Source organism: Jaculus jaculus, chromosome 2 (genome assembly GCF_020740685.1).
Source record: "Jaculus jaculus isolate mJacJac1 chromosome 2, mJacJac1.mat.Y.cur, whole genome shotgun sequence".
In the NCBI taxonomy this organism is placed as follows: domain Eukaryota; kingdom Metazoa; phylum Chordata; class Mammalia; order Rodentia; family Dipodidae; genus Jaculus; species Jaculus jaculus.
The window spans coordinates 82,090,991-82,235,169 of NC_059103.1; the positions used below are offsets into that span (position 1 = coordinate 82,090,991).

General features: G+C 37.7%; 1 protein-coding gene and 1 non-coding gene across 2 annotated transcripts; one reads left to right on the forward strand and one right to left on the reverse strand.

The window, feature by feature from the left end:
• Positions 1 to 26,056: 26,056 nt before the first annotated feature.
• Positions 26,057 to 114,605, forward strand: Tnip3 (TNFAIP3 interacting protein 3). Its single transcript, XM_045143520.1, has 15 exons — positions 26,057 to 26,164; positions 30,527 to 30,606; positions 34,536 to 34,629; positions 60,179 to 60,283; positions 60,398 to 60,462; positions 66,013 to 66,133; positions 81,227 to 81,301; positions 84,945 to 85,010; positions 86,681 to 86,782; positions 89,828 to 89,956; positions 95,454 to 95,570; positions 97,456 to 97,581; positions 102,231 to 102,281; positions 103,076 to 103,174; positions 114,552 to 114,605. Exons 1-15 carry the CDS (start codon positions 26,057 to 26,059, stop codon positions 114,603 to 114,605), a joined length of 1,392 nt encoding a protein of 463 aa, XP_044999455.1.
• Positions 57,620 to 57,726, reverse strand: LOC123459007. Its single transcript, XR_006635939.1, has one exon. It is a non-coding gene; the product is annotated as a U6 spliceosomal RNA (small nuclear RNA).
• Positions 114,606 to 144,179: the final 29,574 nt, after the last annotated feature.

The following is a 144,179-nucleotide window of genomic DNA, read 5'->3' on the forward strand; positions in this document are numbered from 1 at the left end:
TGGAGACTTTGCTCACTAAGTTAGTGAGAGCTCATTTGACCTGTAAGTATCGTTTTTATTGTTCATACTTCCAAAATAAACATCTGACCTGGCGTTTGGTCCTTAACTTCCAACCTCCTTCTTTATGTCTCTTTACAGTTGTTGAATATGCATCTTAACTGTGACATAATTATGAACTGAACTTGAGATCTTACTCTTTAAGCTTTAATTCCTCCTCATACAGGTTTCCTCATCTCACGGAATGTCAACATAAATCATCCAGCTTCATACACCAAAAAACATTTTGGTCATCTACTCTCTTAGCCAAACTTGCTGGTTTGACTCCACTTTGCCTGGTCAACAGAATCTTGGGTCTGAAATAGCTTGATCTCTTATAGCCTATTCTCAGCATGAAATCTAGAAGGGTTCTTGAAAACACAGTGAGAAACAACATTCCAACACAGTGAGAAGCAACACTCCCTTCCTCAAAACTATCCAATCCCTTCCAACATCTCAGAGTGGTAAAAACCTTACAAAGGCTCCTGAGACCTGTGTAACCTACCTTTGTTGTTGTTTGTTTTTCAACGTAGGGTCTCACTATGGTAGAGGCTGACCTGGAATTCACTATGTAGTCTCAGGGTGGCCTTGAACTCATGACGATCTTCTTACCTCTGCCTCCCAAGTGCTGGAATTAAAGGTGTATGCCACCATGCCCTGCTACCCTTTCATATTTTGACCTCATTCTCTCTTCTCCTGATGCATGTTCTTTCCCTGAGTATTTATTCTTGCTGCACACCCTACCTAGAATATTTTCCCCAAGAAACCCAGGGGCATATTGCTGTGCCTGAAACAATACATTGGAGCATGTTGCAATTACCAAATCCCATAATTCCACACTTCTTCATCTTCACATATTATTTATCATGAAGACACATTCTGACTTTCACTTGTGTGCTAACACTCTGTCTCTTTACAATCAATCTTGTGCTCCACCAGAGGATAGGATTTTGTTTTGTTTACTTCTGGCTCTACCTAGACATTGCCTGGCACATAGGAGGCATTCCATCAGTGAGCAGAGGAAATGAGTGATAAATATATACATATTCCTCTTCTACTACATAACCTCTTTCATAGTCACTCCAAAAAGAGAATACTAGTTAATAATGCTACTTATTTTAGACATTTCTAATGAGTTTATCTCATTTAGGTGTACCATGGCGTTGCAGTCCGGTTCGCATTGCTGGTAGAAATCACCTAACCAAGAGCAGCTTCTGGGAAAAAGAGTTTTATTTTGGCTTACAGGCTCGAGGGGAAGCTCCATGATGGCAGGGTAAAACGATGGCAAGAGCAGAAGGTGGACATCACCCCCTGGCCAACATAAGATGGACCACAGCAACAGGAGGGTGTGCCAAACACTGGCATGGGGAAACTGGCTATAATGCCCATAAGCCCGCCCCCAATAATACACTCCCTCCAGGAGGCATTAATTCCCAAATCTCTATCAGCTGGGAACCTAGCATTCAGAACACCTAAGTTTATGGGGGACACCTGAATCAAACCACCACACATGGTTTCATTGCACATGTGTCAAGTTGAAAAATATTAAAAATAGTGTTGATATATGGAAAAAATGGAAGAAATCTAAGCTTTTCAGAAACTTAGATAAAAACAAGAAGTTTAAAACTATATAACAGTTATAGAAGATTTGGAAAAAAGATAAGGTTTGGAGTTATAAAAGTAAGAATGATTTCTTTTTCTTTTTTAATGAGGTAGGGTATTTTTGCTATTTTAATGAGGATGACCTGAAACTTACTCTGTAGCCCAGGTCCTAAATGATCCTCCTACATCAGCCTCCAAATGCCATATTTAAATGTAATCACCACCATGCCTGAAAGAGCAAGCATTTTTAAAAACATTAAAAGGTAAGTCTTAACTCATTAAAAAAATTAAACCATATAACAAATATTTACTATTAACCTTCCATGAAATCTTTAGGTTGGAGATGAAAATATCAATTGAAAGTCAAGAGAGGCTTTACTTGCCCCCAGATCTCACTTGTATGATGACAACTGGAGAAGTTTGAGATAATGAAGGATGATGTTGAGGAGTGTCTGCCTAGCCTTAGGATGGTGTCACAAGATGCCTAGCATGTGCCATTGTTCTGCTCATGTATCATTACACACACACACACACACACACACACACACACACACACATGCACACACGCAATACTGGGCAAAGGAAAAAGTTCAATATTGAATGGGAAAATATCAATAAGATTATTTTAATCAGAGGAGACATATTTTATTTTGTTGTATGGTAATGAATTTAAGGATTGTATTTTTTTATCAGTTTACCTATGAGTGAATTAAATTGTTAAGTTATTTCAAATGTAAGTTTGGGAACTATACCTTGGAGATCATTTTCCTCAGAGGCCTAAAGGAGTTGCTGGAGATCCAGGGATGCTGATGCTGAGTAGCAGCACCCGGGGGAGAAGTCAGCAAGCCTGGGAAGAAGTTTCTGAGACAGCCTGCTTCTTTATTATGCCATCTATGCTGCACACTATTCCTGTGCACCAGCACAGAGCCTCGGGTAGCTCAAAATAACCCAGCGATTTTTGAAGCAGTGTCCAAATCTTTCTAATGATTTCCTTTGTGTCAGCCGTGGCTGACTCTCCTTTCACCGCCTTCCCTTCCTGAAATAATTCTGCCAGAAACACCTACTCATAAGTGTTTTATGCATCTTTGGGCCCTTCCACATACACATAAAAAAAGCACACGTTGTTATAGCCCATCAATTGTCATATATCACATCTTAAGCTGTATTTATAGATAATGCTTCCTTAACAGAGATACTAATAAACCTGATTTAGTCCTAAACCAGGAACTGAAAAATAAAATGTCAAGCTAAACCAGGTTTTGATTATATATAATTTATTGGCACCAAATCATTAAAGGAATGTCACTATAATAACAAAATGAGAGACTACAAATAATTTGAGGATGTTATTTGAGCTTATTTTCTGTAGAATCTGAATCGCTTTTATATTATATATTACAGTAATAGGATATTTCACCTCATCTTTTTACTGTCAATGTTTTTCCAGTCTTCTGAAAATTGTAGAAACTGATGTTTTAGTTAATTTACTTAGAAATGCATTAGAAGATTTTTAGTGTGGGAAAAAACAGGAAGAGACACTATATGGAGTGTTTGCTCAAGGCAGATTCTAAGCTCAGGCACTGAGCTCTGTATCATTGATCCCGCAGCATGAGAACCACATGCAGAAAGTTCCTTCTTGATTTTAGGAAAGACAGTTATTTTCATACCAAGTGTAGGGTCCATTTTATATGTTATGGTTTTATAAAATTGCCTGTACTTTAATTGCCCAAACTAAAGCATAACAAATGGTTCTAACTATTTTAAATGGCACAGAATTTGTCCATTCTTATTTTTTTCATACACTAGAATAGGATCACCAAGCCTTTCTCAAGTTCCCACCTTTCTGGCTAGGGCTGTTTTTCACCAACACTAGCAAAGTACATTGTTCCTATGTCTGTCCCTTTTCTGTGGTCTAATCCACAGCTTCTTAACTGTGGGTCACATGACTGAATGTGGGAGTTGTGAAAATATTGAGAACTAACTGTAAAGTATTATTAGAAGCATAACAACCAAAAATAATTCAGCCTCAAACATGGAATTACTGAGGTGTTTCTGGCTGTGTTTGACCATGTTGCATCAGGTCACACAACACTCACTCTGTACTGCACCTTTGAAGCCACACACAATGCAGACCAAGTATGCCTGAAACATGTTGGCTCAGGTTGGAAGCTTTGGAAGCTGTTGTATCTTCCGTAACATAGAACAGTGTTTTTATTGTTCACATAAAGTCACTGCTTTTATAAAAACATAGTGGTTAATTACCAAAAACCAAAGACATTGATATTTTCCTGCCATCATTTCTGAACATGCATGGGCTATTATAACTTTGGAGTGTTATGTATTAATATGTATGATTTGGAAAATTGCTGAATGGGTGACATTTTGCAAAAGTAATTATTAAATAAATTTTGGCTCAGGATTAGGATGGAATTTCCAACATCTTCTGAATTTCTAACACTTTCTGAAATGGTCTTCAACATATTCCTGCCATCTTATTTTACATAGTTATGCAAAGCAGTGTTCTCAGCGCTGATTATTAAACCAAAATATGGATCAGCTCTATATAACATTGAAGATGCCTACATCCTGAAGTATCAAATATTCCACCAAGATTTCATACTTTAAAAAAACACATATTTTTCTTTGTTTATTTGAAAGGAGAGAGGGACAGAGAGAGTGAGAGAGAAGAGAGACAGACCGAGAGTGTAAGCATGGCAAGGCTTCTAGCTAATGCAAATGAACCCCAGGTGCATGTGAATGCTTTTGTGTTTCTGGCTTTACTGGGTACTAGAGAATCCAACCTGGTTTATTAGGCTTTGGGGGCAAGTGCCTTAACTGCTGAGCCATATCTCTAGCCTCCAAGAATTTATTCTTTATCAAAAAGTAAACAAGCAAGTCCGTCCTATTAATATGCAAACTTGTTTTCATCCTTAATAAATGGTAAAATTATGTATACAAATAATTATTTTAACATAAATTTCTTCATAATTTATTATCAGTAAACATTTGAATTTCTATACTTACTTTGCATATCTATATACCCAGGATCACATAAAAATTTCTCACACATGCTGAGCGTGGTGGCACATGCCTTTAATCCCAGCACTCAGGAGGCAGAGGTGGGAGGATCGGAGTGAGTTTGAGGCCACCCTGAGGCTCCATAGTAAATTCCAAGTCAACCTGAGCTAGAGTGAGACCCTACCTCGAAAAAAAAAAAAAAATCTCAGACAGAAACTTCCAACAACAAGTAGAAAAGTTTAAGAACTTCTGATCCAAAGATCTTCCATTACTTTGAATTGTTTCTAAATACCTTAATCTGTTTCATACACTCTTAAGAGGCTTAATAAAAAATCTTTTAAAGGGAAGTATCATAGAATCAGTGAATTTAGAACCTGAAGTGAAGCTTTCCATCTGAAAAGTGCTGCAATGATATGAAGAGAAATGAAAGCAATCTTTATACAGTGAGAAAATTCAGCCTAAAGCCTTCATTTAAATGCTTACTGGATAGGTCTTTAAACTATGAGTCATGACCCATGGTTTGTGAAGAATTACTCTTCAAATTTCAGTAACTTTGAAAGTGATTTTTATCAAAGTAGTTTTTACCCTACCTATAGTAATTGCTAGGAAAGATAAACTCCTACGCAGACAATAGTGGGAGTGTCGGGGGAGGTTGCTATGAGTTGTGTGGGAAGTTGTAGGCTGTCAAGGCCCCTACTCATCTGGCATTACCAGTCTCTTACAGGGCCTGTACTTTCCTCCCTTAAATTTAACTCATACTTTCAAGCCTAGCTTAACAGGGGTTCCTAACCTATTGCATCAGCACAAGGAATAAATTATTATGACCCATTTGTATTCATTTAATTTTCAGAATGTTCATGTTCCTATAAATATCTAATTGAATTGCTCTACTTTTAATGCTGGGACATTCAATATATTAAGTTCAGTATTTTTTTTAATTCTCCAAGGCCTTGAGTCATAATGTTCAGAGCTCTTGCCAAAGAAATAAATTCTGAATTTGAACTGGTCAGTTTAAGATTATAGCTCAAAATTACACTATAAGAGAATGTTCTATCCTACAGAAACATTTATTAAATATCGCATTCTATTCTAGTTTTTTTTAAAAATGTGTGTGTGTGTTTTCCTGGAGATTGAAATCAGGCTAAACTTATGGAAGACAAAAGAACATCACAATTGTCAGTCCTGGCCTCTACCTTATTTGAAGCAGAGTTCTTGCTCACCACTCTGTTGATTCCCCTGGCTAATGGTCCTGCAAGGTTCTGGGTGATTTTATTGTCTCTGCTTACCTTTTTGCTCTAGGTGCACTGGAATTACAGAAGCTAGTGTTACCGCATCCAGCCGTCCATGGGGTTTTACCAATTATGCTTTCATGGCAAGTGCTTGATTCATTGAGTCATCTCCCCCTCCCCTAGAATTGTTATTCTAATTTCTTTCTTTCTACATTCACTTTCAAAACTTCACAAGCAATTTAGCTTTCCCTCCATTAAATGCCAACTTCTAAATTTCAACATGGTATGTATATTTCATGAATGTATAGTCATTCATAAGTATGGATATTTCTGTAGTTTTCTCTGCATGGAGAAACGCACACTCACATAAAGGCAATAAAATGAAAATAAATCAAATTCACAACAGTGCATTGCATTTTCCCTGCCCTTCCCATTTACCTTTACTTTTCCAATGCCTGAGCAGGTCTCTGAGACACCATGCTGACAGAGGGTTGACCACAAGCAGCCTAGTTTCCCCAGTGTGCTTTCCAGTGATGGGGGTAGCCACCTCACCACCCATCCTTTTCCTCAGCAGCACAGTTATTATCCTGAGTATGATGCTTACTTTACCAGTCTCAAATTAGCCAGTCAATAGCATGAGAAGAGATTTCCTAATTATCCACAATTTGGCAAAACTCTTTGAACTCATTTCTAGAAATGAGATTTTCTCAATATATCATCAGGGTAATTTCTAAACACCCAGGGGACCTAACCCATTTAACCCAAAGGGCAAGACCCTCATTTTTCAGAATCCAGGTTTGTCCTGAGCTTGCTCTGCTACTGTGACTGAGCTGACCTTCACAAGCTTGTGATCCTGGGAGAGCTCTAGTCCTCAGGGCAGCTCTGTTGGTGTTCCTTCCCATTTCTTAAAGAAGGTGAGGGTTTTCTGAGATCTCCAGTCCTCAGAGCAGCTCTGTTATGTTAACTCTATGTCTTAGAGAAGGGGGTTTTCCTCTGAGAGCTCCAGTCCTCAGGACAGCTCTGCTGTGTTCCCTCCATGTATTAGAAAAGATGGTGGTTCTCTCAGGGCATCTCTGTTGGTGCTCCATCCATGTCTTAGGGAAGGTGGTGGTCTTCTGAGAAATATAGCCCCCCAGAGCAGCTCTATGATGCTCCCTCCATGTTTAAGGGATGTTGTAGCTATGTAGCAAGACTCATGCCAGGTTATAATTGTCATCAGAACTTCCTGATCAGGGGCTGGAGAGATGGTTTAGCAGTTAAGGCATTTGCCTGCAAAGCCAAAGGACCCAGGTATAACTCCCCAGTACCTATGTAAGCTAGATGTACAATAGGGTGCATGTATCTGGAGTTCATCTGCAGTGGCTGGAGGCCCTGAGAACCCATTTTCTATCTGCCCTTTCTTTCTCTTTCTCTCTCTCTCTCAAATAAATAAAAAATAAAATAAAAAGTTTTAAAAAAGCACTTCCTGATCAGTAGACAGTCACAGCAACATATCTTAAAAGATTACTGTGGCTCCCAGTTGGCCTTATAGCTATGGGTGGCCTGTGGAGGAGGCCAGCTCATTCCTAGCTCTTTCCAGAATGCAATGGACACCTTTGCTCTCCACATCTGAGAATCCAAGACCCTGTTCCTCCAAGCTGACTGACAGAACTGATGGACTGTAACTATGTATGTTTTGTCGTGCCCTCATCACTACTCTACAGGAGAAAACAAGAACACAAACCCCTTTATATAGATGAGGAAAATGAAGCCCATAGGGGTCTAAAGTGGTTATTTTGGCTAAAATCCAGTGCTTGAAAACCATAAATGCCAGGCTTCCTATTTTGTATGCAGCTTGGGGAATTTAGTGGCAATTATTCTGACATTGCTTAGAGCACTAGCCTTAAATATAGAACTGATTTAACAAAATACCAAGTGTTAGGAGACATAGTTCAGGGGCACTTGGCAATATAGAAGGAGTCAGCCAAGGGAAAGAAGAAACTCCTATTTGGGCCCTATGTTGTTTTTTTTTTTTTTTTTTTTTGAGATGGTGTGTGATTCTGTGTAGCTTAGGCTGGCCTTGATTTTCAAGCACCTCCTACTTCATCCTCTAATGTGCCGTGATCACAGGTATAAGCCGCCATGCCCAGTTGAAATCCCCATTCTGGATGGGCTAAATGATCAGCTAGCTCTGAAGTTGGCCCTCCTATAAAAACTGGTATTACATGCACCCCCTCACGTGTCTCACCTTGATGCAAACCTTCCAATAGATTCTGATATTGTACTTCCTAAATCCCATGTGGGAGGGAAGGGAAAACAGTATACTCATTGGATTTTATGAGGTGCTCTTGGTCACCCAGTTGGACTGCTATTGACTTTGCTGAGTAACAAGATATTATGTCTAATTTGATAGCAATTTCTATGTATTTTGGGAAGAGATGAATCAAATTTTATGAAAATAAGTGTATTGTTTAGAAGCAGAGAAGTTACTTCTCTGTTTTTTTTTTTGTTTGTTTTTTATGTAATGAAGTTTGATAGTGCTTCAATTTCACATAGTTGCTATGCTTGACATTTATATTTAAAAAGTTACATTAGGCCTTTGGCTACTCATGATTTTCAGAAACTAGCAGATTTGTAAACCAGAGAAAATTTTCTTTAAAATGAAGTGCTTCCTCTTAGTGTCAAATATTTTTGTAGTATATTAAAATAAATAATGATGCAGTTTTCCCTAAGATCTTATTATTTCTTGGTATTAAATAAGGTTTTCTAGTATATAACTTTTTGACTGTGGTACCAGTCCACTTTTTCTAGGTCTTCAATACTCTAGCTTAATAGCTGAAAAGGGTATAATTCCATAAATAAAGTCAGCTCAGAGAATAGGAACTACGCATGATACGACAAGGGATGAGTAATGCTTAGGGGATTATTTTCCTACCTATATCAGGGATCTTAAAACTGACTTTTGATTTCATGCCCTAAAATCAATCAATGTGAAAGTGCACTATGTGATACTTGCAATACCAAAACACACATTCTTTGACCTAGTGGGACATCCAGATACTGTTTATGCCAATTTTGTTTGCATATAAAACAACTGAGATAGCTGCTAGTTAAATTGGCCTAATAGGTAACAAGCCTGTTAGACTAAGTATCATGGCAGAATAATGCATTGATTTAAATCTAAAAATAGACTTCCTTCCCTAGTGTATAAAATCACTTCCAACATGAGCTTTGAAATAGTGTTTGGGGCTCTAAAGTGCTGCAGGCAAAATTTTACATTTCTTATGTAATTTTCTTAGTCCTTAAGACAAAACACTGAAGCCTTTATCCCAAACTTTAGCTTAACATATAGCTTCACTTTGAAATGTTCATAAATAAACCATTTTTTGCACTTCTAAAGTTCTGGTGTATACCAGTTTATGAACCCATAATACTATTGGTTTGGAGTTCAGATCTGAAGATGGTATAAAAGATAGAAACTGTAAATAATGGTTAATAGAAGATAGGTGGAAATGACAGCTTAACCTCAGATATTCGTTTTATCCTTTAGCATTTCAATGATTTTTTTTTAAAATTGCTATAAGCAAAAGATCTCTTCCAATAGAATATGTTAAGCTTTTGAAACCCATAACCATTTCCATGAATGGAGGAGATATAAGTCAGTCAATGGCTGGTCTTAGTGGATTTGGTTTCAACTCCCTGATTTTTAAATTAATGCTCTTTGGGTGGTAATTCCTGCAAAACAGGAATGATCAAAGGCAAACTTAATGTTGAAAACAGGTAGGGCCCTTGAAGTAGAATGAGGAAATATGTCATGTGTACTGAAAACAGGAAAGGACACAGCTGTGGGAGGTAAATGTCAAAGGCGCTGTGTCAGAGTTCTCTGGGGACTGCTGTACCCTGTCCACACCTGGGATTGCTTTCTAAGGTTCACCGTGGTTGTGGGCTTGGCCTGCAGTGATAACTGGATGCTTTCCCCAAGCAATTCTGCAATTCTGATTTATCTGCAGGGCTGGTTCATCTGCATCCTCCCATCCTTTCCAGAAAGGAAACTTCTGTCTACTTTCAGTCCCAATTTTGTATATGTCCTCCTTTGGAGAAAATTTTACAGAACAAAGTTGGTTCCAGAAAGCTGAACTGTGATAGTCCCATGACTGATATCACATACTCTTAAATTCTGCACCATCTATCTTGAATTTCTTTTTAAAGAAAAATCACATAATAAATAAGGGGACAAAGAAAAACATATACTACCTTCTGATTTCTTTAAAACAATATCCAGTTAATATAGGAATCAGTCATACAACTTCTAGTTATAGATGCTTGACTATGAGAGAAAAACACCATTCTTTTCTATGAAGCAGAAGACTTCAGATTAACACCCAAGTTTGCACATGATAAAGCAGGCTAGGAGACAGTTGAACATGACCCATAATATAACAATTTGAGTTTGATACTCAGTCTATCTGGGCCCTTGAACAGTTATTGTCCTTGAGTAATATATCATGTGATATCCTCGAGCTGTGGTGAGGAGTGAGATTTACTCTGGTTTGAATCTCTTGTAGAAACCATAAGCCAAAGTGTGACAAGAGCTGATGGCCTCTTTTTGGTTCTCCAACATCCCCAATCCTCAAAAATTGTTATCTAACGGACAAAAAGTAGTTGAAGAATTGAGGCGCTTGAGCTTGTATCAGACAAGGGCTGCCAAATTACTCTAATACCTATTTAGAAAAATATTATGTTGAAAATTGTAAAGGTCAATTCCACAACCGTGTTACCACAATTACTGCCTCTACTCAATTTCCATTTCTTACTCATGATTTATAAACTGGACATAGGTAAACAGGGGAAGAAGGTCGAATCAATGGAAGAGAGGAAAGGGAGAGAGTGCCCAGCACACCCATTCGCATCCTGTAGCAAGGTCCGTAGGAATTCATTCATGTGTTGCAAGCTCAGCTTATCTTTGGAGACAGGGTGGATTTAACTTTCTGAAGACTAAAGGTTGGGATTTCACTTTGCATTAGACTTTTTTAATGTTTGTGTACAGTATTTTATTTATATATATGCACATAAGATGTACCAATATAGATTTATTTGGAAGACTGCACACCACACCATTACAGTGATTCCTCTTTTTAATAAAGGTTTAGAGCTTTCTCAAGGGTTGCACGCTGCTTTACTCTACATACCTGCATGGACTTTGCATTTGTTATGATGAGCACATATTGCTTTCTGGAAAATGTTTTCATTTTATTTGTTAACAAGACAATAGAGAGAATGAAAGAGGGAGAGAGAGCATACCAGGGTCTCCTACCACTGCAAACGAACTCCAGACACATGCATCACTTTGTTAATCTGCCTTACATGGATACTAGGAAATCAAACTCAGACTGCCAGGCTTTGCAGATCAATCAATTTAACTATTATGCCATCTCTCCAGCCTTTACCTTAGAATTTTCCATGTTCTTGCAAATGAAAGAAATAGCATCAGCTATAAGTTTCCCCTCTGCAATATTTCTCATCAGTCTCCATTTCTCCTTAGTCTCACCTTTCTCCTGACACTTGTGCCCTTAAGGCATGTGAATTTAATTTTACACCAGTCACCTTAGACAAAAGTCTTCACATTTTATTAAAGTTTTTAACTCATTTCCTTGTTTTTCCCTGAAGACAGATCACTAAACAAAGTGATCCTACGTGAGCAGTCACAGTCACTTAGTTGGCAGGTAGCCAGCTTAGGCTTTGCTTGATGTTCAGGGGTTTACATGTGCTCAAGTGGTGCTTTATGCTCCAGTCACTTTTTTTTTTTTTTTTTTTTTTTTTTTTTTTTTTTGGTTTTTTGAAGTACAGTGTCACTCTAGCTCAGGCTGACCTAAAATTCACTGTGTAGTCTCTGTGTATGGCCTCAAACTCATGACGATCCTCCTACCTCTGCCTCCCGAGTGCTGGGATTAAAGGCGTGAGCCACCACACCCGGCTTTTTCCAGTCACATCTTAATTCTGTGATAGCATTCTATGGAAAGTCAAGTTCCCTTTCCCAGCTTGTGGCGAGAAGTAGTTATAAAAGTCTGTCCTAAGAGAGTCAGTCCCCAGACAGTCAGCACGTCTAGTGCCAGAAGGTGCTACATGGGCGACTGGGGGAAAATGACCAATATCTGTGCAAGCAACTAATGGCCTAACCTACTTAGCAGCAAATAACCTGTGGTGATGCTCACACAAGTGCAATAGTGGCACACAGCCATGGTGGGGAACTGACTGCTCTTGATTGGCTAACTGATCCCCTCAGTGGTATGGGACCCAGAGCTGGAGCTAGGAAACAAGTCAGAACCATATCCAAACATAAGCCCACTGTCCATTATCAAGCTACCATCAATCGTGGGCTACAAGAGGGCTTACACCTATTAAATTATCTATAAAAATGTAAGGGTTATCTCATTTGTCCTGGTGCTAACTTTCTCTCTGTTGGAGAATCTGCTTCTCTTCTGCAGGTAGATGTAGATCCTAAGGAGAAAGCCACCCCATCATACCTCAAAAGGGCCTGGGCTGAAACTAAGAAAAATTGGCAAAACAAGCAAGGGTGCTGTTTGCCTGATAAATTGTGTACCAGCACAAGGGGGAAAGAAATCAACACAGAGAAAAATCAACTCCTACCAAATCAGAGAGCCAGAGACCCAGAGGCCCCCAACACCTCATCATGGAAGCAGACTAAAACTGAACCCAACATGGCTCAGGGAAATTTTGTGGAAGAGAGGGCGGAAAGAATGTCAGAGCCACATGTTGGGTCATGATATGCAGAGACATTTATCCTACCCATAACTGTGGGCTAACTCCACAATGCACGACCCATATACCTCAACAAGGAGGGGCCAAGGGGAGTGGGTAGTTCATGGATGAGCCTAATAATGATACCAAACTGACTGTATTTGTTGAACACAAAACTAATTATTAATTTTTTTTAAGTCTGTCCAATTTTACAGACACTCCTTCCAGAAAGACTTGTCCACAAGGCATATTTTCTGTTTTCCAGTAGCTGGCATCTTGGCCCCCACCATTCATCCCATAGTTGTTAATGGAAAGCCCCTTGCTGGCAGATTCTGAAATGTGCATCTATGCTTTCCACATGTGTTCTAATTCATGTGAGCATCCAATAAAAGGGCCCATAGCTTGAGACAAGATAAACCTTCAACAAGCTCTGGGAACTCTTCAATGTTTGACTATCAGCACTCATGTCAGGCATCTGTGTGGCATTCCGAAATACTAACAGTACTTGTAGGAAAAGAAGACATTAGTTCTATCTAAAGATTCTAGTATGCTTAAACAGGTTCATATTCAACTTTCATATTGGTTGAATAATTAATTTTTCCTTGCTCTGTTGATATTGCAATAACATGCCACATTCTTGTGAAATAGTAAACAACTCTTTTTCTTGCATGGAAAGAAATGAACAGGTTAAATGTCACTTTGTGTTAGGTGAAAAGTCATTTTAAAATACATTCAAAATATTTTATGTCTTGAAACAATATTTTTTAATTCAACTATGCTTAATAACTCAAATTTAAAAAGACAATTTATTTCTCAGGACCTGTGCTATTTTATGAGAAGGATATTTTAATACCTGTGCAAGCCAATTTGTAGTATGAACTGTTTATTCTTTTGAGTATTGTTTTGAAAATATAGGAAAGCTCAAGGGGAAAAAAGTATGATAGACCTTCATGACTTAACAACTCATGATTAATATCTATAAAATTTTGTAATGTGAAAAGTTACCATGGGCTGGAGAGATGACTTAGCATCTGAGGTACTTGCCTGCAAAGCGAAAGGACCCAGGTTCAAATTCCCAGGACCCACATAAGCTAGAGGGACAAGGTGGTACGTGCATCTGGAGTTTATGTGCAGTGGCTAGATGCCTTGGCATGCCCATTCTCTCTTTCTTTATCTCTCCCAAATAAATAAATAAAAGTTATCATTCCTTTATTATTATTTAACTTTCTAGAACATGTGGAATTAGAGAACAAAGTGGAATTAGAGAAGTGGGGTCATTGTTAACTCACTGTGTTGATCTGTGTTTCTGAGGTAACAATGCCGATTGTGATGATAGCTAGAGTGGTACAAATACTGTCTTTCTCCTCCAGTATGCTACTAGTATGTTATTTACATTATTTTTTTCCATCATTTACTTAATTGCACAATGCCTACTTGAAGAAAGAATTCAACATGCTATAAATGATCAATAAAGATCAACAAGAATATTTCCTCAGTACACACTGTATTTCTGAACTAATGAAAATTTATTTTACTTTGGAGAGATTTGTCAGTGCTACACAGCACACTATTTCCTAATATGATAAGAAAAACAATACATATTATTTCTAACCCTATGTTAGTAAAGCAACATGAACCCTATAGATATGATTCTTCCTCTAAGTTAGAAAATATACAGCCACTTCTTTTCAAAAAAGGCAAATGGGCTCATTTCTAAATTACTTTAAAGTGTAGCTTTTTAACCTCAGTGCTAGCACTCTCAGGGAAAAAAAATAGTAAGATGAAATAGAGGAACATTCCTAGAAATGAGTGTGTGACCTATGTGGCCCTTACAGTAAATTATACTAATTCTAAGTGTCTGTTTATGTATTGTGGCTCAATTAAGCTGATAGAATTTTCCATTCAGTGGGCAGGTGGATTTCCTGTAGTACCCCCAAATACCTGAAGAGTATGTTGTTTTCTTGTGTTTCCATTACAACACAGAGGCAAAGAGGGAATCCTCTGTGGTATTTTCACATAGTTTGAGAATGGTTTATCTATAGTTGCATTTGTTATCCATGAGATGAATATTAATAGCCTGCTGGCAGCAAATTGACTTTCTTTACAAAAGGGGTTTCCCTGTGTATGGGTGGATTAACCTTTCAAAATGTATGTTTCTACTTAGAACACTTAGTTGCTGTTTGATTAGAATCATAGAGATAGGTCTGTGTATGCTTACCTTGATCTCAGAGCTACAATATGGTGAGTAACTGCTGCTAGTGCCTTTACTTTCATTTTGCTGACTTGCCAGTTTGCTATAACCTGATTTCTTTTTAAAATACCTAACTTTCCCACTGAAATAGGCATGCGTGATTGATTATGGGTTTGGAACCATTAACAATTAAATGTGGTTTATGTGATCTACGAGGGAAGTGAGATGGCAAATGCAATGCTGTGTGTTTTCCTTAAAAGTTTTATTTTACAGCTTTTCCCAGTTACTTCTTTCCACAGAAAATGTTTTTGGTATAAACACACTATATGAATGTTAACTTATATCACTTTATTATTTCTACAGACCCTGTAAATAATAACTAAATAGACATATGGGAAATTTTATAATTACTTTCTTAAGATATTTTAGAGTTTACCAATATTGTTAAGCAATGATTAATGAAAGTATTCATCTACTGTAGGGGACACTTCTCATCATATTCTTTGTGTTGATAGGAACCATAAAAATATCTAAGAGAGCATATTTTTACATGTAAAGTCACTGAACATTGATCAGTTTTTCCAAAGAATGGTGGGAAATGGCTTTCCCTAGGAATAATTTAGGTAAAAGCATATAGTCTTCCCAGAAAAGTTATTTTAACAACCAGCCATGGACAAAGGTAGGCTAGGTATCTTTGGACATAGGATAGTGTTTCATTAAAACAGTAACATGTAGTTTTAAGCATTGTTGTGAAACTTCTAATTGTGAATGCTGAGCAACTTCATCCCTTTTAAGAACTGAAGACAGCAAGAGCATTCTGTGGGATAGCATGGTCTCTCACACATGTCCCTCTCCAGAGGACTATTGTGCTCAAATAGAATGCTACAAAGCAACTATTTGCAGAATGAAGCAACCTTAAACCATTTTCAGATATGCTCCTCTCAAAATCTTGATAATTTTGTAAAAAGTATAAGTTGTAATATATTTTAAAGTAAGAGAAGCCCTCATTTCTTTCTTCCAAGGGTCTGTCTGTGTCTGTCTTTAACACTTTGCATCTCTCTGTCTTCACCTCAGTTTGCTTCTGCTCTTTCTGTCTGATTGAAATATCCACTTGATTAATTGATCATTGGCTTCTACTATAACTTCCTGATTGAAATTTGTATTATCAATTTTAATGAAATTAAAGAGGCATATGAAATATTGTTCAAACCTGAGGAAATAAACTGTGAGTTGACTTTTCCTATTTAAAAATTCTAAAACCCATAGCTGACAAGGAGATGGGTGGAACAGTGCACAAAAGACAGACAAAGATTCCTCAGACAGACAATCATTAAAGTACCTTGAATTCTTGGGATGGCCTTTCCTCTGGGAAAGGTGGAGTGGTGGAGTGGAGAGGTCAGAAAGGGAAAGATAGCAATGCCATCTTTAGTTAGCTGAAACTTCCTGCTGAGGATGACAAAAGCCTTGCATTAGCTGTCCACTTTTACAACTTGCTTCTGAGAGCTTTAGTGTTAGCTCTTTCACTATTAATTTCTAACCATTTTTTTTCATTATGATTAGATAATGAGTTCTCAGGGGGGAAAACACCAATTCTTCATAGTTATTCTACCATCTGTTTGGAATTGTGCCAACTTGAATCTTTCAAATATTCGTGTCATGGATGAAGTTCTTGGAATAAAAAAGCCTCACTTTTTCATACATATGCCTCAGGGTTAAAAAAAATCTAAAGCAGGAATGAACACATATTTCCACTGAAAGTGTACAGAATCTGAATAAAAATCAACTTCATTTGAATATATACCCAAGATTAAGTATTCCTGTGGCTTTAAAATAAAAAATTTCCTCATATGGGTGAAAATCACTGTCATGGTTGCAAGACACATTCCCAACTCAATAGATCCTGTGAGACTTACCTGAGTATAAAACACAGTGTGAGAGAGAAACATTCACAGTGAGGCAGTTATTTCACAGTTAATAGATTACTGTGGTAAGTAATCAAGATTATTGACTCTCAGCCTTTGATGATCTGATGTGTATAAATTCTAGTCTGTAGTAGTCTTTAGCAACATAAGTAATAAAATACATCTGAAGACAAATTACCTCAATCATAGTTTTAAACTACATCTTAAGTAGTATATAGAGTGAAATGTCTCCTTCAGGTGTATAAGCAACTGTAATGAGTCAAGTCCAGGTAACACGCAGACAAATTATACACTTCTTCATCAGCAGCAGCATGCTTCATAGTCATCAGTGTTTTCTTTTTTTCAGTTGTAGAGAACACGTTGTCATGTTTCACAAATTATTTGCTAGGAAAGTTGTTCATAAATCTGGGAAAGTAGATTTTATTATACTTTTTGCACTTGAAAAATAAAGGAACTTAAACCAGATATGGTGTTGCATATTGAACATCTCTGTACTCAGAAAGTAGAGACAAGAGTATCAAGCCTGGTGGCATACACCTTTAGTCCTAGCATTCTGGAGGTAGAGATAGGAGAATCACTATGAGTTTAAGACCACCCGGAGAATGCATAGTGAATTCCAGGTCAGCCTGGGCTAGAGCAAGACCTTATCTCGAGAAAACAAAAAACAACAACAAAAAAAGAGGATCAGAAACTCATCCTGGGATATGTAGTGTGTTCCAGGCTAGCCAGGATACATGAGACACTATCTCAAAAAATAAAACAACAATAACAAAAACCTACAGATGTATTAAAATAAGAGAAAAATTTGTTCAGATTAATTGGAATATATAAATCTTTTTTAATTTTCCTTGTACAGGAAAGCATAAAGTATAGGCATAGTATCAAAACAATTACATTTGATTTATAATAGAAACAAAAATATTAGCATGTCTGCTGTAATCAAATATAAGTCTGTCTAAATATGGGTCCAAACAATAAGATAACTGATTATTGCATGCTGTCACTTGTTTAAAGACAACAAAAATTATTTTCAAATAATGACAAACATTTCCATATAGTTTGAAAGCATTTTATATGTAAAAGCCAAAGGCTAGATTATGTACCTAAGTCCAGTAACAGGGTTCACTATCAGCAGAGTATATTAGTTAAATGGCAGATTGCAGAAGAGGTCATTACTTTTGATGAGTGTAATGAATTACCTTTCATTTGAGGAACTGACAATCTTCAGAGCTTCTCCCTTTTTCTAGTGTTGTGGATAGAACTCAGGGACCTTGTGCATGCCAAGCACGCTCACAATCACTGAGCTATATCCTTAGCCTCAAATATTTATATTTATTTTTGTTAATCTGTGAGTGATCATCCAAATGTTGAAATTATGCAGCAATTTCTATGTAGCTTCATGTATTTAGATTCAGTATGGATTTAGTAAAACTAGTTGAATTTTTAGCAATAACGATTTTTGATTAAAATATGATATGAGTTCTCTGATTAAGATTTGGTACAGATTAGTATATATTTTACTTTCTTCTTAAAAAATATTTATATATTCATTTATATTATATATTCATTGGCATACCAGGTTGCTTGACACTGCAAATGAACACCAGATGCTTGTGCCACTTTTTGCATGTAGTTTCCATGGTGGCATGGGGGTAGGTTGGGTATCAACCAAGGCCCTCAGGCTTTTAAGCACCTGCCTTTAAACACATGCTGAGCCGGGATGGAGAGATGGCTCAGCAGTTAAGGTGTTTACCTATAAAGCCTAGTGACCAAGGTTTGGTTCCCCAGTACTCACATAAAGCCAGATGCAGAAGGTAGTACATGCATATGGAGTTAATTTGCAGTGGCTAGAGGCCTTGGCATGCCTGTTCTCTCTCTCTCCCTCTCTCTTTCAAATAAATAAATAAATTCTGTTTTGCTTACAATACAGACAAACTTTATGATTATATAGGTACTGAAAGGTATTGTTTTGGCTTCTATAACTCATGGTAATCATGGTACACCTGATTCTAATAATTTTAAGTAAATTCTTCCGATACTTTGCAATGATAAAATGCAAGTGTGGTAACAAGACAATGACTTTGTCTTCTTGTCCTTTGGAGCTGTGAATTGTTTGCTGAGAAACACTAGATAAGTTAGCAGGTAGTGTAGATGAACAGATGAAGTGAGGTTGCTTTCAAGCAGAAACCTGATGAATTATGTTCTCCTTTTGGAAGAAGGCAAGCATCTCTGCCATGGGAGCTCAAAGTGTCAAAACTGGATATTCTTTTAAATGTACAAGACAGAATGAGAGCCACATGTTTGATTTTAAGTACAATTTATCTTTCCAACTTAAATTCTTAAAAAGATGATATTTTGGGCTGGAGTGATGGCTTAGCAGTTAAGATATTTTTCCAGCTAAGCCAAAGGACCCAGGTTCAATTCCCCAGGACCAACATAAGCAAGATGCACAAGGGGGCACATCCATCTTGAGTTCATTTGCAGTGACTGGAGCCCTGGCATGCCCATTCTCTCTCTCTCCCTCTCCTTCTCTCTGTTAAATAAATAAATATGATATTTTTTAAAAAGATTGATTTGTAATTTGGGGAACTTCATTGAAATTTTTCAGTAAAAACTCACAATGCAAGATCTCCAAGAACAGAGTAAGATAAAATCTCAGAATAAGGCCATTCTTTCCTTGCTGTCATTCCATGGACAAGACCGAATTCATAAGGTAGAAATTGGTCAGTGGTATTATTTCACTAAGGCCCTGAAACATGTACATCAAGAGCAATATTATAATTCTAGATAGAAAAGTTTCTATGACATCTAAGTATTGGAGTCTCTGCAATGCTCTGGTGATTTCCAAAACTGTGATTTCCTCATCCTGCTTGCTGGTCCCTGGCTCAGCATCACTTAGAATTTCAGTCCAAAAATGTCAATTCTCCATGTAAAAGAAATGCAGGGATCCAAATGGTACTGAATTATACAGAATCTGTGCCAGTGAAGCTTTACTTCTATAAAATAAAAAGGCTTCTTAGAAGGAAATAGGTGATTTTTTTAAAAGTCCCCTGATTTTACACCTTTCTCAGAAACATGAAATGGAAATAAAAAACAAAAACAAAACTGCAGTTCCTTTGGTTATTTCTTATGATTTATCCAAATGATGTGTAGCCCAAAGTCTCTGATTCTTAATTTCCTTTGAACCATTACTGTAAATGAGACTGATATGTAATTTTCCTTTCCTCCAATTTCTTACATGATACAATCAACGTAACTACCAATTGGGTATGAGAATCCTATTTGCTAGAGCCAGTACATGAATGAAAACTTAGAACATAGACTGTTTTTTAAATACTATCATTATTGTGTTCTTAAAAATGCTAGAGGATGGAATGGTATAAACCTATAATCTTAGCACTCAGAAAGCTGAGGCAGGATGACCAAGAGTTCCAGGACAGCATGGGCTATGTAGCTCAAGAGCAACCTGAGTTACATAGGTAGGCCCTGTTTAAAAATATACAAGCAAACAGAGAAAAGTTAGAACATTACCTATTCTTTTATAGAAGTTATCTGAAATATTTTGATCATTCCTTAGCTTTGTACTTATAAATGTACTATGTTAATTTCACAGTCAATAGTTTTCTTGTTCTGTTTTCTATATGGGTTCTTTTCTTTTAATCTTTTGGAGATACAATGACTGGTAAGGAGATGTAAGTATAAGTCTTACAACAGTCATTTAATATGTAAAAGGTATTATTAGGAAAATATGTTCAAATTTTGCATTGAAAGCATTGCAATTCTCTATGTAACTATCTGCTGCCATCATCAGTACTTGATTCATTCTTTCCATGTTTTGGATGCACTAAATTTACCCCAAGTGGTGCACACTTGGGATTCCATTGTGAACAAAACAGACATAATCACATCTATCTGCATCCTGCTGGCATGAGTATTATAAACCAAATAGTCACAAAAATGTGAAATTACATTTATATCAAGTTCTGGAGCTACATAAGCTCATAAAAAGCTGATACCAAAGGGATTTACAGAGTTAGAAAATACTTATTTTTGATAGGAAGGATGGTCAAGGAAAATGAATTGCATATTTGAAGGTTATAGTTGAAGAGAACTTAGCACCTTCAAGGAACTGAAGAATGGCTGATGTGCTTGTAGGTGATAGTGAAATGGCTGGAACGTGGTTCTGAGCCAGTGGGGAGAGATTTTGTCATCATAGTGCAAATCAGAAATGACAAATACTTTGGAAAACAAGGAAAATTCCCACAAAACAAAGAATCATTTGGTCCATTCTGCCCACAATGACCCATCTGCACAAGTAGATCCTCTTCTTTTAGTCTTTTGGAGATACAATGACTGATAAGGGGCTCTAAGTATAATTTGTCTTTCATAAGTTATTTCATATGTAAAAGTTATTGAGGAAAATATATTCAAATTTTTTGCTAAACTGTAAACACAGACCCCTTTGGTTATGTTAAGGTCTTTTGTCACTTTAATTGGAAACCAAAATGGTGTCATTATCATGGCAGTGAGAAGAGAGGTGATGATAGGATCACATGAAGGTTTCATAAAGAGCATTATGGCCATAGCATGGGAAACAGAGTGGCAGGAGAAGAACTAGTGGGATGTGCCACACCCATCATGTGGATGGTGCTGCCTAGGTGTTTATACATATTGGAAAAAGCTTGTAAAATTTGAGGATATTTATTACTAGCCAACATAATAAAGTATTAAACACAAATAAAAGTTTGACCATTTAGGTTTCGAATTGTACACATTGCCTATTTACTTTAAAGAGCCACAGTGCTTAGGAGAAAAAGCTCAGTGCTGTGCAAGCATAAGGACGTGAGTTTGGATTCCCAGCATCCATATGAAATGCCAGCCATAGTGACACACACCTGCAACCCATGCGCTGGAGAATGGTCACAGAAGGATCACTGGGGTTTGCTAGCTTGCTAGTCTAGCCCTACCAGCAAATGACCCTGTCTCAGAAAATAAGGTGGGGAGCAATTTTGAGAGATGCCTCTGATCTCTATACACACATGCATACAAACCTGCACACACCTAGGTGCCTATACACATGCAAACATGTATATACACTTGCATGCACATCTCTCTCTCTCTGACACACACACAGAAAAGCACAATCATGAAAACTTATTTTAGTTGGTCTTATGGTGGTAAAAAAGTAGATGGATATTGTTTCTCAATGCCTTAATGTTCATTTAAAAATAAACCCATTTTGGGCTGGAGAGATGGCTTAGTGGTTAAGGCATTTGCCTGCAAAGCCAAAGGACCCTGGTTCAATTCTCCAGATCCATGTTAGCCAGAGGCCCAAGGAGGCACAGCATCTGGAGTTTGTTTGCAATGGCTGGAAGACCTGGCCACACCCATTTTTTTTCTCTCTCTTTTGTTCTATTCTTCCTCTGTCAAATAAATAAAAATAAGAATATTAAAAAAAACATGTAGAGGAAAGAAAACACTCTTATTTAACTCTTTAATTTTCTTTAGTAATTTTTGCAGTTTTTGCTATTGTAAAGCATAAAATATTTGTTGCCAATATTTTATGAATCATTGCTGTTATTGGCAATAGGGTTAAGGGAAAAAGCAGCCAATTAGAAATAAAATAGTTTGCTATTCTTTCTCCATATGTGTTTCTGGTCCAAATTTTTAATTGATTAAATGCCTGAAATTGAGTATATCAATTATTTTTTAGCACTAATCTTTTAAAAAGACACAGTATAGTTGTATCATCTTTACTGTAGCAAAACTATGGCTACCACTGCCAAGTCAGTCAGGATTGAATATTAGGTGAGGATCATTACCTGGTAAAAGCAAGAGGGCAGCACAATTCTGTTGGTTTCCCATGATAATGATAATTCCGTCCATACTAACTTGTATATCTGGGAAATATCCAATAAGGACAGATTTCAAATTTAGTCTGAATGTAGGTGAGGCAATTTAAATGACTAAAAAAATGTTGTATGTCTAAAATCATGTTTTTATTATGGGAATAGGAAGAGGAGTGGTAAAAAGATCAAATGATGTTTTGAAAAGCACATGATGGCTACAGCATGGAAAGCAAGCAGGAAGGAGCAGAGCAGGTAGGATGTAACCACCATGCTTGAAGTAAACGGGCTTGTCAGCGGTTAGCACACATTACAACTCTTATTCCCTTAAAAAAAATTGTGGTGGATGCATAAGAAAGCCTCTTCTCGTGAAAGAGGGCATGCATTTTACATTAATATACTGTTGTTCTTTCTTGTTTAAACTATATTATCAGTAGCTTACTCCCTGTTCATCTCCTATGAGGTCTATTCTTATGATTTTTGTCCATAGAATCTTATAAAATCTTTATTAGTTATATATAAATATATAGTAATTTTGATGATGGGTTTCTACTTCCTGAAGATATTTCATATGAAACCTGCTTAATTTTAATTTAGTAAAGACAGATACTGAAATGAAACAGAGCTGCTAGGTAATAAGTGGAATGAGCTACAAATGATGTGTCCCAGAGGGAAGTGCATTTTTAGAGATTAAAAAAAAAATTGTCAGCTTCAAGTATCTTCTGTCTTAAGGGAAGGTGTCATGCCTTTTTTTTTTTTTTTGGTATTCATATTCTGACACATTCCAATGATATTACACAGACCTGGCCAACACAGCATGCTTCCCAAAGTAACTTTATCTTTGACTTATATTGGGACTGTGGATTTTGTAAACTTCTGCTTAAACAATCAAACTGCTCATTATCTTCACTGATGTCCTGAACTCCATCCAAGAATACAACACAACTTTTGGTCAGGTTAAACAAAAAGTAACTTGTGCTTTAAAAAAAAAAAAATCACAGGGATCCTTTGGTAAAAAGGAGGAAGTGAATAGGAGGAGGTGGATAAAAAGGAAAGACAGTGATGGAAAAGCAGAAATGTGTTTGCCTTTAGCTTGAAAGGATGTTGCCAGCCAATTGGATACTCTTCTTTCATGGTCTTTGTAGGGGTAAATCCTTGGGTTCTCAAAAGTAAAGATGGCTTATAAGTAAAACCAAATTTTGAAATAATTTTATTGGGTTTAATTTTGTTTATGTGGATGTAGTGTCCTTGTGCGGGTCTGCTTGCTCATGTGTGTGGGTGCATGTGTGCAATGTATGAATACATGTGGAGGTCAGAGTTTGAAGTCAGGTATCTTATTCAATCACTCCATATCTTATTACTGAGACAGGATCTCTCACTTAAACCCAGAGCTGAATGGTTAGGCTAGTCTAGCTAGAAAGCTGGCTGTGGGCATACAGAATATGTGAGTGTTGGGGTTCCTAACTCAGGTACTCATGTTTTGCTGCCAGTGCATTACCCACTGAGCAATCTCTCCAGTATCTTAAAACACTTTCAAATACGTTTTCCTTTGGTTTAAAGTTTCATTGACATAAAACAAATGGCAAAACAAACCAAATAATCTATTAAAATTCTAAATAAGCATTCATAGACATAGCAAAGTATAACTCTTAAATTTAAACAATTTCATTATTATTATTATTATTAACATATTTTGTACAGATGCATCATGGGTTAGTACCCTCTTGTCCCTCATCCTTGACCACATTCTGATGGGGCCCCTCCTCAGTGGGGTTGCAGATTTTCCCTATGGGGTTGTGGTTATGAGTTGTGAGAGAAGCAGTCAGTTTTTTTGGGTACGGAGGGAATGCTTCTGGGCATGATGGCTCAACTTGTGGCACTTACAATCTTTCTTTCCCCTCTTCTGCAAAATTCCCTGAGCCTTGGTGGGTGAGTTTTAAGTCTACTTCAGTGATCAGTTCTTAGGAACCTCTGGATCTCTGCTTTGGTAGGTGTTGGGTATCTTCAAGGTCTGTTTCCTTCCCTTTGGTGCTGATTATCAGGAGCAACATGGAAGTAGCACTCTTGCTCCTCTCCCCAATTCTGCTCTGTGGTTTCAGCTGTGGCATGGATAAAGTCTGAGTGGTATATTACCTCCTTGGCTCTTGCTACCTTCTATAAAAGAATAAATTTTCCAGAGCCGGGTGTGGTGGCGCAGGCCTTTAATCCCAGCACTCGGGAGGCAGAGGTAGGAGGATCTCTGAGAGTTCGAGGCCACCCTGAGACTACATAGTGAATTCCAGGTCAGCCTGAGCCAGAGTGAAACCCTACCTCGAAACCCCCCCCCAAAAAAAAAATAAAAAGAATAAATTTTCCAATGGGGAGTGAAGTTAGCACAGTTTGAATGGAATAAGCTTTATTAATTTAGGGAGAAATTGATGTTTATAGGTCCTCTGTTTTTAGCCAAAGACTAGAGAAAGCTTGACACTAGAGAGCATATTCTTCATCTCCATAGGATTCTGACCTGATTCCCAATTCCAGATATGGGTTCTTTTACACTGAGTGCTACCCACGATGGCTGTGTGCCACTATGGCACAGACATGTACATCCTGTCAGGGTATTTGTTTCTGAGTAGCTTAGAACGCTGATTGCTCAGACCGTCGTTAGCCACTATTCCCCAGTAGCTCATGTAGCGTATTCCAGCACTAGATGGGCTAACAGTCTGCAGCCTGACTCTCTTCCTTATTCCCCCCAGGTCTCTTCATGCTCTGTGTCAGCAGCATATGGTGTCTTCAGCAATAGGGTCTTACCACTTGCCTCCAGCAGGTAATCAAGTGCTTTGAAAGAAAGCTGTCTTGTTTTGGGGACCTCGTAGGTCTCTCTGATCAACAGCTCATTGTGGGTTGTAACTGATTTCTGGTACTGGGAGTTACAGGCCAAAAATAAACAAAAATTAAGCTTAGGCTTCATCCCTCTACGGGGCACTTCTTTTCTTTTCAGGTGCTCTCCCTTACTCCTATTGAGTGTTATATTATTTATTCTATCTCCAAGGATAAAGGTTTCTATGGTACCATGCCAGACCTTCCAATACATATTTGTCCTATATATACACATATATTTAAGCAGTTCTGTGGCATGGTATTGTTATTTTTCTCATAAGAAAGGAAGAGGAAACAGAGGCAGAAAGGAGACAATCTCCCCAGTTAAGAAGCATTCATGAAATAGGTGTTGGGAGACCTGTTCATCTTTACTACTCTGCTTCTGTACAGAGAAGGGTATTAAAAAAAAAAAAAATCTGCTCATATGGGAAAGAAGCCAAATCTGTTATTTTTTACCATATGATAATTTTAAAACCAACTGACATTATGTAGCTTGACTTTCTCCCCCTTACTCACTGAACTTGATCATGAATGTGTCATAGATTCTAGTGGTAATTTTAGAAGTATATCAGAATTTATTTGCAGCAGCATTGTTGGAATGGAGTTAGGTACATTATGGTCAGATCTCTGGTAAACAGTGGTTTGTATACAAAAGTTCAGCCCAATGAACCACAGACAAGAAGGTTTCTGGGAAAACTAATGTCTTCTCAGAAGACTATACAGGTGAGAGGATGAAGGTCTCTGATAAGAAATTGAAGATCTAAAAGCCAATACCACTAGGAGTAAAGTGAGCAGGTAATACACATAACATAGTAAGTAACAAGTTAACAATGCAGTAGAAACCTGACTAGCTGTATTTTAAGTACTTCATGATTAAATATATTAGAAGTCCATTATGAAGGGACAAAGGTTCAGAAGGTTTTTTACCCAGTATTCCCTTTATGCTTCCAATTTTTAGATTGCACACAAACTTTTTAAAATTTATTTATTTATTTTGGTTTTTCGAGGTAGGGTCTCACTCTGGTCCAGGCTGACCTGGAATTAACTATGTAGTCTCAAGGTGGCCTTGAACTCATGGCGATCCTTCTACCTCTGCCTCCCGAGTGCTGGGATTAAAGGTGTGTGCCACCACACCCGGCTAAAATTTATTTTTTAACTAGCAGACAAAAGTAACAGGTTTCTTTATGGTATTCCATACATAGTTTACCGGGGTTTACCTTCCACACAAACAAAATTTTCTCATGAAAATTCACCATGTTTTGTATATAACTTGGGTATTTTTTAAAATATATTTTATCTTTATTAATTTGATAGAAAGAGAGGAGAGAGAGAATAGGTGCACCATGGTCTCCAGCAACAACTAGCAAACTCCAGACACATGTGCCATCTTGTGCATCTGGCTTAAGTAGGTACTGGGAACCAAACCTGGGTCCTTTGGCTTTGCAGGCAAGCGCCTTAACCTCTAAGCAATCATTCCAGCTCTGACTTGGTTATTTCATTTGGAATTGTTTAATATATTTAAGATGTTTATAAAGAGAAAATATTTTGTATTGAAAGAAATTAACAAGCCATAGTGAAAGGTGGCCATGTGTGCTGAGGGCTGCCTGAGCCTTCTGGGTGCATCTTCAATCCCAGGTGTCCTCTGGCTGTCTTCTGGTCTTCATACCAGTTAATAAAAGTTCATCTCAGAATCTAGCTCCATGGATTCCATTCCCCCCCGCCCAAGTCATTGAAAAACTAAGTGATAGAACTTTAGCAGAATTACTTGTTTTATGAATTTATGTCACCCTAACTCCTAATTTACTGAAGATAAAGTTTAGAGGGGCACACAAACACTTGTATGGCCCATGAGACTTCTGAAGCTGTTCATTTTCTCTAAGATTAAAAACAAAATTAAGGGCTGGAGAGGTGACTTAGTGGTTAAGGCACTTGTCTGCAAAGCCAAAACACCCAGGTTTGCTTCCCCAGGACCCATGTAAGCCAGATGCACAAGGTGGCACATGCATCAGGAGTTTGTTTGCAGTGGCTACAGGCCCTGGAGCACCTTTTTTTTCTCTCTCTCTTTCTTTCAAATAGATGAAAATAAAAATGAATTTGAGTATTTAAAAATCAAAATTAAAAGAAGCTTTGTCTTACATAAGCTCAGTGTTCCATCTCAGCTTAATTTATTTGTTTCCACTTGAAAGAGAAGCCCTTTTATTGCTAAGAGCTTTAAAAAAAATAAAATAAAAAACCCTTGTTATTTTTCAGAAGGAAAAGAAATTTCTCTATTTGTGTTGGTATCTGTAAATGAAGAGAACTCTGGTGAAAATAGATAAACTGATAGAAATTAAAATTATACCTGGAATGCTGGTTTTTCTCATTACCACTAGTTGATATTGTTTATGTCCAGGACAGAATAATAGATGCAAAACTCAAACACTAGATAATATAATTTAGAAACAAAATACAATATTCAGAAAAATAACACTATAAGGCAAACTATGACTTAAGTGTGTCCAATAACTTCAATGTATTACCTATGAGTCTTAAAAGTTTAAATGTGGACATTTTCCATTTCATAAATCATTGTCAAGATTTTCCACAATTCCAATAATACAATTCCATTAAGAAATACAGTTTTATAAGGTTTCATTTGGAAATGAAAATAGCACTAAAATATCTGATTTTATTTTAAACTCAGAATCTTGCCAGGTGTGGTTGCACATGCCTTTTAATTCTAGCATTTGGGAGGCAGAGGTAGGAGGATCATCATAAGTCTGAGGCCACCCTGAGACTACATAGTGCTTTCCAGTATGTCTAGTCTAGAGCAAGACCTAACCTCAAATAAATGAAAAAAACCTCTGATCTGTAAAATGTTCACTTATGAGACATCATTAGAAACAAGGAGTATGAGTCAAAGGACTCGTGTAAGATCAGTGGCTAATTCACCAAGTCATTTGTTGTGTCTCGGCTCCTGTTGTCTCTCTTATAAACTTATGGTGGCATGGTTCTTAGGTTATTCAGTTAAATAAAAATATCTTTTAGAATCTTTACTATACATTTATTTATTAATTAGTCTTTTATAAAATCAATCTTCCAGACATGACAGGATAGGCATTTTTTACAATTTCCTCTTTATCTGGTAGCATGTCATTTGCTTTGGTCTTCAACGCATTTGCAGAATGTGTAATATCTCCAGAGCATTACATAAAGAAGAAAGGCAGTTCTGCAGTTTTGCATAATTAGAACAAAGCTGTGTTAGTTGGTGGTCCACTCCCTACAACAGTCCTGGGAGGCAAATGCTTTCATCTAGTAACTGGCTACCATGGTGGTAACAGATGGCTTTTAAACAGCTGTCACAAGCTGAAAACAGAATGAAACAAAAAAGCCACCCTCCCACACTATATACAGATAGCATGCCAATAGCTGAAATGAATCCTTCTTGGAGCATTTTAACAAACAAAACTTTTTTGGCTGTTTTTACAATTCAACAGAAACTCATAAAACTTGGACAAGTGGCTTCATATTTCCCGCAAACAAAACTGCCTAAATTTTCTAATGGGATAACAGCATTAATAGTTTCCAGAGGCATTTAAAATGTGTTGATTGCCAAAATAATTGTATTTTAAAATATATATACAAGTACTCCAATTCTTCAATTTCAAGTTTACTATGGACCATTTGATATTCTAAGTTCTCTGTGCAATGTTTCAACACATTTGGTTCCTTAAAGTGCAATTAATATTTAAAACAGGAAATAAAACTTACATGTCTTGGGACTAGCAGGAATGCTTAGTGGTTAAGGTGCTTGCCTGCAAAGCTAAAGGACCCAGGTTCAATTCCCCAGGACCCACGTAAGTCAGATGCATGAAGTGGCACAAGCATCTGGAGTTCTTTAACAGTGGCCAAAGGCCCTGGTGCACCTATTCTATCTCCATCTTCCCCCCTTCTCAAATAAATAAAATTTAATAAATTTAAAAAAAGAAACAATCTCTATCACACCTTCCAAGGATCAGGGTCCATTGTGGAAGAGGTGGAAAAAAGAATGTAAGAGACAAAGGTAGGATAGTACTCCTTACAATGCACTCCTCTGGACACAAAATGGCCTGGCTGTCCATGATGTTGCAGTGTTTGACACTACCTACACAAGACCACCATAATAGGAGGAAAAGATATTGACATCAAAATAAAAGAGAGACTGGTTGAGAGGTAAAGAACATGATGAAGAGAGGAGTTGCAAAGGAGAAAGTAGGGGAGGAAGGGAATTACCATGGTTTGTTGTTTATAATTATGGAAGTTGTTAATAAAAGTAAATAAACAATATTTAAAAAGAAAATAAAAAACGCTAATGTGTCTTAAGCTGTCTTCTCTCCCCTGTTTTTTTTTATTTTATTTTTATTTATGTATTTGAGAGAGAGAAAGGGAGAGAGAATAGGTGTACCAGGGCCTCCAGCCACTGCAAATGAACTCCAGATGCATTAACCCCCTTGTGCATCTGGCTTTACATGGGTCCTGAAGAGCTGAACTGGGATCCTTTGGCTTTGTAGGCAAACACTTTAACTTCTAAGCCATCTCTCCAACCCCCTTGTTCTTTTTTAATTGTTACATTACTAATGTTCTTGTTTTCCTGAAAATTATGGAATTACGACCCCTGTTGAACTAATCTGAGATAAGTGGCATTCTCAGAAGAAACATCTTGGAGTGTTTGGGCTGCTGTTAGACACTCTCGGAGATTTGTGCCATGAACTGTGTACATGTCAGCCTGGTCAGAATGGCAGCTCTAACAGTTTATGTCTTGCATGTTGTAATGGCTGTCCTTGCTGCTGGAGAATCTCTCCTTGTCATGAGAATCTTCCTTAACTGAAAAGCTGAGCTTGTGTTTATCCTAATGTCTTACCACTGGTTGAAACTAGGCAGAAGGAAAGTTTTTTCTCTGTCTGCTTATAACTGACAGGGTTGAAAACAAGATGAGAAGAAAAATATGGCTTCTGATGGAATATACATTTAGCAGGTGGTTTTCTTTTCTAGTGACTGTCATGGCTGTCTTCCCAGGAAATGCATCTGAGTCTTGTGACCTTTGTGTTTATTTCTTTTGTCCTTTAGATTCCATGTCGACATCTCTTTCATGAGGAAAATGATGAGATGTTGGCAATGTTTCCCTACCAGTCTGAAGACTATGAAAGGTAAGCACAGCATTTATTTGCAGCGTCTATCCCTCTAATGGTAATATTCTGGTTATAGTTCCTCTGCTTTCAGGCAAAGATGGTGAGTCCAATAAAAGCAGAAAGAAAAGAACAAGTCTGGGTAGAAACATGTAGAGCAGACAAGAAAAAGGTGTTGGGTATCAGTGTGGACTTTGGAAACACTTGATTTCATTGATATTTAAGAGGCAAGAACCATAGTTCATTATGGAAATCATTTGATTTTTAAAGTATTTGGTAAAATTCCATGCCAAGCTTTTGCACTTGTGACTGGAAAATATTTTGTACTTTGATGTGCAAAATTCTTTGAGGTAATAAGTCTATTTCACCAGTAAGATGAGGAAGTAGTCATATCTGTCTCCTGATTGTTTAATCCTTAGTACAGAAATAAGATAGGAAATTTATTAAGTTCTTCATCATAAACGCCCTTTGTGGGGCTCAGTGGTTAAAAGTCTCTTGCTTGCCTTTTAGATCCCAGAGTTCAATTCCCTAGCACCCATGAGAAGCCAAAATGGCATATGCATCTGTGATCCCAGTGCACCTATGACAATGGAAGACAGAGCCAGGAGAATCTGAAACTCTGGGGCTAGCTACTGACATTCGCGTGATGTCTTGGAGTCACCAAAAAATCCTGCCTCAAAGAAAGTAGACACTTCCATGCTGTCCTCTTATCTCTACTTGCATGCTGTGGCACACATGCTCACACATAACACACACAAGTTAAAATAAAAATGTAAAAAGACAAATGATGCTGAAACATTAACAGCTCACATTTCTCTTGAAATATTGAAAGCACAAATGAACAAAGTAGGCATTTAAGAGAGAGTATTGATAGTATTGTAACATTTATCAATGTGTGTGCTCTTCCCCTTGCAGAGTAGTTTGAACACTGTTGGCAGACTGGCCTTTTATCAGCTCCATATCCAAACCTATTAATGGCTCCCCTTGTCTATCGTTGTGATCTTCATATTGTAAACAAGTAAAGGCCTTTCTCAAGGAAAAGTGGCTAACACACTTAAAACCTGCACATATTGTCTCCAGAACCTAAAGGAATCTAGATGAGAAACAATGTTAAGAATCTGAATCCTTTTTTATTTTTCTTGATTATCTTTCACTTGAATGGTATTACGAAAAGTATCTGCATAAACAAACAGAGAAACACTGTTGAATAAATCCTCTGACAATCAGTTTTCCACTCAAGACCTCAACTGAATTTTATTTTGTATCACATACAAGATGAGATCAACAAGTCAAAATGACTTGTTATCTGATCTTACATGTGTTTTCAACTTTCCTACCACTGGCTGGCTCATACTCTGTTTTTGCATCTTTCTTCTCATATTCTTTTGCTGCAACATGGATCAAGCACTTTCTCTTTTTAAATTTACAAATCTCACCTTCCTCTAATTTCCCATAGCAGTATGTCTGATTCTTATTTATTGATTTATTTATTGATTGATTGATTGATTGTGGATTGGTCTTACTCTGTAGCTCTGGGGCCTAGAGTTCACTATGTAGACCAGGGTATCCTCAAACTGGGACAATGTTCCTGTAGATAATAAGGGAGCATTGAGACTCCGAGAACTTCCTTGTCCATGATAGGATATTGAAGGACCCACCTTTGTGCAGACTTTATGAAGGTATGAAGGTAATCACAGCTGCTGTGAGTCCAAGAGTTCAATTCACACACACACACACACACACACACACACACTCCCCTTAGTAACATAATTCTCTCTCAGCAGCTTTCAGAACATCTTCCAGCATTATGAGGTCTAGCCAAAAGAGGGTAAGCTTCTAGCCCAGTTTCAGCTTGATTTTTCTGTGTACTATGACTAGTGCATGCGGTATCATGAGCAAAAGGATCTTGACAACTAGTATTGGTGATTTCTCCCATTCTTTGGAACAATTTAAACTCAGTATATATGATAAGTATTTCAGCCCTGATGTGTAGGAAAGTTAGAATTTAATATTGCTCTTTATTATCTATAATTGTTTTGTGAATATATATTTTTTTCCTCTTCCATAAGATTATATCTATTTTGAGATAAAGATAGCACACAACAGTGGGTCTACAACAGGATTTAATTTATGTAGCAAAATACACATTTACATCATAGGAGTAGTTTGAGGATTAATTGATTAATTAATTACATTTAAACCCTTAAAATAACCATAGACATTAAAAATAATGGGTATAGTAGCACATGCTTGTAATCCCAGAACAGAGCAGGTAGAGACAGGAGGATTAGGAGTTCAAGGTCATCCTTGGCTATGTAAGGATTTTGAGACCAATCTGGGATATATAACACTATCTCAAAAAGTGAAAATATGAAAGATGATATGCTAAAATAATAAAATAAAATTTAAAATGAAATATGGTGACATAGGATGGAGAGGTGGGGAAGGACAGAGGAACCCAATGTTTCTATAAGGAGGTAGAGTTATATTCTCTATACTTCTGACGAAAGCCATGTATAAAATTGTAAGGCTCTTGTGTAAGCTCCTGAGTCACTAGCCTACTATTATAAAAGTAAAATGAATGTAAGTTTTCCAAAGTACCCTGACATTAAGGTCAGTTACCATAGCAGTTTTCCAGCCTTGCATTGGCATGATGAAGTACCAGCTATTCAGCATATTAATATTTGCATTGTGTTTACCAGGGATGAAAAAGTCACATGACATTTAATACTTAACATTTTTTCCTACAGTGTTAAAAAATTTGTACTTCTGAATAACATATAGAAGGCTAAGTCATTTGATAATAATCAAAGCAGATGATTAGATGATTTATAGTCAATGTCTATGGTTTTTGTAACTGAGGATCCAGAAAGAAACATGAGGAAATGTTTTGGTTGTGTCTTTATCTCAAGAAAAGCTGAAAATATGGGGGCTGGAGAGATGTGTCAGTGGTTAACATGCTTGCTGAAAAGCCAAAGGACCCAGGTTCAATTCCACAGAACCCATGTAAGCCAACAGAGAAGGTTGTGCATGCATCTGGAGTTCAATTGCAGTGGTTGGAGGCCCTGGCACACCCATTCTCTCTCTGTCTTTCTCTTCCTCTCTCTCTCTCTCTCAAATAAATAAATGAAAACAATATTTACAAAACATAAAATTGGGAAATATGGAAGAAAGAAGAGAGAGAATAGCAAGCAAAGCATAACACAGAGCTCAGACTTTCTGGGTCATATTCTTTACTAAACCTGCTCCCTTCTGATGGAAACAATGTCAGCAAGGGTAAAACTCTCCTCTTGCAGTATTGTATATTGGTATTTTGGTTGTTATACCAAGCTATTTTTCAAAGGAAAACATACAGGGGTGGAGGAAACAGTTCTGATTCTCAGTGGGAGGAGTTGTAAGTGTATAGTTTTACCTTGTATATTCCCCTTTACATAATTGTGAATCCATTGTATCAAAAACAACCCCATTTGACATGTTATGAACCTGGGGTCAGTTCCTGGACACAGTTTGTCATCTTATTTTTTATAAAGCAGTCATTCGCTGACTTTTATGTCCTAACATTTACTTTTCACATATTTTAAATGTACTATGCATTCAAAAAATATAATTATAGTCTGGTAAGGAAAGCTGTCATGTTTCCTTTCATGGTGAAGTTGAGTTCATCTCAAAATAATAAAATAATGATAGTTCTCATAAATCACCCTGTTTGTCTTCCATTAAACTTGCTAGCTATAGAAGTCCTTCAAATACATACTAAACACGGTCCCTTGTTAGTTATTCACCCATTATCACTGCTTTCTGATAACAATGCACTGGTTTCCACATGCATGGGAGTGTTGCCTCTTCACATTCAAACCATACAAAGATCTTTACTGAAGAAATTGGTGTGTTTTAAGAAAAATCAAACAATAGTCTGGGAGGGTTTTTTTTTTTTATGTGTATTTACATAGTCTCTTCCAGATGCTGCATTTAGCAGCCAAACAGCTGCTGGCTATTAAAAGTCCCTTAAAGCTCCATGTTTTTGCTCATAAAGGGAAGAAAAGTGTAAGAACATTTATGGGGTGACAGGCAGATGTTTTGGTTGGAACAGGACAATAAATATAGGAATCAAAAACTAAAATAGTCTCTTTCATAATATTGTGTTTTGCAACTGTTGGGCCTTTGTATTCTTAACTTCCTTCTTACTTGACCCCAAATTTAACTATTATAGAAAGGCAAAGTAAAGGACTTTTCAAATATTTACTATTCACACTGCAGAGAATTTAATTCTGTTGTTTTGTTAGATGGAAGAACAATCTTCTTTGAAGAGCTGAATAAGGATTTTAAATATTTTATTATCTCTTCATTTATTTGTAAGAGAGAAATAGAGATGCAGAGTGGGTATATTTGGGCCTCTAGCCAGTGCAAATGAACTCCAGACACATGTGCCACCTTATACATCTGGCTTATGTAGGTACTGGGGGGTTGAACCTGGGTCCTTAGGTTTTGCAGGCAAGTGTCTTCACCACTAAGCCATCTCTCTAGCCCTGAATAAGTATTTTTAATGACACAAATGACTTAAGTTTTCCACAAATTTTACTAATTTTTGTGTGCAATATGAATATATCAGTTTTTCAAAAGCTATTGCTTTAAACTAATAAGCATGGATGTCACATTGTAGTTCTAGACATCCTTAAAATTCCAAAATAAAATAACTGCTGCTCAACTATAGGCTTATTTGAAATATGTTAAATGAAATTAACTTGAAGATAATGGAGAATTAATTCAGAGAATTAAGACAAGGGCTTGTGGGGAAATGTGCCTTCAGCCTGGCTCCATAAAGCCTGTGATGGAAAAACCTCTCTGTTGCAAACACCCACAGGACAAGCAAAGACTTTCTTTATTTCTAAGCTTTGCTGATACAGAAATCCCAAGAAGATATCATAATGCATCTTTTGTGCTGATTTTATTTGTGCTTCCTTCAACCCTTGGATTCAAGGCAACAATCATTTGTAAGGCGATTATTACCAGTTTCAATGGAATATTTGGGAGCTATTATAGGAAAGAATACCAAATTAGAATTTCCCTAACCACTGCCTTATTCTATGCCTAGAGAGGAGCTTCCCTTCCCCTCAGGATGGGAAGTTTGTGTCTGGAGACTAGAAACTGATCTGCTTTTCCCTTTCTGGGTGAAATGTGCGTGATGAAAGCTCTTGTCAGGTTTCAGAACACATAGCCCGGGAAGGAGTCATGTCCATTATTTGTTTGTTTTTCTTCTTTGTTTTCCTTTTTAAAATATTTTCTTTTCTTTATTTATTTGAGAGAGAGAGAGAAATAGGCAGGGAGAAAAGAGAGAGAGAGAGAGAGAGAGAGAGAGAGAGAGAGAGAGAGAGAGAGAGAGAGAGAGAGAGAAAAAGCACACCAGGGCCTCCAGCCACTGCAAACAAACTCCAAATGTGTGTGCCCCCTTGTGCATTTGGCTTACATTGGTCCTATGGAATTGAACCTGGTCCTTTGGCTTTACAGTAAGTACCTTAACCACTAAGCCACCTCCCTAGCCCTTGTTTTCCTTTTTGCATGTAGCAACTATAAGAATCATCCTCTTTTTAGCCACAGGTCTTCAGATTTATGCTGAAATGTCTTCCCCAAACTAGTAATTAAATACACAGACCCTGTATAACAATAGAATCCCTTTCTGCTGCTCGAATGTGTTGCAGTTCAAAGCCAATTAACATGATGGAAGATATTACATTAGCAAAATTATGCTTTTTCAAAGGAATTTGGAAATAAATTCACAACTCTATATCTCTGGCAGGAAGTTATATAAATACACTGAGGAAACAGTGGGGGTAAAATGAAGGAACTCAAGTGGAGACAATTTAATTTGCTTTTGGCTTTGGTCTTTGCATTTTAATCCCTTCATATAATTTGAAAAAGTAAATTTGACCCTCTCTTTGCATTGAGTTTTTCATTTCTGATTGGCTTCTGCTTGCTGTACATGTCAGGGTTAAAATGTGGGCTTCCTTGGCAGAGTAGATAGATTAGCTTGAGAAATGGTTTGAAACACATTGTTGTTCCTCACTTTTAGCACTCAGTTTTCGGTGTCATTTGTTAGATTTATAATGACAGAAATTCTCAATATATTATTTTGTTAGATGAGATTGTAAGTACTTAAATCACAGTTAACTCATTTTCAAGCCAAAGAAATTAAAAAATTATTTTTCTATTTCACATCTAGGCAATAATTCTGCAAATTCTCAATCATTGAACTATATCCCTTCTAGGAAATATTTCTTAGTCAAGGACACTTCGGCTTTCAAAACCAATTATTCTCATTTTTTCTTATCATTAAAATTCCCTTATTCTCTCTATATTACCAGATCCAAGTTTTTATTTATTTTATTTACTTTTTAAATTTAATTTATTATTTTTCTTTTCAGCAAATACAGGCAGTTTGGTACCATTGTTTAGGCTCATCCATGATCTACCCCCTCCCAATGGACCCTCCTTGTTGATATAAATGGGTTGTGCATTGTGGAGTTAGCTCACAGTTATTGGTACGATAAATGTCTCGGCATATCATGACCCAACATGTGACTCTGACATTCTTTCCACCCCCTCTTCCACAAAATTTCCTTGAGCCATGTTGGGTTCATTTTTGGTCTGCTTCAGTGCTGAGGTGTTGGGGGCCTCTGAGGCTCTGGCTCTCTGATTTGGTAGGAGTTGATTTTTCTCTGTGTTGGTCTTCTTCCCCTTTGTGCTGGTATCCAGTTCATCAGGAAAACATCACCACCCTTGCTTGTTTCGCCAATTGTCCTTAGTTTCAGTCAGGCCCCTTTTGAGGTATGTTGGGGCAGCTCTCTCCTTAGGATCTGCATCTATCTGAAAAAGACAAGCAGATTCTCCAACGGAGAGTAAGTTAGCACCAGGAAATTTGAGATAACACTTTTTGATAGTGAGTTTGATAGGTGTAGGCCCTCTTGTACCCCATGATTGATGGTAGCTTGATAATGGAGAGTGGGCTTGTGTTTGGGTATGGTTCTGACTTGTTTTCCAGCTCCAGCTATGGGTCTGGTACCACTGAGGGGATCAGTTAGCCAAATCAAGAGCAGTTGGTTCCCCACCATGGCTGTGTGCCACTATTGCACTTGTGTGGGCATCACATCAGGTTATTTGTTGCTAATTAGGTTAGACACTGAGTTGCTTGGACAGATATTGGTCATTTCCCCCAGTCGCCCATGTAGCACCTTCTGGCACTAGACATGCTGACTGGGGACTAACTCTCTCCTGGCTTCCAGCCATGCCATTCCATTTTTCATGTCAGCTGCTTTTTTATTTATTTTTTTTTGTTTATTTTTATTTATTTATTTGAGAGCAATAGACAGAGAGAGAAAGAGGCAGATATATAGAGAGAATGGGCATGCCAGGGCCTCCAGCCACTGCAAATGAACTCTAGACATGTCTGCCCCCTTATGCACAAGATCCAAGTTTTTAATTGTCAGAAAATGTTAGCAAAATAAAAAAACAAAATAAATTTTATCTTAAGATTCAAACTATTGAATAATTTGAGTTTCTTTGTTTCTTCTTTTTGCCTGTGTTGTATCACACTTTATTTATTTCAGAGCATGGTAGTAAGAGGTGAACCTGTTACAAAACTCAGGAAATTAAGTACAAACATTGACAGTGAAACCAGAGGAGTGTCACACCCTATACTTCATGGATAAGACACTGTTGGGTGCTGTGACTCATACTCACATCTTGCACTTGTGCAATGTTTTACATGATTTGATTTTTCTCATTATATCTAAACAAACAGTATGTTACAAGATATACAGAAAAGGAAACTTCAGCATATGGCTCTTATTTATAATTCCATATATATCTTATCTGCTATTTGGGCTTCAGCTGTTATGGGAAAGACTCATCACACTGTGATGAGTACCCTGAGCATGTCATTGAATAATGGGTACTTTGCAGAAAGGCTGCCCTACTATTCTAAGCAGATAACTTCCTTTTTCTTACCCTCTTGTCTTTCAGTTTTGAGAGTAACTTTATTTTTCTAATCATAAATCATAATCCTAATCATAGTAAAGCCTAAGTTTTATCAGTGGTGTCTGTGTGTGGCAATTCTGGAGGTTCATAAAGGTTTATAGAAGGCTTCAATGTTTGTAAAATAGAGACAAGAAGAAGTAGTACACATATTGGATTACATCATATAAGATAGAATTTTCAGGTTTCTTTTGTAAATTTATGATAAAACGACTCCATTTTGAAAACTAACTCTCCTCTCTCTCCTTCTCTCTCCCTCTCTCTCTCTCTCCTCCCGTGGCTGCTGTCGCTGTCTCACGCACTGTGCTGTTTCCACACTACCTCCCCACCCTCCATCATCACTGAAATTTCTGAAACTCAGAGAAAAAAATAAACACTTCCTGCTTTAATTTGTTTTGCCAGATATTTGTTACAGCAACAAGAAACTACAGCTAATAAGGCTGCCAGATTTCTGGATGTCTTTCTCAACAAGTGAAAAACGATGCCTGCCAGGTTTTCTGTGAGTCCATCCTGTTGGTCACTTCCCACCGCTACCCCAGCCACACATACACATCCTTGCTTCTTGAGCTCTATTTTCTTAATTTGGGCAGTTATTCTGCAGCTACTCTTTGGCCTGCAATTTTGTTGTTTGTTTGTTTGGTTGGTTGGTAGGTTGATTGCTTTGTTTTTGCGGTTGTTTTGAGACAAGTTTTCATATAATTCAGGCTGACCTGGTATTTGATGTGTAACTGAGAATGACCTTGAACTATTAATCCTCTTACCTCCACTTAGAGAATGCTGGGATTTTAGACATACCCTACTATACCCAGTTCGTGTGGTGCTGGGAAATCAAACCCAAGGCTTCGTGTGTCACAGGAAAGTACTCTACCAACAAAATTATACCCTCAAATTTTCAATGCAGCACGTTTTTTGGGGGGGGCATGGGGATTGCCCATAATTTTTATTACCATTTCAGAACTCCTGACATTTAGCTCTCTTCTGGCTATTCAATTTTGCAATTAATTTCTAGTCATGACATCGCTATTAAAAATGAGCGATAAAAACTGAGACAATTGCACTTGCTGTGTAGATGTTCAGGTAACTCTTACTCCCATCCCAGGCCTCTTATGAGCCTCCTTTCCCTGAATCTAGAATTTATGATGTCAGCTTCCACTTCTCAATAGAATTGGCTTCTAATCACGCGTGCTGTATTAAGGATGGTGCCCAGCAGCAGACGGGTTTCATGTGAGAAAAAGTCTTAAGAATTCAAAACTCCAAATTCAAGATGGATTTGGTGGCACACTCCTTTAATCCCAGCATTTGGGAGGCTGAGGTAGGAGCATCATTGTGAGTTCAAGGCCACCCTGAGACAACATAGTGAATTCCAGGTTAGCTTGAGCTAAAAAATAATAATAATAATAATAATAATAAAATAAAAAAACTCCAAATTCAGACAGTGAAGTCATGTCTATTGTTTTCATCTTTTCTTTAATCATCTCAAGTGCTGAGCTTCTTGGAAGTTCTGTGGATTATAAATGGTTTGATTTTTTTTGCTACTAGAAATTAGCAGTATTGCATTCCATTTAATTAGAATGTGTTCCCCCATTTTTTTCTTTAGCAGATATTTGAACAAAAAAGAAAAAGAAATCATGACTTGGTTAAATTTTCTAGAGAGCTCTGTCTCACAAACATAGGTTTTTGCATTCTTCTGTAGCAGCAAAGTCAATGATGACTTCTGTTTTTCTTATTTCAACACTTTTTTAAAAAATATCATTAACTGTTGTCTCTTCCAATTTCTCTTTGTCCTTGTGGAATAAATATGGTTTAAACATTTCATTTCCTGAGGTCTCAACAGAGCTTTATGACAATGAGAGTAGCTAAATGCATGTGTCCTACATACCTCATTGACATAATGCTTTTCAGCTTATTGTTGAAATCAAGTGAATCCAGATGAAGTTTAAGCATTATTTTATCACTGTAGTTCAGTGTTTGGACTGTTTCAGAGGCATAATGTTTTCTGAAATTTTTTTATTTTATTTACTTACTTATTTGGGAGAGAGAGAGAGACAGAGGAAGAGGCAGTGAGAAAGAGAGAATGGGCATGCCAGGGCCTCCAGCCACTGCAAATGAACTCCAGAAACATGTGCCCCCTTGTGTATCTGGCTTACTTGGGTCCTGGGGAATCAAACTGGGGTCCTTAGGCTTTGCAGGCAAACACCTTAATCACTAAGCCATTTCCTCAGCCCTGTTTTCTGAAACGTTTGAGTTAATGATTAGTGACATGATGAATAATCAAGTATATATTTCCAGCTAACTATAACAGAATTCACTTGTCTCATTTAATGCCCTCTGCCTTGCTAATATAAACTTGGCATTTTTTTTTATCATTTGCACTTATTTGGCATACTTTAGTTTGATTCTCTATTTGAAGTTTTTCTGAATCATTTAGTTTTGTTGTGCCTCTCTTGGTCTCCACAGATTTGGGCTTTGCTTTGTAGACAGCTCTGAACATCCTGCTCATTAAATAGCCATTTAACCAATTTATGTTTGTTGGTATATATTAGAATTTCAGCCCTTGTGTGGCTGAATAGAATTTAATTGTGTGTACTTACCACATTTTCATCATCCATCCACTTAGGGGACACTTAAGCTGATTCTATATTTTTGCAACTATAATCACTACCATAGTCAACATGAAAATTCAAATTTCCCTTTGACATACTGATTTCATTTCCTTTGAATATATATTCAATAATGAAACATTATTTATTCCTATGCTAATTCTACTTTTAGTTTTATGAGACACCTCCATAATATTTTTCATAATTACTGTCGAATTTATACCTTTTCCCACAGTGTATAAGGGTTTTCTTTTCTTTAAATCTTTTTCAACATTTGTTAAGTATTTCCTTTGGTTGATAGTTATTCTGTTGGAGTAATGTGGCATCACATTATGGTTTTGATTTGCATTTGTTGTATGTAAGTTATGATAGCATATTTTATCATATACCTGATAACTATTTGAGGGTCTTCTTTGGGGAAGTACATTCAGGATTTTGCCCATATTTTAAATGGTTTCTTTACTTTCTTGCTCTTATATGAATTTTTTATAGATTTTGGATCATAATCCCTATATTATTTACTTTTCTCACTGTGACAAAATACCTTATCTAACAAAAGCAACTTTAAAGGGTTTATTTTGGCTACAGTTTGAGGCCATTTTGAGTTCATCATGTTTGGAAAGGCAGGAGAAGAGCATGAGGAATCTAAAGTCAGGAAGTACACAGCTCAGCTCACTTTCTCCTTTTTATTCAGTCTGGGACCCAAATTGTGGAATGGTGATTCTGTGTCCTATCAGGTTGTCAATCCAGATTCATCATCACAGCCCTAGACCAGATACAATTGTCCCTTTACACTGTCAGTCATTTCCTTTGCTGTGTATGTCTATTTTCATATAATGCAATTTGCCTATTTTTATTTTTGTTGTTTCTGTAAATAACTTATTTAAAATTGTACTTTTGGTTTTTGATGATATAATATGTTTAATCATATACAAAAGTGCTCAATGAAAGATGATTTATGGGGCTGGAGAGATGGTTAGTGATTAAAGTACTTACCTGCAAAGCCAAAGGATCCAGGTTCAATCCCCGAAGACCCATATAAGCCAGTTGCACAAGATGGCACATGTGTTTGGAATTCAGGTACAGCAGCTGGATACCCTGCCATGCCTAGTCTATCTTTCTATCTGCCTGTTTCTCTCTCTCTCTTTTTCAAATGAATAAATAAAAACCAAAAATAAAGATGTTTATGGGTATTTTATTGTGTTTTTCTTTGCTTCATGTTTGGTTTCTTAGAGAATAGTTTTATTATTTTAAATCTTTTTATACTCATTTTTATTTTCCTCTTGTCATTTTTATGGATGTTTCTGGCCATTTTATAGTAATTTTGAAATTTTGTCAGTTACTGTAGTAGAGTTTGGCATTTCTATGTAGATGTGCTAAGGGCATTTTAGTAGGCATCTTAGTTGAAGAGTACCCTCTTTGTGTATGTAGGTATATGTCTTTTCCTTAATAGATGGTATATTCTTTAGGTACAAATTTATTCTGCTTTTACTCCTTTAGAATTCAGTTCCACAGCTCATTTTCTTATATCTTTCACCACGAACCCTCCCCAGAGTGACTTTTCCTTCTAGTTGTCATCCTCCCAACTCCCCAACAAATTCCCAAGCCTGACACTATGGAAGAGCACATGAATGTTGAGGAGTCTCTCACAAGGGTGTGTGTGTGTGTGTGTGTGCATGTGTGTGTGTTGAGCACAGATACTGGCTGCCCTTGTTCTGAACTATCTTTCTAAGGTATTTATAAAAGTCTTTAGAAGATATAAAAATATCCTTCCAGAAATGAAGGCATAATTGCTTACTAGTTTGAAAGACATTGTATCCCTTTGTAGCAAGAATGGACATTTTACCCCAAATCAAACATCCTTCTTCATGAAGGGTTTCTCTCCTTCAAGACAACTCACATTATTACAAAGGCCAGTTCTCTTCTCCATACGAGGATCAGGCTAGTGGCTGAGCCTCACATATGAACAAATCCTAACCCTCTGGTTACTGCTATGGTTCCAAGTAATAAAGTTCTTTGCCTGACAAAGAAGTCTCATTTTCTGTACCTCATATCCATGAAACATTGATGGGCTAATGGCTGGATTTTATGTAGGAGGAAGTTCCAGGTTCTTCACAGTTTTGTCAGCTGCACTTTGTTCACATTCTTGGTCTTCACATTCCCAAGAGTCAGTTCTCAGACACATTCTGAGTATCTCCCAACTCAGCATAGGTCCTTCTTGGCTTTCCCATTTTTCTCCCAAATACTTAGTGCATTTAAATAAAACCTTGTAATTTCATTTTCAAGCAAGTACAAAAGCTACTAGATATTATGAGGAACCTACATAACCATCATTCACGTTCTGTAACATTTACTACATGATCAGTATCACTTCATTTAAAGCCATACATAGAATTCATCTGAGGAAAAGGGGATACATAGTTAATTGACTAATAAAATCTAAGGTCTTTTTGGTTTTCTGGTGGATGGTACATCAGTGCACATCACCCCTCTGTCCGCAATGATTTGCTCCACTTTTCAACTCAGTCTTCAGTAGATCTTTTCCTGGAATCATATCCAAACCTGCCTCCATTGGTTTGGGGTTGAAATTGGAAGTATTCTGCCTTTGTTTCTATGGTCTGACTTGTGTTGTCATGTTTCAAAGTGACCATGTCTTTTGTGGATTAGTGTCCTTGTGAAAAGGGACAATGGAGACCTTGCTGCCTCTCCATGCTAAGAGAGAGATGGCAGCTATCCTTAAGCCATGAGAAGTGGCATCCAAATAAAATTCCCTGTTGGAACCTTGATACAGACACACCTTTGCCTCCATATCATTTTCTGTTATGCAGGCTGCTAATCTATGGTAGCCCACAATAAGATACCAACAGGTACCTATTATGGATTTTATTTTCTCTTCTTGTAGATTAATAAGGGTTAAAGGCAATTTATAGAGGAATCTGGGTTAGATGCCTTCTGATATCTAATATACATCTATAAGTCCAGGCTATACATTGGGAAGATTTTGCGTAGAGAATTCCAACAAATAGTGTATTTCAAAGATATGGTTATCTAGCATGGTTCAATAGAAGTCTGTTTATAAAAAGGTTCCAGAGTACAGGGAATTACTTGCTATTTGTGTAGTAGTGATCTTTCTCTCATTTACTGTAAAGTAACATTTATTAAAGAATGGTGAAATCTCATCAGTGGTCCTTTTGAGCAAAGGTGATAATCTTAGGCTTCATTTATTCATCTGTAATGAGCATCTATTATCTCAATGACATCACTTAGAGTCAGGATTCTGGGTTAAGAATGTGGTTTCTGAGTCAGACTGTATGAATTTTAGCCATATATGATATATACATATATATGATATATGTATGTATGTATATATACATATATATATATGTTACATATTTACAATATACATACAAATATTGGCTTTTTGACATAGGGTTTCGCTCTAGCTCAGGCTAAGCTGGAATTCACTATGTAGTTTCAGAGTGGCCTTGAACTCACAGTGATCCTCCTACCTCTGCCTCCCAAGTGCTGGGATTAAAGGCATGTGCCATCACACCTGACTTTCAAACTTATATTTTAAGTAAGCACTTAGTTTCTCTGAAATGTTTTTTCTTTCATTTTCCTTGTAAGTAAAATAAGTTGTTAGAATTAAATAGGGTAATACATATTGAGTTTCTAACATGGAGTAAACATTAAATTGTTATATAGGTTTATTTAAATAATCAATTTACATTATGTTGTGGAACATGACTCACCAGAAAAACAACGTTTTAAATTTCAATAATTTTCTCATAGAAGCATTCATATAAAAGCAGGTACCATTGTATACATTACCAAAAAGTTTGCCACATGTTGGCTTGCTTTTTAGTATGGTAGCGTTTTGAAAATTTGTATTTACTTATTAATTTTAATTGGAAAGAAAGAGGCAGATAGATATGGGGAAAGAAGGAGAGAGAGAGAGAAAGAGAAAGGGCCTCCAGCCACTGTAAATGAACTCTACATGCATGCTCCACTTTGTGCATTTGGCTTACATGGGTACTGGGGAATCAAACGTGGGTCCTTAGGCTTCACTGGCAAGTGCCTTAAACACTAACCAGTAATTATATTGCTTATTTATCATTGATGGTACAAAATAGCTGATCAGAAACAGAATACGATGAGAAGACTCATTTCATTCAGCTTACACTTCAAAGGTACAGTCCACTGTGGCAGGGAAGACACGGCAGCGGGAGCCTCAGGCAGCTGGTAACGTCCTTGTACAAGGAAGCAGAGAGCTGAGTGCTGGTACTCAGCTAGCTTTCTCCTTTTTATCCAGTCCAAGATCCCTACCCCTACAATGCTGCTACTCGTAATTAATGTGTGTCTTTCTGCTTCAGTTAACCTAACCCAGATGGTGCCTCATAGACATGCTCATTTCCTGGATGATTCTTGATCTAGTACACATGATAATCAATAAAACCATACATAAATACACTATCAAAAGTTCTATTAAAAGAATAGTTTTTTAACTACTAGAAAACTTCAATAGATATTTGTTGTGTATGTGAATATAAATCACATAAAATAATATAATTGATAGTTATACCATTTAGAAACAAAGGAGAAAGGGTGTCAAATCTTCTACAATTGCTTTATAGGACTTCAGAGGTATAAGTATAAAATATGGCTGTTGTTTTCAATACATTTGTTATCTGAGCTTACCCCACTAACCTGGAGCCCAGAGGAGGAAAAAGGAGATAAAATGTTACATTTAAAAACAGTTTTATGATTTCAACTTTGGATTTGAACCAGTAGTGATTCTCCTTTATTTACATATGATAAGGAAAACAAGAACTTAATGGACATAGTAGGTTCTTTCTATATGACTACTGCATAGATAAACAAATGAGTATATGTATTAATATTCTATATAGATTAATATGTGCCCAAACCACAGCCAATTAGTGGTAATGGCAGATCTCTAGTGCAGATCTTCTGGTGCCAGGTCCCAGGTTTTCCATAAGGCAGGATTGAAAAAGTAACCTAGAGACAAGTGCACTGCATGAAGCAATGGTGGGCATATAAGCATTTTGCTTTAAGTCTGCCTAAGACAAAAATCATGATGCTAATGATAAGAATAAATGGATACCATTACTATGCTTCCTTCTCTGAAATTATTTTTACTTTATATTTTTGGGAGTTTTTGAAATTATTTTTTCATTGCCAACTTTCACACATGTGCATAATGTATTTTGATTACAGTCCCCTTCCACTGCCCTTGTCTCTCCTTGAAGCATAGAGAACAAGGCTCAGAAACTGACTTTAAACTCCTGAGACACGAAACAATGCTTACTGGTCAGACATCCCACTCTGTAACCTGCTGCTTTCTTGGAAGCTGGTCATGACCATGACACACCTTGCATGGAGCAGCTTCATGGCTTGTGTAGTGACCCTACTGCGCTCCTTCCAGAAGAAAGCGTCAGTATGGCAACCCCGTTTGCTCACTTTTATGGAACATATGATTTGCATGTTTTCTGGACTTTCCTCACACCTCAAAACTTCCTTTCCTGCCCCCTACTCATCCACCCTCATCATTAGGGTCCGTTCACAAATTAGCCATAGTTATTGAAGCTAACAAATTTCCCCTTGACCTTCAACTCCTACTCTTTTCCCCAATACAGAGTTCCACTTTTACTAACTTTCATGGTCTCTAATGAAAGAGTGGCCTTTGCTTTCACTCTTACCTAAACTCATCCAAAGAGCCAGTTTCAGTTTGCGATACTTCCCTCTGGGCTTAGTTCCATTCATGGTTAGTTATTTTCCAGTTTGTTCTTATCATAGAGCCCAAGCTAACAGGTTGAAATGACCAGTGAGGCTGGGGAGCCAGAAATCTGTGGGTGAGATGGAAGAAAATGCCTGGGGTCAAAATTAAACACAAACAAACAAAATGTTGAGAAAGAATAGCCGTGGTGCCTGGTGCCTGACTGCTGCCAAGTCATGCTGATCACTAAATCAATAGCTTTGGCCAGAGTCAGCCACAGTTCTCTTTGTACTGGATTGTTCTGTGCTAGGCAAAGGATACTTTCATTCATAGTTACCAAAGGCACTGGAGCAGCCAGCTGACCAGGACATGTTTCCCCTACAGACACTTTATGCATCCACAGATTGCTGGAGACCCAGCAACTGCCAACTGCCAAAACTGTGTAAAGAGGAAAAAGGTTGAAAGAAGGGTGGAAAACCCCCTCAGCCTGACAAGTTCTGACTAGGTACAGTTTTGAGAAACTGGGTCTAAATAAAGACTCCTGAGAGCCCTGATGTAAAGCTTTTCAGAATCCCTGTACTGTTGCTATTTCTCAATTTAAGGTTGTGCAGAAGAGAAATTTTGATTTTTGGCTTTTTGTAACATCTTGTTTGCAAAGTATCTTCCGCAGTTTTCTCAGCTAGCCCATGCCTCAGCACCCTCTTGTGTGATTGGTATTACCAGTTTGGGGGCAGGACACAGGCAAGTAGTAGCTCATTAGGAGGTCTCTGTCCTTTGGGGGGCAGCAAAGGAACCAAGTGAAAAGCGGCCCATCATTTTAACATAGAAGAGAGATGTCAAATGCTAACACCAACATAGCCAGATAAGGGCTGTACCTTTGACAGTGGTTCTTGAGAGGGTCCACAGGTCCCTGGGCACTGTTTACCGACAGAGGCACATTTCCTCCAAGGCCTGCCCAGTGTCTTTTCAGGTTTCTGGGCTTAGTAAGTGTAATGGACAGAATTCCAGCCATCACCCCAGGTGCTCCTCCGTGAGCTGATGATTGGCCATTAGCCACTCTGACAAAACACCTTCTCTGGGGTCACCATAGAGCTTAATAGCTTACTTTGCTGCTGCTTTTATATTTTTAATCCTAGAGTACCAAAGGGGTGCTTTGCCTCACAATTACGGGCCAAGGTGTACAACATGCCCAGCTTTCTCTTCCCTGGGACGGTCTTCTCTAGCTGTTTCAGCTTGGCATACACAATCAGTTCCCTTTAAGTGTGGGGTCTTGGGGGAGATAAAAATCAGTTCAGTGCATTTAATCTCACAACCTTAGCTTGTCACCAGTTAAAAATCTTTAATCAGTGGTTCCCAGTGCTACCTCCCCTTCCAACATTGACCCCTGCTAACTCAGGCCCTTCAGAGTCACTCTTTCCTGTGTTTCTGCTTTAGCTAGCCAAGGATACTGCCAAACTTCAAGAGCAGCAAGTTCTTTTCTTACAGGTCTTACAGGCCCCATGCTGAGTCTTTGACTCAGATCTAAACCACTGTCTTTGTCACAATCAGCTTTCTAGCTATACCTTTAAGCTCAGCACCCTATAGATAGGAATACTGATGAAGCTTTTGCAAGCTCTCACAGTCATCCTTTATGGATATTTGAGCTCCTGTTACCACCCACCTCTAGGGGCTCTGACAGCTTTTCTTTTCTCTCTTGAATTCTTGGTGTTTTCTTTTTTCCTTTTGTGATAGGCTGACCTATCTCAAACTCCTGATCCTCCTGCCTCAGCTCTTGGAGTGCTGAGATTATTATAGGTGCTTACCTCCTCTTGGGCCTGATATGTGCTTCTGGTTTTTGTCTGTTTATTTAAGAATTTAACTGAACTTATTTTATTTTTATTATTTTGGCAACTTTGCACCTCTTGCCATCAAATAAGATCAATTCCTAATCCAAAAGTCCTCTTCAAAAGGTTTACGTATTAAACACACATCTCTTTTTTTGTTACCCTCCACGTTCTTCACATTTCTTTAGAAAATTTAAATACCTTAACGGCATTTTCATGCTCCACAGGCCATAGCCATTTTTGCAAGTAGTCTTTCTTATTTCGTGACTTTTCTTAGCACTATCTTTGGATCTATTTATGTTTTCCTAATAGATTTGACATTTTTTAAAATTTCAATTCCATCAGTCTTCTTGTTTGTTTCCTTGGCCTTATCGACCTTCCAAGCTATGCTTCTGAAGGAACCTGACCACAGATTTGCTGTAGGCTTGTTTGGAAATGAGAAAATGGTTCAAGCATTTGGGGCTGTCGAGATGGCTCGGTAGCTAAGGCGTTTGCCTGTGAAGCCTAACACCCCATGTTCAATTCCTCAGTACCCACATAAACACAGTTGCACAAAATGGCACAAACATCTCAAATTCATTTGCAGTGGCTTGAGGCCCTGGCGTGCCCATTCTCTCTGTCTTTCTCTTTTCTCTCTCTGCTTGCGAATAAATAAATAACATATTTTTTAAAACATGCAGGTTTTTGATATTTTTAATAATAAAACCTGAGAATTTTTTGATATTTTTCCTGTGTTGTTCATTAATGTAATATCCTTACCAGCATGGAAAGCCTCTGCTTATAATCAGTGTTGAGTGGTTGTTTGTAGCATAAATGAGAAAGTCTAAGCTTAAAAAAAAAGAAAAACCTAGTGTACAGTGTTGAGATCAGTCCACTTCTAGTGTCATGTAAGCCTTTCTATAAGTGAAAGTTTATGCTGCACCAATCAAAGCCATATGCTGGGGCAATTTCTCTAAATGCTGTTACTTACAATGAAGGTCATGTGCTACTTTTCAGTCTATTCCCATGTTTATTCTTTTTGCTTTAGCATTTTGGTTTGAAATAGCTTAAAAGTGCCACTGTTTATCTTAGCTTTCTATGAACTTATTTTTTTTTAATGAAATTTCTCTTACCCCATATTTTACCAAATATTTGTACTTACTCAGAAATATGTTTATTACCCAACACTTTTTATTTCCTTTCTGAAATCTATTTTTAAAAACATGAGACATTTTCATATATACTCAATTTTCTTTCCTGCTCCCCCCACACCTCTCTCATGCTAGGGATGAAACCTAAGAATGCCAAGCCTTGCACATGCTAAAGGCGTACCTGCCATGAGCACACCTCCAGTCTGGTAGGTTCTTGTGTTGCTTTTGCTTGTAACCTTAATGAGTGGATCCTATGTATTCAGCCCAGCAACAATTTTCCTTGCACCTTTTCTTTTCACAGCTTACTATATTTTCTAGTGTGGTGGATCTCTAAAACTGGATTCCACTGCTCTTTGTTAAGGGCTTTTACTGTCTTCTTTGGGTGTCTTCATCTTCAAGAACAACACCTTCAGTCCCCATTTCCCTATTATCATCATGAGATAATCTTTCCTAATTCTTCATCACCATCTATCTACTCACACAGGTTTAAAATAGATTTTAACATATCATTATTTTCATATACAATATCTATAAAAACAAAATATGAGGACTTTGTGTATTTATTTCTGTAGAGAGAGAATGAATCATTTATTTCTGCATGGAACGTACTGGTTAAGAACTCACCATGCACAGGTGACTCAATCTTTCAATTGCAGCCACAAGATTAGAGAGGCAGGGATCGGGAGAAATGGTTTAGCTTAGTTAAGGTGCTTGCCTACAAAGCCAGAGGAGCAAGGTGGCACATGCATCTGAAATTTGTTTGCAGTAGCTGAAGGCCCTGGTTCACCCATTGTCTCTCTCACTCTCTCTCTCTATCTGCCTTTCTCCCTATCTCTCTCAAATAAAATAAAATAAAATAAAATAAAATAAAATAAAATAAAATAAAATAAAATAAAATAAAATAAAATAAAATAAAATAAAATAAAATAAAATAAAATAAAATAAAGGATTTTTAAAGGTTAGAGCAACAGTTCCTATATCCAGAGGCCATATGGGTCCCCTGTTGAGTTATTTGTGATTTTGCTTGGCTTAACAGTATGAATGTGGAATATAGGGCCTTGCACATGGCAGGCAAGCTCTCTACGATGAAGCTATATCACAAAGCCTCTGGTCCTACCTGAGTACATTATCTTTGGAATATCACTTATATGTGAAACTTCTTGTTACTTCAAAATATTCTAATTTACTCAAGTTTACAAAATTTTCTTCCAGTCTTTATGTATCTACCATTTTTTAAATTTTTATTTTGTATATATTTTAACAGTCAGGTTATGTACTATTATTCCCTTGTCCCAACTCCTACTACTCTGGGGGCCTTCCTTAGTGGGCTTATGTAATAACTGTGGAGACATCAGGGCCTCAGTCAGTCCTACAGGGTAGTGGGGGACCAAGCCTCAGGGTATTCCCACCCACTCTATGGCTCTGACAGTCCCTCTGCCCCCTCTTTGACAATATTCCCTGAACCAAGGTAGGCCTGTTGGCAGTCTGATTTAATGTTATTTGTAGTCTCTAGATTTTCTGCTTTCGTAAGTGTTTGTCACCATCAACCCAGAGCTAGTTGTCAGGCTAGCAGTAAGATCATTATTCATGTTTTTTCCTCCTCTTTAATTTCTCCTGGGCCCTGATATATGTGGTAGAGGTGAAATGTATCATGGAAGGTAGTCAGCTATATTCTTGCCTGATGGATGGATCTAGACTCTCCTCCATTTTCTCTGCCATCTCTAAAATAATACAGATTCTCCAATGAAGTCTAAGAGCAGTTTGTGTTAAAGAGGATATGCAAAGTTTTTCAGGAGATTTTTTGGTGTACCAGCCTATTCTTTACTGACCATGGGATTCTAAATCGGCTTCCAGTATAAGATATGAGTTCTTTCCTATTGAACAAGCCTTGTATCCAATCAGAGAACTGTTGGTTATCCACAGAGGCTGTGTGCCACTATTGCACAAGTATGTACATCTTTTCCTATTGGTTGATTTCATAGTCTGCAGAGTCCCCTACTTATTCTTTCTGTTGGTGACTATTGCCTTTTCGCAGCTTCAACGGGGCTTTCTAGCATGAAGAGAACTAATCAGGAGGAAGCCAGTTGCCCTTTCAGTTCCACAGTCTGTGGTGTCTTTAGCAATAGGATCTTACCTTTTTAGCTCGAGCAGGTAATCAAGTGTTTTAGCAATGGGCTACATTGTTTTGGGGACCTCATGGGTCTCCCTGGCCAACAGCTCATTGTGGGTGGTAATCCAGTTCCGGGCCTTGGATTTACCAGTCTGAGTTGCTGGCCATTAGATTAAGCTTTTTCCACCTTTGTCCAGACACACTCCCCTCTCCCTTAATTGGTGGTTATATTTTATAGAATGGAAGTCAGAATGAGGATTTCCATGGAACTTATTCTTAATGCTATCATAATTTTTGTGTAATTCCCTATCCACTTCCTCACCCATACTCACCCTCTCCACCGTGTACCCCTCCAATTCCCTCTTATCCCCAATATAACATCTCTCCCTCAATGTGTCTGGAAACCCCTCCTCTTTCTTCATCCCATTTTTCCTCTTTGCAGGTTTCAGTCTAGTTTTATTCCCATATTCCTGGTGTTAACTGTCATTTGCAGTCATCTCCAATTATTCCCAGTTAGGAACTCTTATGAGAGAGTACATGTGACGTTTGTCTTTTTTCTTTCTGTGCCTGTGTAAACTCACTTAGAATGCTTTCTTTCCAACTCCATCCATTTTCCTGAACATTTCATCATTTAATTTGTCCTTACCTCCTTGAAGACTTCTGTTGTGTATATGTACCATATCTTCATTATCCACTCATCAGCTGATGGGCTTCTGGGCTGATTCCAGTTCCTAGCTATAGAATAGAGCTGCAATAAATTTGGTTGAACAAGTATTTCTGTAGTAAAGAGTGGAGTCCTTTGGATATATGCCCAGGAGGGTATAGCTAGATCAAATGGTAGATCTAGTTGCATCTCTTTTTAGTAGTCTCAATACTAATTTCCATAGTGGTTTTACCAGTTTGTGTGGATACCTTTTTTTTTTTTTTTTTTTTTTACAAATATTAAAGTTGTTTTTATGAATCCTATGAAGACTTATGAAGAAAAAGAAATTATTTCATACCAAATAACTTTTATTTGTTGATTGTTAATGTACTTATAACTTGTGCTACTTCCTATGTGAATGCAGTTGTACGATACATTGTAATAAATAAATTGGTTTTGACATTTCATGTAGGAATAAATGATCCATTATCTACATTCAGAAATTGTCCCGGCCAGCGGGGAGTTGAACAAGGACATGAGGGGAAACTAACCTGAATGAGAAAAGGCAAACAAACACAAGGAGACCATTCTAGATGTTTGTCAAGGCCTCAGAGTCTTTATTTTTTACACAGTGGTTATATAGGGGAAGAAAAAGAGGAGAATATGCTGGCTGATGTGATTTAGGGCTTTGGAATTGTCAGGAAACCTAGAGGGGATGTAATTAGGTGTTCATCTAATCTTGCCTCAATGGCTTAACATCCTGACTGCACCAAACTGACCATAAACATCCTGACTATAAACTGGCCTTTTGCAAAAGGTAAGATTCTGTAAGCAGTCGGCTGACTGACGTTCCAGAAGTACCTAACAGAAAGCTGGATGGGCCAGCTTTCTGAGTAATGGAGTCAGCTTATGAGCAGGCCCAGGCAAAATGGAGAGGTTTTTGCTCTATGGCTCCCGACAAGAAATAAATAGGAAATTATTTGTTTGACAGCTTTTATGTCAAAATAATGCTTTAATAAAAACCCACTTAACCCATGAACTGTTCTCTGATGTCGTCATAATATTTTTTAACAACGATAGTTAATAAAAACCCTTCTGTGTACACTTCTGTTTTTCACTTTCTTTCTTGAGAATTTTAATATATGAACATAATATAATTTGATTGTAAACCCCTCCAATTACCCTGCCTTTTAATTTATTTTTTTTTTGTTTTTATTTTTATTTGAGAGCGACAGAGAGAGAAAGAGGCAGAGAGAGAGAGAGGAGAGTGGGTGCACCAGAGCTTCCAGCCACTGCAAACGAACTCCAGACACGTGTGCCCCCTTGTGCATCTGGCTAACATAGTTCCTGTGGAATCGAGCCTTGAACTGAGGTCCTTAGGCTTCACAGGGAAGCGCTCAACTGCTAAGCCATCTCTCCAGACCTCCAATTAACCTCTTTTGTCCCCCTTCCTTCACTCCCATCCCACTAAAGCCCCTCTAAGTAGTCTCTATTCTATTTTTATGTTTCCTTTTCCTCCTTCTTCTCCATCATCTGTGTCAGCATGTTGATGGCTCCACATTGTACAGATTTAATGGAGGTAGTGGGTCATGAATACACATGTCACTTCAAGACCACAGAATAGTGCTCCCTAAAGGACTCCTCCCACCCTCAGGCTCTTACATTCTTTCTGCGCTACTTCTGTGATGTTCACTAAGCCTTGATGGCATGAAAAGATGCCTCATGTAGAGCCGTGCTCTCAAGAGCCTTTTTGTTGTTGTTGTTGTTATTATTATTATTATTTATGTTATTATTTTAGGGGGTAGCTTCTCACTCTAACCAAGGCTGACCTGGAATTCACTATGTACTCTCAGGCTGGCCTCAGACTAACAGGATTCTCCTACATCTGCCTCCTAAGTGTTGGATTTCAAGGAGTGCACTACCATGCCTAGCTTTTAAGACCATGTTCCTTTGGTTTCATCACTTTGATTAATTTTGAGTCTTCTCAGTATCCACAGCTATGCCAAAAAAGGAGCTTTCCTGATGAGCAGTGAGATGAGCACTAATATTCTTTTTTTGAGTGTTATTTATTTATTTATTTAAGATAGCAAGAAAGAGAGAGAATGGGCACATCAGGGAACTCCATCATTGAAAACAAATTCCAGATGCATGTTCCACTTTGTGCATTTGGTGTACATGGGTACTGAGGAGTTAAATTTGGGTCCTTAGGGTTCACAGACAAGTGCCTTAACCTCTAAGCCATCTGTCCAGCCCAAGCACTAATAATCTTTTGGCCACCTCCTCTACAATGTTCCCAGAGTCATAGCAGGTATGATAAAGATGTGTCATCTAAAAAAATAATAAAAACAGATGTGTTATCTAAAGCTGAAAACTCAGGTCTCCCTTCTCATCACCAGGACAAGTCCTGGGTCTCCCCAGTTGTCATTGCCATCTGCAAAAATAAGTTTCTCTAACCAATAGTGAGAACAGCATGAATCTAGGGGTACAAACATAAAAAATTAGAAAACAGGGCTGGAGAAATGGCTTGGTGTTTAAGCACTTGCCTGTGAAGCCTAAGGACCCCAGTTCAAGGCTCGATTCACCAGGACCCACATTAGCCAGAAGCACAAGGGGGTGCACACATCTGGAATTCATTTGCAGAGGCCAGAGGCCCTGACACCCCCATTCCCTCTCTCTCTCCTTCTTTCTCTGTCTGTCACTTTCAAATAAATAAATAAAAATAAAACCAAAAAAATCTTTAAAAAATTAGAAAACAGTTTGATGGGAACAATGTATCTATTTAGCCTAATAATGGTGACACCTCCCCTGACTAGGACTTATGAGCTTCCAAATCTTAGGATCTGGTTTTCAGTACCAGGCATGAATTTTCTCCCATGAAGTTAGCCTCAAAGCCAATCAGAGAACAATTGGCTATCCCAGTAACTTATGTGCCACTATTACATCAGTAGGACATTTATTTTATCGAGGACCTTATTTTAAATTATAAAGGTACAGACAATTGATCTTGAAGGTTAGTAGGCCTCACACAAAGATGACTTAAAGTAATATTTTCTTAATTAAATAAGAAAGATAAAATATCTGCACCTTTTTGGTTCATGAATGTAAACACTGATCCATATTTCCATGAGTACATTTTCATTATATAAAGAGTTCCACAAGTCTCTGCTTCTTATGAGAAGTCCCCAGGGCGGTGTAATGCTTGTATTGAACAGATACAGATGAGAACACTCAAGGTTTGGGTATGCTTGCTTATGTTGTGTATTTAACTATTCTAACTATTTTAGGGAATATTTGCTTATTTGGGGAATTTTTTGGTGCACCAGAGACCAACAAAATAATTTAGTTCACAAAAATGCTCTCTCCCTTCACATCTGTTTAGAAAAATAAAACTTTTAAATCTTGTTTTGTTTGCACCAATTTCACAAATTCCCAAGGAAGATTCATCAGCCTGCATCTTAATTTTTGCTGCATGAGATGACAACTTAATTCTTATAAAATCATTTTTGTATTGAGCCTAATATGATTTAAGTATTAAATTGGACTTTATTTTTTAAGGTTTATATTTTAAGCATAATATTTTTACTTTCACTTTTAAAATGTCTTCACTTTAACAGAATTTTTCAAAGAAGCTTATAAAGAAGTGTTTGCTCAGCCATTTGGAAATAAGTTACTAGTGATGATTTTGTGGGCAATTTCTATAAACAAGAGCCATCTTATGTCCAAAAAGGAACAATCAAATTAGATAATGAACCTTGACACAGTAGTACCCCATTCAAGTTTTGCCAATTACCCTGTTACTCTTTCATTCCAATGAAGTTAGAGGAAAGGAGTCAGTCCAGGCTCATGCTTTACATTGACTTTCATGGCTCTTAGTCTCTTGTAATATGTGATAGCCTTTATCTTCTCTCGACATTCATGACCTGATATACTAGAAGATAGCTACCAATAACCTGTAGGATGTCTCTAAATTTGCTTTTACTAATGTGTTCTTTTTTAATATTTTATTTTGATTTATTTTATTTATTTGGCAGAGAGAAATTGAGAGAGAGAGACAGAGAGAGAGGGAGAGATAATGGGCATGACAGGGCCTCCAGCCACTGCAAACATGCCAGGGCCTCAAACTCCACACACATGTGCTACCTTGTGCTTATGTGGGTCCTGGGGAATCAAAGCTGTGTCCTTTGACTTTGTAAGCAAGCCCCTTAACTGCTAATCTATCCCTGCAGCCCCTTATGCGTCCTTATAATTATATTCGGGTTTTGCATTTTAGCAGAAATACAACAGGTGTAAAAATATTTATTATTATTGTTATTATCATCATCATTATTATTGTGTGTGTGTCTGTGATGGCACACATGTGGATGTCTGAGGACAACCTTGGGGTGTTTGGTCTCTCCTTCAGTTTTCCTTGTGATAGATCCCTTGTATTTTGCAGTTATATATGTGCCAGTCTAGCTGACCTGCTAGCTTCTGGATTCTGTTGGCTCTGCCTCTCATTGCCACAGGAGTGTTATGATTATATATGTATGTACCACTTCGCAGCATGAGTGCTAGAGAATGAAACTCAGGCCAGCAGTTTTGCAAGCAAGCACCTTTATTCACTGAGTCATCTCCCCAGTCGCTGAAACTGTGGTTTTTAAATTTATTTAAAATTTCCATGTATTTGTGGGGGGGGAGTGGGTGTGCATGCACATGTGTGTGCTAACCAGAGTTTCTTGCCACTGCAAATGAAGACTAGTAATTTGTGCCACCTTTTGCATGTGGCTGTACAGAAGTGGCAAGAGAACTGAACCCCTGCCAGCAGGATTTGCTAGCAAACATATTTAACTGCTGAGCCATCTCCCCGGCCCCTTGACATATACTCTATCATATGGTTATAGTTTGGACTTTTCAGGCTAGTTTAATGTTCACTATTTTGGTGGTATTTGCCAAGGCTGTCTAATGTAAAGTTGTTCTGCTTTTCTTTAATATGGAATGCTTCATGAATTTTCATGTCATCCTGATGCAGGGGCCATGATAATCTTCTCTGTATCCTTCCAATTTTAGTACATGTGCTGCCGAAGCAAGCATGTAAAGTTGCTCTTTTGCATTGTCTTTTGTGCATTTCCTTTAATGCTAACTAAGTATTTGAGTGGGGATGCTATTAAATTATATAAACATTTCATTTCTTATCAAAATTTAACCACAAATTTTAGCATCCATTTCTAATTTGACTCCCAACTGCTAGGACTAAAGGCATGACCATCATGCCTGGCTTCTACTTTAAATAATTTCTATTACGGTTTCCAAATAGCATTTTTTCTAAAAATTTCCTCCATATTTATTGGTAAACATTCCATTGTAAAGACAAGCTCACCTTATCTTGATTTGCTTTTTAAAAAATATTTTAAGAGCAGGGGGCAGAGATATATAGATAGATAGATGACAGATAGATAGACAGATAGAGAGAATAGATGTGCCAGAGCTTCCAGCCACTGGAAATGAACTCCAGACTCAAGTGCCACCTTGTGCACCTGGCTTTACATGCATACTGGGGAATTGAACCAGGGTCGTTTGACTTTGTAGGCAAGTGCCTTAACTGCCAAACCATCTCTCCAGCCCTTATTTGCTTTTATGTTTATTTATTTTACTTATTTATTTGCAAGCAGAGAGAGGTAGGTGAGAGACAAAGAGAAAGAGAGAGAGAGAGAAAATGGGTGTTCCAGGGCCACCTTCCTCTGCAAATGAACTCCAGACATAATGCACCATTTTGTGCATATGGTGTTATATGGGTACTGGGATATTGAACCTGGATCATTAGGCTAAGCCACTTCTCCAGGCCTGCTACATTTGAATTCTTATCTGTATAAGGATTAATATTTCTTTATGTATTTGATAGTTATTTAGTGAATTATGATTTTTACAATGCTGTGGATTGAGTCCATGATTTTGTGTATACATTAAGAAGCATTCTGCCCCTAAGTGATATATCCAATCCTATAATTTATTTTTATCATTATTGATTTGGATGGTGAAAGTGTACCATACTTAATCAGTTCTTGACATACTTCCTGTTTGGGCACTAAATGAAATTCCAAGTTCATAAATTTCACGCTTATATGAACATATCAAAGGAATGAACATGGATAATAATTTTTGAATAAAATTTGCTAAATATTACATTTAATCTTTTTCCTCACCTTTGAGAGCATGTTCCAACTTATTCCATCAAGGTGACAAAAAGCTATTCGCTTTCTGTCAAATGTGTCCCATTGGTTGTGTTAATTCAAAATACACTAGGCAGATCATGACCAGCTATTGTTTTTGAAGAATGACTGCATATTCAATGGGAACAATTTCTGAAAAACGTGGATCATGCAGCTGGAAACAAAGTGATTACTTATAATTCTGTTACTGAAAATATTTGACAATGATTGTGATTAAAAAGTATTAAAAAAAATGATGTGCTTTCTTTGGTGATACACCTACAGTGACACAGAGCAGCCAGGGTTATTAGCATGGCCTCTGCACTAGGAGGAATTGCTTAATCATGAAACTACATTTTGGAAATACACACACACACACACACACACACACACACACACACACACACACATATATATATATATATATACATTCTAAATTATATGATCTACAATTATTACTCACATGTACACTACACATTCTATCCTCCCTCTTTTTTTCCCCCCTCCCTCCTGCCGGATACCTCTGAAGTCCAAATTTCAAGTGAAAACATTCAGGAGCAGTGTGAGCCACTGTGACAATTTTCTACCTGAGCTGAATGCATCGCGCCCTCTAGAGGCAGCCTTAAATCAGTGCAGGAGAAATGAACACACAGGCAGCCACTTTGCGGCAGCTCCCATTTGGCTTTCTTCCTGATGCTTCTAGACCCACATTACAGTCCATCCTTTCTAAAAGGAAATAAACTGGGATTAAGCCGAAAACGAGGGAAAATAACAAGGTCCATACATATATGAAATCTCCCCCATCTTCCTGCTTTTCTCATCTGACATGTAAATATCATTTTTAAAAGCTTTTATTTATTTCAGAGAAAGGGAGGGGGAGAGAAAGAGAAAAAGGGAAAGAGAGAGAGAGAGAGAGGGAGAAAGGGAGAAGGAGAATGAACAGCCTGGGTCTGTAGCCACTGAAACAAACTCTAGATGCACGTGTCACTTTGTGCATCTGGTTTTACTGGGCATCAAGGACTTGAGCCAGGGTCATTAGGCTTAGCAGGCAAGCACCTAAAACCCTGATTTATCTCTCCATCACTGTAAATATGATTTTTAAACATACATTTTAATCATTAGACCACATTGTTTTGGACTAAGCCTTAAAAATATTTCTTTTTGCCCAAGGTTAATGTTACTTTAAAAATCCTCTGAGCAAACTCTGCTTCTTCTACCTCCTCAAGCCACATCTGTTAATGTTTCCAATTAGTAAGCTCATTAACACATCTGGAACCAATAATCTAAAACATCACACAAAACTCCATTATTGAGTAATTTGTTTCTCCTCCAAACAGCCAGGAGCATCCTTAAGTCCTAGCCATACTAGCACCAAGGAGAAGCAGCACCTGAGGCTTGGTGAGACACTTGTAGAGGGCTCTTCTCATTCTGGATCGCCCAAGGTTAGTTACAAGCCCTGGTCTTGGGACATCTGGAAACATTTCCATTCCCAGTATAGAAGAACCTACTACCAATTGTCCCTGGTCTCATATTTGAAATTATGCTTTGTTTTACAGAATCCTTGCTTTAAAAACACAGCTTTTAGGATGAAAGCAGAAAACATGACTTTGGCCGTGAGTGGGTTGGAAATGTGAACATCAGAGGTAGAGAGGGGGGAGAAGGGAAGGAAAAGAACTAACACTCTTGCTGTCTGTCCTCACACCCTAAGTCTCATTTCTGTCATCTCAACACAGGAGATGAATCAAATGGTCGTCACATTATGACCAAGACTGTGGTCATCTGGTTTATTTTTTAGTGTAATTATTTCCTATAGGAATTAACATTAGTTACCAATACTAATTAAACCCTATCATGTAATAATAAAATCAAATCTTCTGGTTTTGAAGTATGTGCTTATCATACATCACCAAGGTCATGTAGGAATACAATGGCCTTAAGATACTGATATCCACTGTTACTAATATACAATATACAAAAAATTAAAAGTGTTAATGTGATGCAGATGCAAACCTAAAATTAATGTATGCCCAATTCCTTATTCAACTCATGAGTTGAGGACAGTGTTTACCCAGTGAAAACAAGGCAAGGATCATGCAGGGTTTGTTCTGTTTGTGCTCAACAGTTAGGTAGGATGTTTTCATTTCTTCTCTCTATATTTTACTTTAAAGAAAGTCTCCCTCATTGTGTTATATTAAGGATATAGCTATGTTAAATACAATTATTTAGTGATCTAAAAATAAAAAATAAAAGTGTACTAAGTTTAATTACTTCTGTCACTCAATTGTCAGAATGGTGAACGTTACAGGAAGAAATAAGCCTGCATGAATACTATTTTCTCTTGTGAAATACTTCTTTGGAAAACTGAAATTCATGAAACACAATGAAATGTGCTCATTAAAGAAAATTTAAACATATTTTCATTCACTAATTTCTTATACTAACTAGAGGATAATCTATTCACAATGTTGTTATAAAGCCAATGCTAATGACATTGGTATCTTCTATCCAAAGCATGAATAAACATGCTATTGTCTCATAAACAAAATTATTTTTGTGCTTTTAAAAGGTTTTTTTTTTTTTGTCTTTTCAGCAATATACTAAATTTCTGGATCCTGCTTTCCAAATTCATTTTTAGATGTTTGGTAACTACTCAAAGCCTTTAGAATAATATCAAATATTGAACACCTACAGTATAACTTAGCTCTGTACATGTCATTGCTCCAGACAACTTAACAATGTTGCATTATCTTCTTATTGTTGTAAACCAAGCTGTAGTGCTCTGAATGTAAATGGATGCCCCCCACAGACTGAGGTAGTTTGATTAAGCTTACAACTTTAGTCTCCATCAGGAAAAGACCTGTCAGAGGATGCTTCTGTTGGGCCTGAAGTCCAGCTCTAAGGTATGTTCAGAGACAGTTTGAGTTCTGGCTATTGGTTTTGCTGGCTCTGGATGCATGCTAGAGTGAGCCAGCTTTACTGCAACACAAGCTAAATAGGGTTCACAGAGGGACTTACACTAAGGTCCACTGGGCTCAATTCTTTTTTTTTTTTTTAATTTATTTGAGAGCTACAGACAGAGAGAGAAAGAGGCAGATAGAGAGAGGGAGAGAGAAGGGGCATGCCAGGGCCTCCAGCCACTGCAAATGAATTCCAGATGCGTGCGCCCCCTTGTGCATCTGGCTACCGCAGGTCCTGGGGAGTCGGGCCTCCAAGTGGGGTCCTTCAGCTTCACAGGCAAGTGCTTAACCACTAAGCCATCTCTCCAGTCCATGTGCTGAATTCTTAAAGTGTAGTTACTTTCTACTTCGACACAGTGCCACTTGTGAAGCTTTACATATGACTTCTCATTCATACTCATCATAGTGACAGTGACATTGAAAAGCAGATTAGTTTATTACCTAACTAAGGTATAATACCTAAAGCTAAACCCTTTTCATGTTTATTCAACCCCCAACTGCATTTCTTGTTGTGGAAGATAAATCCCTGACACAGGTACTAACAACTACTCTCTGGCTGTTGTGGAGACACCTACTTTGAGATTCTCCACCACCATGTTTTTTGTTTTTCTTCTTCTATCACTTCTCTTCTTCCTATAGTGGCCCAAGTCAGTGATGCTATGGTCACCAATCTGAGCCTCCCTCTGCAGCAATTCCAGTAAGCCATTGATCCTATGAAAGTGTCTCTTGGTTATAAGCCTGTCAAACATGTGTTGAACCATGCTTGACATAGATGAATTAGGACCTAGCTATGTAGCAGAACATCTACCACCTTGTTCAAATGAAAACAGAAGGGAATTGGTCAGCGTGCATATTTACTACTCAAGTTGAAATGATTTCAGTCACTGCATGTGATTATTTTTTTGAACTATGAGCTTGAGGTTATTTGCATATGTTTTAGATAATAGCTAATTTAATGAATTTGAGTTAGCAGGTGTTTTGGGTTAAACTTCACCATGGGATTATTCTATTCAATTACAAATGTTTGTGGAGGTATTACCATATGTTAGGAAGACAGAACAATGAATTAAAAACAATCCTTTCATGGGATACATAAAGACATATAAGGGAGGGATGGAAAGAGAGAATGAATTTAAACATTAAAATAATGAAAAATTCATCCCTTTTGTTTGTTTGTTTTGTTTTTTTCAAGATAGGATCTCACTCTAGCCCAGGCTGACCTGAACTCACTCTATAGCCACAGGTTGGCCTTGACCTCACAGTGATCCTCCTATCTATGCTGCCTAAATGCCGGGATTAAAGTTGTGTGCCACCATGCCCAGTCAGAGTTTGAGTTTTGTTATAAAAAAAAATTAAAAATAAAATAAAACAGAATTAAGAAACAGTAGTGATGGGGTTGAGAAAATTAGTTCATCAGGCCATCCAGCAGTGTCCTCCCTGATAAAGGGACATGGAGCCAGGACCACTAGAGGTGGGAAGAGCATACTGTGGATGAGGGGATAGGAAAATTGTAAGAGCCCTGGCACAGTCCCCCAACAGAGATTGACTGAGGACTTAATTAATGGACATTCAATATCAATAACCCCACTGAGGAGACTGTCCAGGGAAAGTGGGTCCTGTGAGGTGGGAAGAAGTAATATATACTATAATCTTTGTAAAGTAATTTGACTCCTTTGCCAGAATGTGCTTTTGAATGAAGGCCAGCACAAGCAGATTCTGAAAGTCTGACTGTTTTCTATCAAGAGGGATAAAATAGCATGAAAACAAACCTGAATCAACTGAAAATGGACATTTTGTTTTAAATTGCAATAAGACATTGTGTCAGATTACCAGTTATTCATACAATTCTCTTTTCCTAACCAATGTTGTTTTACCCTATACATTCACTTTTTGACACTTGCTGTCCAGTTGAAAAAAGGTTGTATAGCTGTGTCGTGTATATAAATTTTTGTGTCAAAATGACATTTAAAATTCAACGAGGTTAAAGATGGCACTTTTCCATTTTATGCCAGTTTTATTTTAAAATGTGGAGACAGACAAAAAATTAATTAATAATAAAAAAGATATTGAGAGATAGCAGACATGGCCAAGGTCCTAGACAGGGAATTGGGCTTGGCATTTTCCAAAGACTGTGATGAGAGCAAACATTAACGGAGAGAGTAGAACACAGCATTTAAAAAGAGAGTAGAACACAAAGCCAGAGAAACAGCCAGGAAACCAGGTCACTTCACAACTTGGCAGTCATGGTTGGTCATCTCAAAGTGACCCTGTCTGTGGTCTAAAATGCTTAGTAAGAGGTTTGCCACCAAAAGTTGTAGTGCCAGAAAGTGTTGTGACCCATGGACAGGTAGATCTGGTTCAGAGCAGCTCAGAGAGCTCACTCAGTGGATTAATCTTTAGTCCAATTCTAGTGCTTCTTAGGAACCACATTAACCTGAAGGTTGCAGGCCAGTTACTATGATGGTATTCTTCATTTTCAATTTGACTAGATTCAAAGGCACCTAGGAAACCAGCAGAGCACAATCTACACCAGTCTATGAGGCCATTTCCAGGAAAGATTAGCCAAGCGGGGTAAAGTCTGCAGAGGGTGGCCCCATCCAATAGGCTATGACCCAGGTGGACTAGAAAAAGGAAGTGGGAGAGAGAGTGCTCACAGGCATTCTTCCTCAGCTTGCTGGACACAAGCGAGGCCCTCTTCTAGAGCCATGTTATTCTGCCTTACCTCACCTTTCTCTGAGATGCAAAATAAATCCTTCTTCTCTTTAAATTATTCCTCTCAGCCGTTTTGTCATAATGACAAAATCCTCACAAGGAATGCCTGACTCTCCTTAGAGGATTATGGGAAGCATAGAAAACAGATCCAGGCTTCATGCTGTGCATGCTTAGCATTTATGACATGGAAGACATGTTATAACCAGCAGATGGCATTTGCAGTAGGACTGTGCGTGGAGCACAAGGCACAGACATTTCACAGCCTGCAAGAATCATTAAATAAAAATATGAAAATCAAGTTATTTATGGGTTTTATTGCAAATAACAAAAGCCAAGCATAGTAGGCTTTATAAATAAGAACAGGAGTTAATTCATTATGAAGATATGAGGTAGGTAGCTCACAGAACTACAGAAGGAAGAGACTACCTCTTCAAAGGACACATTCTGAGCTCAGTCTGCCCAGACTTTGCATCGCTCCCCTCAGCACTGCTCCATTTTCAGTCCCCTAAGTTTACTAAAAGAAGTTTCACTGGCCAACTTAAGACCAGTTTATGTACTTTTGTTCTATTACTTTAAGCACAACCACATACTATGCACCTGAGCTATCACAGCCAGCTCCTGGGAATCTCTCATGAAGAAAGTGCAGGGTGGGGCAGTCTTATCATTTTATTCAGAGACAACTTTGTCAAATACTCTTCTAAGAGCTCCTCAATACAAAGGGCTACTTTTTTAAGGCAAGAAAGAAATGTGATATTTTTTCTTCAGTTTCATTTTCAATGACAGAATCCTCCCTTTGTGATGACATTGCACATTGGGAAAGAATTATGGTCTTTTTTTTTTTTGAGGTAAGGACATTCATTTAAAGTTATTGTTAATCTTTCAGTTTTATCCATCATGGCTCACATGACAGCATAATTCACTCAGAGAAGCATTAAGATTAGAGTTACCTAATGAGAGTTTCCAGATATTCTTTAGCTATAAAAGAATATTTTCATCTGGTAGTGGATTATTGCTTAGGAATTTGTTCTCAGGTATATTAAAGAAATACAGAAAAAAATAATTGAGAAGCCATTCCAAAGATCTGGCTTTGATACTGTTCTACCAGTGTTTTTAGTTTGATTTCATGTGCTTGTAAACTTCCTATAGGCAAGTTATCATATAACAGTAATGAGTACTATAGTGGTTTGTTATGCCCGTTGGTAAGAAAATACATGAAAGTACCTAATTTCTGTGAGTGCTCAAATCTTGTCATTGTTAACAGACTGAAAACCCCTAATCTTGCCTATATATTATTGCTTTGTATACATACATAGTTAATTGAAAATAAGCCCTGAAATTCTTTTCATATGTTCTGACAGCATGGATGAAGAAAATCAAAATAGAGTTTGGTGCTTCCAGAGAGTTACTCAAATAATACTGTCATGTCATCCATACATTCACACCGCCTTAACAGTTTTTAATTGCATTTGTTTTATGTGACATTCTGGTGTCCTTCTGGACAGGTGTGAAAGCATGGAGCTGGATAATAAAATCCAGATTTTGATTAAGAAAAATATTGCTCCTGATCCCCATGGGGTCACCCCAGAGGCCATGCAGAGTCACAGAGAGTCCTGTTCTCTAGAGGTAAGGAAACATATTCTTTCTGCTTTATCTCAACACACACTTGACAGCTTGTTCACAAGATTAATTTATGGAGATAGTCCACAAATCAATTCTAGTCAGTCATATACGACCTCAGTCGCTAAGAGGACAAAATGAACCATATAAACCCTTGCTTATAGCCACTTCTTACTGCTGAGACATTGTTTCAGCAGAAGGCTCCTTCCAGGTCACATCCTATAGCTGGGATGACAAGAGAGCAAGAAAAAGCTCCTCTACTCGAAAGAAGACTTGACACAGCAATGGCATTTTTGGAGGAGGTTACCCAGTTTATTGAAATTAGCACCACTCATGTCTTTGTTTATTTGGAATTTAGGATTTTTGAATTTTCTCTTTTTTGCATTTTTCATTACTTTTAAGGGAAAAAAAAAGCCTTATGGATGAATGGAGTTGTTTGGCTTTTAATTTCCTTTATTTGAAGGTATTTATATAGTCTGTGTATAAGTGAACATAGTTCCTTTTCTGCACCCTGAAACCTTCAGCTGCTAAGCAGTGCTCTAGTTAGAAACCAGCTTCAGTGATAATATCATATCCACTGTGAGAACACTTCAGATCATGGCTGGTAATAAAGTATTAAATAATTTAGGTTTTGATTTAGAAATAACTTCAGCTTTTACTAAAATAATTCATGGACAATATACAAAATGCCCATGGATTAGCACAAAAAGAAGACTATAAAAGCATGTAAAGACATTTGCTATGGAGTTTTAACTCATATAAACCAATATTTACTGTTTTAGCCAATTCTCATCCAGAAATTTGTATCTTTTGCTTTTGAAAAATTCTCAGAATTGTATAACCTTCAGGCACAACTATTCATAAACCTAATTCTGAAATCACCAGTGGTTGTACCACTTGTAGGGAGCAGAATCTCCATATTTGGGCTCTCTCTTATTCAATTACCATTATTCCTAAAACTTCTTTTATTTATGTTGTATTAGGCACTTTTCTCATTGCTGTGACAAAATACCTAACAAGAAGCAACTTCAGGAAGGGGGGGGGGGCTGTTTCAGCTCACAGTTCAAGGTTTATCGTGGCGGGGAAGGTGCGGTGGCAGAGCATGGAGAAGCTGGTCCCTCTGCACTCAGCCAGGAAGCAGAGAAAGAGGAAATCTGAGGCTCAGCACTGTTCCTCATTTCCAGCCATTCTGAGACCACAGCCCACGGAATAGTGGTGTTCACATTTATGGTGGGTCTTCCCATCTCAATTAACCTAATGTGAATGTGCCTGGAGATTTGCCTTCTGGATGACTAGTCTCCCATAGGTTGACAGTGAAGATTAACCATCCCTTTGTTGAAATCAATATAGTATTGATGTGTATAGAGACAGTTTCTTCTTGGTTATACCTCACTTCAGTTTTGAAAGTCAGTTCTTATTTGAAAAGTTACCAATGAATATTTGCCAATTTTTAGGATTCAGAAATGGCTTCTCTCAGCCTGTCCTTCCTTCTTCTCTACATACTCCAACTCCCAGAACTTATTCCTGCCAGACAATATGTGGTTTTCTCCTGTGACCTTATCATTTCATCCAAGAAATAAATTTCATAATGATCACTTTTATCTCCTCCAGTTAGCTTTGTTCTCTGGTTATCACCCTGGGCTTCTCATTTGCCTATGACTAACTTCCTTGCTATGCTGTTCATTCAGATCACTATCAACCTAATGGTGCCAAGTTCTGTCTACTTTATGAACTTAACAGAAAGTTCTGTCCTCTGAGATACTACTTCCCTATCAACTCACTGATGAAATTTGCTTATTCATCTGCATTCCACATTGCCAGGCAATGGTCTGTGAATTGTTAGCTGATGTTTTCTAACTGACTTGTGAAGTATGAAGCAATGACATCTACAAAGACAGTAATTGAGGAAGTTCACAGAAACTTGGCAAGTTATAAAATGGTCATTGGATACAGAGAGAAACACTAAAGATGAACAAAAATAGCTGAGTATAATTTTTATAAGAAACACCACTTATGTTATAAGTAATTACAAAACAGTGTTGGAGATTCTGTATCTTCAGTTCCTTATCACCACATGATAATATGAAATTTTAAACATAAATGAGTCCACACATTATTTATGGATAATGCTGTATCTCACTGTTACACATGAGAGTTGAGCATACTTATCGCAGCATCCAAGGCATCCTATCATCAAACTAACTAGTAACCTCTTCCTCAATCAGTTCAGGGGACACGGAGTTTTATGCTATACTCATCCTCTCATGTGTCACCGACACTATTCAGTAATGCAGCCTTCCTCCAATGTCTTATGATCACCTAAATTTAGGCAAAACCCTAGATTTCTCAGGTCCACCATGCTGCACAGTTCCTGGTGTCGGCATTCTCCGCATAGTGTCATCTTTCCGTATCCTCAGGTCTCCCAAGGCTATTGCCAATTGACCTTCAGAACATCTAGAGACTTTGCTCCTTTTCCTTTATGCTATATCCACAGAGCTTGCTAATGTAACATCAAAAGCCATTTCATTATATGAACTGAGGGGGGGGGCATCTAATATTAGCTAACAACTTGATTGCCATAAAAGCATAAAACAAGGTCATGTTTATCCTCATTTTCAAGAAAAAAAATTAAAATTATTGCCTAAATCCACAAAATTCTGAAGTCTTAACATGAGGATACGAAACCCTGCTCATGCATATGTATTTCTAATGTGAGAGTATGAAACCATGCTCATGCATATTTATTTGTGTTGCAATGCTGCATTTTCTTTCACTTCTCATAATTTATCCTAAGTTCTTCTGTTTCTCAAAAACGTCACTCTATAACCCTTTGGGAGACCATGAAGTAACATATGCCATATATTTCCCTTGTTACTTTTTACGGAAACTCTCATCTCCTTACTTACTGGATAAACTACTGCATGCCAGTTCAGATCTTTCAGGGAATCTTTAACCACCCTCTCTATTACCACACAACATTAAACATCCCTCTCCTTGCATCACTGTAAAGATTTAATTATCTTATCTTCATTCATAGGCTTTATCACTTGAACTTTATAATTATTTGTGCATCTATTTGTTTTATTTTTTCTTCTAGTCATGGGCTTCTTGAAGCTGGTCTACAAAGTATGACATGAAGGTATAAAATATCACAACATTGATTTTTTTCTAAAGACATCAGCAATAAACAATTTTTCTGATTTCAAGTGTGATAGTGGAACTACATTCACAACAACCATATCCTTAGAACTCTCCCTCCCTCATGTTAGCTGTTTGGGAAGTAGGCCAGAGCTCAAGCCAGTGTCAGAAAGGATGTTGTCATCATCCTTTCTGGATCAAAGAGCACCAACACACTTTATTCAAGCAATTGTGGCTTTACTCTTTCCCTAGAGTAACCAACCTCTCAAAGAACAGTCTGTGAGATTCTTCATTCTTTATCCTGCTAGAACTCCGTGTATCTTCTTCAATTATCCCCCAGAGGTTTCTTCAAATATTTTATTCCTTGAGTAAGCACAGTTTCATCCCCAGTGAAATCTATTCAATTACTGTTTGTGCAACAATACTCCACAGAAGGAACTCCTTTACTCAGAACAAACCAGATACCTTTATGCTCTTGTGTGACAGTGACAGAACTGAAAAGAATACAAGAAAATTTTTATGTAGGTAAGACAAGGGTGAGCCAGTGGCCAAGGGGCTGTGGAGGGCTCTGGTTTTCTTCAAATGAAGCCAGCACAAGAAAAATAAGGTACACTCCTTTGCCAGGAGCTAGAAATTGTTTTATAACTTCTCAAGATGGGAAGGATATGGCTGATTATAAGAGATATGATTTAATGAGATCTGAGACAAATGTTAAGTTCCCTTTTTTCAACTACTGTTAACAAAAAAAAAAAACAAAGAAAGAAAGAAAGAGAATTACTGCAAAACAAAACAAAGGAAACAGAAAAGCACTGATGATGAACACAGGGAACTCCATCAATGTGAAAATAAATACTGTGGGAGAGTTGTTGAGATAGTATGTTGGTGAACAGAAGTCAGAATATGAAAAAGTGAGATTCACCTACAACATGAATTTATACATGGAAGGATGATATCATTAAAATTTTTTGACACTCCTAGTTTCTCATTTCCAGTTTATAAGCAATTCTGTGTACCCCTGGGAACATACTGTATCCTAAGAAGCAGAGGAGAGTATGAAATCCTGCAAGAAACTCACACAAGAACAGATTCATTTCACAGAAATGTATGTTATTCTATATAATGCTACTTTGTTAATATAACTGACTATTTTATTGGCTCGCAATGCTAAAATGTTAACTATTAACCCACTTTCAAGAAGATTGCAAAGCTTTTGAGAGAAAGGTTCATAAAATGTGTGTGGCTATGTCACAAAACACAGTGGGTCCAAAACAGAGGAGAGAACAGCTCAATTCTAGAAAATTTTGCCACTCTGTGGACCACTGAAAAATACTAATATGGCGAAATTCCATAAACTACTGGTAACCAAAAGATAATTACTTAATTTGTACTCATTAAAAAAAGAAAAAAGAAAAAAACTGTGTGCATGATCCAAGCACCGAGAAATGCTGTGATAATGCATGGGAAGTTTGCTTCAAGTAATTTCAGTCAGAATGGCAATCATCAAGAAAACAAACTGCAACAAATACTGATCAAGATGTAGGGAAGGAAGAACCCTTACTCATTGCTGGTTGGATGTAAGCTGGTGCATCCTCTATGGAGCTCAGTTTAGGGGCTCCATCAAAATCTAAAAGTAGATCCTTATCACAGCAGCTCTTCTTCCTGAACCAGAGGATACCTTCACTGACCTCTGGTCCTCACGCTGCTCTGAAATTGGTTTGTCCCCAAACTCCAGTGAAACGAGGCTCATGGGGACTAGAAAGGAAAAGGGACTATACTGACCCTTGCCTCCTTCCCCAGCGTGGCCCAGCAGAGGACTTCTGGGGGGCAGGAGGCACAGGAGCACAAAGGCTGGCAGCACTGCTTCCTGAGTTCAACCACAGACCGGAAGTCTCCCAGGTTCATCACCAATGGAGCCCAGCGGGCCAATGAGCGGCCATGGAGCTGGAGGAAATAGAGACACCAGAGCCACTACACCCACCCTCCAAATCCAAGGACTAAACCATCTTCAGAACAAGACAGGAGAAAAGGCACAGAAGGCAGGTGGTAGAGGCTACCGGGGTCTTCCATAACAGAGAAGCTAGAGGAAAAAGGGACAGTTCTTATTTTTAACAGACCCCCCCTCCCCCCGCACAGCAGCTCCTCCTTACTAAGAAGGAACTAAAGCCCTGCCTCACCACTGCTGGGAGCAGCTGGGTGGGGAGAAGGCAGGAAGAAGGGTTCCCTGAGCACCAGAAGCAGAATCAAAGAGCCTTCCTGAGGAGGCCAGGGATGTGCCAAAGTCCCCCTCTCAAAGAAACCCCTTGTGCTGAGCAAGATTTCACCACCTCCCCCCTTCAAGAGACCTGGCTTAGAGAAAGCTCAAATCTTAGCGAAGGGACTGGCCACAAAGAAGGCATCCATGACCAAGAAGAGAGGCAACCAGGAGAAGTCAGTTCCATGAAATAATGCCTGAGAGAGGTCTCAGGTCCCTGAGAAGACAGTCATGTCCTCGAAGACACCAGTGCCAGTAGAGAGATTGCTACAGAGAAGGTGCTAGCTCTAGAGAATGCCAATGAGTCTGAGAAGATGCTGGAGAGAAGGGTGGGGTTGGATCAGGTATCCATGTCGGAGCAATAACTGATCCCAGGGGCAAAGCTGGTGCAGAGGAGGGGTATCCTCAGTCCCATGGCTGGGGGTATCCTGGGCCAAGTCACCATCAGGAAGCCCAGAGAAGAGGCCTTACATGGGAAGAACCTTCCTTCCTTGATGGAGCAGAGAGCACCTTATTCTCACAATGTGGCTTCCTAGATCACGTCCATTACATTCAACATGAAAATATCAACTAAGGGCAATGAAGGTGGCACTCTGCTCACCTGCAGCAACTCCCTCAAACATTGCAGTCTCACCATCATATTCTTTCTGATGAGCCTCATCAAAGACAGCCAACAAACATCCTTAACTCACAAAGACAGTGTAAAGCGCATACAGGCAGAGGTAGGCTAGAAGAGAAGATGCTGAGATACCACAGAGCCAGGAAGAGATTAGAATGGCAGGTTTCCAGGAACTTCAACACCGATTTTGTTGTGGATCCTGGACTTGTAGCTTCCAAGAGACACTTCTTTGAGAAGGAACTAGAAGCCATATTGTCATAGGATCAGCCTCCAGACAGAAGGAGAATTCAGTACTATTGGGGATTTTAGCATTGCGACTCAGGCTATGGAACATCAGGATCCAAGGGTCTGGAGGACACGCCCCCCAAATAGGACAAACCCGGACAAGACAAACCTGCAAGTAACCAACCCAAGGACCCTCCCCTCATGCGAAGCCTCTGTTCTCAAAAGCAGTATCCATAGTCTCTGGCCCTCAGTCCTTTTCTGGACTGGGGGATAAAATATCAGTAACACTTAGCCAGCTCTTCCCAGTCCATCCTGAAATGGGAGATGTGTCATGGCACCTTGGCCAAGACACACCAATGGGAAGCATAACTTCTATTTCTCCATTTCCTATTCATACTCAGAGATGACTCTTTCCTTTCTCACTTCCAAGATCAGAGTGGGGTATTCTAGAAATTTCAGGGCTACACATCTCACCTGCTTCCAGTGGTCCTGTAAATGCCATTGATGTTCTCCACACTGAGACCCAGGGGCCAGTTCAGACCAGACTGCGAAGGAGTTGCCAAGTATCACTACATATCCATGCTTTGTTCCCTCCACTCTTTCCTTTCTCCCTTTCTCTTTTTCTCCTTCCCTCCCTGCACTGCTGTCCTGCCTAGGACAACAGTGCATTTTTGTGTTACCATTTATCCTACCTTCAGAAAAAACAAAATTCTGTACTTTGGAAGTATCTAATAAATTCATTCACTACCAGGCATTTAAAAAGACCTAATAATAGAATTGTCATATGATCTAGCTATATCACTCCTAGGCATATACCTGAAGGACACTAAGCTCTCAGAGCACAAAGGTACTTGCACATCTGTGTTTATTGCTATAGTATTCACAATAATTAAGAAAAGGAAGCAGCCTAGAAGTCCACCAGCAGATATATGGGTAAAGAAAATGTGGTTCTTGGGCTGGAGAGATGGCTTATCAGTTAAGGCACTTGCCTGCAAAGCCAAAGGACCAAGGTTTAATTCCCCAGTACCCAGGTAAAGCCAAATACACAAAGTGGTGCATATGTCTGGAGTTTGCAGTGACTAAAGACCCTGGTGTGCCCATTCTCTCTCTTGTTCTTGCTCACTCTGCCTCTTTCTATCTATTTTTTCTATTTTTAATTTTTTTAAAAAAGGAAAACAATATAATTTGAATCAGACATAAAATTGAAGTTGTGACATTTATGGGAAAATGATGGACTTGAAAATCATTATGTTAAGAAAAATAAGCCAGACTCAGAAACATAAATAATGTATGTTTTGGCTCATATGCAGAATCTAGTTTTAAATTGATGTGTGTGCATACAAATACATGCACATGTCATAAAAGTACAAAGGAAACCATGCAAGGAAAAGAAAAGATCCTAAGGAGCAGAAAGGAACAAGGGAATCCATGTGACGATAAAGCAGAAGAGAGGACTCTTTGTATGGAGGAAAGGGGACAGCAAGATGGAGGAACAGAGACCTGGAGAGGGCAATGTGAGAGGATGATAAATAACAAATTAAAATGACAGATAAATATATATATATATATATATATATATACATATATATATGTATATGTATATGTATGTATGTGTATATATATATATATATATATATATATATATATATATATACATATATATGTGTGTGTGTGTGTGTGTGTGTGTGTGTGTGAAATTGCCCCCAAGTAACCATATTATTTTCATCTAACATTAAAAAATTAATTTTAAAAAGGAATTTTGATGTTTTTCAAAGTCATATAGGATGCCACTGAGAGGATCTAAGCAGAGGAGTCACAAGAAGTAATATTTAAAAGCCTCATAACTTCTGTACTGAGAATGGAGTTAAGTATCTGGCAGGGAGGTCATGATGACTTGCTGGGTATCTTGCACAAGGTCACATAACAAGTGAATAATGGGTCTAGTAAATGAAAAGGAGTCAGAGAACAGGCACATTCTTAAAAAGTTCCTGTGATTAAGACAAGAAGCAAACATTTAACCTCTTCTTTTGAACAAATTTTTAAATGGCATGCCTCATTGCCACTTAATCATTAACCTGAAAATTCTTCAAGCTCTTATGGCAATGAGAAGCTATTGCTTTGGGGGTCAAAGAACCTATAAAATATTCATAGAAATTTAATATAGAGTGCAATAAAATAGAAGCCAAATATAACCCTGAGATTTTTTTAATCTGAATAATAAAACATTTCATTAGTTAATATGGGAAGTAGGTGTAAGACATATGGAGACAGAGGAAACTTGGAACATCCCTATAGACATGACAAGCTGGCAATCAGGCAGAGGTTTCTTGATTCCCTGTGTTATCAACTCTGAGTTCCTGTGAACTGGTTGTTAGATGTTTTGATGGCCATGAGCTGTTAGATATTTTAAATATTGATTTTGCTACTACCTAATAACCTGTATTGTTAGTAGATAATATAACTACATGTCATCAGTAGCTCCCTATGACCTGTGATGTAAGATGAAAAGCTCTTAATCTGATATTGAAAGCCTTACATAATTTTACTTGTGAAACCACTTGAACCCTATTCTAATTAAGATGGACTCATTAGGGCTGGAGAAGATTACTCAGTGGTTAAAAGTGCTTTCTTTAAAAAAAAAAACTAATGGCCCAGGTTTGATTCCCCAGTACCCTCATAAAGCCAGATCCACAAGGTGGCTCATGCATCTGGAGTTTGTTTTATAGTGGAAAGAGGCCCTGCCATGCCCATACTTACTCTCTGCCTGTCTCTTTCTCTCTCTGTCTCAAATAAATAAATAAATAATGCTTTTACCAGAAGATAGGCTCATTATAACCTTTCCTGTGTAATGTTTAAGTTGTTTCCTTTACAACTGTACATCTCAGCTTTTAAAATCTGTCAAATCTTATCTGCTCTTCAAGGCTCAGAGAGAACCTCAAATCCTTCCATACTGAAAGCTTGAGAATGAGTTCTCTCACCTCTGAACTCCTATTGGTTCATTGTCCCTATAACATAACCACTTTCTTTCATTTACTGTCCAGTTTTTTATATAAATAGGTATATAACTTTGTATCTACATTTATATATATATATATATATAGTTATTTTGCTAGTGAGAGTTCTCCTGAAACAAAAGTTGACTAACAGCTGGAATCCTAAAATATGCATCACCTGGGAGAGGTGTAGGGCAAGGTAAAAAAGGTTTTCATCTTAGAAAATAATCTGTTTATTCCTGTGGCTGACCTATTATTGAAAGTTACATTTTCCTAAATTGAAATGTAGTGTCCTCTAGAAAAAATGTTTATTCGTACATATAGCTTTCAGGTTAATAGTAAACCTGTTTGTTATTAATCGTCATAGGTGAAGAGGCAAATGACTTGTGATGAGAATTGTAAAGTTATAAGAGTCCCACAGGATAGAAGCCATCATATTTAACAATGAGTATTTATTTATCAAGAATTCTTACAGGAGAAACCCCAGAAACTACAACTGCCAAGAACAGTCTGTCCTGACAAGGAGGTTTGCTTTCAAGCCATTTTACCGGGTTAATGTTGCCATGCCTACTGCATTACTATGAACTAATACAAAGATAAATCTGAAGGGGACTTGGAATTATATACAACTATTGTTTGGGGGGGGTGTACAGGGGGTATATGTGTGTATTTTGGAAGAAAATTGTTATTACATTAAAAATTTTTAAATGTATTTTAATTTTTATTTGCAAGGACAGAGAGAAAAAGAGAGAGAGAATAAATGAGAGAATGAGAACAGGCATTCCAGGGCCTCCTGCCAATGCAAATGAACTCCAGACACATGGACCATTTTGTGCATCTGGCTTTTATGTGGGTACTGGCAATTCAAACCCAGGGCTATTAGGGTTTGCAAGCAAGCACCTTTAACAGCTAAGCCATCTCTCCAGCCCCAGATTCATTTTTGATGAACAGATATTAGTGTTAATAAAGTATCACTCTTCAGAAAATCTGTCCCCTAAAGTATGCTTCTAACTCTTAAAGTGAACATGTGTGTCATAACTATCACTTTTACAATTCTAAATGAACAATACGATTCTCACCTGCAATTGGGGAGGTAGAGGATAATTCTTTAAGGAAATATTCCTTTTCATTTATGCATACCTTCAGCACCAGGGTGTAGGAGACAGACTCTGAGGATATTCAACACCTACCAAGGCAAAGATCCAGCAGCTCCTAAGAGCTCATCACTGAAGTAGACTTAAAACTCACCCACCATGGCCCAGGAAATTTTGTGGAAGGAGGAGCAGAAAGATTATAAAAGCCAGAGATTGAGACATCATGCCCAGAAGCATTCTCTCCCCACAAAAATAACTGACTACTGCTCCTACACTGCATAAACACAACCCCATAGAGAATACCTGCAACCCCACTGAGGAGTGTCCCAATGGAATGGGGGTGGCGGCGAGGGGAAGGAGGGTCCCAACATGATACATTAATAATAATTAAAGAAAGGAAAATTTGAGGTAGAGAAAATAGCAGGTAGTAAATACATATACTTAGGAAAAGTCCTCAATATAGAGTACAGATATCTGTTTATCAATTTTTTCATTCAGCAAAATGTGTTAAGCATTTTGCCAGTGCTCGGGTATGAAGAATACAAAGATGAATAAAGGAACATAGAAATGCACAATTGTAAGGCTTGTAATGCTTCTACCTGACTGGATAGAAGATAAGATTAGAGGCAAAAGAGGTATTAGACAGATTGTGTGGTCAATATGCTAATGGACGAGCCTAACAAGGGAGATATTCAAGGGCACAGGGTTGTAGACAGCATGACTCATCTCAGGATTTGGAGGTAATTCAGGATGTCAGGAGTTCGGGGAAAAGTGATGTGACAAGGGATAGTAAGGAGAGGGGAAGTCAGATGAAGAGGGAGAGTAAGAAGGGAAGTCAGAAGGTGGAAAGGGGACTAGTAAGGAGGAAAATCACATTTTATTCATTTACTTTCCTTAAAGGATTTGCATTTCTAGAGTTTTAGGCTTTATCCTAGTATCCTGTTATCTCCATGAAAGATTAGACTTAACTGATTTTCTTTTCCTTTCAGAAACACATTCTTTCCTTCCCTTCCCTTCTTTGAGTTCCCACCACCACCACCACAGTCCTCCAAGCCCAGATGTCACAATTCACTGGTATAGCTCTGAGTATATGTCATTTCTACATTTTTATGCCCAGTACTTACCTAGTGCAACATTACCTAAAAAGCCTGTAACATGACAAAAGCACACCAATTAAAGCTAAAATATTATAGCAAAAAAGATTGAGTTATTTAACCAAATTTTAAAACTCTAGACTTGACCTATAGAAAGGATGTTCATAATCAGAGAATGAAGTTTAACCTTTCTGGCAATACAGAAAATTTGATTTGCAAGCAATGCTTGCTTTTCATTGTAATAAATTAATTTCTGCTTTATTTCTATGATAATTGGTAGCACTTTCAGGATTATGCATGGCTCATTATGTTCTACACAGCTAAACTCACATTTAGAAGACATTGCCAGAAAAGCAGGCCTGCAGGAAAATATGAAATCAAGTACTCAAAAAGTTAACAGTTACATAATTGCTCTGGGAAATACAATAGATTCTTGGAGGTTGGTCTGCTGAGGAAAAAGTAGGTTTCCCTAGCCTTTCTGTGGTTGTGACTTCCTCCTCCAGTGGGAGAAACTACCAGTAAAGGAAGAATGACAATTTACATACAAGCCTAACTGGCCCATATCTTAGTCACTGCCTGGCTCCTTGAGACATCCTGGGAAATCCCTATTACATGGAAGTGAATAAAATCAGTTTCTGTTCTTGTACCTTTATTCAGTGGAATTGACATACAAAGTCACTTTGCCTCCATTTTAATGAAACTTTATTGTCATTGTTTTATAAAAATGAATTAACCATGGTGTGGATATTCTCACCCCTCAAATTTTGAGTGTTTTTTTTTCCCATCCTAAAAGACACCACAAGAGAATTCTTTCTATCTTTCTGCTTTACAAGACTCACAGACAAGCAGCTTCCATGTCTTCAGAGAGCACAGCTGGAGTGAACACTGCAGAGACCTATGCAGAACACACAGAGGTAAGGAGAAGTGTCTGGGAGTGAGCTGGCCGAATCCAACGTCCAAGCGGTCGGTATTACAATTGGAAAGAACATTGATGGTTGCTTTGCCTTCTCTAAGACATTGTTGTTATTAAGCAGTATTATTTGACATGGAAGTAGTCAGGTGACTATCACATTGACTTGAAACACACTGGTGTATAGATCTTTTGTAATAAAATGACAGGACTAATTTTTCCAAATACTTTTAAACTCCCAAACTCTACTTGCTAAATATTTTTTTCTTTTGAATTACAGGAGTTTGGTTCCATGTAACATCTAACAACACTACTATAATTATGTGGTTAGAAAGAAACATACAGAAATAGACTATGCATAGCAAAATATTTACATCCTCACAATTGATACTATGGTGTCCAGTTACTACAATAAATTTTTCTCTTTGAGCTAATTTATTAATTAAAGTGTTTCCTTAATTTTTAAAAGAGTTAATCAAAATATAATGAGAAACTATGTGGAGGTTTTTTTATGATCATTCAGATATTTAATTTGGTAATATCACCATTTTAATATATTTGATGTTGATACAGATGTTGTGTTAGAAAGAGAAATACCCAGGTATGTTGAACAAGAGTGTATATAATAGGAAATAATTATAGAAAATGGCTCAGAGGGAATCTATAAGAAGGTCTTACTAGAGTCCAATGACTTAAACACCTTTACATTTACTACAGTTTCAGATGCTTTCATTAGTTATTGAAAAGTAAAATAAATACACTTGGAAAGTTGCCCCATATACAAATACCTTCATATTTGGTTGTTATTTCTTCATTTTTACATACACCAAAGACATGAAAACTATGACAGAATGTGTTTTAGTCTCTATAGAATCCTTGATGCTACATTTATGTCTTATAAACTATTCTTATTATTTACATACCCCAATTATAATGCAGTATTTTTTTTGAATTTCAGAAGTTAGTATTCCTACAGTTACTAATCAGTTTTATTGAAGACTTAGTGTTTTTCTATTTATAAAATAAAAATCCAGAGTGAAAGTATTTTAATTTTTTGCTAGAGAAGATTATTTATGAGTCAAGAAAAAAAAATTGTCTTTTTGCTCCACATCTGGATTATCAGAGGTAAGGATTGACAGATGGTTGCTAGTCCCATATTATTGTCCACATCACAAATAAAGGAGGATTTTAAGTGTTTTTTTAAAATTTTTATTTATTTATAAGAGACATAGGGGGAGGGGGAAAAGAGAGAATGTGTACACTAGGATCTCTAGCCACTGCAAATGAACTCCAGATGCATGCACCACCATGTGCACCTGGCTTATGTGAGACATGGAGGATAGAACCTGGGTCCTTAGGCTTCACAGGCAAGTGCCTTAATGGCTAAGCCATCTCTCTAGCCCTAGAGGAGGACTTCTGCGAATCTAAAGTTAACATTTCCAAGTATGATATAGGATGGGAAGATAATGAATTTTTGCAGGAACCCTGGTTACCTAAGGCTAGTCAAGAATGCAGGGTGCAAGTGTTCTGTGTTCCCCACGTTCACTGGTGAGGTTGATGTGATTTTGGAGAGAACACCACTAGTCTAAAACACAGCCTCACCATCCCTTTGCTTTGCAGAGTTCAGAACATGCTGATCTATAGTCTTTTCTAGATCAAAGATTATTCATGTTTGATCAGCTTTAATCAAGAATGGGTTTGGTCTCTTTGAGGTCTTCCTCCAAAGGAGAAAGTCCAATTTCAAAACCAAAGATACTGTCCCTTAAGTTTTGGCATTGAAATGTGGTCTTGATTCAACATGACTCAAAATTAAAAGAAGTTTAAAAAACTGAGAATAACATACATACAGGTATAAAGTATCATCAACTCTAATGTGATGGCACATAAATATGATAGAAAAATACAGTCTTCTAAATAATTTCTACTGAAGAAAGCCTTTGAAATCCCATCATGACTACAAAAAAAAAGAAAAAATCACTTCGCAATACCCCTGATGAAGATCAACATACTTTGATATATTTTCTCATTATCCACAGGAACTATTGAACCTGAAGAAGAACACATAATCCCCCCCACACACTTATAACCCAATTTATTGTATTATATAGTTACTCAGATGAGATATTAAGAGATCTGTTCAGGTATAATGGAAAAATAGTCCTTTCTAGAACTGAATGTTGCTGGTCTAGTTAGCCATATAGCAGGCAGTTTTCAGAACTCTCTTGCTTTATTTGAATGAGTATCCCCATCCCTAACAGAAAATAACTGACGAGAAAACTTATCATCTTTTTCATTATGCCCAAAATTTATTAATAATCTAAACTTGTACTCAAATGGCTTTATTCATAAGGCCAGTGAACTTGCATATGGCCAGATAAGCTTTGTTCATTTCTATAGCATACTATGTCATGATCATAAGGGATAGTTAGTTTATTGTACTTTCAGAGTCAAGTTAGTGCATGTTAATTACATGTGATGGTTTTGTTTGGTTATAAGTTATTAATGAACTATTTTAATAACAAATTAAAATATTAAATCAAATATTACGCTCATACATCAGCATGCCACTGTGATAAACACATTGAACCCAAGGACTTTATTCATGCCATTGATTCATGTACCACCACAGAGTTATACATTCTCTTTTCTCAAGGTGACAAATTTTAGAAACCTTAAGGTACAATTTACCTAAATGCACAGGGTTTACAGAGCAACAGTTCTTCTGCTAATTTTATAGATTGCTTAATCTTAATCTTTTTTCTTTTTAAATTGAAGAGTTCCCTATCAAGAAAGAACTTGACGAAATCTCTTGAACAAAAGATAAGGTGCTTGGAAAAGCAGAGAAAAGAGGTAATTTAGAAATATTAAAGCCACCTGTTCATGCATTAATCACAAGAGTGTTTCCTTCAGAGTCTTATTACTGTTAGTAAATTTCTAGAAGACTGAATGAACTATTTTGAGATAAAATATCTTTGTAACTATGTTTGTAAAATAACAAATGAAAAATGACAAAATCATAAATGTGATAATTATGATACTAATGTTTCAAAATTTTGATATTTCCACATGGACCATATGAGCTTATCACGAGTGACCTCACAAATGAAACACCTTGAAACTTAAGTTGCAAAAAGCTTTCAGCAGTTAATGCAAGAGCATTAACTTCCTGAGTTGAGGGTTCACATTCATAGAGATTAAAGAGCATAGATTTAGAAGAAAAGTTTGTTTCTAAATAGGAGTTAACAGAGACTGTTGCCAGAGGAAGTCTTGGGGTATCTGGGAATACAATGTTCAGTTTCTTTGTATCATGAATAGCTCATTAGACAAAGCTGTGTGGCACCTGTGAATGTATGAGTTTATTAAAATTGTGTTTAAAAGCATAGACAAGAGACTTAGGACTTGAGTGAACACATGTGTTTAGGTGAAATGATGAGAGCCAATCCCTATGTGTAGGAATGGCATGGACCTTTACTCTGATGGACAGAAAGGCTAACATATGCCCAAGGGTGTTCTGGACCTGCAAGGTCTTCATATCCCATAACTTTACATATATGTAAACACTGTCTTGCATATACATGAAATAGTAAATAGAAGTTTTTCCTGTTTGGTCACTTCAAGGACAGTTTGGCCTTCATTGGCTTACATCCAACACTGGTTTAAGGTGGCTTTTCTTATCTCTCCTTCTACCAGAACATGCTTGTCCACAAATTACCCATAGGAGGAGAACGACTGGGTGTTGTCCTATAAGGAAATGGGGGTTAAGAAGAGGTACGATTGGTTTCCAAGCTATCCCTATACTTGCCTTCCTCAATACAGCTAATTACACTGCTTGTTTAATGGGTGCTATAGCCTCTTGACTCTTCTTGACAGAGCAGGAAGTGAAAAGTAGAACAGTTATATTACTACATGTTATCTGTTTCCATTTCTGCATAGTATATTTCATGTTCTTTTATTGGTACCTCTTTGATACTTCATAGACTATTCTCTTCTGGTAAATTACTGAACCATTACAGAATAATGCATAAGAATGTTATCCCTAAATGGTGATGGATGGGGTATTGTTATAGAACAATACAATAGCTGTATACTATATCTCATTCCACTATAAGAGTTAACTGATAAGTGCCACTCTGAATTAGTTTATTTGTTTTGTTTTATTTTCTTTTGTTTTGATTTTGTCATTGTGATTATCTTCTTGGTGTTTGTCCCACATTGGTGGAATTTATTTTAATGTAGGAAATTGAAATTTCCATTCACAGAATACCAACAGCAGTCAGCGTGGTGTTTCTTTCTTCTAATTATTGAAAGGTTTTGAAATGCTTAAAGTGTTTGCAGGTTAAAATATTTCTAAATAGCATCTTGTGACTATTATTCTGAAAATCTATATTCAAAAAGTTGGTGTTCATTCCCTGAGCATCTGTATGCAAATATTACAGTCTCCTAAAGCACATTACTGCAAGAAAATTACCAATTAAGGATTTGGGCTTTAAGATAAATTCTTTGAGAATGCTGTACTAACAATTCGTCATAATTATCATAACAAACATGCAGAACAAATTGAAAAGTTTGGAAATGTCTTCTTGCCAGTAATAATTCTTATAAAAATTCAAAACTTGCAGTTTTTTTTAAAATCAGGTTCTTCTTGAGTTTAACAAAGTGGATGAAAATTTAAAGTTCCTGATAAAGTGGCCAGCCAACACCTGAGCCTTACTGTGTTTCATCTGTGAACAGTTATGGAAAGGTTAAAGCCTTCCCACTGAGAATGTCAGTAACAGTGTAGCAAGAGCACAGCCCAGGATGTGGGCCAGCAGCCCGAGGAGGCTGCTTAGCCCTCAGGGACTCTAAAGGCTCAGTCCTTCAGAATGAGCGATATTACCCACAGTTAAGAGCTTATTAAAAAGAAAGTTTAACAAGATTTACACATAGAAGTTAATATGAAGAGTAGCACTCAGGAAAGAATGAGACACTCTAGAAAGTACAGATGTGGGTGGGTGAATGTGTGTTGCAGTCAGGTTTGCATTACTGGTAGAAATTACCCAACCAAGAGCAGCTTGTGGGAATAAAAGAGGTTTAGTTTGGCTTCTCCACGATGGCAGGGGAAATGATGGCATGAGCAGAGGGTGGACATCACCCACTGGCAAACATAAGGTGGACAATAGCAACAGGAGAGTGTGCCAAACACTGGCAATGTGAAACTGGCTATAACACCCATAAGCCTGCACCCAACAATACACTGCCTCCAGGAGGCTTTAATTGCAAATTGCCATCTGCTGGGTAGCTAGCATCCAGAAATCCTGTTTATGGGGGACACCTGAATCAAACCACCACAGTGTGGATGAGTGTGAAAGTGATGAGTGTGGGTGTGGGTATATGAGTGTGAGTGTGGAGGTGGGTGTGGGTGTGGGTGTAGGTACGTAATATAAGCACAGATGTGGTAGTGTGGGTGTGGGTGGTATAGGTGTGAGTGTGGGTGTGAGTGTGAACTTGGGTTTGGGTGTGAGTGTGGATGGTGCAGTTGTGAGTGTGGGTTTAAGTGTGAGCGTGAGCTTGGGTGTGAGTGTGGGTGAGTATGAGCATGAGTGTGTGTGTGAATGTGAGTGGGAGTGTGGACATTAGTGGGGGTCAGTGTGTGAGGGTGTGGGTATGGTCATAGGATAATGTGAGTGTGTGTGGGTGTGAGTGTGGCTGTGGATGTGCTTTCTACAGAAGACGGGCACCTAAGGCCTAGTAACAGCCATAGATACCATTTTGGTGGCTCTAGTTACAACTCAAGGCATTGCCAAGAAATATTTTCCCTTGGGCTGGAGAGATGGCTTAGTGGCTGATATGCTTGCCTGAAAAGCCTAACGATCCTAGATTGATTCCCCAGTACCCACCTAAGCCAGCGACACATGTATGTGGGGTTTGTTTGCAGTGGCTGGAGCCTTGACAAATGCATTCACTGTCACTCAAATAGAAATAAATATTTAAAAACTAAGAAATGCTTTTCTCTTTGATAAGTGAGATTATAGAGTGGCTCTGTAGGTACCTTGTGTTCGATTGTAATTTGATAAGAAGAAGCATGAGATGTAAGTCATGTCTGACAAAAGACATGATTTCCAGTGAGATTCCTAGGAAACTGCAGGCTTACTGCCAGGAAAGGAAAGCTGCATATGAACTTGGCCTTCTGCACAAAAGGGTCCCTGTCTCCTTGTAGGCACCCCGACAGCAAGCTTGATGACTTGTGCTGCAATTCCTGATTCAGCTGGCAAGGGGGTTCAACCACAACCACGTTCTGGGGGGAGGGGTCCTCTCACTTCCTTGTCCCCATAATTTTCCTTGTCTTTCTACCCTGCCTCAAAATTGTGCCAGCCCATGCAAAAGTTTCTGGAAGGAATATGGTCTTCATCCATGACTTCTAAATGTTCAGTAACCTCAAAAAGTGATTCATGTTTCCCAAAATCCAAAATGGGCAGAAACCTTGTGCTGATTCACTACATTTTCATCATTTCAGCTCCTGGAAGTTAACCAGCAATGGGATCAGCAGTTTAGAAGTATGAAAGAGTTTTATAAAACAAAGGTAAGCTCCTGTCGAGTTGGGCTTTTCCCCATTCTTGGTAGGGCCAAGTATGTGAAAACTCATTAACCCCACTACAGAGAGGTTTTCTGGAGGGGAAAGTGCATTGTTTGCTTCTGGGTTCTGCAGATTCATTGCTTGGAGCCCAGCTCCAGAGATGTCCCATGATATCTGCCTGGATATCCTGCTTTACTCAGCTGGGCCCCTGCTTCTGGCATTCACAAACACAGGTTTTATTGAGTGTCAAATCCATGAGGATGTGGTGGAGGTGGTGGTCTCCCACAGGGTCAGCATCAGAAGCTTCCATAGATAAAGTCAGAAGAGAAATGCCCCATCCCCTTCTCTGTAAACAAAGGAACTTTTTGGAGAAAAGTTCCTGTAAGAGGTTAAAAGTCCAATCATTATTTCAAAGCATTCTTCTTCAAAAAGAGAGAAGAGAGAAAGTAAGTTCTCCTAAATAATTCAGAATTAAGAAACCTGACCACAAGTAATAGAACAGAACTTCCATATTCTTCCCCATTTTGTTACTGAGAAGTATTCAACTTAGATGAGGAAAGACAATGTTCCCCCCAGGGTGACCTTGTGGTATTCATGCTGGGACAGTTTGGATGTCCAAACTGTGGACAGTGACCTCAAATATAATGTTCATCCTGATTTTCTGAAGGGAGTGTGGCACACGTGTTAAGGAGGAGTCTAATTCCCAGGTCAGAAGAAGCATCTTTAATGTATTGGATGAGGTGTACGCAGGGCTGGTCCCAGGCAGGGGCCATCACCGGTTTTCTGGTCCTTGGGTCTCATCAGTTTTGCACATACCTAGTTTTCAGGATAGAAGGTAATGTATTGATTTGGAGAAATAGACAAACTTGGAACTGAGCCAAAGCTGGTTTCAACAGCCTGTGATAGGGGCTTCTCCACCCCCACACCTCTTCTAGGACATTTAAACATATTATGCATACTTTTTACAAGTTGTGTTATTTCTGGGCAAAAGCTGGGGAGATTTTCCCAGTCTTCTCCCGTTCCCATCATTCTGCAATATGTTAATCTCTGGAGTCTCCCCCTCTACCCTAGTCCCTACTTCCCTCAGTAAGGTTCCCTTACTGGACTCTAGACACTCTCAAAACTAATTTGTCAGCTAAGAGGAGGTTAAAGGTCAAGAGCAGCAGACCCAAGGCCCTGGTGGTGTTCCTAATTGCAGGCAAGGCATCTCTTGAGAGCCCCAAACACAAGTAGCGCTACAGTGCCCTGGCTCTTCCGTCGCTCTGAATGGAGTGCTTCAGAGAAATGGGGCGTGGGGGCGGGGGTACGGGTTGGGGAGTACAAGCTGTGTGGTTCTCCGCCATGCAGCCAAGCAAGCTCCTTTCAAAACCCAAGATGAGCGTGGTGGCGCACATCTTTAATCCCTGCACTCAGGGGACAGAGGTAGGAGGATCACTGTGAGTTTGAGGCCACCCTGAGACTATAGAGTGAATTCCAGGTCAGCCTGGGCTAGAGTGAGACCCTACCTTGAAAAACAAAACCAAAACAACAACAACAACAAAAACGCAACATGTTGCTCCACTTTGGAGGAGATGGAAGTAGAATTTATCCCAAGCACACGGGGCACAGTGAATACCGGGCTGCGTGGGTTGATGGGAAAAGTAGTGTCTGCATCTGTGTCTGATCTGCTTCCTCAGGTCTCCGAGCTGAAAACGAAACTGGCAGTAGCAGAAGGCGTCCTGCGCACCCTGGAGAAGGAGCAAAGGCCTGGTCAGAGCCCAGGCGACCCGCGGCGCGAGGTGACTCAGCACGCGACAAGGAGGGGAGGGCGCGAGCAGACTAGGCTTTGGAGGAAATCATCTCCCGCTGAGCCAGTCCTGGAACCCGAGAAGGAGATGGGAAGGGAGGTGGGTGGAGGGATGCACGTCTTCCCAGTGCCCTGCGCTGCTGACAGTGGTAGTTTGTCTTCTAACCTCAAAGCGCCCCTGGACTGGGTGAGAGCGCTGTAGGGCATTTCAGCCCAGGGGGAAAAAAAAAAAACAAAAACAAAAACAAAAACGGGTTTTCTGTTAGTTTTGCTTTTCCTACTGTGAGTAGTGATGCATCAGCATACTAACGCAACACCTTTTAATTTCTATATGTAACTTTTCTGTTTACAGAATATTCCAAATAGATTTTTAAAATATTTTTATTTACTCATTTATTTACTTTGGTTTTTCAAGATAGAGTCTCACTCTAACCAAGGCTGCCATGTAATAGTCACAGGGTGGTTTTTAACACATGGCGATCCTCCTACCTTTGCCTTTCAAGTGCTGGGATTAAAGGAGTGGGTATTACTTTTTAATTATAAGATATGTAACATTTTATCGGAAAGGTATTTTGTTTGATTTGTAGACAGAAGGTCTCACTCCCTGGATCTCCCTGCTGGCCTTGAACTGGCTGACCTTGAACGAGTGATGTTCTGATCTCAGCCTCCCAAATGCTAGGATTCCAGAGGTGCACCTAAGATTTAAAAAGCCCTTGCTCTCAATTTCTCATTTTAATTTCTGTGCTTTCTACTGCCTTTTCCATGTTAAAGATGGAAAAGCTGAGGTGTGAAGACTTTAGGTGGATGTACTTTCTGTTAAAGGGGACTTGAATCCAGTCTTCCCATATCTGAATTTTTCAGTCTTTGTGGAGTACTAGAGGCCGGCAGAGGACAGTAAGAAGGCAGTTTTGCCTGCCTCATGGCTCTTTTTCTTCCTGGCTTTACTTTCAGTCATTGTACTACATTACGTGGCTATGTTGGAAACTGGAAAAGAATATTAAGTTGTTATGACCTCTTTTTTAATTTTGCCAAGGAAAAGACAAGTACAAATACTTTCATTGGTGATGTCTTTTAACTAACCCATTGAGGTATTGACAATACTTTCAAGCATGCACAAATCTTAAGAAGATGTCAAAAGTCAGCATACAATACTATTCCCAGAGCTTTTATTGTACAAGCCTGGGGTTCCTGATGACCTCAGTAAGTTAGGCTCAGCATTCTCAATAGGTCAATAGGTCAATTAAAGAGATAAGTAATTGTGAAAGGTAGAGAAAGGAGATATATTCAATGTGGCCATGTTGGGAAGAGGAGCAAATAGAGAGGCCCAGTGAACCCCTCCTTCCAATCCCATCTTGGGGTACTGAATGAGGTTTAGGTTTAAATAGAAGGCAAGTGAGTGTATAACTACACAGTCCTGGTTAAGGTGTGGTCCTGCCCCACTAACCCATCACTATTTCAAGCTCCAATCTCTCCTGTAAGATTGAATGGTGTGAAATCTCTTCCTGGGAACTAAGTTTTGGCTGACACAAGAGCCCCAACCTTCGCCTTGTCTCAGCATGGGATGCCTAGGGAACTTCTAATTCCTTGGGATCATCTTCTCAGTAGCCAAAGGAAAGAGCAGCAGTTTCTTTCTTTAGAATGTCTTTTCTCCTACAGGACGGTTAAAACACCTGTAAGTGTAGCCTTCCCTACCGTGTGAGGGACTTTGTGGTGGCAAGCCAGGAAACAGAGGTTAGCATTTTCTTTTCCACTTATGCCTTGGTCAGGAATTTTAGTAATTTACTCTCATGCATTGGGATCATGTTCTTTTTTATTGAATTTTTTAAACTATGCTAAGTTAGAAATTGATTGACTAATTTTCTAAGTGTATAAAGTCATCCTATTTAAATAGGAGCAAATAGAAACGTTTCCTCTTTTAATGAAAATGCTTTGTTTACAGTGCATTTCTTAAATATAGTCATTTTATTAGGATTTGATGAAAATAACATACCATAATGTACATATTAGCTATTTCCCATCTTGAGTTACATATATTCTGCAGTGTTTACTAGCCTGAAATCTCATTAAGAACCCCATTTTCTGCATAGAATGTTGCTATCTGCTACATAATATGAAGAGATGGGAGACATACTGCCTCAATCAGAAGCCCATCATTATCTATGAAATTGTCCTACACCTAGTTATAACAACACAATGTTGGTGATCGTCTAAATGTGGAGGCATGATGGCTGTTGGTATGGTGGATTTCCTCCTTTTAAAAATGACAATCATAGCAGTGCTGTGCTTAGAGTATGGTTCTCGTTTGCTTGAACCTTATTTCCTTCCCCTTGCCTCTATTTTATATTGGTACAGATTGGGTTTTTAAATGGCATCACTTTGTTGCTATGACTTTATTTTTTTATTACTTTCAATTGTTTTATCCAGTTCTTTATCCATCATTAGTAGTAGGAATTAGATCTATTTATTGAACCATTGAATATGAAGTTGGGAATTTTGATTCCAGTCCCCCAGGGACAGCAGAGTTTTATGAAGTTCTAGCAGGTTTTGATAAAAGAAAATATGTTCAGGGCTGAAGAGATGGCTTAGCAGTTTAGACATGTGCCTACAAAGCCAAAGGACTCAGGTTTGATTCCACAGAACCCACATAAGCCAGATGCACAAGGTGATGCCTGTGTCTGGAGTTTGTTGGCAGTGTATAGATGCCCTGGCATACCCATTCTCTCTCTCTCTCTCTCTCTCTCTCTCTCTCTCTCTCTTCATATGTATATGTGTTTGTGTGTGTGTGTGTGTGTATACATAAAATAAAATAAACATAAATTTAAAAATATGGTCAGTCCTAACCCTACCTTATACCCAAAATGTATTATTCAAATGGAACTTTTAGAGAAAGTCTTGCAGGTCTTGTTTGTAGTATATTTTTGGGGTGGATGACCCCTTTATCTTCCAACAAAAGCTAATCTATTGGGATTCCTACCTGCAGTATCATCTCCTTTAATAATTTTTGACTTGGGTCTTGTTTTCTTGCACTTTACTTCAGAAGGAAAAAGAAAGCCTAAATGAAGAATTAGAAGAATTGAAGAAAGAGAATAAGCTTTTGAAGGAAAAGAATGCTCTGACAAATAAAAAGAAGGAACATTACGAATGTGAAATAAAGCGCCTGAACAAGGTATCAGATCAGGTTAAGCATGGGACATCTGAATGGTTTCCTGCTGCCGAGCAGTATTCCTTCTGGGTCACACAGAATCTAGGCTGCAGAGCGCTCCTGCCTTGCCTGGCTCAGGATGTTCTCTATAGTTTACAAATCTCTCCATCTCCATCTTGCAGCCTTATTTTGCTAAGGACACTTTACGAAGTTAATGTCCTTGCAAAGAATGATATGTAAAGGAAGAATGAAGAGAAATTATCAAAGTCAGTCAGAGCCCCTTTTTAAAGAACCAAGCAGAGCAGGTGGGTGTTTGTGAGCAATACCGTATCTCTTGGTCAACCACAAAAGCTTCCTGAGGAAACAAGCTGCTCTTTAAAATTATCACTGTAGGGCTGGGGTGAGATGCACTACACATGGAAGCATGCTCAATGATAAATTCAATGCTGGTATGTCCCCCTTCCAAACAGAGAAAAAGTCAGGACTTTAAGGAACATGCAAGTGGCTTAATACCCAAACTTAACTCCAGATGAGCCAATGTGAATTGATATAGGAGGATGATGAATTTGTGTGGTTGTGTGTGTATGTGTGTTGGCTTTTAGAAACAGGGTCTCACTCTAACCCAGGCCCAACTGGAAGTCACTCTGTAGCCTAAGCTGGCCTTGAACTCTCTTCTATCTTCCTATTTCAGCCTTCTGAGTGCTGGGATTGCAGCATGTGCCACCACACCCAGCAGTCTGTGTGTGTCCATGCACATGTGTACATATATTGTAACAGACTACTTCCTAATTTCCTATGGAAAAGGAATACTAGATGAACAAAATGTACAAAGTTCTTACAATTGATTTTTCCAAGGGAAAACATGGGAGTACAGATAAAACATGGGAATGCTGAAATGCAAATTTGATTCTAGAGTTACATCAAAATGCAGCTAGATAAGTCAAGATAAGAGTAGCAGAAATTCTCTCCTATAGCAGAAAATGGTGTCTGTTTTTTTAAGTATTTATTTATTTATGACAGAAAGAGAGAGGGGAAAAAAATAGGGAGAGAAAATGGGTGTCCCAGGGCCTCTAATCACTTCAAACAAACTCCATACACATGTGCCATGTGCATCTGGCTTATATGGGTCCTGGAGAATCAAACCTAGGTCCTTAGGCTTCACAGGAAAGTGTCGTAACTGCCAAGCCATCTCTCCAGCCCTCTGACAGGCTTTTAACACATGCTCAATCTCTTGACTTTGGATTATACGCCAATTAATCTTCAGAGATATTATTTGAGGACCACCAGGGTCACGTCCATGTTTCTGTAGTTGACAGGATACTTATAAATGTGATGCTGTATTAGGTCTATTTGTAATGGAAATAATGGAAATAATTCTTCTATAGAAAATAGGAAGGCAAAGGTTGACTTCATTCTTATACAATGTGTTTTATCTTTGAAGTGAAAGAAAATATTGAAGCATAAAATTTCAGGGAAATGTGTTATCTTTTTCTTTTATTCTCTGCTGGAAAGCTCTTTCACAGAGCAAGTAAGGATAATTGAACATATATTTGAAACCTTGCAGTTTCCAACTCCACATTGTAAGGGTTTTTTTTATATGTATTCTCTTCATTTTCCTGTATGTAGTTATAAGGATACAAAGACACTAGATATTGTCATGTCCATATAAACATTTTATTTTTATGGAAACTGTGTTTGTAGTTACACGTCCTCCTTTAAAATCTAGAAAAATAGGGTTGAGGAGATGGCTAAGTCAATAAAGTTTTGGTCATGCAAATGAGTACCTAGGTTGGACCTCCAGAATGCACATGAAGCTGGACACATTGGTGGGTGTGATTCCAGTGCAGACTTGCTGAGAGACAACAGGCAGAAACAGGGTGAGAACCTGGAAGCTGTTCTGCCAGCTAGCCTGATGAATGCATTGGTGAACAATGAGAGATTCTGCTTGAAACAAGTTCTAAGACTGACACCCAAAGTTGTGCTCTGACCTCTGACCTCCACATATACTCTGTGTCATCCACACACTTACACTTACACACAGCAACATGTGTATGCACACACAAACACACATCAAAAAAGACAAAGAGGGCTGGAGGGATGGCTTAGCAGTTAAAGCATTTGCCCACAAAGCCAAAGGACCCAGGTTCAATTCCAAGGACCCATGTTAGCCAGATGCACAAGGGGGTGCATACATCTGGAGTTCATCTGCAGTGGCTGTAGGTCCTGGTGTGCCCATTCTCTCTCTCTCTTTCTCTCTCTCTCCCATTTTCTCTGTCAAATAAATAAATAAAAATAAAATATTTTTTAAAAAGCAAAGAAAATTAACCCATACAAAAAATTGAAGAGCAGAAAGATATGGTGATGCATGTTTGTAATCCCAGAATTTAGGAGGCAAAGGCAGGAGGATTGTTGAGCCTTTAAAGCCAGCCTGATCTACATAGCCAGTTCCAGGTTAGCCAGAGCTACATAGAAAGACTCTGTGTCAAAAGAAGAAATAATATTGATAATATTAATAATAAGACTTTCTTGACAATCCTAATTAAAATTACACATACAACCCCTGACATAATCTACTTTAAATTTTCATTGAAATGTGTTATCTTTTAATGTATAGTCATGTCCAACATTTATTGTTTCTGTTTGCTACTTCCCAGTATTGATTTTAAGGTCCTTGAGGATAGATTTTTGCCTGATAGGAATTTGTGTTACTTCAGCCAATATAGTAAATAGGGTCTACAATATATGTAGGAAATTATTTCTTTAAAAGGCTACACAGGAGCTGGAGAAATGGCTCAACAGTTAAGGAATTTGCCCACAAAGCCCAAGGTCCTCAGTTCAATTCCCCAATATCCATGTAAATTCAGATGCATCTGGAGTTTGTTTCCAGTGATGGCTAGAGACCCTGGTACACCCATTCATCCCCCCCCCCCCTCTCTCTCACACACACACACACACACACTCATGCACACACACTCTCTCTCTTTTTCTCTCTCTGCCTCTTTCTCAAAAAAAGGATATATTAAAAATTGTATGAAAAGGAGAAAAAAACATACTTTAGTTTGAAAACACATTTTTGTATTCTTATTTTTCTAACAACACAATTGTGAAATATAAGTCTTAAGTGTGTTTAAAGGAGGAAAGGACTCAGAGGCAAAAGTCAGGATGTGGCTTGAGTTTCTGTTTCACTCACTGCCGCACCTTGAGTGTCCTAACAAGACCTTTCTCACAGTAAATTCTTCAGTATTTGCTGATTGGGTGAAATAATAAGTGGATACATTAATGAATTCTAGTTAGCTAATACTTAAAATGTGAAATAGCCACTTTTTGTACTGACATTCATCATTTAACAGGCATATCCATTACTTATGAGTTGTATTAATATAAAATAACCCTTAAAGGCCCAATTGCTTTTGTCCCATGTGTCACTTCCTTTAAACTGTTCAATAAAAACTTAGATATAAATTAATTATTTATGAAAGACATTTTCTTTCACTTTAGTACATGCATTAGTACCCAGTGTAATCTACTGCATTATTACTCTTTAATTCCATGTTGTCCATTTTCTTTTCTTTCTTACTATTGTGATAAACAGAATTTATTGGAAGTGTTTGGGATAGGTATGTGCAGCATCCTTCAGAACGTGGAGTTTGGGCATGACCTAGCTTGCACAAATTGGCTGCCTGATAACCCACTCACACTGTAGAAGTTTTTAGTGGTTACAAATAGCAATAGTAAAAAGTAGTAGCAAAAGCAATGCATGTATGGCTTGCAGAAGTATGCTTGTATTCAATTTGTTTGCTTTGAAGAAAACACCCCAAAGTTTGGTCTATAATGAGCTCTTGGGTATAAGTCAGATATTTAACAAAGTAAGAATTGTTTGAGACTTGTCATCTAGCCCCACAATGGGTGAAGTCAAATTATCTGTCATCTTACCATTTTGATATTTAGTATGTACTAACAGTAAAAGTGACTATTTTAGAGTAACTTCAAGGAAGTTGGAAAACCCAAAGATGGAATAAAGGTTGAATGAAGTTACTTTTCATTTGTGACTCATATGAAAATTTCCTGAATAGCATGAAAGGTAGACCAGGAAATTAAAATAACAAGATCTATGAAAATACTCACAGGTAAACGGTATGAAATTGGTATATCTTATTACTCATTCATTTCACTTACCCACCATAGAGTCTCTCTACTACTATTTGTGCAGCTTAAACTTTATTTTTAACTAAGCTGACATTTCCAAGAATTATGTATCTTTATACAAAATCTGAAAGGATTCAGGTGCAGCTGAGTGGTAGAGCTTCTGTTTCAAATGCATGAGACTCTGAGTTTGAGCCCTAGCACCACAATTAATTAGTTAACAAATTAATTCTTATGAAACATAACATTAAATTATTGAGTTCTTTCTCTAAATTCTTCTTAGAGGAAGATAAAAATGTCTTCCTAAATATCATGCTCATATCATGCTCACAGGTTGCATAGATTCTATGACATTGTATAAGGAAATTCCCAGTCTGATAACACCTACTCCAGACCACAAACTTGTTTTTCCTTCCTACCTTTATGATATAGTAATGCAGAGAATGAGTTACTATTGCTGTCATCCAACACACACTACTGTCGCTATTTAACATATTCACAAAGGAAGTGAGTTTTTAGAGCTCTGAAAAAAAAAACCAATAAAATAAAATCTTTTTTCTTTGTACAGAGACCTCCTTGATTGATGAGTAAATTGTCAAAATGTGGTTCTGAGGCCAGACAAGGATATCTATGTCTGTCACCTAATTGTAAAGTCTTTTTTTTTTTTTTATTAAACTCATGATAGCATAAAGGTCATAAGAGGCAATGCCCTCTCTATCATCCATGTAAGGAGAGGGCATGTGAAAACATCATGAACTAGTGAGTCATGATCATAAATTTTCTTAGCAAGTGTAAGTATCTCATCCTTTCTTTTCCTACTCATCCCATAGTATAATTACCAAGTTGGTACTATACATCACTATACCCAAGAGTGAATAAATATATGCTACTATGTAGAACAAATACGCCTTTCACTGGGGCAAAGCATGGAGTACTAAGAAAGAACCAGATTGGAAGAGTGGTACAACAGGGCCAAGAGAGTGAATCTACTAACTGGCCACTTTCCTGTGGGTTTCTGTCTCTTTGTGGCTTAGTATATTTATATACACTCATTACTGGGCCTTGTTGTCTGGTCTGCTCACTCAGAATCTCTGTAGAAACTGCCCAGGGAGCCATGTCTTTACTCTTTGGTGATGCCAAATATATACTACATTGAAACAGAGCCACCATCAATGATCCCCTCAAAATAATGCAGGTTGAACAATATATACATTGCCACCGAGAGGACAGATTCTGAAAGTATATTTATGCGGAGAAATACAAAGAAAAAAAGGAAAGCTACCATGTGGTTGCATGTGAGATGATTGTAATAATTATGAAAGAATTCCTGTAATTGTAAGAAACCTCAGATCAACAGAGTACTTACTTTTTAACATAGGCTCTTCAAGATGTCTTGAAAATTCAGAGTTCATTTTCTATGGACTATGCTGGGAAGTGTAAAGGGGAGTGTAGCCATGAAGACATGAGAACAGAACTGGAAGTTCTTAGACACCAGGTGAGAAGGTGAAGATAATGTGTTCATTGGAACCACAGGGACCATTGTTCAGACTTCTTTGGTCATGATTGTATGACTTGCTGTTGAACATATATCACAAGTTTTCACAGTATAATCAATTTTAAAACTGTTCTTCATAGGAAGAACAGAGACTGATTAGATCACCCCACAGTTTATAAAATAATTTCTATAACAAAGATTTTAATTTTGTATAAATGAAGTGGATTTCCTGTGATAACACAGTTTACAGAAGGGCATACTGCTTAACCCGTAGGTGACATTCTATTAGAATTGGGTCTAGAGAATATCATGTAGATATGATTTATTTGAAAACACTGTTAACATAAACTCTGGATCTTTTCAGAAAAATAGTAGTCATGGAGTCATCATTTTCTGCCTGTTGAGCTCCTGCCCATGAACAATGTGTAGTATTGAAGAGAATACTTTGCTCTGAGTGGATGAGTAGAGAATACCACCTGCAGTTTACTGGTGTGCAGGAGCTTCCTCCTTCAGACTCTACCGGCCTCTCTAATGGTCACCAAGTGGACTGCAAGAAGGAATGAGCATTTTCCTTTTTGCATGTGTCAGCTAGAGTTGTAGGAAGACAACACTTCTACACTAACTGCATCTAAATTTATTTCAGCCAGATAGAGGCCCTTCAGATAGGGACCAACCATGCCTACCCCATTTCTTTTCCTTTGAGAGGTTAAGTAGATTAAACTGAGGTGAATAGAACGTAAGTCAAAGCATCATGAGATCAATGAAGCCAGATAATACATCAAGGAATCCTAGTCCCTGATCCATATGTCAGTGATATGCCAATAAGAGGATTCCATAGAACAAAGCTAGAAATAAGGTTTTTTTTTTCCATGTGTTGGTTGTGATTCTTAGTTTTAAACATTTTTCCCCTGTAAGTGTGAGTTACCAGGATTCTTGTTGTGGCACATGGAAAATTGTGCAATTGTGCCATTGCTACCTTGTTGTTATTACTTCATAGTAAGTACTCTATATGTAAAATCAAAACAATTCACAGAACTTCACAGCAAAGCTGAATTTTATTTCCTAACAACCCCATTTTGAATAATCTGCTTTATTATATTCAGGATCTAGTATATGATTAAAATATAACTAATGAAGACAATAAGGGTCTCATTAGTGCTAGCCAAAATTCCTTTTCAAGAGAAGGGGAGAACCTGCTTGTATGGATACTATTGAGTCATATTTGGTGCTCACACATAACGCTCACCACTTAAGAGAGTCACTCTTACATGTGGAGCCTCCAAACAAGGTTTAGAGACAAGTGTTCTTCTGTTCACAATGCCAAGAGCAACCCAAAATGATCTCCTCAGTTTTGGAGTAGATCTGTTGCTAACTTTATGCATATGCATCTCAACCACTCAGGTTTCTAACTGGGCATCTCCAGTGCTTAGTGGTGACCAAGTGCTCCATGAAATATTGGAGCCATATCAGTAGTTAGCGGCTTCACTTAAGAACTGTCGTCAATAAACTGTCCTTCAGAACTTGCAGCAGTGTTTAGACATAGAAGCCCTGCACTGGGATGGATGACATGCTCCAAAACAACCAATGGACGTTCATCACAAGTGGAGGAGGCAGCAGAACAATGAGTTAGGGGAAATTTTCAAAAACAAGTATGCTACTTTCCTTCTGAGTTCTTAGTATAAGCAAGAAGAAAGATTTGACAACTGATACTCTAAAAGATAAAATTGTAGCTATGTGTCTCTTTCCATACCACTATGAGGAAATATTCATGAACACATGACTGGGGATTTTCTAAGTAGGTTAGGTCCAGATAGTACCTTTTTGAGATCATTTACATGTCCTAAAAGACACTAAGTGAACAGTAACATCAACTTAATATTTTTAGGTGCAAATTTATGAAGAGGACTTCAAAAAAGAGCGGCTGGATAGAGAAAGACTTAGTCAAGAGAAAGAACACCTACAGAAATTGAATGAGGTGTCCCAGTCCCAGATGAACAGGCTGAGCTCTCAGGTATATGTCAAAACAAAGTAATCTTATCCAAACATATTTGTGTTCTATTTTTATTTTCCTACTTTAAAAAAGATGCAAGTCTTTTAAAATTGTTTCTTGAAATTGGGCTTTTCAAAGCAAGACTTCAACACCTAAGATGAAATCATTCTCAAACAAACTTTTAAGGAGATGGAAATGACTGGAAATTTCTTTTAACCAATGTGTATTAAAAAATTACCTCAGAAATTGGATTCAAAACTCTTTTTTATGAAATATGGTTCTTGTGATCATTTTCTCATAATATTTATCTTGGTAGAATGGAAGTTGAACCACCTCCTACTCAAATACAGTGAACTGCTCTCTAAATCCTTGTCATTTCCTTTGGAGGGCTGTGTTGGAATGTTCCTGTCTTCCAAAAACACACATAATTCCACATGTCATGTACATGACTAGTGAAACCCAGGGTTTGTTCAGTGGGTTCCCAGATTTAAGGTAACAAGAGCACTTTCAAAGAAGAAGTTTAGTGGAATAAAATACAATAAATGCAAGCAAATTAAAATTAATTGTAATAGAATATATTAAAAATAGACCCAGGAAATTACCTCAAAAAATAAATACTGATGTTAAGGAAGGAAAAGATAGCCAGAATAATTTTTTTTTCTTTTTTTCTTTTTTTTTTTTTTTTTGGTTTTTCGAGGTAGGGTCTCACTCTGGTCCAGGCTGACCTGGAATTAACTCTGTAGTCTCAGGGTGGCCTTGAACTCACGGCAATCCTCCTATCTCTGCCTCCCGAGTGCTGGGATTAAAGGCGTGCGCCACCACGCCCGGCTCAGAATAATTTTTATTAAATTTTCAATTTAGCATGTAAAGTAATGGGTATTGTTAGGGTGTTGTCATACATACATGTCATTATACTTGGTTCCTACACTCTGCCTCCCCCACTGCCCTCCTTTTCCTTTTGTCCTCTCCTTTTGATCTCCTTCTTCTTCCCATATAACACCTTCCACTTCCATATCACATGTATTCTGTTACTCTCTTTTCCATCCTTCCTGCTTTCCATCCTTCTTTCTTCCCTTAAGATCTCTTTCTTCTCTTCTAATCCTGTTTCTGTCTTCTTGTATTACACACACACACACACACACACACACACACACACACACAAACACACATGCTCATTCACTCATTGACACAGCCACACCTTTATATTTTTTTTAATTTAATTTATTGGTTTTCTTTTCAGCAAATACAAGCAGTTTGATACCATTGTTTAGGCTCATCCATGATCTACCCCCTCTCAATGGACCCTCCTTGTTGATGTAAATGGGTCATGCATTGTGGAGTTAGCCCACAGTTATTGGTACGATAAATGTCTCTGCATATCATGACCCAACATGTGACTCTGACATTCTTTCCGCCCCCTTTATATTTATGACTTAATAATTTGACTTTATAATTTTGACTCAAAATGAAACAGGGTAGCTCATTTTCCATTTGAAAATCATGCTGGCCTTTCAACAAAAAGGAAACTTGATTGTGAACTGCTCTGGTGCCCCGGTAACCTCACAATTTTTAGTCTTTGTTGATTTTTAAAGTATTAGTCATCTTCTTTTTGATATAAAGAAGATTGTGAATTAAATCTAATTTCTTCCTGATACTTTTTCAAGGTTTAACTTGAACTAACTAATTTTACATGGAGAATTATTTGGCAGCTATTTCTGAAGAAATTAGATATTATCTTACCTCATCAAAGCATTTACAAAGAGATTAGATGAAATAAAATTATAATTACATAATTTGTGAAAACAACTTCAGTAATCTAATAAATAATTTATACATAATGGGCCATTAAATTCTTATTTCTCAGTTCTTAGTGAATAAATTATTCTCAATTTTTATTTCTTACATGCAAAGCTATATTAACTGATGTTGTCATTACACAAATTATTTTATTCTCTCCCCTATTTAATTTTATTCATTCCTAATCTATTGCGTTCAGATCTGTGATAATTCAGTGTCAGGACTGATAGAGTGCTTCCTGTTACAGAGCTCTAGTCCAGCCAAAAGCATGTATTTATTTTCTCAGTGCAATAGAATATGACCCACTTTCATACCAGTATTATCTATATTTCATGATCAATATCAATGAACAATCTATTATGTCTGAGTACAGTGTGGCACAACTGTGTTTAAAAATGAAAGGAACATGTTGAGATATAAGTGATATCTTAACACTGTCAAATTTTTCATTAAATAATGATAGCCTAATAATTTATTTTTTTAAATTCTCACCCATTTTTCTAAACCAATACTAAAATCCACAACAAAGATAAAATAGGTGATTTGATGATCTATGTTAAGTGTGCTAGCATCATATTAAATGTCAACATACAATAAAAATGAACCTGAAATATCTCTATTGAATGTCATGGTTCTCATGATTCAAGTGACATTAAGAGGAACTTTTGTCATGTTATTCTGGCATCACTGACTTATCAGAATGTGTACATTTTACCTAGAGGATGGTGAGAGCCCATAACAATGGTTAAATGGGCAATGTGCTCAAGTGAAGAAAACTTGAGTCCTTCTAAGTAGGAAGAATATGTGGGAGCAAAGTCCTTAAACTCTACCTCCTCCAATACTCAACTTCTCATGACCATGAGCAAGCTGACTTCCCTTTCCTCCTCTATAAATTGAAAATGAAGAGGTGATCTCAAAAATGTTTCTTTGCCTTCTTTTTTAAATTGTGAATTTCAATACATGAGCATACCATAATGTGATTGTTCTACTCTTGTTTTGTCCCCTGTTCTACCGCTATTCTACTGGACACCCACCTCTTCCCAAGTAGTCCATCTTCTGTTTTGATTTCTCATTCTTTTTGTCCTCTTCTTTCCAGTTTCTTAAAATGGTGATGGAATAAATATTGTACAGGTCATGTGGGGTGACATCATCCACTGTGAAGTTGTAAACATTAAAATATTTCTTGTTACTGTAAAACCCCAGTTTAAAATAACTTACCTAACCTCTTTCTATATTCTCACCTATGAAATGTGTATAATTTTAGCCACCAGCTGACTATACATATGTATTCTCAGTGTCAATTAAAAAATAATTTTGAAGTTTAAGTCCATTAAAAAGTATGACATAAATTATTTCAGCCTACTTTAGTCTGATAGTGGGGGTCATCTACTCTATTTACTTGAGTTAGCATGATGATTTCAGTTGTTTGTAAACTAACCGTGATTTTTTTTCTACAATGTGTTCTGCAATATTCTTTGAGAGAATTGCTCCTCGCAATTAAAAATCACGTGCAAATTTTCTATTTGTGCATGTCTGTGCTCACCAAAATATACTCGGTGAATATGCACATAAGCAGAGGCAGCAGAATCCCTGAATGACCTGAAGCACCCTCATAACTGAGTCACACACACTGAATTTCTGCCAAAATCTCAGCTCACATACTTTAATATAGCTCTTTCATGGTCAACTTAGTGGTATGCTTTCTGCTTATTTGTGTTTTATACTGTGAGAAGTCAAAACCAGGGCCCAGTGCATGCTAGGAGCCACAAACCTACCTTCGCTGCTATTTATGGATGATTCAATTATTTAAATAGTGTTTGACCATTGAGCTGAATTTCTCTTGTGCAAGAAGGCTATGATGTGACTTTATAGAAAAAATAGGCATAATTGATAAGCTTCATTTTGGCCTACATCTTAGTACTTTTGATATGAGTTAAAAGTCATTGAGTTAATATCATAAATTAGATATATGGTCTTTAAATAAAAACTTACATAAAACAAGTTTGCATAGTGATCAACTGACAAAAAATATTTCAATTAGAAGTAACTAACCCTGAGTTTCCCCAGGGAGCAATGGTTTAGTACCCATCCATTCAATGTCTGTGGTGACTTTGTTATAGAATGGAATTTTTGCATATAGCAAGAATTTACTGAACTTAGTAAAAATTGGATTAAAATCTCACGCTATAAATATATAAGGAGAAACGGGAGAATAAAGAAGGAGGGAATGTTTCTCGTGCAGAAGAATTCATCTGACCACATCTTATAAGGGTGTAGAGCATGGGGTTCCGAGATGCTGGTATGACGGTGACTATGCTAGATGAGTTTGGGACTTAAATCATGATATGGCATAAAGCAAAGCAGTGTGGCTTTGAAAAACTTCCTGAGCATCTCATGTCTCATTGCCCTCATCTGTCAAGTGGGAATAATATCAAGAGTAAGCAAGATGCACTAGCTGAGGGGTTCAAGGACTTACTGAAAAGAAAGCAAATACATCAGCACCACTCTTGAATCAAGTATACACACTACTTCTAAAATTATGGTAGAAATCTCAATGTCAAAAACTCAACCTCAAGTTCATTTTATAAGCCACAGAAGCTGCTTCTACATCTCTATATTAAATAGAATAACCAAGACTGAGACTTATAATGGAGTGAAAAATTGAGATAGCAAATTAAAATTATTCAATTTGCTAAATTTCATCTGTGAATTTTAAGACAAAGGTAAAAAGTAGTGCTGGGTTGGGGAGATGACCTTTTGTGTTGGCATTACTGCCAGCAAGGCCTTACTCCTTGCACTTCTGAATAGGTCACATCACCTTTAGAACTAATAATTTAAATTCTGCCTAGTAAACAATGTCTTTGTTTTTATAGATACAAGCTTACCAAATGGAGAAAGAAAAACTAGGAATGCAACTAAAACAGGTATTTTGATCCTTACCAAAGCTCTTGTCATGGTTGGCTGTCAAGATAGAAAAAGAAACTTTGTTTCACCCACACATTCCTTCCCTCTACAGCATTTCTCATAGTCCCAATTAAAGCTTAACATTTTACATGATCCACTAAAATGCCAGTGAACAGATAGAACTTAGAAACCACAGAACCTTTCAGCCCTAACTTTTCAGAGGCTATCACAGTAACGCTGACCTTAGTTGGCTGGCCACTCAATTGTAGATTTCTTCATAGACCCACAAACATCTCAGAAATCTATATCCTAGATACTTATTGCTATTGTTACACAACTAACACTGGACAACTGTACCAAAGCTAAAATGTTTTTCTCTAAATAACAGAATCTTTTCTTGGACCGAGGCACTCTGTGTCAGTGATTCCCTGGTAACATTAAGCATTAATATTATTTTTCTTAATTTCTAATTTCCTGCTCAGAGTTTGGTTTTGACTCTGGCTTCAGTTAAATATTTGTGCCTCAGTGAATGGTGTATTGAGGATCCTCTATAAAGATAACACAAAAAAATAAAGTTACCAACATGGGTTTTACAAGCATTCCCAATTTCTTTGCAATGGAATGTAATGTCACCTTAGGTAAGAAAAATCATAAGCCACACCTGTGTCATTCCCATGCTTTTATTGACCAATTTATTGTTTTGAGCTAGTATTATGCAAGATTAGGTTAAGCCTACAAATATAAACCAGACCTGCTTATATAACAAATGTCCGTGTGACTTATTGGTTTTGCCTGACAACACTACTTTCCCCAGATGTATTTCTTGACATGTAATGGTGGCCTACCTTTCCACCTGAGGGATCCATGGGTACCAGTAGACCCCAGACTTATACAGAATCCATGGCCACAGTCAGTAAGTAAGAGTTTCTGTTGTCAGAGATAAGTGTGTAAGCTCCTTTTGAAACATTAGCCCATCGGCAGAAAGAGCAGCCCTCTCATGTCAGCCCCCCATTTGCCAAGCTCAGGAGGTTTATGTGCACCAGACCTCCCATACACTTGGGACATGAATCCGTAAGACCTATAGATGTGAATTAAGCACAAGATAACAAATTGAATTATCTTTCCTTAAACAAACATATTTTATACAGGGAACTTTCAATTGTCATATAAGTGCTTACCCAAAGGATATTCATTTTATAGATAGATGATAGATAGATAGATAGATAGATAGATAGATAGATAGATAGATAGATAGGAAGATAAGCAAAGTGAATATAGCAAAGTAAAAACAAATTATATGTTTTTGTCAGTTGTAAACTGATATTGAATGACTATGTACATCAAAAATAGTTCTGGCGTTTTCCAGTTGTAGGGATTTTCAGTGACTAAAATTAGGATTGTTCTCTATGGCTGTCTCTACCCAGACCAAAGGAAATGAACATCTGAGCACTTGTTTGTGAGTAGAATTGATTTGGACAGTCAAGATGACCCAAAAAAAAACTCTGCCTCTTCTCAAGAGCAATGTTGTCCTTCCACCTGACCACCAGTGATCTCAAAGCTTGTTTCTACTCTATAATGCTCTTATAGGCAGAGCTTTTATTTAGGAAAAAAAATCATGCATTTTTCTGCATTTTGGGTTTGTTTCTTAACTTCTAACAAAGTTTCTAATTAGGCTTCAAATCTGAGACTTTGAACTAGGGTTTTCCTAGCAGTGCACTCAGCAAAGTACAATTCTGTCTGCCTGAATCTCTCATACTTTTGTTTATGAGTGTGACTCAAAGCCCTTTTCTTAAGGGAGAAGATATGACTCTTTGGGTGGCAGAAGGATGTCAGGATTTAATGAGCCTTTCCATCAGATCCTGGTATGACACAGCATTCTACGGAGTATTGGTGTCTGTCCCTGCCATTGTCAGATGCTTGTTCTGTCTGCCTCCCTCCTCCATTTCTTTTCTTTGCCTGCCTTCTCACTTTTCAGTTTTTTCCAGAAACACTTCTTTGAATCTCAACCATAGCTATCATTCTGTATAACCTTCCCTTCAAGGATATAGAGGTAAATTAATTTTGTGGGAAACAGAAAAAAAGTTAGATCCTCCAGGATGTGCAATTGGTTTTCTTGTGAAAAAAAAGTAAAGACAAGACTAAAGAATAATTCAAATTTATATAGGAATGGAGATGGCTATTTTTTTCAACTCTTCATGAATGGAGAGAAGAAAGGAAATCATGTACTACGGATTACCAACTCTATCTGTCAGTTAGAAGAAACAAAGAATTCTAGAGCATAAATTTTTCACCATAAAGCTCCATATTTGAAAAATATTCTGAGCAATGTGTGGTGCCCTACATTTTAAGTCATATACTGCTGAATTAAATCTCAGTGTAACAAAATGTCAATGTATAATTTAAAGACTATTTTATGTTTCTTGGTTAGATTTAACCTAAATTAAATCACATCTAATTATGTTGGTAAAATTACAGTATATTTCTCTTCTTTTGGCAAGTCTCCTGGAATATAAAGCCAGAAATCACATCACTTATCTTGTGTGTAATTTGAGACATCTAAAAATAAGCAAGAAGATAAAACAAAACCAGAGATGATCTCATTTCCTCTTCTAGCTTTTTCCTGGGCCAAAGGACCAAGAACCTAGATGTCTGGTGGTACAGTGGGGCCAGACTGTTAGGGGAGCATCCTTCTCTGCCGCTGAAGTAATTGTCAGATAGTTGGACTTCTAACCTGCTCTAAATTTTCTGGCAGCCTGGCAAATTCTCTCTCCTAAATAATTATTAGGAATTTTTCCTTAAGATACAGTAATGAGATAATTAAATCATTGTTCCCAAAACCTGCATTCTCAGCATATGTATCTGAGTATGGGTGTAAACATTTAAAGAATAAAAAATACTTACCAGGCAGTTTTGTTACCATAGTATATGCATTTAGTCAGAAAGCAGCAGACATTACTCCCCTAGGGTTCATGACTTCCAGTCATAGTTTTTCAGTATCAGGTAGGTATTCCCTCCTCTGGAGCGGGCCGCCAGTCCAGTTAGAGAGCAGTTGGTTCCTCCCATAACAGACATGCCCTTATTGTACCTGTTGGCTCATTTGGCATGGTTGGCCAAATTTAAGGCTTTCGGTGTCCACTGTTGAATATCTCCAGTGGTGATTTCTCTCTCTCCCCTTGAACTGCATGCAGCATAGTTTTATCCACCTTTCTGTCAGCTGGTCTACCCAGAGGAAGTTTTCAGCTCAGTTCCAGCAAGATTTTTCAGTGACCTTGCAACCTAAGCAATAGGGTCTTCAGCAACAGGGTCTTACCACCTATTCCTGGTGGGCAACCAAGAGCCTCAACAATGGCCCATAATGTTTTTGGAGGCATCAGGGTCAACATTTCACTGGAAGGTATCCCATCCTTGGCACTAAAAATTTTCTAGTAACAATCTACAGTTTCTGGTTGAGCCATTGTCCTACTTAGCATGTTTTTCAAAATTATTTACATACTTGAATTTTGAAAGTTTGTGTGAGTGTGGCTAAGAGAACAACTTTCAGGCTGATTCTTACCTTCCCCATGATTCCTCCTTGCTGTGTTCAGGAACACACACTCTCCTCCCTTCTCCCTGCAGTACACAGGGATTACTCTGTGAAGTGTGGAGATCTCAGGTACTCACTGTTACCTGGCAAGTATCTTATCCACCAAACCATCTTCCTAGCCTTGAAACAGTATTTCTTGATAGTAAGTGCTTTGTTTTATATATGAGTGGTAACACTTTTATAAAAGTTTATACTTCTACAGAGATCCAAAATACCTGTGTTTCAAGAAGAAAAAAAAAAAGGAGTGAGAGGGAAAGAGAAATTAAATGGGTAAGAAGGATGGGAGTGATGGAGGAAGGAAACAAAAAACATACTACAAGTCCAAAGTCATAGGAATTCTAACCAGGCACAGACAATATTTAGGAAAGGACAGCGAGAGGTCATAGTGAAGAGGGGCTAGATTTTGTAGGTTTTTAAATAAAACTCTTGAAGTTTAGCTATATTTTCAATGAGCTACTGTTTTAAGTCCACATTTCTAAAATGTTCTACTGTTCCACACAGCTAGGAAATCGGTGGTATACTCTTGGCCAGCCCCTACCATAGGCATGGCACAAGGTAAAGAGTATGACCACAGTAGCATTTAATATTCTTTCATGTTTCCTATGTATGGGCTTTTTAGGAGATGTTTACTGAACATTCATTTGCACAAGGGAAGGACTTACTATAAAGGTGTGTTTCACACAGAACTCTAAGTCAATGCAGTGGAGTTAAAATAAACTCCTTAAGGAAAAATTCAAGTACAGAGATGGCTGCATCTTAGTCTGGCTTTTGTTCATATTCCAGTCTCAGAGCTGGAGTTCCATCAGGACTTAAAAACAAGGACTTTAAGTAGATCTGTATCATAAGAGCTGCAGAGCCTGCGACTCTACTACAAAGGTCAGGAGATTAGAGGCAGATTTTGTTGTTGGTGATTGTTTGCTTTGTGTTGCTTTTCTTGTTTGTTTCTACTGAAACAAATTTATGTAGCCCAGGCTGGCCTGGAACTTGCTCAAGATGAACTTGAATACCTGATTTTATTGGCTTTACATCCCTAGTGCAAGGATTATAAGAGTATGCCAGCAAGCCCTGTTTGGCAGATGTTTTAAATGTCATTGTCAGACAGGAAACTCAAGGTTTATAACTGCCTTGCTTGGGACTAGATATCAGTGTCCAAGGCAGAGTTTAGTTCCAGATTGCCCTCAGCACCCACCTGATAGTATGTTGGGAGTTAGTAAAAGTAACTATAAAATGCAACAAAAAGTACTAGTTAACCTTGTTTTTCTTTGGTTTACCACTTTCCTCTCTATAAGTTGTCATGTTATTAAACTGCTTGTTTCTATTCTCACATAATCAAAAGTCAGAAATGTCTGCTGCACAGTTAAGGTTTTATGTGAAACACACATGTGACTCAACCTTGATAATTTTCAGATATGTGAATTTATCTATAAACCTCAAGATGAGCCACATTCTAACTTTAGGCCATATTTGAATTTTTATCTCATTAACAAGAGGAATTCATTGTGGATTATTATAGATTCAAAGTAGGAAGCCAGAGGTAACACAGATAAGTTTTCAGATTCTGAATCTCACAAGTTTGAAGGGCTTCTCCTGGTCATCTCAGTGAATGCACACAATCCAGAGGACAGCTGTATGCAGCAGCCCTGGAAGTGCCTAATGAAGAACCATAGAAAGTAAGATTTCTATTAGAAAATGCACAGATAGACACCATTCTTTTTTTTTTCTTTTTGCTTTGTTTTCTACTACAAAATAACCAGTAAGTTCCCAGGATTCAGCCATAATGGGGAATTTTATCATAAAGAAATATTATTAACCACAAAGATTACTTATAATGTCTGCATTTTTTTTTAGGCAACAGACTTGCCTTTTTCTATGTGAGAGATAAATAGGTGATAGATAGATAGGTAGATTGACCAATAGACAGACATAGAAACAGTGAGTGTGAGAGAGAAAATTGGCACTCCAGGGCCTCCAACTACTGCAACTGAACTACAGATGAGTGCATCCCCTTGTGTGCATGTGCAACCTTACACACTTGTGTCACTGTGCATGTGACTTACTTGGGACATGAGCCCTTAGGCTTCATAGGCAAGTGCCTTAACTACTAAGCAATCTCTCCAGCCAGATAATTTCTGTATTCAAACAAATATATGAAAGAGGCAGATTGAGAGAGCAAATGGATGAGCCAGGACCTCTAGCCACTGCAAACAAACTCCAAACACATGTGCCATCTTGTGAATCTGGCTTATGTGGGTACTGGGGAATTGAACCTTAGACTTTGCCTTAAGTGCTAAGCCATCTCTTCAGCCCAATGCATTTTTTGAAATCCATTGTACAGTAGCTGAATTTCTAAGCCATTATAGGTTTTTACTTTGTATTGATCTAGAATGAATATAATGATATTGTCTCCCTGAGTTAGAGTTTAAACTCTAGAAAATATAATTACTCACTAGAGATATCTAATAATATCTCAAGGTCATTTATGTATCACTGCCAAATTCTTCCTAAGCCAATGTTACAGAAGTTAATAATTATATACAATTGCAATGGTGATTTTCTGCAGCTAAGTAAAATATGCAAAATAATATTTTATATAATGATGTCCACAATATAAAATTGCAATTAAAATATATACCACATACTTCCTTGACTAGTTTTAAAATATTATTTATTTTAATCTTCCCAGTAATACCATAAGATAGACTTGTTTTGTACTGTTTTATATGTGAGGAAAGAATAGCAGTAGTATAAAATAGGTTTGTTTTATACCTACATGAAGAAACAGCCTTAGAGAATTTAAATAACATACTTAAATCACCCAGCAAAACCAGGACAGGGCATAGATACTTTCATATATAGGATTTCAAGCTCTGTGCTTTATATTTCAACCTACAATGGCCCATGACATTATATTAAATTCTTTAAAAAATAAGATTGGTAAATAAAATAAAAACATATTGCAATGGAGGTAGGTTTTATCTAAGTTATAATTAAAGATTATATAACTCACATTATATCTCATTTTTGATGTTTATTACTATTATTAACGTGATGTTTCATATGGATACCTCACGTGTTGGTACTCTCTTTACCCTCATCTCTGCCCCCATTTTGTTGGGGATGCTCCTCCGTAGGGTAGCAGGTATTCCCCATGGGGTTGTAGTTTATGTGTTATGGGAGCATTAATCAATTATTTTGGGGGTAAGGGAATGCCTCTGGCATGATGTCTCAATCTGTTACTCTTACAATCTTTATGCAAGTATAAATGTTAAACACAAACTGGAATACACATTTAAAATAACTTAAACAATTATAAAATGGAATGATAACATATAATAATTTTGTACTTTAAATTGTAGAAAGCTGTATTTAAGAAAGGATTTTGAAATTTTAACTTTGATACAATAATAAGTATTAGGGAAGCTGGTATAAGCATTATACAATATATACATGCATCAAAACTTCATGATACACCATAAAATATGTACAGTTAAAATGAATTGGTAAACAAGTAATAAATAAGACACACATAAAAAAAATAACAGAAGCTATAGCTGACATGATTGCTGGGCTAGTATTCAATTTTCAGTAATTTCATTTTTCTTCTGAACTCACAGCATGTAATGTTTTTCTCACCTAACATATAGCATATCACATGTTAAAGACACAGCATACCATGTAATAATGAGAATGAAACAAATATATTATTACCAAATCTTTGCATTAGGTGTCCCTGGCCGAACCTTACTGGGGCATGTTGCTATTTGAAAGTGGCTTTCTGTGTTCTCACAGAGCCCTGTTGCTGACTGTGGCCTATTTGCAAAAGAAGGAGTGAACATGGTATGTCCCAGTTGCTCCTTTTCTGCTGCGTAACTACTGGTAGTCCATGAATCAAGCCAAGTAATAACTGGTGGGAACTCTGAAGTCAGTCTTGTCACAAGCAGTTTACGTGCTGGGGTTTAACTGCCTTAGTGATTCAGGTTATACTTGGTTTCATCTAAGGAGAAAGCTTCTTTGATCTGTAGTGTTAACTCGATTGTTCTGAATTTTCATAGGTATAATATTTTTATTTTGCAGTTAATTATTATATGAAACTAGTATTATCTTTATTGTATATTAACTAGTATGTTTACTATTCAAGCATATAATTAGTCAATATGCTGTATTTTAGGTTGAAAATATCAGAAATAAAGTGATGGAAAGGAGATGTGAAAAAATAGATAGCTCTGATAGTCTACAAACAAAAATTAGTGTATAGGTGAAGATAGCTTTAAACTCCTGATCCTCCTGCCTCTACATCCTAAATACTTAGGTTTTAATAGTGCACTACCAGACACAGATTTGTGATTAAAGACTTAAAGTATTAGTTATATTTTAAAATATAAATACTAAATACTTAGGTTTTAATAGTGCACTACCAGACACAGATTGTGATTAAAGACTTAAAGTATTAGTTATATTTTAGGAAATGAACCTCAGAAATGTGTATTTTTCTTCTTTGTAATTAACACATAGTTTATGGATATTTATGATGTACAAAATTATATTTCAATATACATGTACAGTTTGCACTGATCATGCTTGGGTAGTGTTCATCATAAGCTTTATAGTAAGTATTAGTTATATTTTAGGAAATGAACCTCAGAAATGTGCATTTTTCTTCTTTGCAATTAACACGTAGTTTATGGATATTTATGATGTACAAAATGATATTTCAATATACATGTACAGTTTGCACTGATCATGCTAGGGTAGTGTTCATCATAAGATTTATAGTAAGCTATTGTGGCTCTTACATTTTTTTTTTTGTTCCTTCACTAGAGAATGTGATATAGTTGCCTAACTTAGCATTGAGCTCTCAGCATACCCTTGTTTTCAGTACTCTAATGACCCTTGGATCTCCTCAATAACCATAACTATCTTCATAAAGGACCATCTCTGGAGATGGAGAGGTTGCTTAGTGGTTAAGGCACTTGCTTGCAAAGCCAAAGGACACAGGTTCAATTCCCTAGGACCCAACTGAGCCAGATGAACAAGGTGGCCCACGTGTCTGGAGTTTATTTGCAGCAGCTGGAGACCCTGACATGCCCATTCTTTCTCTCTCTGAAATAAATAAATATAAATATTTTTTTAAAAAAACAAAGCATCTCTAGTTAACAGCAGCAATATATTCTTTCTGCCATTTCTTCTGCAATTTAGGGGACAACACATCCATTTGGGGGAAAAAAAAGAAAAAACAGTAGTAGCTTTCCTCCTAGGACCTATGAAATTCTAAGCCACCGCTTTTGACTCATTCTCTTATACCACGCATGGATTTCCTCCCATGGAACAGAGCTCAAATCCAGTCAGAGAACAATTGGTTAACCCCATGAAAAACATGCCACTGTTTCACTCATGGGTGCATTATATCTGGCTAGCCAGTTATATACCTTGCAGGATTCACTGTTGGTTAAAGCTGATGATAACTTTTCTCACCTAGCAGCTTGCATATTACTTTCCATTTTCTTGTGAATTTCAGAATTTTATTTTTCTTTATAGCCAACTAAAGTTTCACTGTGCATATGTACCACATCTTTATTATCTATTCACCCATTGATGGACAGATTCCATTACCTAGCTATTGGGAATAGAGGAGAAATAAACATACTGAGCACGTATCTCTGATGTATAGTGTAGAGTTCTTGGAGTACATTTCCAGGCATGCTTGGGTCATATGATAGATCTACTTTTAGCTTATTGAGAAATTTCCATACTGATTTCCATAGTGGCTTTAACAATTTGCACTTCCACCAAGAGTAAATAATAATTCTCCTCTTCCTTCTTGTCATTTGATTTTTTGATGAAATTATGATGGGAGTGAGATGAAATCTCAAAGTAGGTTTAATTTTCATTTCCCTGATAACTGAGTGTCAAATATTAAACAAAAATATGGATTGGCCCTTAGTATTTCTTAGGGAACTCTCTGTTTAGTCCATAGTCTATTTTTAATTGAATTGTTCGACTTTTATTGTTTCATTTTGTCAGTTCTTTGTATATTCCAAATATTAATACTCTGTCTGATATGTAGCTGGAGAAGATCTTCTCCCATTCAGTAGCTTGTCTTTTGGCTTGTCTGATGGGTTCCTTAGGCATAGAGTAGCTTTTTTAGTTTAATGTGATCCCATTTATTAATTATTTGCTATATTTTCAGGGTTAGTAGAATCCTATTCAGAAAGTCCTTCTCTATGCCTATATTTTGAAATGTTTTTCCTACGTTTTCCAGTAGTCTGTCCGATTCAGAAAGTTCTTCCTTATGACTATATCTTGAAGTATTTCTCCATATTCAGATTTAAGGTCTTGCAATAAAATTGTTCATCCATTTGGAGTTGATTTTTCTGCGTGGTGAGAGATAAGGGTCTAGATTTATTCATCTATATTTAGATATCCAATTTTCCCATCACAATTTGTGCAAAATGCTATCACTTTTCCAATGTGTGTTTTTGGCCTTTGTTAAGAATCAGATGTCTATTGTTACATGGACTTATATCTGGGTTTTCTACGCTAGCCCATCAATTTATATATCAGTGCTGATTCTACGTGGTATACCAGGGCCTTCTGTCACTCGCAGCAACTCCATACACATGCATCACTTTGTGCATCTGGCATTATTTAGGTACTGGGGAACCAAACATTGGTTCTCATGCTTTGCAAACCAGCATGTTTAATCACTGAGACATCTCTCCAGCCTAGTTTCCTTTTTAGTTTTTAATTTTATATGATAGATTTGCTCCAAATGGCAATCTTTGTGGGCAATTATTTGCTTCCAGGGATTTAAACATTTTACTTTTTACTTTCCTTTTGGGGGAGATCTACTCTTGAGGGATAACACTTAATAAGGAGAAAACTTATATAACATCAACATCAGCAAACCATATAAGATTTAGAAATACACTTAAAATTAAATAAATCCCATAAATATATCACCAATGACCACAAACCAAACAATGGGAAAACTAAGCTAGAATGTGCAATGAAGTTAACAACAACAACAAAAATTCCCAATAATGAAAATGCTTTAAAAAGTTAGATAAATGTAAGAAAAGCAAATTAAAAACAAGTACTTGAGGTTTTTTTTTTTTTTTTTTTTTTTTTTTTTTTTTTTTTTTTTTTTTTTTTTTTGAGGTAGGGTCTCACACTTAAGTTCAGGCTGACCTGGAATTCACTATGTAGTCTCAGGGTAGCCTCAGACACTTGAGTTATTTTTTAAATTAAGAGCTGAAGATGTAGCTTAGTTAGTGCTTGCCTAGCATTCATGAAGCCCTGGGTCCAATTCCCAGCACTGCATAAACTGAATGATAGCCTATGTCGGTAATCTGAACACCTGGAGGATGTGGGGAGTTAGACACAAACTTAAAGGTCATCCTTGATTGGTGGGGTAACTGCGACCCTGTCTCTAAATACAAAAATCAGTAAAATAAGTCAAAATACTGCTAACAGTTTAGTAGAAAGAAAAAAGAGAAATATAAGAGGCAAAAGTAAAAAAGAAGGAAGAAAGGAAGGAAGGAAGGAAAGAAGGGAGAGAAGGGAGAGAAGTAGTAAGGGAAGGAAAAGGGAAAAGAAATATAATTAAGTGAATATTGCAAGGAGAATAAAATTAAAACATTCATTTTTCAGTATGATATAAGTGTGATTAAAAGGGGAAAAGGAAGCACATGGGACAACAACAATAAAAATATGCGGTGTTTGAGCAGTTTCCCTCTGGGTCCTCAAAATCTGAGAGTACTAGATATATGCATGGACAGGGAGATGCTCAGATAAGCCTGTGGACTTGTCTTTCCTGTGGCTTATTCTGTTGTTGAGTCTGTGTTGGAAAGTGTCAGATTTCCGGCAACATTGCCTTCCATTTATAGTTTCTGTTCTTTCCATACTAGACTGGGGGCTGGGAAGCTTCCCTCACTTTCCCTGGCATCCCCAACTTGTACCTTCCCAGTGGTTACTATTCTAGCTTGGGGTGTTTCTCAGTTGACTTTGGAGTATAGTAAGCAACCACAACAAGGAGACTTGTATAGGTAGAAACCCTACCGTTTTACCTTCAAGACCTCCATAAAATGAATCCCTCTGTTGGAGGCAAGCAGCCATGGCTGTCAAGTAGACAGTTGGAATTCAGAATTCTCTACCTCTACAGCAATGACACACAGATAAGTGTCTCAGGGACATCAAATTCCAGGGTTATTATCAATTCATGAGATCTACTGGCACCATGGGTAGGGCTCCCTCCCCTATGCACTGAATTATCTGACCTTAGCCCTCTGACTTTTATATATTTCCTGGGTGCATATCACCTTTGCCCCCTACCTTCACAATTTCATCCCAGAACATCTATTGCCCTGGAGGTGTGGCAAATTAAGTTCAGGCTTTCTGTCTTGTGATTTTTCCCTGGGCTCAGGCCCCCAAACAACAGGTTCTTTCAAGATGATATTTGTTCCCTTCCCTGCAAGTCATATAGAGTGACAAAATGGGATTCCTGTCCACTAAGGAAACCCATGTCTCACTGGTTTTGAGGCTGCCTTGCAGCTAGGGCTTCCATTATCTTTTCATCATGGCTGCCTGTCTTCCCCCTGGAAAGTCTTTTCCTTCCACTCCTTGCCACCATGGAGCCATGTGGCTAGAGCTGTTGCTCATCTTGGCTTCTTTTCTGGGTATCACCTTTCTTTTTCTCTGTGCTTTTCAGATATATTGTTACCATCTTCATGACTTTGCCACACTCTTGATTGCTTTAGAATGAGTCTGTGTTCTCATCCTGACTCTTCTTCTTTACTGGGTCACACAGAGGCAGTCATTAGTGCTCCATTGTACCAGGAAGTGCTTCGTGCATTTTAAAAGGTAAGGCGGTAATAAGTGATTACATTTCAGTGATGTCAAGCCATCTTCTAATTTCTATTGCCTTATGCAAGAATAGACAGTTACATATTAATGTGTATATACAAGTAAGGCTTAGAAACTGATATAACTCATTATTCTTCCTTGATAAATATACCCAGAATAAGCAGGAGCCAATCAAGATTGTTATTTAAAACATAGCTCTCTTCCAGCACAAGAGCCTCATATTCCTGCATACAAGTACCCCTCCTCTTCCCTTCTAGCCCCTGACCTAGTGTGAATTTCAGAACAGCCTTCCTGGCATACCCCAACTTTTTATCTACTCTACAAACAGCACCAACATTCAGGCCAGATCTTCCCAGCTCAATTAAACCTCTTATAAACACCCTTACAGACATGTTCAAATATGTGTCTCCAAGGTGATTCTAAATCCAGTAAAGTTCGCATTAGAAGTAAAAACTAGCACAGTCAGCATAAGTATTTTGTCTTCACATGAATGTCTGTGCTTGTGTTTACAGCCAGTCCTTATAGCAAGTCATTGGATTAAGACTCACACTATCCTCATATCAACCTGAACACATGGGCATAGACTTTAATCCCAAAAGTTGTTACATACATAGATTGCAGCTCTTAGGAGTTAAACACATCTTTTAGGGACACAGTTAAACCTACAGTACTAATTGAATGCCACATATTGTTATATATGCATACATATTTTTATCAAAATTTTATAACAACCTTATTTAAATAAGTACGATTTTTGGAAACTGAGGTACAGAAAGGTAACATAGCTTGTTTAAGACCACACAGGCAGTAATTGGCTAAGACCTTGAGAAGCCCAGGCATCTGACAGGAAAGGCTACATAATAACCAAAAGCGAATATGAATGAAATATTTCATGTAACTTTCAATACAGATGGATTTTTATTTTATGAAATATATTTTACTATTTGCTATATTAGAAAATCAATCAAAATAAGTAACATTATAGTTTCTTGATTTTTACAAAAAAAAATTGCAAGAGAACTGTGTTTTTATATTTCTTCCATATTGTATTGTCATCATAAGTTAATTGTTAATTGTTAATTCAGTGGCTTTGCTCAAAAAACTATATGAAAGTGTATTTATATATACATGAAAATATTCCTATTCAAGTATGGATTTATATACAATCATTAAACATTTTAATTTAAAGCTATACACAGAGAAAACATGGATAGAAAATAGATGATGCTGACAAATAGATAATAGATGATAGATAAATGACAGGGTCTTGGTAATAGAAAATAAATAATAAATCCTAGATGAAAACTGAACACAATAAATCTAGATTTGTCATGGTTTTACCAGGTTAATTACTGTTAACAAGTTATATGTAAACTAAAACCTTTAGGAAGGAAAACAAAATGTGCATTATTGTCTCCCAAGTGGGAAGACTGCTCCTTGCCTATCTTTGACTTTTCATAGCTAAATTTCCACATTCTAAGTTGTGAGGGAGCCTATGGACAGCAGCATGCTGTGCATGCTTCTCATTTCCTGGCTGCATTGGCATGCGCTACGCTCTCTGCAACAAGTGAGCCTCAGATCATTGAGCCCTTGATGTGGAGTCAAGAGAGAGCCTCCTCCACCAAAGCCTCTAGGTCCTATGTGACCACTTCAGCCTCAAACAGTTTAACTTGCACTCTTATGAATATAAAAGCACAGAATGTGACATTAATAAATAATGAGGAAAACAATTAGTAAATGTAGTTCTTCACCAGCCACTGAAGCAAAGCCAATATTTTCCAGCACTATGAGGCCCCAGTATTTCCTTGTAGCATGTTTCCTCCCTTGGCATTTTACAGGACTCATGATAGAATTCTTTTCCTAGTTACTATGTGGAAAACTCTACCTTCCTTCCAAGAAGCAGAAGACATGTCTTCTGTTTTGTTCAGATTTCCATTCTTTCTTGGATTATCAAATTGGCCTCATCCTCTCTTTATATGAAATGTAGGACTTAGGGTTAGGAAGATGTGTCCATGGTTAAAGGTTTCTTCTTACAAAGCCAGATTCAAAAAGTAGCTCAAGTATCTCGTTTTCATTTGCAGGGGCAAGAGGCCCTGGTGCACACATATGTGTGAATGTGCATGCATGTGCCTGTGCATGCATGCACGCATGTGAGTGTGCAAGTGCACACACACACACACACACACACACACAATTGTAAATAAATAAATGAAAATTTTAAAAAGTGAAACATGGGGATAAAGAACTTCTTCTACCTGTTAAACAAGAGCACTGTACAAATGATAAAAAAGTTTTTTTAAACCTATCTAAGGATAGGTACCCTTAATGGATTCAATCTCAGATTATGTTTCTGTTTTGCTAAAATCTGCCAAATTTTTCATATTAGTCTTCATATAATACTAGCATATATTAAGAACTATGGTATTTTATGTGGCCATGCCAGTTTTTTTTTCTTACTTTATTTTTTTGAGATAGGGTACTGCTATGTACTCTAAGCTGATCTTGAAGTAATAATTCTCCTGCCCCAGTCTCCTGAGTGCTGGATTATAGGCATGCATCACCTCACCTAGGCCCAGTGCCGTATGTTAACCTGCCCTCACATGCTCATTAGCAAGCTATCTTCCTCTGAGGATAATGGCTGACTTTGATAACAATAAACAAACATCTAAGCCACTGGAATGCCAGCAAGAATGAGAATTACTGCATAGGACATTCATCTTCAGTCATAATTAGAATGAGGCTACCAGCGACTTCATAGGATGGTAAGCAAATTTCAGTACCCTTGATTCCTGTGTAAACTTGTGGAAAACTCATGAATAAAATTCCTGTCTCTCCCTGCCTAAAAGTTTATGGCCCTATGCCCTAAGAGAAATAAAACTTTAATTTTTAATCTTAAACATTTTCCCGCTATTTTTCATAGGTTTCTCCTCAGAAAAGATACCCAACAAATAGAAGTGAACACCAAGACAGGAGCAAATGAGAAAAGGGACCTCTGGGCTGAGGCCTCGAGTTTGCATTACCACCACAGCTGCGCAGGTTCGACTTCGTGATGGATAGCTGCAGTGTTTCCCGTTAGCGGGGATGGAGAAAAAGACTTCTGACAGCTGGGATCCTGGCAGAGTCTGAGGAGTCAGTTGTCATGCGCCCAAATGAAGTTTTCAGGCTTAACCAAAGTGAGATTGGACAACTGAACTCTCTTCAATTTATTATTCAATTTACAAAGATGATTCCGTGACATGAGCAACTCTACTTTTAGTGCAGTAATATTGTATGCTGACTTTAAATACACATGTATTAAGCCATGCAGTGTGGTGCATGCCTATAATCCCAGCAATTGAGAAGCTGAAACAGGAGGATTATCATTAGTTCAAGACCAGCCTGGATTACACTGCAAGTGCCAGCCAGCCAGCTAAAGCTACCTTGTGAAATAAAATAAATAAATAATAATATAAAATATAATATATATAATATAATAATAATAAATAAAATAATAATAAATATATACTCCCTGGGGTGCGGGGAGTTCTCCAGAAGTCTGACTGTTTGACCTGATAGTGTGTACATCACAGTTGAACTTGAGACTAAGTGAACTTGAATATAAGATAAAGAAGATCTATAGTTGCCCTTAATTACACGAATATCTGAATAAAATGATGAGCATGAAATTGAAACTATACATTAAATAAATCACTCTTTAATACTACTGAGAACTCAGGATCCTCTTTCATCTTTAGGTCAAACAGACTGTGAAAGTAACCTTCAACTAGATGGTGATAGCTTTGTTTCAGCTGTGTATAATTACAAAATAGTTCTGAGACATATGCACTTATATTTTAGTCTGTTTACTATCCTGTGAGTTTGAGAAATTATTTATGAAAAACAAAACTATGGGATAGAAAGATTGCTTAGTGGTTAAGGCATTTGTCTGCAAAGCCAAAGAACCCAGGTTTGATTCCCCAGGACCCACACAAGCCAGACATACAAGGTGGCACATGTGTATGGAGTTTAATTGCAGCAGCTGAAGGCCCTGACATACCCATTTTATCTCTCCCTCTCTATCTGCTTCTTTTTTTGTCTCTCTCAAATAAATAAAATAAATTAAAAATAAAGGACAGACATTTTTTAAAAATGAAAAGAGTATATTTTATTTAAGTTTAATTATGAAGTTGCTGGCAAATATCTGAAAATTGAAGAGTTTATAAAGTATTAAGTGAAACCATTTATGCAGCATTTTGCTAGTATCAGAGTATCTTCATCTTTGTGGCAATGAGCACATGTCAGGAGTATGAGGGTCACATATAGCCTTTGCTTTCACATGGACCTAAATACAAGCAGGTGCATCTATGCACTGCAGGCAAATAAACAACCCAGACCTCCTGCTACAACCATCTGGTTATAGCTTCCAAAACTGTGTCACTTGTTCTGACTCAAACTATTTTTGTTTCAATTTGTAGATACAATTCACATAGTGAAAAGTGAAAAAAATCTTAGGAATATAAATATTTTCAGCTACATCTTTGTGTACACTGAAAAATCATTCTTTCATAGAATTTAATTTAAATTTTGCACACACATATTGTGTGTTTGTGTCTGTGCACACACATGTGTGCATGTGTGTGTGTATAGACTTCTTGCCACTGCAAATGAATGCCAGAAACTTGAACTCCTTTTTGGCATTTTGGAACATAATTCTTGAGGAAAGAAAACATTCTCTTATACTAATTTCCTGACTCTTTGTTATTGCTACTGTTGATTTATTATTTAAGAAGAAAAAGTATTCTTGAGCATTCCTTAGTATGTCAATAATTAAATTTTTCTATTTCAGATCATTAGGAATTCACTGTAATATCTATCATTTTCTACTAGTGAATTAAGTCTGTGAACTACAATGTGCTCACCAGAATAAAAATCAAATGTACACACAAGAAAATATGCCAGGATTGGTCTATTCAATAGCAGTAAAACACAGTGTAACTACCCAGCCTGAACTCCTATTACTAATTAACAGGGCATTAAATATTTGCAGGATTATATAAACTTAATCTATTGGCAGAAAAGTTTAAGCTAAATAAGAACAAGTTCCATCTTTCCTCCCAGTGGGAGTCTGCAAGTGAAACAAGAACCCTTCACTCAGGATACAGCTCATCCCTGGAGTCAGATTTCTACAGCCCTGGCCCAAAAGCCTGCCTCTTCTGCTGTGTTGTTATCCTCCCCATGGCACATTTCTGGGGACTTCTTTGGCTCAGTGCATCCTAAGACTTCCTTATACCTCAGTTGTAACTCTTACTTTATTTTTCACTTATTTTTTTGTGGAAATGGGTGAGAATTCTCAGAAAGGCTATATAAAACAATTGGGTATATTGTAGAATTTGGACAATCATCGTAAATTTGATCTTCATCTTACAGGTATCACATAAAAAGAAACATACATTCTCTTTGTTTAGGTTGTCTTGTGTGGTTGGAAGGAAGCCTAGCAGGTCCAATAAGCCTGGGGCAGAAGTCAACCTTTATGAGTCCTCATTTGTCTCATTTTGTTTTACTTTATTTTTTACTTTATTTTCTTCTTAACAATAACAAAAACAAAAGGGACTAAAAGAGTTGTATTATTGCATGTGGACTGGCTTCTAGATAATATTCTGTAGTGTATTCACTTATCTGTGTCACCAGAAAGAATTGTGTAATCATGCCCTTGTTATGGATAATTAATCTAGGACACAGAAGCATTCAGAGACCCACAGCATGTAGGAGGCAAGGTTGAGATTTATAAGTGCCTTCAACAGGGAAGCCAGTTTTTGAGTGATAACATTCTGCTTGGCAGACTACCTCATTTTGTTTGTTTAGATGGTTCTTTGGGGTTTTCATTAAGTAGTACATTTTAAAAATTTTTTGATTGGAGAAAATACTGAATAATGTATGGAATTTCTAGGTTTCCTTCTGGTTAACAGGAAATATCATTGCATTTAGGCTACTACAAGGATAAAGAGCAATACATGCTATGATAAATTGTATTAGCCATTGCAAAAATGACCTCATTGCTGCTTTAATGTAGCTCAGTTACTAATAGTATCAAACCTAAAAGAAATAGAATATCCCAATTCAATATTAGGTCAGCTATGACGGTCTGAAGACCCAATTATTTTCAAAGGTGTGCAGGTAGCATACAACGCCCCATGCCACCTCTGTCACATGATGTTCTTGGAAAAATCCACATTTGGAGGGAGGACAGAGTGTTTGCCATAGCAGGTTTTCCCCAATTTGAGTCCACTTGTTCCTGTTCTGTTTCTACTATTTTCTTCACAGCTCCCTGGGCATCTCAAGGATACAGATTCCTAGAGAGAAAGCAGATCTGATGCATTGCTGTGGTAGCTGCACAGTGGACCTTCATTCCCTGCCACAAACATTACAGAGCTCAGAAGAAAAGAAAGTATTTGCCATGTGATTTTAAGAAATAAAGTTACTACTAACTACTTTTGTCCTTATATCTGTTCAGTTAACTTTGCTCTTGTTCTCTAAGACAGGAAACTACTATGGGAGTAGTTTTAATCTCTGTGTTTGTGATTTCATAGAAGAGGAAACTTCTGTCAGTAGACACCCACATACTCCTTTCAAAAAGACCACATTCTTGCACATCTCATATATGCAAACATACCACATATTATATACTTGGCGTACACAATCTCATACACACACACCACATAAATACAGCATGTACACATGCACCCTACATACATCATGCTAATCACACGCACAGATCCCCCTATACACACCATGATCACACTCTCTCTGTCTCTCTGGTAAGCCCTGGTTTTTTCACTTGTTAATAGGTAGGTTTATTTACATTGAAAAACATATAATAAAACATATTTCCCCTAATTTAGCTGAAATCCTACATAGGTATATATACTTGTACATATATACATATATGTATATATATATCATGTTGTTAATAATATGGTTAAATTTTATTGTAAGATTCTTATCAGAAGTGATAATATTGGGCTATGAAATCAACAAACTCTGCCAATAACTGCTGGGCAATAAAGTGACTGTTTAATGATTGAGGGTAGATGGATTTCCATGATAGTTGTATTTTACTCTGATGAGGAAAGAATCTATTGCTCTCCTTCTACTTCATTCTGCTGCATTATTAGAAACAAGAGGGAGGAAATGACATGCTATTTTGGCAAACTACTCCCAACTTTCAGGGCTTCCCAGTGCATTTCACTTATTGCTGAGAACTGATTTCCTGAGAGAATCCATCTAATCTCCTGGAGTTTATTCTTCACTGGCACAAACGTGTGTGCATAGACCAAACCTCTCCGACTGCACTTGTGTGGAATGTGGAATCCTCTCTCTCCCTCGGCAATAGCCATAGGTGATGACCCACATCAGCCAAGTACAGACTCGCATAAGAGCAAGAGGGCAAAATAAAGCTTAGTGCCTTGGGAGGTCCTCAGTAGGAAGGAGGCTCCAGCTGGGCGGAAGCAGAAGAAACATGGAAAGGGGATTCAAAGAAAGCAACTTCCTCTTGATGTTCCTCCTAAAATCTGGTCTGTAGTAGACAAAAGAGAACGAGTTGCAGATGGCAAGGGAATGTCTCACAGGAACAACTGCCTCTGAGGACCAGAGTGTTCAGGGAGAATCCACACCACAACAAAACCCTGAGCCTGACTGATTCATAGTAGGAGAAATGCTAATTGTCATAAGTGCTGCTTGAGTGTCACTATGTGTACGTGTATCTTTCTCAGGGGTAGCTCTTCGCTCTGGTAAGGAAGTCTGAGGAAAGGCTCATGTGAATCTCACACTGGTCTGGCTGAGATCTTTCATACTTCTATCAAAGGAGTGCAAACCTGGGGGAAGTTTGTTATGGGAGGAATGAGAGTGAGTTCTGCTCTGCTCTAATGATTATGTGTGAATTTTAAATTCTGTCTTTAATGTCTTCTAGCTTCTTGACTTTTCTTGAATTCTTGAGATCACAACCATGTTTTCTGCTGCAAGCTTTTTTTTTTGTTTTGTTTTAAATATTCTCCTTACACTGGTTTCAGTAAATTGAAGCATTAATGAACAAGATAAAGGTTAACATTGATATAAATAGTATAATCTGAACATTGTCTCAGGAGAGGTGCTAACAGTGTCATTTGCAGATGCCCATTTTTTATGCACATCTGTCTTCTGATTGCTAGCAGAGGGCTCAATGTGCCACATAGACGTCTACATTTCTACTTTCTCAACCCTCCCTACCACCTGTTCTCTGTCACTGGCATTACAGACTTGCCATTCATCTCTTTGAAACCAGAGACCTGTAAGATAACAGAAAAACAGACCATATCATTTAAGAAGTTGAGTCCCAGTATGAATATGAAATTAACAACATTGTTCCATATGTTCCAGTTTTCATGTATCCTTGATGAAGCCAATGTTATATATGTCAAAGGAGGGATTTTGCTGATCTGATTTTTTTATTTTTTTGCTACGTGCATTTTCTCCTTTCTATGAGAATGCCAGAAATCTAGATGGGGTATCTGTATGACACCAGTATAACCTCATCATAATTTAATTTTACTTCTGCAGTGACACTCTTTTCAAATGGGAAAACACGAGTCAATACCGGGCTTATAAGGAAGTGGGTCAGCACTATTCCGGGCATTTCAGAAAAGTCCTACAGACCTCCTGTATGGAAGTGCTTTTTGTTCTCCCAAGAAAGCCCTATTGGTGGGGAAGGTCAAGCGGATAGTGCCAGGGAAGTTGGTGGCAGAGTGTGCTCTTAAGGTGACAGCTCAATGGATGGTTTGGCCAGTCCATATAGGGTAGTTTGCCAAAATCATGCTGTCAGAATCAGACCACCTGGAAAGATAACATGGTCTTGACAATATGAACTTTCAGCTGCTTCTAAACATTCCATTCAATGGTCTTTTAATATCCTTTAAAAATACCTTTGAAATGAACATTGTGCTTTTAGGGATTTTGTCATATGGAAAACAGAGCTACTTGCAAATCCAACCAGATTTTTGATTACAAATAGGTTTTGTTTTAAAATAGTGGTTTTTTAAAATTCTTTGCTTTTATTCTTTTAGGAATTTTATCATTGGGAAACCTTGTTTACTTTGAGATCAGTGTTTTGCATTGTGGTGGTGATGGTAGTAGATATTTCCTATCTAGGTGTCTGTGATGGCTTAAAACAAGGCTGATAGTGATGCCCAGGTCTTCAGAAGCAATATGTCATGGCAATGAATGATTTCTTGATTACTATAGTTCAGTATGCTATTTTTTCACAAAACATATATATATATATATATATATATATATATATATATATATATATATATATATATATATATATCCTATGACTGACAAAAAAAAACTAGAAAATTGTTCAACAAATTAAATCAGCAAAATTTGACAATAAATTTTGCATTTAAATTAAGTTGGAATAAAAATAGGAGAGATAGGGCTGGGGAGATGGCTTAGCAGTTAATGCACTTGCCTGCGAAACCTAAGGACCCATGTTCTACTCTCCAGATCCAATGTTATCCAGATGCACAAAGGTGAGACAAGCACAAGGTTGAACATGCCCACTAGGTGGCATGGGCATCTGGGGTTTGATTTCAGTGGCTGAGGCTCTGCTGTGCCAATTCTCTGTCTCTCTCTCTGTCTCTCTCTCTCTGTCTCTCTCTCTCTCTCTCTCTCTTTCTCTCTCTCTCTCTCAAAACAAAAAAACTAAATAGGAGATACAAAATGCCATCCAAGAAGACCATGGCCAAAGCTTCTAGGACCCAATAAGTGAGTTGGCATCATGTTACTGAACTTGAGGCACTGATGGAGGATCAGAAAGAAGTTACATTACAGAGACCAAATATATGGAAAAGCTCTTAATTGGAAACATTTAAAAGTCAATGCAGGCTGGTGTTAGCAGTAGATACTTTGAGATGTTTTGATTTGACACACTAAACAAAGTCTGTTAGGAAAGTCTTCAAAGCAACAAAGGTCACAAAGTGAACTGCCAATCTCTGTCAGGGTGGCACTTCTGACCCAAGACTCTCATTCTGCTGCTACTTTTTTCTCTAAGTTCCATCCTATTGGTTCCAAAGCATTTTAAAGACATTATTTGGTCCAAAATGGAGAATGTCATCTGTACATGACTTCCTCAGACTTTCCTCATAAAAATAGTCCTGTAATGATGAATATCTAGATTTGAGTCTGACCATTTTCTTGGCTGATTTAGGATGATCAGTGAGTAAGATCTGTATAGGCAAAGTGATAGTGAAGGAACTGTTGGGACCAGGCAATCCTCCATGTTGGGAAAACTCGCAAGCACTGAGAACATTAAGCTGTTGAGCTCAAAGTAGAGGCTCACAGCATGAGCTAGAGTGAGTCTTTCCTCACTCACATGTGGTTTATGGCTACCTACTTATACCTTATATGCAGAGTAAAGAATGGCACCATCAAAATACTGGCATCATGGGAGGAAAGCTAATTGAAGCCCCTTTGTGTGTTCAGTTAAATAACCCTCTGCACTGGTTTTAGCCTTTTACATTTATATGGCCACATTCAAGACCCTCTCACCACGTAAGTATAGTGTATAGCTGAACAGGGAACAAACAGATTTCTTTTTCTCTCAGTAAGACAGAACCACACGAAAGGGTGCTGCACAGGCCCTCTCACATTGATCTTGGCTTGTCTTTATTGCACCATCTGGTTCCGTTTCTAGGGATATCCCTAACTAACCCATCAGGGCGTTCTCTCCTATACATCCGTCTGTGTGAAAACAACAAAGGGAGTCAATTGTGCTGGTTCTCTGTGTAAGCCCCCATGCTAGGCTTGTTAGCAGAAGTCTCCTCCTTCACCCAGCCTGGCTGGCCTCCCTTTCACAGTCAGGAGTCTTCATTTAAGTCTCTTTTAATGAGAGTTGCTGAACGCTAACTCAATAGTACCAACCTTCCTCTTACAGGAACTGAAAGGGGGAGCTCCACACCCCCCCAAAAGTGACTTCCAACAGCATTACTAATAAGACTATAATGTTTTGCTGTGGTATTTAGTCAGTGCCTACACAGTTTTATTTTTTAGAATCAATAGTGCTCTTTTTCAGAATAACAATATTATATGAAGGTTATTCCATTGAAACAGGAGACATCACCTACAGTTTTCCCAAATTAGCTTGTAGGTTGAGGGCTACATGTTCACGTAACAATGAATGCATAATACAGACTAGTGAAAAGGTTGGTAGCTCTGAGATAAATATGGAAACCCCTTCAACCATATGTGCTAATTCATTACAGCCCTGAATAGCTGACTGTTTTATAAGGTGAAGCCTATTTACAGAAGAGAATGTTTCACAGCCAAAGAAGGCCAAGTGTAGGAATCACTTCTGTTTCTGATTGCTTCAGTGAGTTGTTGAAGCTAAAAAAAAAAAGTCATTTGATCAGGAAGTGCTTGAGTAATTGTTTAAATGACGTGTAGTTGAGAGCAGCTTGCTGGAGTTCAGTGCTCATTCTTTGCATTTGAGAATGATCCCTATGGGTTTCTAGACTGGCTGGTGACATCACCAGGAGATCTATTCTTTGTTGTTTGTCCTTGTTGACAACTGGCAGTTCTCAAATGCAGAGCATCATGTTCAAGACATGTACAGCACAAATTGCACTTTATCCATTCTTGGAACACACAGGGATCCTTAAATTTACGTTCAGCACATCTCGACATTAGTTAGTAGCAAATATAAACTAGTTCTGTACTTTATACATCTTCTGTTTATTTGGGGCTCATCATCCAGTCACCATTGCCTAACATTATAATCAACTTTCTTCCATCAAGACTAGCTTTCTGAAGTGATACTTTAGTTTGGTTGCTACTTTGCATATGAAACCTTGGTAAGTAATATGTATAACGTTATCAGTCCTTTAGAGAAGTACACAGATAAACTCAGTGATTTTGCCACAATGTTCAAAATGTGTTCAAATGCTGTGCTTTACCATTTAAGCAGATTTTTTTTTCCTCATTGTAAGGCAGGACATCATTCATGTTTATCAACAGGATTCTCAAAGTGACAGCAGCTATTACATATGCAAATGCTCAGGCCACAGCACAACACTTAGATCACCAAAGGAAGGGGTAATGAGGGGGTCTACCAAACTGACAATCTTTCTGAGAGACTCACTGCATGCTGACAGGGACTTAGCAGGCAGGAAGTTACCTTCAATGTAACTGGATAAAATTAGCCTTTCATATGTTACTGAAAATATTAATAAAGTATCATAGTGTCCAGCAGGCAATTGCCCATTACTGAATGTTGTTTTCAAAACAATTCAAAAATTCTATCATTAGAATGATATAGAAGATCATAAATAATTATTTTAATGTTTTGTTTTCATTAGAGAAATGCTAACATTTTAATATTGTCTTTCTCACACTCAAGTCCTATTGAACACATTAGTCCTAATTTATGAAAAAGAAACCCCATTGAAGGAGAGGGAACAATTATGAAAAAAAACAAGGCAGTTAGAAACACAACAAATGTATACAACAAATATTGTGATCCATAGGCTTTGCAAGCAAGAACCTTAACTGCTAAGCCATCTCTACACCCCCAATATTTTAAATATTTTAGAAATTAGAATCTTCATAATATTTTGTCTTTTGTGTAACTAATGCTAAAGATCTTCTTCAGAATGGGATCTGGTTCAGAGACTTTTATTACTAAGAACATATTTTGTGTGGATACATCATGTGTTTGTACCATTTTTTCCATCCTTTCTGCCCCTATTCCACACAAGCCCTCCTCAGTAGGGTTTCTGGTATTCCCCATGGGGCTTGGGGTTACGCATCTTGGAAGTAGCAGTCAGTTAGTTATTGGCAGGAGGCAATGTCTCTGGGCATGACATCCCAACCTGTGACTCTTACAATCTTTCCACTCCCTCTTCCACAAAATGCCCTGAGCCTAGGTAGATATGATTTAAGTCTACTTCAGTGATGAATTCTTAGGATACTCTGGATTTCTGCTTTGGTAAGTGTTGAGTATCCTCAGCATCTGCCTTCTTCACCCTGGTGCTGATTGGCAGGCTTGCAGTGGAAGCAGCATTCTTGCTTATCTCCCCAAGTTCTCTGTGGTTTCTCCTGGGCCTTGACTGAGAAGGAGGGGTGGTTTATCTCCTTGGGTCTCTCTACCTTCTGAAAAAGTAAATGAGATTCTCCAGTGGATAGTAAAATCAGCATATGTTAAATTGGATAAATATTATTAATTTATAGAGAGTTTGATGGATGTAGCCCCTCTTTTAGCCAAAGACTAGTGGGAGCTTGATATTGGAGAGCATAATCTTTGTCTCCATAGGATTCAAACCTGGTACGCAGTTGTGGCTATGGATTCCTTTCCACTGAGCTGATCTCTTAGCCAATCAGAAAGCCCTTTGGCTATTCATCAAGGCTGTGTGTCACCATGTACTGGTGTGTACTTCTTGTCAGGCTGGTTGCTTCTCAGCAGCTTAGACTCCTGTCAAACATGGTTTCTTAATATTCACAAATCAACTTTAAACACAGTCATTTACATGGTTTCTTCTGCTATTATTTATTAACTGGACATACTGATAATTCCATTTCATTTTACATCAATGCCAAATAATACTTTGAACATTTTGATCCTCTAGACATTGTCACTGGACTTTTCCTCTGAGGCCTATATCTTTTACATTTTCTGGCTTCTGTTTAACATCTGGCAGCATCACTCAGCTGATCAATAGATAGCTAAGAAGTTGTCCATATTGGCAGGATGAATTAAAAGCAGCCTCCTTCTGCACTGGACAGGTTTCTATAGAGAATCAAACCAATAGAATGTGTATGTAGTATGAAAAGGGCTACCCTAGAATGCCTTACCTAACAGAGGCTGGGTTGTCTACCAGTGGCCATTTTCATGCTGGAGAGGCCAAGAACTTCACAACTTCTCAGTCCACAAAGCCAAATGCTCAGAAGTCCCAGTCTGGTGCTGAAGGACTGGAAGATTCCTGAAGAGTTGCTGGTCTTCAGTTCACATTGGAATGTTCTGCTCCTCAGAGAAGGATAGCTGTAAACATATTCAGCTAGCAAGAAACCAAACCAGGCAGGCAGACAACATTGCATTTTTCTTAGATCTATTTTTAAATTATTTTTTATTAACAACTTCCATGATTATCAACAATATCCCATGGTAATGCCCTCCCTCCCCCCACCTTCCCCTTTGAACTTCATTCTCCATCATATCCCCTCCTCCTCTCAATCAGTCTCTCTTTTATTTTGATGTCATAATCATTTCCTCCTATTATGATGGTCTTGTGCAGGTAGTGTCAGACACTGTGAGGTCATGGATATCCAGGACATTTTGTGTCTGAAGGAGCATGTTGTAAGGAGTCCTATCCTTCCTTTGGCTCTTACATTCTTTCTACCACCTCTTCTGCAATGGACCCTGAGCCTTAGAAGGTATAAAAGAGATATTTCAGTGCTGAATACTCCTGTCACTTCTTCCCAGCACCATGATGCCTTTGAGTCATCCCAAAGTCATTGCCATCTGAAGAGAGAAGGTTCTCTACTGAAAGTGAGAGTAGCATTAATATGTAAGTATGGACATTAGGAGAAGTGCTTACAGGTCATTTGAAGAGCATAGTATATACAGATAACCAGACACCAGCAGACGTTACACCCCTAGGGCTCATGACTACCCTGTTTTAGGTTTTCATTATCAGGATTGTATTCCCTCCCATGGAGCAGGCGTCCAGTCCAAGTAGAGGACAGTTGGTTTCCACCATGACAGACATACCATTATTGCACCTGTTGGCTTATTTGACCTGGCTGGCAAAATATAAGGCTTGCAGTGTCCACTGTTGAATATCTTCACTGGTGATTTCTCTCTCTCCCATTGAACTGCATGCAGAATGGCTTCTTCCAGCTTTCTGTCATCTGGCCTACATGGAGGAGGTTATCAGCTCAGTTCCAGCAGGATTTTTCAGTGGCCTTGCAACCTAAGTATGTGGAGTCTTCAGCAATAGGGTCTTACCATCTATTCCTGGTAGAAAACCAAGGGCCTCAGCAATGGCTTGTAATGGTTTGTGGGCATCGGGGACCTCCCTGGCCAACAACTCACTGGAACGTATCTCATCCCTGGCACTGAAAATTTTCTAGTAACAATCTACCGCTCCTGAGTGTTCCATTGTCCCAAAAAGTAGGTTTCCATATGATTTAATTATATCCTCTTAGATATTAATTAGTCCTCCCTCTGCCTTTCCTTTACTCAATCCCATCCCTTGACCTCACTTGGGCCTTTTCACCCCCATAGCTTAGTTCTTTATATTTAGACATCAATAAAGAGTTGCCATCCACTCTGAAAGATGGTGTTCTGACCTTAATCCTTTCTAGAAAGGGTCTCACATACCTGCTGAGAAGTATGTTTCTTTTTTTCTTTTTCTTTCTTTCTTTCTTTTCTGTTTTTTTGTTTGTTTGTTTGTTGTTGTTGTTGTTGTTTTCAAGATAGGGTTTCACTCTAGACCAGGCTGACCTGGAATTCACTATGTAGTCTCAGGTGGCCTCGAACTCATGGTTATCCTCCTACCTCTGGGACTAAAGGCATACACCAAAACACCTGGCTCAGAGGTGTGTTTCTTAATTGTTTCCAGAACCTGTTAAATTGATCAAGATTAAGGATCATTCCATGCTTGTGGAAGGAAACTTTGAACTTAGAGTCTTTCTATGGAAAAGCACCAAAGTTTGAGTTAGAGATCTGGAGCAAAGGTCAAGTGAGTCACACATGATTTACCAAACTTGCTTGTTCTCAACCTACTAGGCTATCTCCAATCTATATCAAATGATCCCCACACACATCATCCAGCCTCTTGCCTACCCTATGCCTTTGTACAAGTTATTTAAAAAAAAAAAGTGGACCCGCTTTCCAAGACAAATGATAACACCCACAGAACACACAGTTTTACCAAAAGGCACTTCTAAATAGACAGTGTACAGATGAGTGGGTATCCTATATCTTAGGCAGAATAACCTCAGTACTCAGCAAGCATAGCATTTTCCATTCCTCATTTTTCATTCTCATGTCAGCCCAGTTTCAAGTCAGCTTGCACAACCCAATCCAGGTTCCCCCACTATTTGCTGCTACTCTGTCTGAGACTGAATCTATCAAGGCAGTATTCTTGGACCAGCAGCAGCATTGCTATAAACATGTTAGAAACAAAGATGTTGAGACCTCACTGTAAACCTCCAGACACAGGATGGTCTATTTAAACAGGTCTTCTGGAGAATTGTGGTGCACAGTAGAGGAGCATCTGAAACATGACAGGGCCTTCAAAAAATGTTTGTTGGCTGAATAAATGAACTAATTTCTCTTTTGAACCCAAGATGAATCATGCTTTCCTTGTGAACCCCTTCACTATCTTGTCACCTGTACCTTTTCTGTATTCACACAGGATTCCATATCACTATGAAATGAGTTTTAATGCCCAACAGAAAGTCACTGGATGGATTGTGTGTCTCTTTTTGTTGCTTTTGTGCTGGCACTTTTGAGCATGAGAAGTTTCATTAAACTTCACTTTGTTTTCTCCACACAGTGTGTGGGCCACAGTAGAGAGTCGGTTCACGAAGAATATACATAAATAAACAAAAAGGCAATAAAAATTAAAATAAATATGAAATAAAATAAAAATGAACATTTAGGAATAAACTTAACTGAAAGGGGAAGAGACTTGTTAGCTGAAAATTGTAAAATTTTCATTAAAACAATGAAAGAGAACAGAGATAAATGGAATGGCAACCTATGTTCATTAGAATTAAGATTAGAATACTTATTCTTGTAAAAATGTCTAGAGTATAAAAACTTATCTATAACAAATATAATGTTACTTCTTCCTTTCCAATTGAAAAAAAATCAATACGTTAATTATCAGGATAAATGTAGTTGAAAACCACAATAACTTGAATGATTGCTGTTCAAAAGACAATAAATAACAAGTATTAACAAGAATGTCTTTCTGGCTTATTTCACTTAGCATCATGTCTTCTATGTTCATCCATGCTGTTGAAAAGGGCAGGCTTTCATTTTCTAAGGCTGAATAATATTCTACTGGATGCATATACCACATTTTCTGTATCCATTCATATATCAGTAGACATTTAAGTTGATTCCATGTCCTGGCTATTGTGGATAGTGCTAGAAGCACAAGCATGCAGGTGTCTCTTTCACATACTGGCTTCACTCCATTTGGAAAGATACTCAAGAGTGAGGTTGCTGAATCCTATGATAGTTGAACTTTTAATTTTTTGAGGAAGTTTCATACTGGTTTATACAATGAGCATACTAATGTGCAGTCTCACCGAACATGTACATGGGTTTGTTTTTCTCCACATTCTTTCTAATACTTGTTATGTATTGTCTTTTGAATAGCAATTTACCTTACATGTTACATTTAAAGAGCTGTTCTCATAAAAGCAGAGAGTAAAATGATGGTTTGCCAACTGTGACATAGCAATGGTAAGGGGAGTTGGGGAGATGTCTTAGCCAAAATGTATAGAAGTTCAGTTATGAGGAATAAGTCACTGTAGTTGACAGTACTGTACTGTGTGCTTTCAATTTGCATGTGAGTTGATGGGCAAATCATAATGCATGTAACTCTTAGATAATGTATTTGTATGTCAAGCATGGGTATATAAATCTCAGATGATGTATATGTGTGTCAAATATTGGTACATGACTCTGTAATAATCTATATGCATGTCAAGTATGGGTATATAACTCTGAGATAATGTATATGCATGTCAAATATTGGCATATGACTCTGTAATAATGTATATGCATATCAAGAATGGGTATATAACTCTGAGACAATGTATATGTATGTCAAATATGGATATATAACACTGATTTGAAAGTATGACTCATTAAAGCTGTGGAGGATGGAAGAAGGGAGGAAAGGGAAAAGGAGAAAACAGAAAATAATTTAAAAAGGAGAAAAGAAATGAGAAGAAACTGGAGTGTTTCCACACCAAATTTCAAGTGCCATCATTGCACACAAGTTTCAATAAGATAATTTAACTTCTGCAAATATATAAAGGGTTTTTCTTGGAAATGAATTGAACAGCTCCTTCCCAATGTGCTGGTAGCACATTACAATTTTGTTAGTGTATGGGGAACATAGTAAAACGGTTTGTCTCATTTTTAGGTTACATGTTCTTTCCATACTAAAATGGGAAAGTGATGTGTGCTGCTTAAACACATTTAATCTAATTCACATATTTTAATAAATTAGTGTGTACAATAAGGATGCCCTTAGGAACCTTAAAGTCTAGTAAGAAAGAAAATAATAATTTCACAAATAAAATAAAAGCAACCACTCACTCCTATTGAAGACTAAATAATATTCCATTATAGATATGAACTTCATTTCATTTGTTAGACACTTGGTGGCTTCCACCTTATGGATACTATGAATGACCCAGTGGAGAACAGTAAAGCCTTTTCTGAATGGAGTAATTCAATAGTTTCTAACTCCTTTACATGAAGCATCTTTTCATTGGTTTTTAATATAAGAACCCCAACTAGAGGTTTAAAATAAAGTTTAATTGGTAAAGTAGAACAATCGGGGGCTCTGAAGCCAGCCACCTTTACTCAGGCTTCCATTTTCTGTGTGAGCCCGAGCAAGCCATTTAACTGCAGCGTTTAACTCCTCCATCCACTGAATCATTTAATAAAAATTTCTGCTGCATGCTTTGTTTTGAGAATGGTTGAGACATAGTGAAGCAGGGTTGGAGGTAGCTCTGTGGTAGAGTGCCTAGCTTGTGTGTGGTCACTAAGTCCTATCCTCAGTGTTCTCCCAGTAGGATAGTCTCTGGTGCATGGTATGAGAATAGCAATGAGCCATCAGAATTCTTCCTGGGGATGAGAAGATGGCTAAGCAATTAAATGTGAGTCCTGTGTGAGAGCATTAGGGCCCAAGACCTCAAATCTTCCCATCCCACATGAAACAGCTGGCTGTTACCAAGTGAATTTGTAACCTCTGTCTTGCAGGAGAATAGGAACTTAAGAAATTTCATAGTCCAGAAAGCTCTGAGATTAGTAGAAAGAGACATGCACTCAAAACAAGATCAGATAGAAGAGTAATGGGGACATCTGATCTTCTACCCCAGCCACAGCAGTCCAGTGACCTCCCCACAGGCAAGTGTATGGCACACAACAAGGGTGCATACCCCCCCCACACACACACAACCCAAAGACGCAAAAATAAACAAATCAAAATGAAATAAAGGATAAACTAGCAACACCCGCCACAAAATTCTTTTTGAATGGTCATTTATTTGAGCCACTAGATTTTTGAACAAAATAAACTGCTTTCTTCATACCACTGTGCCTTTCCTCTAAGAGGTCTTAGTTATTTTATTTTATGTGGACTGATATCCAAACACTACCTTCCAGGTTCTTCTTTTTTTATTTTTTATAATTTTTTTTTGAGGCAAGCTCAACAGACTAGCCTTTTTTTTATGAGAGAGAGAGAGAGAAAGAGAGAGGATTGGTGCACCAGGGCCTCCAGCCACTGCAGTCAAACTCCAGATATGTGTGCCCCCGTATGTGCATGTGCAACCTTGCACACTTGCATCACCTTGTGCATCGGGCTTATGTGGGACCTGGAGAGTCAAACATGTATCCTTAGGCTTTGCAGACAAGTGCTTTGGCCATTAGGCCATCTATCCAGCCTGCTTCCAGGTTCTTGATCTTTGTAACATTTTGTTCTCCACAGTTCTCTTCTAGCAGACTTACTTAGCTCTATTACAAAATCTCTGTCATAGAAAAAAACATCATGAGCTATCTTTCAGGTTTGGCTGAGTCATGTCTAATTAAAAGACTTAAGTCCTGTTTAAAGTACTCAAGTGAGAAAGTACTTAGGTGATAACAGACATTTCTTTTCCATCTCAGTGAATGGACAAGTTAGGTAAACTTTTGAAGCCAAGGTAGAAGACAGACATTCAAGGACTGTATTCCTGAACTTCAATTTTATAATTGAAAATCAATACTTGTGTCAATCCTAAGGCATATACGAATCATTGGAGATGCTCACACATACATCTAAACCTGAGAACATCATTGGGAAGTCCTAGGATTGTTCCCAAAGTATAAAAATACCTGCAGTGGTTCCCCTTAAACAGTCTGCATGCCCAGCATTGAGCTGTTAGGTATCTAGGCAATATAAGCAAGGGATAATAGGTCCAGAAATATCCACTTCTTTCCAAACACTCCTGCACCTGGGAACCAACCCTGTACATTTTAAAAGATTGACTCAGAGCTCAGTCATTTTGGTTTTAAGCCAAAAAGAAGGCAAGTAGTAATCCAATAAACTCTCGGCCTTTCAAGAGAAAATGAATTCTGGATCTAGTTCACAAAGCCGTTCATAAAATGTTTAGGTTTTAACCATAAAAGTAGTTTAACAGTAACTAGAAATGTGGCTTCAGGCTTCTTTTTCCTGGTGTTCAGACATGTACACTGTAGACATTCAGTCTGCTTTTAGAATAATGTAGTTGAATTAAATTCAATAAAATTTCAAATATGTTGATATTTTTGAATTACCTAGATAATTCCTACTTGAAATTAAACATCTGAATTAATTGCCTGTTGCAAATTAGTAGAGTGGCTGTCATACATCTAGTGATTTGTTTCTCGGATTATGGTCAAGTTTCAACAATTCACCCCTCTCAAAACATGACAGAGCATTATCAGTGTCAAGCCAGTGACTGAATCCAAGTCCGAGTGGGTAAATTGCCGTCATCTCTATGTATTAGGAAGTTTTTACAACAAATGTATTTTACACAAGTTGATTGGCTTCTGATCACAGTTAGGCTCTGGCCTGCATTGTTTGATTGGGATCTCCATCATCCCAAGTCAGGCAAATCATTCCTGAATTTTTCATGTGTTCCTAAATATCTGAAAAATGGCTCATAGGTCAATCTTTTAGTGTTTCTTATTACTCATTTGATATCTGTCCTGCTCAACTTTTTTATTATCTTTATTGTTGGTATTCTCATTATTTTTCTCTTAATCTGATTTAAGAGAAAAAGCTTTTACATTTGGAATCAAAAGTTTGTATCTAAAATGAACAGTAGATGGCACTATTGTCTCAAAGAAAGAGGTTGCTCAAAAGCCTTAACTTTCTGAAAACTGCCAGACAATTCCTTCTGTTTCCGTTTTGTCTCTTTCTGTGAATGGCATTTGCATCTGCAATGCTGCCATTGGATAGCTTAGAGTCTGAAGAACTGGATTTCTATGAAGACTTGCATCATGATGTCTGAGTACTGAGCTCTCTAAAGAGGTTTACCTCTGCTAAATTTTACAGGTTTAATGACATAGTTTCAAATCATGTCTTAAAAATCAGAATCCTGAGGTTTTGCTTAATGAGTCAGAAACAAAGAGTTCATACACATTTACATTAAAACTCTACACACAAAGTGCCTACCAAGAAATAAAATCCTCCAGTGTGAGAAAACTTACACAAAGGGTCTATTTGACATGTCTCTTCGTCATGTGTCAAGTGCTCAAAGGTATATTGCTGTGTCTTCATTCGCACATTCTTAGTATAGACAACTGTACTTAAAATGCATTCTTCACTGTTACTTCATGCAAATGCCATATAGTAAAGTTGTTAACTGCATTCCATTCTTATTTTCAGTTGCTGTCAAGAATATAAAAATCTTTCTTAACTGAAAGTTGTCATGATTTACCATTATTTTAGTATACTTAAGGCAGCTTCTTGGGAAACTGTGCTTTCTTCATATGTTTATGACTAATACTTTTAAAGTATTTACTCACCTCTTGTGACTTTCTTGCTTTATAATAAAATACATTCGTGAATTAATTATTGAAATTATATTTAGGAAAAATTTTAAGGCAACAAACTTATGAAGCAACCTAGAAGCATTTTGTTGGAGCTTCTAACCTGCAATGAGATTAGCAGTTTTCCCCACATGTTGCCCCTTGAGAGCATCGACAACTGATCAGTCAGCTGGCAGCAAACTCTTTGAGGTTGGAACTGAATGTAAAATGATATGTGTTTAAGAAAGAAAATCTGATTCACTATGATGTCATTGAAAATACTGTGGTTCTTTTTTCTCTACAAAATCTGAGTGAGATTTTAAATTAAATTGGGATAGTGCAATACTTTCTTAAAGTTGGTTTGAAAAAATTCGCTATTGAAAAAATATTAATTTTAAAACTGTTGAGAATACATAGCCTTTCTTATATACACTCAGTAAAATAGAATAAATAAAACTAGCACACAAAGTCATAGTTTTCCTTTAAAATATTTGTCAAAATTAGAATTTAATGTGCACTCTTCGCACTTTGAAAAATGTAGAAATTTTTTATTCATTCTTTTTTTTTTAATTTTATTTATTTATTTGAGAGCGACAGACACAGAGAGAAAGACAGGTAGAGGGAGAGAGAGAGAATGGGCGCGCCAGGGCTTCCAGCCTCTGCAAACGAACTCCAGACGCGTGCGCCTCCTTGTGCATCTGGCTAACGTGGGACCTGGGGAACCGAGCCTCGAACCGGGGTCCTTAAGCTTCACAGGCAAGCGCTTAACCGCTACGCCATCTCTCCAGCCCTTTTTATTCATTCTTAAAACTACACAACTACATTCATCTAGTAAAGACTTAGGCAGTTTTTTATATGGATGTGAATTCACTATTGTACAACACAAATGTAGAAGGAAGTCAACCTCATCACGTTACTGTGCAGAGGGAAATAATTGTGATCCTTCATTTCTTCATCCATCTAGCAACTTCATTCATTCATCAATGCCTATCAGGTGCTTATTATACTTTCATAAGCATTCAGTATTCTGTTACCTTTATTGTCAGTATGTTATTATATAACTTTCTGATTCCTAAGTGTCTGCATTTCACACACACACAAACACACACACCACACACACACATATTTATATGCATGTATATATGTATAAATTCCATGAACTTCTCAAATACTTTAAGCCAAATCTCAGATTCCAGATTTATTTTATTTTTTTGAGACAATGTCTTGAATTTTAGCCCTGGCTTGCCTGGAACTCACTATGTAGCCCAGGCTAGCCTAGGAATTCATAACAATCTTTCTGTCTCAGCCTACTGAATTTTGGAAATACAGGCTTGCGCCATAATACCAGGCATGACACCTTTGAATTACAAACAACCATTCCTATCTTTACCATTTGATGGCTTTAACCTGTTTTCATGTCCTTTATCAGGTATGTTTTCTCTCTGTGTCGTGCATCTGCCAGAGGCCAACATGATGCCATATTTATCTTTACATGTTCAAAGTTTCAGGCCCCTTCTGGGACTGGACCATCATGCCTCCTCTAACAGAGGCTTGAAGGGATGGCCTCCTTTAGTTAAAGGCTGAGCTTTAATTGTGCATTGTAACCCTCATCCTCTTTCTGCCTTAGAAAATCCCCTCTACTGAATGTTACCTGTACTGGCTTCCTCAATTAACATATAAACATGCTCGAGTATCTCCTATATCCTTTCTGACTAGATTTTCTTTCAGCTTAGCAGACAAATATCTTGACATAGTTTTCTATAACCGCTGTCACATGGTCCCAACTTCCACTTTCCTCAATACCATGTCATTTGGTTTCCATTGCCATCATTCAAGTGAAACAGTTCCCACAACGGGCATCAATGATCTACTTCTTACTCAACTTCTTAGACATCTCCTTTTTGGCTTTTCTCTGTCACCCAATACAACTCTTCTTTCTTTTTTTTATTGTCTGAGGTAGCATCTCACTCTAGCTCAGGCTGACCTGTAATTCACTCTCAAGTCTAAAGGTGGCCTCAAACTTATGGCGAACCTCCTACCTCTGCTTCCCAAGTGCTGGTATTAAAGACACACACCACCAAGCTTGGCTTCTTTCTTCATTTAATAACTCTCTTCTTTCAGCTTCTGGGACTTTCCATCACTGGATGATCCTGAGTATCTTTGCTTCCCAATGCATATCTCAAAATGTGGGCTTGAGTTTACCCCCTCAGGTGAACTAGGGCCATCAGGCTTTGAAAGCAAGTGCTTTAAGTGCTGAGCCATCTCTAGCCACCTTTTGATTTTCTTTTTTTAATGGTGAATGTACAGTGGTCACTACTCAGTATTCTGATTTGCTATGGCCATGGTCTCTTCAAGCTCAATAGTCTAGATTAAATCTTTCAGCATAAATAGCCTCAACTTGTCAGTCTCTGTCCCCTTTAAGCCTTTATAAATACTGTCTTAACCACTGTTTCTCTCAGTTCTCAAACCTGTACATGACCAGAATCTTCTTATCCACCTAGCCTGTGAGCTAGGTCTTCATCTAGAAATCACCATCATATTGCATCTGTGTCTCGCATTCGTCCAGCATACCTCAAATTGGTCTTGCCTGTCTGCATACTTGTATACTTGTGAATTTGCCGTGGGGACTGTGCCTGTTTCGTGCACACAGCCGAAACGGACATTTGTTTGAAAAGACTGGGTTTGCCCATAATGCATATAATTTGGAATTTTGGGGGTGGGTGTATCCATGTGGGGAGGGGGAGGCATATGTGGGCCACAGCCGACATATGGAAGTCAGAGGACAACTTCCAATGCCAGTCTTCACCTTCCACCTTGTTTGAGGCCAGGTTTTTTGTTGTTTAGCACTGTGTTTCCAAGCTAGCAATCTTCAGGGTGGGCATTTTCTTATCTTAGCCTCCCATTTCATGATGTATATGCAAGATTACATGTGCCTGATAAAGCATCTAGATTTTTATATGGGATGTAGGGATCTATACTCAGATACTCACACTTACGTGGAATGAATTTTTTAAAGTATTGAAATCTATAACATTTGGGAGAAAAGGGCTTTCAGTAGTTGATTAGATAGCATATTTGACACCATATGACTATAAGATAATGATGATTCCATCTGTTTCATCAATAGCATAATCGTATACATGTTGGTCATGTCGTGTCATGGAGCAGTAAGTGAAGTCTCTCAAGTTCTGTTTGCATACGTAGAGAGCTGGACAAGTGCACACCATTGTCATTTTGTTGCATTCAGGTCATTCGGTAGTGATAAACACTGTCAGTAGGAGGGTCAGGAAAAGTTTGGAAAATCCAACCCTTGTGCATATTAACACATCCTATCATTTGTATTGAAAAGCTAATTCCCATAGATTACATTGAACTCTGGGCGAAGCACTGCTACTTGTGCTGGGCCATTCTAGTCACTCACAAATTGAAGTTTTTGATTCATTTATAGATTCACATCAAATGAAACATTTTTCTATCCAAAATAATTAACCACATAAAAGAAATAATAAATAGCAGGGTAGAAATAGAAAATGTTCAGTCCTTAACCAGTGCAAGCTGGTCACACATAATCTTTTAAAATATGGTTTGTGTAAGATATTGGCCAGTTATTAAAACATTCCTGTAGCTCTACTCTGCATTTCAAGTTTCCAATAATTCTTCAGCTCCTCTATTTTACATCTGAGCTTTTCATGAAGTCATATCCACCTTATCTAAGGAGGCTAAGATCACTTACTCCTTTGAAACCTGTAGCATTTTTCTCAGGCTTCCTCTGTATTAATTAGACCTATCAGTGCTTTAGTCTTCACAGATCTTGTTTTCTCACTGTCTCATGGCTGATTTTCCCTATACCCCATGGCTTATATCTGTTTTTGGTATAGCTACTTTCCTACATGTGTATCCACCAAAGCAGCCAGTCTGTTTCATTGAAATAAGAATGGGCTTTAGGGAAGAAAACTTGAATACAAATCATAGCTTTACTATTGATCTGAGATATTGGCTATGTAACCTTTCTGTACCTTAATTCTCCCATCTGCAAAATGAACATAATGCCTGTCTTGGAGATGGTAGGTAATCCTTAGAAAGACAGTAAATAATGACATGAGGTGTTGAGGTCTAGACAATAATTACTTATGTGTTCTGCAGATTGGCCACTGGACACAAAGGTCCCACATCCCACAGGTTGCCTTGTTACTCCTCTCTTGTAGAGCCAGTATTCTTCCTGCTTAGCCTGTCTGTGATCCTCAGCACACCCTAGAAAGCAGATTAGGATGGAAAGAGTACTGGATTGATGTCATGAAATATCATTTTGAACCTAAGCTTTGGGTGGTTGTATGCTGTGGAGGAAGTCAGATGCCTATGTCCTCATTTGGCTCATAAGCAAAACACAAAGACCAGCAGTGGTTGCTGCATAGGCTCTTTGTGAATGCCAGAGAGAATTATGAAGGTGAAACCGAGCACAAATTACAACTACACATTTGGTTACACTACTTATATCTGTAACAGTCAATATACTATTTTTAAAAATAAAATTAAAGGACTGCAAATGGAGGTACAGTGAAAAGCAAATCTCTCCCACATACCTGTCCCCAGTCACTCAGATCACCACCCTGAAGGCAGGAAATGTAATAATTTTCTTGTTTGTCCTCCCATAGATCTAGTTATGTGAAAGTTATCATGTGTCTTTCTTTTTTAAATTTTTATTTATTTTTATTTGAAACAGAGAGAGAGGGAGAGAATAGACATGCCAGGGCCTCTAGCTGCTGCAAACAAACTCCAGATGCATGTGACACCTTGTTCATCTGGCTTACATAGACCTGGAAAATCGAACCTGGGTCGTTAGGCTTTGCAGGCAAGCACCTTAATCACTAAGCCATTTCTCCAGCCCTCATGTAACTTTCTATAAAACTTTGGACATGCTCTTCTACCTTTCTTGAACTTGTAGCATCTCTGCTCAACACCTTTGAAGCCAGTGACCCAAAGCTGACACTTACAGCTGGGTGACTTGCACTGACAATTGGGTCTAATGATTCAGTCTGAAAAGGCCATCATTTAAAGCCCATGGTTTCTCCCCACTAAGGGAACCATGAGACTAACAAAGTTCAACATGAGCTTTTTGCTTAGAATCCAAACTAAATGGTCCATGTCCGCATCCCATCCACTAAATCTGCAACCCACTAAGAATCAGGCAGGAGGGGTTCCTCCCCATGGTGGCTTTGCTTGAATGGGTTGCATGTGAAATTGTATGTTAAGTGGAATCTTTAGTCACTTCATTAACATACTTTCTTCAAGAAGAATAAAGCCAATCTAAAGCAGTAAATCATCTTGATAGTTGGGGTCCACTCACCACATAAAAGTCATACCTATTAACTAAGCAAAAAGGATTTATTACAATCATGAATCAAATATGAAAAAATCCAAAAGGGAACACTAAGGGTCCACAGAGGCACAGATGGGAAAGCAGTTTTAACCCTTAGGCTGTATCTCAGAAAGAAAAACTGAAATGTTAAAGCCTAGATGTGTCGAGTGAGAACCCTAGAGAGCTCTGGAACTGAAGCTTTCTGAGGACAAACTGCATTCTCCTAGTGCCATTGTTTCTGAGCTATGAGACACTTGAATACCTAAGTAGTGGCATTAGGCAGTTGGTACCGATGTCTCTTAGTAGCTGTGGTGGAGGTTGGGGAAAACGTGAACTGTAGTAAATTTCCACTTTGACAAAACACTGTTACTGCCTGAAGTGCCTTCAGTACTCATAGAAGCAGGCAGGGAAAACAGGTTGGGAAATAAAGCTGTAATCAGTGTGGATGGGATAGTCTCCTTTTCCTTCCCTAAGAATTATTCACCCATCACCCTCAATTAAGAGGGTGTAACACAGTGGAGGCTACATAACAAATGTGTTTTTCATAGTTCATCCTCAACCTAATGCAGGACTGGAGAAATGTATTAAAATGGAATAAAAATAACTTAATATTGGGTATAAAATAACACATAAAATTCTAAAGGGAACAGGCTTAGACTTTGAATAAATAAGCAAACTAGAAATGAAGTATTCCATTGCTTTTGTGAGACTCGGACTTTCCATGCTTCATTAACATTTGCCAGTGGATTACTGACATAGTCTTTTTCCATGCTTTTAGAGTATCAACATCATATTAGAAGTTAACTTAAACACTACCATATTAACTTCATGGTAAAGAATAAATAAGTGGTCTTGAAAGTCCTTTCTCCCTCTGTTCTCTGAAAAGGAGCTACTCCTGAAACTTACACAAGTTTGTTGCCTAAATGATTGAGCTAGTTTTTTTCTTTTCTTTTTTTGTTTGTTTGTTGGGTGTGTGTGTGTTTCTATTCAGGTGTCTTATATAAAACCAAGATGTGTTTTCTTTAGGGAAGAATAAGCTGAGTCAGCCCTTTATTTGACTCTTCCCATTGCTATTATTAGAATAGTCTTCTAGGGAGATTGCTCAGTACCTGAAGTGCTTGTGACACGAGCATGAGGACCTAAGTTTAGACCCTCTGAACCTGCATGTAATGCTGGTGTATATGCCTCTAATGCCAGTGCTGGGAAGACAGAGACAAGGCATCTCTGTGGCCTGAGGGCTAGCTAGTTTGGCAAATCAGTGACTTCTAGATTCACTGAGAGACCCTATCTCAAAGCATCAGGAAGATCTTTGACATAGGCCTTTGGCCTACACACACACACATATACACACACATGCACCATACACATATGTCATTCACACATGGTAATACATGCATACATACACATAAGAATACAATACTGGAATTTGAATAGGACAGTGTAAGAAATCTACAGCAGCCTGGTAAGGGTTTGTTTATGAGTGCATGCTCATTCAGGTAGATCTACATCTGCGGGAATGAGCATATCAGAATGAAAATCAGAGAATAAAACTATAAAAGTCTCTCTTTTCTACATAATCTGATTTTGTAAATCAAACATAGGATGTCTTCAAAATATTATGGAAATGGAATTTCATATCAGCATTACCTCTATTTTTGCTTAAATATCTGTTATTTATTTATTTGAGAGAGATAAAGGGGTAGATAGAACACTGCCTCTTTTTTTAAGGCTTAAATGTATTTTAATAAGGTAATGCTGCATTACTGCTCAATTTCTCAGAAAAACTCCAAATGTAAGGTATCAGGGACAAACCAAACATGGTACACCAATAAAAAATGCACAGCATAACTACCTAAGATAGGCAAGGCTAAGAGCTACTGTCAGACCTTCAGTACACAGCAACCCTGTTCCCAAGATTGTAATAGGCCTATCAAGAAAAGCTGTGAATAGCAACATCATAGACACAAAAGGGTCGTTCTTGGGTGTTTATCACCCAAGAAAAAGAGGCAAGTTAACACAAGATTTTTTTTTAAGATATACTAAAATGAAAATCTAAGAGAAAATGTCTTCCTTAGGACATGAAGGGGAAATATATGGGAGATAACAGAACCTTGTGTGTGCTGTAACCTCTGTGGACATTGGTCTGAATTCTCACCTGGGATCAAATGGAGGAATGGGGCTAGGTCATGGGGAGATGTTGATTTTGTGGCATATGTGGCAGGAACACTGCCTTTTTTAATTGTGATGCTGACTCTATGCTGAACTTCTGAGTTGTGCTGGATTAAAAATGGCCACAAAGTCTTTGC

What these genes read in the sequence shown, in the direction of transcription:
- Tnip3 (XM_045143520.1), top strand. Translation starts at nt 26,057, where the DNA reads ATGGTCAGATCTCTGGTAAACAGTGGTTTGTATACAAAAGTTCAGCCC. An exon ending in TGGAAAAGCAGAGAAAAGAG is followed by an intron (nt 81,302 to 84,944) that starts GTAATTTAGAAA and finishes TCATCATTTCAG; the next exon opens with CTCCTGGAAGTTAACCAGCA. An exon ending in CAGGCGACCCGCGGCGCGAG is followed by an intron (nt 86,783 to 89,827) that starts GTGACTCAGCAC and finishes ACTTTACTTCAG; the next exon opens with AAGGAAAAAGAAAGCCTAAA.